The 110,181-nt window shown below is 38.6% G+C and overlaps 6 protein-coding genes and 1 long non-coding RNA gene across 8 annotated transcripts; 4 read left to right on the forward strand and 3 right to left on the reverse strand.

Annotated features, from left to right (window-relative positions):
- The first annotated feature begins 7,414 nt into the window (after nucleotides 1–7,414).
- On the forward strand, nucleotides 7,415–21,577 carry znf710b (zinc finger protein 710b). Of its 2 annotated transcripts, none has more exons than XM_056267305.1 (5): nucleotides 7,415–7,568; nucleotides 17,319–18,848; nucleotides 20,026–20,217; nucleotides 20,302–20,473; nucleotides 20,564–21,577. In XM_056267305.1, the coding sequence occupies exons 2-5, from the start codon at nucleotides 17,361–17,363 to the stop codon at nucleotides 20,740–20,742; spliced, it is 2,031 nt and encodes a 676-aa protein (XP_056123280.1). In that variant the 5' UTR covers nucleotides 7,415–7,568; nucleotides 17,319–17,360; the 3' UTR covers nucleotides 20,743–21,577. The 2 variants fall into 2 exon arrangements, with proteins under 2 accessions (XP_056123280.1, XP_056123279.1); XM_056267304.1 differs by lacking the exon at nucleotides 7,415–7,568 and adding an exon at nucleotides 15,856–16,070.
- A 376-nt stretch (nucleotides 21,578–21,953) lies between these two features.
- wdr76 (WD repeat domain 76) lies at nucleotides 21,954–28,722 on the reverse strand. Its single transcript, XM_056267306.1, has 15 exons — nucleotides 28,568–28,722; nucleotides 27,815–27,976; nucleotides 27,665–27,733; nucleotides 27,480–27,572; nucleotides 27,328–27,380; nucleotides 27,015–27,126; nucleotides 26,810–26,911; nucleotides 26,654–26,694; nucleotides 26,343–26,496; nucleotides 25,971–26,126; nucleotides 24,333–24,448; nucleotides 24,141–24,236; nucleotides 23,842–23,994; nucleotides 23,464–23,517; nucleotides 21,954–22,751 (listed from the first exon to the last, which is right to left on the reverse strand). The coding sequence occupies exons 1-15, from the start codon at nucleotides 28,616–28,618 to the stop codon at nucleotides 22,484–22,486; spliced, it is 1,680 nt and encodes a 559-aa protein (XP_056123281.1). The 5' UTR covers nucleotides 28,619–28,722; the 3' UTR covers nucleotides 21,954–22,483.
- A 7,090-nt stretch (nucleotides 28,723–35,812) lies between these two features.
- Nucleotides 35,813–43,148, reverse strand: si:ch211-107o10.3 (uncharacterized protein LOC407663 homolog). Its single transcript, XM_056267324.1, has 7 exons — nucleotides 42,985–43,148; nucleotides 41,867–42,007; nucleotides 37,749–37,940; nucleotides 37,414–37,575; nucleotides 36,962–37,078; nucleotides 36,654–36,858; nucleotides 35,813–36,290 (listed from the first exon to the last, which is right to left on the reverse strand). The coding sequence occupies exons 1-7, from the start codon at nucleotides 43,058–43,060 to the stop codon at nucleotides 36,194–36,196; spliced, it is 990 nt and encodes a 329-aa protein (XP_056123299.1). The 5' UTR covers nucleotides 43,061–43,148; the 3' UTR covers nucleotides 35,813–36,193.
- A 1,003-nt stretch (nucleotides 43,149–44,151) lies between these two features.
- On the forward strand, nucleotides 44,152–46,060 carry tmed3 (transmembrane p24 trafficking protein 3). Its single transcript, XM_056267303.1, has 3 exons — nucleotides 44,152–44,418; nucleotides 44,633–44,878; nucleotides 44,965–46,060. The coding sequence occupies exons 1-3, from the start codon at nucleotides 44,275–44,277 to the stop codon at nucleotides 45,196–45,198; spliced, it is 624 nt and encodes a 207-aa protein (XP_056123278.1). The 5' UTR covers nucleotides 44,152–44,274; the 3' UTR covers nucleotides 45,199–46,060.
- Nucleotides 46,061–47,431: 1,371 nt separating this feature from the next.
- Nucleotides 47,432–82,060, forward strand: frmd5b (FERM domain containing 5b). Its single transcript, XM_056267302.1, has 14 exons — nucleotides 47,432–47,851; nucleotides 71,315–71,419; nucleotides 72,032–72,074; nucleotides 72,212–72,290; nucleotides 72,934–73,031; nucleotides 73,183–73,306; nucleotides 73,449–73,536; nucleotides 73,674–73,762; nucleotides 73,869–73,932; nucleotides 74,095–74,186; nucleotides 74,843–74,917; nucleotides 75,054–75,122; nucleotides 75,215–75,321; nucleotides 80,665–82,060. The coding sequence occupies exons 1-14, from the start codon at nucleotides 47,750–47,752 to the stop codon at nucleotides 81,246–81,248; spliced, it is 1,719 nt and encodes a 572-aa protein (XP_056123277.1). The 5' UTR covers nucleotides 47,432–47,749; the 3' UTR covers nucleotides 81,249–82,060.
- A 153-nt stretch (nucleotides 82,061–82,213) lies between these two features.
- Nucleotides 82,214–84,045, reverse strand: LOC130101532 (uncharacterized). The gene is made up of 2 exons (XR_008809003.1): nucleotides 83,185–84,045; nucleotides 82,214–82,649 (listed from the first exon to the last, which is right to left on the reverse strand). It is a non-coding gene; the product is annotated as an uncharacterized LOC130101532 (long non-coding RNA).
- A 1,916-nt stretch (nucleotides 84,046–85,961) lies between these two features.
- Nucleotides 85,962–100,642, forward strand: alpk3b (alpha-kinase 3b). Its single transcript, XM_056267342.1, has 13 exons — nucleotides 85,962–86,375; nucleotides 91,824–91,945; nucleotides 92,053–92,170; nucleotides 92,250–93,723; nucleotides 95,665–97,570; nucleotides 97,938–98,082; nucleotides 98,272–98,399; nucleotides 98,539–98,577; nucleotides 98,684–98,958; nucleotides 99,105–99,193; nucleotides 99,341–99,528; nucleotides 99,625–99,673; nucleotides 100,285–100,642. Exons 1-13 carry the CDS (start codon nucleotides 86,242–86,244, stop codon nucleotides 100,547–100,549), a joined length of 4,932 nt encoding a protein of 1,643 aa, XP_056123317.1. The 5' UTR covers nucleotides 85,962–86,241; the 3' UTR covers nucleotides 100,550–100,642.
- The last annotated feature ends 9,539 nt before the right edge of the window (nucleotides 100,643–110,181 follow it).

The raw sequence follows: 110,181 nt of genomic DNA on the forward strand, positions 1-110,181 counted from the left end.
TGTATCTTTGACACTGAAACAAAGGAAATTCACATGTTATAGGATGGGTTCAGCAAACGTGGGACAAGTAAATTTCAATATCAACTGCCCTTTAAATATTCAAGTAAACAAATGTAATAGTCTTTTTTCGTCTTTCATTTGCCTGACATATTCATAGTGAATAGTAAGCTTCAGTCTCAAACTGATTCTTTATGAGGGTCTGCTTTATGTACTTTTCCAGTTTAACCAAATTTTTACAGTTATTTTAATTGTTTAGAACTGGCTTATGGTTATGAATCATTGGACTATTGAGAACATACATTAGACTATTGCCACCTTTGTGATAGCAGTTGGTTTTACATGGTTTCAGGCTGGACGGGTCATTTTGTGGTCAACATGTCTGGCCCAAACTGTAACGGATTGCTGGACTACCAACTGATGGGCAGCGATTTACTTAGATCTTGATGAAGGTCTAGTGAGGTTGGTTTTCCCAACAGTGACACAGACCTAATTTGAATATCTATAGTTTGTTATCAGAACATTGCTTTATTACTTTAAACGCAGTGGTCATATTTGCTTTTGCATCTTCTTCACGTGATATGATTATGAAATAACAGTTATGAAAAGCAACGCCTACACCACTGATATAAAATAGTCGCAATAATATTGTAATAAATAAAGGTTTTTTTTATACATTTACATTATAGAGGGTGGAAGCACATCAAAAATAGAGCTTTATCAGAGCCCCCTTCACAAAAATGACTACTTTTCCATAGTTCACCTTCACCTACATTTTAACGTTTATTCTCCCACACAAGTAGGCTACTTGTAAGCTCTCGAGCTTTACTTTGCGGTGACTGTATGATAACACATGCGCACAATCCAGCACCACCTTGTTTATTTGAGCCCATTTCCCACCCATGCACCTACCTAACGTACCCACCCCCAACTAACTCACCCTAATACCACTACAAACACACGATATAGCCTACAGTCTGAATCCTAATACACCATATCGCTTATGTTACACGAAAATAAATTACTGACTGATGCTAAAAAGTGATGTTTTGCAACAGGTGATTTTACGCACCCAGCATTCAACAGATAAACGTGCTCAGTCCTACATATTCATACGAACAATACTGAATCCTAGATCGCACCTCTTGGTCTACCCACTGCCCCCCTTTAACTTATTGTTTATATACGTAACTTACCACTAAAGCCTCCGAAGAGACTGCCAGTTGGTGTGATTTGGAAATGAGCCTTTAGATTTGTATTCCAGCATGTTTCCTTCCTCTCAGTCCCGGTTAACTGTATAAAATTCAGCCGCTGATTTCTTTGCTCATGGATCTACCGCTGCGCTGACTGAGACACTCGACACTCCTCCTCCTCAAACCATTGACTGGAGCCACACCTCTAACACACACACACACACACACACACATGAAACTAGACGTGCTCTCTTTATCCGACGAACTCAGGTCTCAATTGTAACCAGTGGGAAACTAACAGTCAAAATTTCTCAGCTGGTAAACAAGAACCAGAAAGTGTTTTTGTGTTTTACTCAGCCAATTGTGGAGTACAAAGAAATGAGGCTAATCCAAGCATAAATTCACATTTAATTTACTGTAATGTAACTTTATTTAATGTATAGGCTAATATTACTTTGAAATGTACAATTTTAGAATTTGAATTATAAGCTTAATGTTTTGTTTTGTTTTTGTTACAAAATGGTTTTCCACTGGTCATAAATGTGACCAGCATGTTTACATATGATACAGACTAATCTATTATAATAAAAAATAATAGGTCCTTATACCGTATGTTCAAATATGTAGTTCAATCTTTAGCTATTATGTTTAAAGAAATAGTTCTCTTAAAAATGAAAATTCTGTCATTATTTACTCACCCTGAAGTTGTTTCAAACCTGTATGAATTTCTTGAACACAAAGGAAGATATTTTGAAGAATGTTGTTAACCAGACAGTTGATGGACCTTATTGATTTCCATAGTAGGAAAAAAAATAGATCAACTGTTTGGTTACCGTCATTCTTCAAAATATCTTCTTTTGTGTTTAGCAGAAGAAAGAAATTCATACAGGTTTGAAACAACTTCAGGGTGAGTAAATGATGACAGAATTTTAATTTTTAAGTAAACTATTCCTTTAACACATCACTTTCCTTTTATGGAGCTTTGAGGCATACATCAACTTTCAAGTTTCAGAGGGGAAAAGGTCATGTGACTATTTAAAAGAGCCATTTAAAAATGTTCAAATCAAGACAATAATCTGTACTTTCATTTATAGTTGGTCACTAAAAAATACTTTTTATTTTATTTATAAATATATATGAAAATACATCAGCATCATTTTATAACCTTAAAATTCAAAAGTCAATTTTGGTCACCATTGTTATCTTGAAAACAAGTAGGCCTACTTTTTAAATGTAATCATATGCAGACCCTTGTTTGTTTGTTGTAGTTTTTTTTAAGTTAAAAATGTTCAAAAGTTGAATAGTGCAGACAACCAGGGGCAAACCTAACCAAAACTAACCAACATTAGGTTTCTGGTTTTCTGGGACTCCCTCAGTTATATAGTCCTTCAAATTGAGGAGAATAATTCATGCTCAAAGGAAATTACAGGGGATTAGAGGTAGATCAGCAGCAAGGGCCAGAGCTGAGCTCAGGCATCCATGAAATCTCTAAAGTTACGGCAGACTGGCATCAAATGCAGTTTAATGAGCAGTTGTGCTCTTAGACAGGAGTTAGTTATCAAAAGAATATTTTTCAGTCACGGGTACAGTCTTTTCCATCCTCTTTTTACTTATAGTGACATTCTTTTGAACCGTTCACTCTATTGTGCACCCTGATAGAGATTCAAAGTTATAATGTAGCTTTGATCACTTGGTATTCATTCACCAACTGCACCCTGTTTGGGCAGAAATAACAGAATTCATGCCATGGAGAACGTGTGTAAATATAAAACAGTGTTTCATCTATACCAGAGAGAAAGATTCTTATACTTCTGCATCATGCTGTACTGTCTTCTTACTCGTACTGAAATAAGCTCAGCGTCTGTCCTTACCAGCATTTAGCTTGTCTCCTAGGTAACCTGTTCAGTCTAGTCCACAATTGAACAAATGAGAAATGAGAGCCCAGAGTCATGTGCACAATCTTACACAGTAGCTTCGTCTACAATTTTAGGTTTGCTATTTAAAGGTAAACTGCTGGTCTTATTCAACATTTTTTCTTATGCTTTTGTTTCCTGAACTTCCTGTTTTATCACCTTGAGTCTTCTATCACAATTGTGTGCACCTAAATTCATAAATGCCATGCGGTTTTGGAGTTAGGCTACACTGCTGCAGTATGGAGTACTGTGTAATTTCAGATAAATCTCCCAACACATTCGTTTCTTTGGAAGAGATACAAATGCACAGCTAGATGGATGACTTATGACAATCTATCAAATGTGGTTTGGTGTGTGAAACAATGATAGAGCTGAGAGACCAAACGCATTCAGCAGATAGAGCAGACAACCAAAATAGTCTAGACGTGACAGTGCAACTCAAGCACTCTATTGGAGTACCAAAGATATCAGAGAGAGACCGAGTGGCTTTTTCGAAATATATCTGGTAGTGGTACCCCTAATGGACTGGCTGCTGAGCTAAACCCAAATCCTCCCTGCCTCATTCTTTTTTTCCTCTTCCTCTCTTGCATATACACCGAGTGACATGCGTTTGACTCAGCAAGCTGTCGTATCCTCCTCTTCAAATTCAAATGAAACCACAACATCCGAAAGTCACTAAACTGTTAATACTTCTAGGACTCAAGCCAGTTCTGAGTCTTGCTGCTGGGCAGTTCTGCCCCTCAGTGCATGGCGTGAACAGTCTGATGAGTTGTGGCAAGGGAGAGGGATATCTTGCGTAAACAGAGGGATTGCATTCCCAGGCTCGGAGACGTGGTGATTAAGAACTGATGTTAGTCAGAGTGACCAGTCCATATGACTAAATAAATGATGCCTCCAACCAGTTTACAGGACCAGCCAATCCGTCTTAGACTTTACCATAAGTCTTAAAGGGATATAGTTCATCCAAAAATAAAACTTTTTCTTGCAATTCTTTCTTCTGTGGAACAAAAAAGAAGATGCTTTGCGCAAATAAATGTGTCAATATGTTCAATAGTCAGTGGGGTTTAGTGTTGTTTTGGACCCCACTGACTATTGTAAGGACAAAAACAGCATAGCAACATTCTTTAAAATATATTATTTTGTGTTCCACTGAATAAAGTCAAGTCGCCTTAATTTATATAGCGCTTTATTGTTTAAAAGCAGCTTCACAGCAATAAACAGGAAAATTAAAATCAATGATGCAAATATGAAATAAATTGAAATTCTGCAGCAAATCAGCTCTAAAAACTACAATAGTGTCATGTTTCTGCTCAAGTCAGTTCAGTGTTGATTCAGTTCACTTCAATCACTGTGTAAAATTAATCAATTATGAAACGTGTTCAATAGTAGTAGAAGGCAACAGTGTCGTTATTCAGCTCAATCAATTCAATACCTGTACTGTTATGAAAAAAAATTCGATTCAACTATAAAGCCGTGGAGTTAAATTGATAATGACTATTTAATGTATTTTAAACCCAGCTAAGCAAGTTAAGGGGTGACAATAGCAAGGAACCCAAACTCCATAAACAAAGTCATACAGGTTTGGACGACATGAGGGTGAGAAAATAATGACAGAATTCTAATTTGAATGATAAAATTAGGATGAAATGAGGATGTGACTTTTATGCGTATGCAATAAGGGAAAGGTAGTGGAATCTAACACAGTTTCATAGCAGTTTGGTTCTAAGTGAAGTTTTTATCAAAATGAAACTTGACACTAATGTCAGATACAGGCCTTCATGGAGTCTATATGTGGGTCAGCTGTATTCTTGAAACGTTAAAACAAGAAAAACAGTCTAATGATGACCTGACCATCCAGCAAACTCTCTGAAATAATGAGTTGTCATAACTCAGTTTGTTTGTTTGTGAACTGTACACATAAAAATAAATGGTTATTTCAGAGTAAAAATGCTGATAATGTTGTCATCACTATGCAACACTAAACTAAAGTATCGGCTTATTTTCTGCTCAGAGGACACTCTTTGGATCATTCAGGGTTGTTTGCAAGACATATTTGAATGAAAATTGAATGAGAATGGATAGTGCTCTAGGGACTGTTACCTCATCTCTCAGAGCAACAAAACAGGAATCAAGTGAGAGAAATGGTGAAAGAAAAAAGGGATGGGGGGTGGGAGGCTGAGAGAAAGACAGAAACTGAGAGCAGGATGTTTAAAGTCAATGCCCTGACCTTTTTCTTTAGCTGCTCAACAAACTGATTCCAGTTTCTCTGTCAACAGGTTGGTTTCAAACAAGTACAAAGTATAACTGAATATCTTGACAGAAAAAAAAAAATCTCTGGATCTCTGAAATGAAAGTAGCGCTGACCCTAATAAAAGACCAGCCAGGACATAAAGTGCTGTTTTAGACCTCACTTCTCATCATTAGTTCCACTCAGTATGCCCAGGCTTGATACTAATGAGAGTCTTGTCCTAAAACACAAGGCCAGCTCTGCATGATGGGAACTGGGCTAAAACAGACCTGTCAACCCCGTGCTGAATGCCGCTCCATTCACATTGTACACAGAGGGTGGTGGTGTGTCACTGAATGTGGGAGAGTAGATGGTCATTCATGTGTTGTGTGTGTGTGTGTGGATGTTCATTTTATGATTCACTCAGCACTGAATTACGGCCAGAAACTCTCAAGCTAATCTCTCCCACTGGATCTATACACACCCTGCTGTGGGTGTGGATACACACCCAGAGAAGGAGAAAGGATTCTTTCACACATTCAGATATCAAGAGCTGAAATAATGTTCTGGCTTATAGCACAGTAACCACCTGTTAGTGTATGTGCTTGTGCACATGTACACAAGATACATACTTGTATATGTGTATAAGCAAGCTGTATGTTATAATTCCTGCATTCAGGACACATTTTGAGTCACAATGATTACTCCTTCTATGTGCATCCCGATGGGATGGAAACACTTGAAGCCTAATACAATTTCGGTAGGGTCAAACACACACTCACACGCTCAGTTTTCCAGCTTGGAGGTCCCAATGGTCACAGATGTTGAGGGGACATGATGCAATGCAAAGAAACAGATCTCTATCTCAGTTCAGATCAGCACTGACCCTGAGCAATAACTTCATGGGAATCCAGGAGAAAAAAATCCATCAAATTATAACATCTTAATTTTATAGCAAATTATAATATAAACTTTTATGAAACACTGTATAAATAAACTTGAATCAAATATCAATATTCAATGCATCAAAATATATTTTATGTGTGCTTTACCATTGTTTGACACTACAAATGGTTTACAGAAAAAAACACATCTGAAGCCAAATGTTCAGAATAAAGGTGAGAAACCTTTACCTCACTTATTCTCATTATGAACTTCTCCAACAAGCAACTGATCCACAATCATTTATGCACTTTTTATACTTCCACTAAACCCTTGCTTTGTAGCTACTGTTTTACTGTCACACCTAATAAAATCCCTGTACAAGCATGTAATTTAGCCAATATTGGCCAACTTTGGAACCGTGAATTACAGCACTTTACACTCATATTGCATTTTTCACACACTCAAACACGTCACAGAATGGGTCCTTTACCACCAGTGCAAATGGGAATAAGTAGGAGGCCATGATTGATAAAAGACAATATGCAAATTGGCCAGGATACCTAGGTTACACAATTGGACCCCCACAGACCACACACCCTTTTTTCAACAGCAATCATCATGTTCCCCAGGAGGTCTCCCATCCAGGAACTGGCCAGGCTCAACCCTGCGTAGCTTGAATGGGAAACCAGGGGAGAGTTGTAGAGTGATAGCTGCTAGCTTTTATTAGCTTTAATTTAATTTAAAAATGTTCCCCATTAAATACACCAATGTATTGTAATTTAAAATAAACTACTCCCATTTTATGAAGTAATTCACTATATATAATGACAGGGCGACCTCTTCTGTTTGTGCGAGAAACTACACATGCTGCTCTAGCGATGTATAAATAAGGGTAGTGAAGCGTCCTCTAACGTCCATTATATGTACAAGTCTTCCAATTATATATAAATTACCCAAAACAAAAATGCAAATTGAACACAGATACAGAATACACATACTGCTTTATGATTTAAAACTATAAATTCAGTGCTTTGAAAAGCATGTAATTTGGTCATATTTCTCAATTTCTGTAAATTTCTTTTACAAATACCATTGCCTGTGTTGCCAATGTTTGCATTAAATTCAAAAGGTATGGGCACATATTTGTGTGCCCATGAGCTCCATCATTTACTTGTGACAGCGAGGAGGAGCCCGGGCTGTTTATTCGTTCACGTCACTCTTTCTCTCATTCCCTTCTTCCTTCCTTCCTTCCTGCCGAACACAGAGAACCAGACCAGCAACAATTCAAACTAGAAAGCGACATTCAAATCTTCCAAAGTGTTTTCAACGTATACACCCGATTTTTGGAGCGTGGTAAGTTCGACAACGGTCCGTTCATTATTGCCATAGAAACAGAAAACGAAACTGATCGAATAGCCCCCGAAAAAAGGCCGACTGTCCCACTGTCTATCTATCCCAGCGAAACTCACCGATTTATGTATAACTGGCCTCAAAATATATTGTGCACTCTGAACTGGATGCTGATATTTACATTTCCGCTTTTCATCTGGCATCTACATTACGATTTGAGCTCGTATTTCCGAGGGAGCGATTCCGTATTTGGGTCATTTTATAGAGCCAAAATGTCGAGGTTTCTTTTTACTTCCACATTCTCTCATGGCACAAACAGATGGCGTCGGGAGGGGAATGGAGGGAGTGAAAAAGAGCCGCATAAACGAATAGAGCAGGCCACACTCGCCTTCGGTTAGCCTAGCTCACTGTTTGACCGGAACAAAACTTAAGACAGGCCCATCCCCGTGCAGACTGGATTCAAGTTTCCCTCTCTGAAGTTTCTTTTCACAACTCTTTACATTTGGACTAAATGTAGCTGGAGATGCTGAATAATGTGGGGAAGTTTTAAGATGTAGCTAGCTGGCTAGTGAATTTGCTTGGGATTTGTCGTGGTGTGGTTCATGGGTATTCGTTGCCATATTTATTTTAAAGATAGTGAGTGAATATATTAAACACCGATGATCACTGCGATTGTTTGCCTACATCTCTGAGCGCAGGTCAGGTGCATAATTGTCACGCATCTTCAGATCAGATGCTCTGCGTGCTGAAAGAAAAGTAGCTGTTTAGCTACTTTTACCATTTGGGTGACAGTTTGCATCTCATGTATTCAGACTGACCTTGCATGAAGCATGGTGTTTAAATGTGACTTTTGAAGACGATGCTGTCCAAAAATGAATGTATAGGACTATTAGGTGTATGATTTTGTTAAGTGATAGACCAATATGAAGATTTTGAATTAAATTACTATATTACCTACTTAAGATCTGTTCACACCAAGAATGATATTTATCACATGCAGGTGATATGTCGCTTTAAATGCTCAAGCTTTTTTTTTTTTCTCTTTCCAACAATATCATTAATTTGTGTCATTAAAGGCTGTTCACACAAAGAACAATAACTATAAAGTTTTATTAATCATTCTAAAGGCCTATTCACGCCAAGTATGATAACTAATGTTAATGATACAGTTTTAAAAATCGTTCTAAATGTAAAAGAATAGCATAGCCCACACTATAACTATAATGGCACAGATAAACGATATTGTTGGAATCAATTTCAAAATGATTTTTTTTTCTTGATGACGACCGATAAAAATATTTACAGCCAATCAGAATTCACCCGACTTTAGAGAGTTCGTGAATTTACAGTGGAAGACACGATGAATGCTGCGTGTGCTTATAATAAACAGTCCCTTATCGCTAATAGCTAGTTCCCTTTCAATATCTGTCTCTCAACGTTGCGTCATCTGTGATGCTTTGGGAAACAAGCTCCCGGCCCCTTCCATCTCATTTGGAGCGCCCGTTGAGGAAAGGCCGCTGTAGATATGGCGTCGTCTGATACAGTGGACTGGTCTGCCAGCCCCATAGATGACTCCGCTACCCACCGCAGCAACACTGATATGCGGACGAGGAGCCGTTCCGCGTGCTGTCTAAAGCAGTGGAGGAACTCAACGTGGAGTGATCCCTCATGTGGAACCAGAGCGCAGCAGGTTGGACGAGTAGTTCCTCCAGCCTGGCTACTGACCTCACCCTGCGGGCTACTAAGGTGAAAGCCCAATCCATCGGCCACATGAAGGGGAGTTTGGTTGTGTTGGACTGCCACCTGGCTGACTGTCAATAATGTTAAGGATGCAGAGAAAGCTGTCCTTCTTAACGCCCCTGTTAACCCCTCTGGATTATTTGGTTACTCGATGGAGTCCTTTGCGGAGCGCTTCACCAAGGCTCAAAAACAATCGAGAGTGATTAAACATTTAACACCAAAGCGTGCCGAAGACCCTCTTCCTTTTTCTCTCTCGCTCGTTATCTGCACAGCGCTCCTCATCCCGACAGCTACCGGTGCGTCCTAAGGACTCGTGGGGCCAAGCGTCATCCCTTCACGAAGCGTCAAGGTCCACACCTTTCGGGGAAAGCTGTCCCAGTTACTCAGTCTCGAAGAAGAGACTACTGCTTGAGATTCACTGTTTCCTTCTCACTGTCGCTGTAGCTGGATGCGTCACTTAGATAGAGTTATTTTAAGCGCTAAAATTCACCGCGTCTATCTCTTGTATTATTCGCATGCTTGGCCGTGTAAGTGCTTGTGAGATATTGTAATTAGGGCTTGAGCACCCTCCGCATACCACTGCGTGATTGGAGCACGTTCCCCATAGCGCCACAGATGACCAACGTTGAGATTACTGATGGTAATCTCTGGTTACTGATGTAACCTCGGTTCCCTGAAATGAGGGAACGAGACTTTGCGTTCATGCAGTGTTGCTACTATGTTTTTTCGCAAAACATTTGCGAACTCTGTCTCGTCTTCTGTCCAAATAGCATAGACCAATTTTCAGTTGGTAAACATGGTGACGTTTTTATGTGGGCGGAGCTTAAGTGGTGGCAGAACGATCCCTCTGGCCGCTTCACTAACGTAAAGTCTGCAAGTTTTGTTAGCTTGTTTTTAACAATGACTGGAGAAAATCCGATTTTATCTTAATGTGCAAGGTCACTCACTGTCCAGGACCACGATTGTTATTTGTAAAAGTTAATTTTAATCGGACGGAACCAGATTGGCTGACCCGTACACTCATTGAGGATCTGACAGGATTAACGTTAACGTTACCTCCGGTTGAGTGGCCTGACTTCTACACCAACCTGATAGAGAAACGGAGGGCATGTAAATCTTTAGATGCCTATAACTATGTGCTGAATGGTCATGTACAAGACTTGTGTGGTACGATCTGCAGTTCTGCCTAGCCAGCGCCGAGAAGACGACAATGTAAAGAGGGACATTACGGTGCAATTTTAATGAGGTGAATATTTCTAGAAATAAAAAATAGCAGATAAAGCATATTAATTTTTCATTGATTCTTGCACCCAACAACACAACAAGATGACATTTAATAATAATAAGAAGAATTTAAGATCCTTATTTTGTAGCCGAATCTGTGCTGGTTTGTATTTGCCGCCTCCAGTTTTCCCTTTGTTCTGCCACCAGCTAGCGTCGTGACGTAACTGTGACGTCGGCTGAAAATTGGTCTATAGCATGCTTCCCAATAGCATCACAGATGACGCAACAGGAGACAACCTAATATTTTTTTAATTATAGTTATCTTTGTAGTTCTTGTTCTTTGTGTGACAGGCCTTAATTCAACGATAATAGGGGAGTCCAAATCACAGCTATGGCGATAACAACACAGAGGAACGATATCATTGGAATCACTTATTTTTAAAAATCTGATGAACGAAAAAAACATTGACTGCCAATAAGAACCCACCCGACTTTAAAGAGCTTGAGCTTTTAAAGCAGCAGATGACATAACTGTCTGTATAATAAACAGAATGTTATTATCCGTTAGTGTCGATATAGTTATCGTTATTGTTATCTTTATAGTTATCATTGTTGGGGTGAACAGGGTATTGTTATAGATGAGTTTAGAACGATTATTAAAACTTTATAGTTGTCGTAGTTATCCTTCTTGGTGTGAATGGGTGGTTCACGTGCTTAAATCAGTTTCAAAGTCTTCCAACTCTATGAATTTTGAATAAATATCGAGAATATGTGTTTATTTAATTTATGCTGTTTAATTTACACTCATCTGTCACTATTTAAGTTGTTTATGTAAATAGCAATACTTATGTACAGTAGATGTATATCAGCAATTGGTCACTCTGCTATTCTGGTATCGGTCATTAAAAAACACATGTCAGTCTACCTCTGTTTTTTTTTTTTTTAAATGCGTATATGGTAATGAATAGGTTTGATGAGGCAAAGGATGGCAGAAGACGTAGGCCTACAGATGTTAGTTTTTGTTACACGAGGTGTGAATCGCTCTTATAAAGACAGTTGATGAGAGATGTGGGGTGTCAATTAGGCTATGCTCTATGAGGCATTTACCATTTCTATTATTTTTTTAATGCTGTAACACCCCGGTTTCCCTCTATCACGCACTCCTTAGTGACAATCAGCTGTGTTTCACCCAGGTATCTGTAGATGAGAATGATATTAGTGGTCTTTATTAGCATTATAACCTTCACAAATCTAAAAGTCAATCTTTTATTAAAGTAGCTCTACTTGAGATGTTTGGTTGGGACAGATGGTAGTTTCTAATTCTTGTATATACGTTTCTGCTTGCTTGATGTAATGCTCTATTATTATTGGTGTTGTTAAAATTTGGACTAAAAATACACCTTTTTTTCTTATAAAAAGAATGGCACAATTTGTAGATAATGAAGTGGTGCAGATGAACTTCATGTGCTATCATGCAACGAAGAGGCATGAAAGATAATAAACGACAATGGATGTACTATATTTGTTAAAAATATAGATGCAGTTGAGATTGTTTAAAGACTTTGCTACATGGGATATCTTCTATGTTGTAAGTCTTGCTTTGTTATAATGTAAACCTTATTATGTGATATTTATATAGCACAGCATAGGCTTGAATGACCTAGATGCTATTGGAAACATAGTCCAGTGATTCATGCCACAGTGCTCTTTATCTGGGTATTACAGCTACCTGCTGTACCTTTGCTGCTCTGAACACTCTCTAAATGCAGTCAGGAAAAGCAATCATTCCCTTTGTGTGGTCAAACAAAAATAGTTTCTGTTTGCATGTGGCCAGCATCTATATTAGTTTTAGATTTGAGACAACAAAGACAGTTGCAGAGGAGTAAAAATAGCAAATGAATGATTTTTCTTTCCATCATTTTCTAAAAACAAACAAACAAAAAAAACATGCTTATAGTAATACTTAAGTGTTGATAGAAGATTTTTAATGGAGATGCTATTGCAGGGATTGTTCTGCCTTTGTTATTCAAGATTGTAAAATCACAACTTAAAAGTAGTTGAGATGGTGGCTAGGCTAGTGTTTTATTTGTTGCATGCCTGCCTCTATAGAGTCTGTTTGTATTTTAGTTTAATTGGTTAGTTGTCCTTTGCTAGTGCTTTCATGATTTACAAAAGGATTCAAAACACCAGTTCTGCTACACATTTAGTCAAAACAGTTATCAGGCCTCTTATTGTGATCTGTCCTGTGACAGATGGGTTTAGCTCTACTGTAATCAGATTCAGAGAAATATGAATGGATTTGAAAATGTATATACATTTTTGTCAGTTCTAGTGTTGATGCAGTGTTAATGTTACATTTCTGTTTTGACTAGGCTAGAAATGCTAAACACTATTCGTATTAATTGCATATTAACTGTCAAAACATTGCTTATATCTGAATATATGATTTGTATCTTGTGATTGCCCTTGCTGAGTATTATTCAACTTCTTTGCACACTTGATTTCATAATATTGCTATTAATTTTAATTCATTACATTGTACCACATTCCTTGGTATATTACTAAGATGTGCAGACCTTTCTCAGTGGAGACCCTTTCAGTCTTTCTCTCTCTCTCTTCCTTCCCCTCCCCCAATGTTTTGAATTCTCTCTCTCCTTTTTTTCTTTTCCATTTGTTCTCATTAAATACCCCTACAACACACAGTTTACTTTTTATCTTTTCTTACTTTTTTCCTCCATCGTTCCCTTTTCATTCGATTCTCCCTTTTTCCCCATTTCTCTCTTTCTGTATCATTCCCCTCCCTCCTCTCTCTCTCTCTCTCTCTCTCTCTCTCTCTCTCTCTCTCTCTCTCTCTCTCTCTCTCTCTCTCTCTCTCTCTCTCTCTCTCTCTCTCTCTCTCTCTCTCTCTCTCTCTCTCTCTCTCTCTCTCTCTCTCTCTCTCTCCCCTCCCTATCCTGTTCTCTTTATCTCCTCCCCTCTCTCCCTCGATTGCTCTCGCCATTTGCTCTCTCACAATACCCCCCTCCCTCCTCACAGGCAAAGGCTTCTCTTCTCCTCCCTCATCCCTCCATTTTCTCTTCTTTCACAATCCTTCTCTCTCTCAGCCATTTTATATGGTGGTATGTACTTATCTTGAATCCATTAAAAACCAATACTCGCTTAATAATTGCGAATTAATGTAGAAATAAGGTGTAATTATATACCACAGTTATAAATTAACTTTAATCACTAATGAACAATGGGCCTCATTCATGAAACACAAGCAGAATGAATTTCTGTATGGAATGGTTTTACATAAATGACGTTTCAAGAATGGCTTTGCGAGCATTTCACACAGATTTGTTCTCCTTTCATGAATCTGAGTGCAAAGCCATATTCATAATTATGTGTATATATAGTTTTGTAATTAAACTCAAACTAAATAATGCACACTGATTAGTTGTGACTTTGGCTGCGTCCAAAATCTTAAAAATGGTGCCTTCGGAAGATGCATTCCATGGTAGGAACTAGGAAGGCATCAAGGCACGTCCAAATCCAAAGCTAGCTTCACTTCCTGTCTCCTGAGATACCTTCATCTGATCGATTTTTGAAGGCAGCATAGATGTATCCTTCGCTGTCTTTTGATATCCCACAATCCTGTGCGTTCCATTCTGTGACAGTTGAGCTAGAAAAATAAAGATTCCGCCTAAAAGTTGCGTTTGGTGGTCAGTTTGTGTGTAAATGTACGTTTTTGACCAACATTTTCCACTTTCAATGTAATTTCTATAGCGAGAAATCACTATTGTAGTAATTAAATATTCGCTTAGTTATCACAAAAGCTCTCTCCATTTTGTAGATCATTAAACTGTTATGCTGCCTCAGTAGTCTGTCCGAAATCAGTTTTGTGAGGTGTCAGTTTTCGTGAGTGCACAAACACTGCTTGGAAAGTCATTGTCTGATAGGGCAGCGAGGCTGCGAAGTCAGATGCCTAAGCTTTCGGACACAGCCTATATAGCACAGCTTCTCATACCTTATTGCTTAATGGTTTACTTATTGTGGTTTGAATTTGAGTGGATGTCATAAATTGCAGATCAAAATCGACATCCTGTAATTAATGATTTTGTCCATACCAAGTTTGTTTGTTGAAGCTGCGATGTAACAAATGTAGCAACAGATCTTTTCTTCTGTATTGTGATGGACATCCAAGTAAATTAGATTATCAAAAAGAAGTATGGTGGGGATTTGGTTCAATTCTTTGGTTGTTGATTGGATGGAGGCATATCTGAATGTGACCCTGAGCGTTGATTTTAAGAAAGGGGTGGGGTTTATGCAGACCAAATGATTGGAAAAGTCCAGCATGTGTCACCAGAGAAAAGTCTGTCATTTCATTGGAAGATCCAAGTCATGACATTCTGATTAAAAATTACAAGATAAAAAAAACATGCATGGATGAATCCTTCACAATGAATGAGATCAATAACATGCATTTAGAAAATAGATAGGGTGACTTTCCATTTCATACCATTCCATTCATGTTACATGCTTTATTTCACAGCTTCATTTTGTGTGCGTGTACCTGTATCTTTTGAATGTGTGACAATCACGTAACGTAGACTGACTCACATGGAGAGAATGCCATATAAATGTTTTTGAAGGGATATGAAGAATAGCAAAGCTTAAATGCATAATAACAGCTTGACAATAAAAAATGGATTCTCATATGTGAGATCATAAATACACATCACATAGTGTCTGCTGAGCATTAAAACAGACAAGCTGAACGCTCCTGTTTCTCAGCGCACAGGCCAAAAGGTCCTCGCCTGGCACAGACTCTCTCAGATGCATGTATGCTCTCTCAGCCTGCTAGACATTTACTGGAACCTGTCTGATGATTTTTTTTCCCTTCTGCTTATACGCTTATACATATCCATTTTGTACTCTTTAATTTGATCTCGTATCCGGATTGTTTTATAGAATATGTCTTCTGTATTTCTCTTAAAATACTTTCTTGCGGCTTGCTTCTGTTTTTACGCTCTGTCAAACACATCTTCTCTTTGTGTGCTCGCTGTGATGTACATGTATGCCCATACCTTTATGGCTGAGCTCACAATCTTTTCACAGCATAAATGTTTGTGTTCTCAAACGTGTTTCACAAGTGTATGAGTGAGACAGTTGGAAAGGCTAAGAGGAAGAGAAAGACAGAAAGAAAGAAAGAAAGAGAGAGAAAGAAAGAAAGAAAAAATGAAAAAGAGGGGGAGGGAGTGAGGGAAAAGAGCACTGTGTATGTGTGTGCTTGCGCCAAAGAGAGAGAGACAGAAAAAGAGAGAGAGGGGAGTGGGGGAGGGGAAAGCAGAGAGAGAAAAAGAGTGAGAGAGGAAAAAGAGAACACGCATACACAGAGAACAGAGAGAGAGTACGAGAAACACAGAGGAGAGAGTGTCTGTTTTGGTCCAGAGAACATATAATGTATGAAGGGGAGGGCAGCGGGTGAATTCAAACCTGTGACTTTGCCTCAGGATGAGATCTCTCAAACACCTGAAACCACAGACCAAGAAAAATGTGGTGAGTTCCACTCGCAACTGCTCCGATGCCTTCTGAGGGCTTAGTTTGTTTAGCAGATTGTTTGTGTATGTATGTGTGTGTTCACTAAACCGGATGGCCCAATTAAATGGCCTGATCAGATGGCACAACATATATTTGTATATATCTGAACCTGATTGATTCTTGTTTTTAATGACCACAATGTTTTATTTGCAGTGATTTTTTTTTAAATTATAATTTGATCAGTTTCTAAATTCGAATTTCAGCTGCTTTCAGTCTCCATTGTCTCTCTTACACCCTAATCCTTCATCTTGCCTGTCTTTAATTTTTTTCAATCTCTTTCTATTTCTTTCTCACTCTCTTTAATGCTTGCTTTCACTCACTCACTCACTCACTCACTCACTCACTCACTCACTCACTCACCCAGCCACTCTCTGCCCCTCCCTCTCTTTTTCTACTTCTCTTTCTGTTAACTCACTCGTTCTCCTTGCTGTCTGTCTTTCTTCCTTCTCTTTCTCTTAGTCTGTATAGACTTTCACTGTCCTTTTTAAAAATATTCAGTTGTTCTTGAAAGTACCCACTAGCAGTCATCATTACATAATTACTTTTGTTACATGATTTGCATGATGTTAGAGCAGAGTTTGGATTTTCTTAAGGTGTGGAATCCTCCTTAAAAAGGGACACCTGTCTGAGGGAATGAGGTTTTGTGAGTGAGATGGAGAGGTAGCAAGTATGAATACTAGACAGCGCTGACTGGGTTAACTAGTTTTAAAGCGAGAGTTCACCAAATAAATCTCATTTTTGTCCTCATTTACTGACCGTCACGTCATTCCAAATCTGACTTTCTTTCTTCTGTGAAACACACAAGATATTTTGAGAAATGTCTGTTTTTTTGTTCATACAATGAAAGTCAATGGTAACCAAAACTGTTTGGTTACCAACATTCTTCAAAGTCATACAGGTTTGGAATGACATGAGGGTGAGTAAATGACCATTTTTATTTTTGGAGAAACTACATTTAAGCCAATCAATGAATCAAAGGTGAATCTTTTTTTTTTTTACTAGTGGCACCAAACAGTTTGTTTGTTTTAACAAGCAGACATGGCAATATCGGTTCAGCCAATGGTGTGATAGTCATAATACCTTAACCACACAATATCTTTAGATAAAAGTTTGCAAATGATTTTAGGTAGTTTCAAAACTAATAGAGAAACTGGGCATGCAGGCCTACTAAACTTATCTGCATGTGCTTATGTGTGTGCTCTACAGGAGGAGAAGACACAGCGGCTGGTCAGATGTTATTCTGAGGCCATGCACCAGCAGATGGACGCAGGCACGCAGACAGACCCTGTAGTGGTCCTGTCGCTGGCCCAAGCTGCTGTGTTGGGACTTATCTCACAGAACGAGGTCTTTGGCGCCACCATCGCCCCCAACGGCTTCTATACCGGAGACCCCAAAGAGTCCCCCGCTCCGCCAGGTGAGAGAATGGACTACGAGTACGCCGACCAGCTTATAGGTGCCAACGGCGACTATCTTGGAGAGAATTTGGGTGAGGATGGGCACATGCACTCCAGCTGTGTTGAGAGAAGGTGGCAGGGGCAGCCTGAGAACAGCAAACCCCCTGTAGAGCACCAAGACATGGCGTTACACGTTAAAGGAGAGGTTGTGACTCCAGGTTTGCCCTCTTGCACTCACATGATGAATAGCATGGTGCCCAGAGATAGCATGCAGATGGTGGACCCCTCCAGCTACAGGGTCCTGCCCAAACCCCAACCCAATAACTGCTGCACCACCTGCGTCCGAGACCCCAAGAGTACGCATCCTCCGCCTGACCAACATTTACACCCTCATTCCCACAGCCACACACCTCATGAGGTGCCTTCACGCAACCGGAGCCACACACATGAAAAAGGAGTAGATGAGGTGAGCGAGGACAGGGACAACGGGAGAAATAGCATGGGGAAAGCAGGAAGCGGCGGCGAGGAAATTAGCAGCTATTTTCAGGCTAGTGAGGTTGGCTACGAGGGAGGCGAGATGGAAGGGGTCGGGGACTTCGATGAGAACAGTGAGGGGATGTTCTGGGCAGAGCCTGTGGAAGGGGAGGCACCCCGTGGCCGTCGTATCGACCGGCTGGACATCAACATCCAGATCAATGAGTCGTACTGCGTGGACGTTGGCGAGGGCTTGAAGCGCTGGAAGTGCCGCATGTGTGAGAAGTCGTACACCTCGAAGTACAATCTGGTCACGCACATCCTGGGCCACAATGGCATCAAGCCACACGCGTGTCCACACTGCGGCAAACTCTTCAAGCAGCCCAGCCACCTACAGACTCACCTGCTGACGCACCAGGGCACGCGGCCACACAAGTGCACCGTGTGCAAGAAGGGCTTCACCCAGACCAGCCACCTGAAGCGGCACATGCTGCAGCACACCGATGTGAAGCCCTACAGTTGCCGTTTTTGTCGTCGTGGTTTTGCCTACCCCAGTGAACTCCGTGCTCACGAAGTAAAGCATGAAAGAGGCCGGTGCCACGTCTGCCCGCAGTGCGGCATGGAGTTTCCTACCTATGCCCACCTGAAGCGTCATCAGGTGAGCCACCAAGGACCTTCCACCTTCCAGTGTAGCCAGTGCAACAAGTCGTTTGCTTACCGCAGCCAGCTGCAGAATCACATGCTGAAGCACCAAACGCAGCGCTCCTTCTCCTGCAGTCAGTGTGGCCTCCAGTTTCTTCAACTGCATCAGCTACGCCAGCACTCTCTAACACACAAGACAAACAAGCCTCAGACCCGCGCTACCAAGGTACAGAGACTATTAGTGTGTTTTTGAACAGCTGTATCAGGGATGGAAATTAACTTTTTTGTCCACCTGCCACTGTGGCTGGCATTCCAAAATCTACCAGCCACTCAATGTTTTTACCAGCCACTTTCTTGTTTTTAACCGACAATGTGTAACTGCATGTGAAAATTAATACTACAAGATCTACAATACTTAAGCCGTTTATTCGTGCCTCCTCTAAAAGTGTCCGGGTGAAACAGTATGCTACTTTTATTTACCTGCCACGTTGGCTGGTAGGTGATGCGAGTTTACCAGCCACAACACAAAGCTAATTTCCATCCCTGCTGTATATCCTTGCTGCTGTTGTATTGGTGTCTTTATGCTCTGTTATGGTGTGGTCCCATACTACGTGAACAATAATTTTATGATTTTCAGTACTGTAAATCAGCCATAGTTTCAATTATTGGCTATAATGGGTCATTCCAACTGCTTTTCAATTTAGATCATAATCTAGTAGTAACGTAAAGGGATAGTGATAGATTACGGTATAAACTTAACTAACTTATCTAACTTTTTTCTTTTGAATGTTTTAAAAGGAATAATTATATATTATCTTTCATAATGTACATTATATACTGTACATCATATTACATTACATTAGAATTATGTCTGTAAAATTATGTCTCAGTACAAAAAATACCCATCGAATGTTTTAGTGACTTACCAACTATTTATCTGACAGTTTGCACTTGTATTTTTCTGCCTTTATTCTTTCTTTCTTCCTTGCCTTTCTTTTTTCCTCTTACCTTTATTACAACCTCTTACTTTACCCTAATGTGATTTTAACAATCTACTATTTTCTTTAACTCCTCCCATCTCTCTCTCTCTCCTCCCTCTGGTAAAGGCCTCTTTTCTCCTTTCTCATCCCTCCGTTTTCAATTCCCTCTCAATTTCACTCTGTCATTTTCCTTTGAACAATGTCCATTGTAGCACAATATCTATCTAGCCAGCTTTAGGTGTAAACACTGCAGTAGAGTAGTTCAGTTGATACCATAACAAATAGTTCATATGTATGCTGATTGTTTAGACTAATTATTCACTGCTGTCATAAAATTCTAAATGATTTAAAATGTACAATTTGCATCAAACCTTTAGCAATTTAGCACATTTTAGTTGTTGGTTGTGCTTTTTTCCCCATTAGGGAACAAAGGGGTTTAAGTGTGACGTATGTGCCCGAGAGTTTACATTGTCTGCAAACCTAAAGAGGCACATGTTAATCCACGCCAGCGTCCGGCCATTCCAGTGTCACGTGTGCTTCAAATCTTTCGTCCAAAAACAGACGCTCAAAACTCACATGATCGTACACCTGCCTGTGAAACCCTTTAAGTGCAAGGTAAGACTTAAAACGCTCTTCACACCATCTCTTTGACACTTTCACCATCTGGTTTGTAAAGCTTTTTTGATTCATTTTCCACAGGTGTGCGGAAAGTCATTTAACCGAATGTACAACCTCCTGGGCCACATGCACCTCCATGCAGGCAGTAAACCCTTCAAGTGTGCATGCTGTTCGAGTAAATTTAACCTGAAGGGAAATCTTAGCAGACACATGAAGGTCAAACATGGAATGGACGTCTCTCCAGATGGACAAGGTGAGAAGAATACAACAGTATTTGATCAACATCCTCTAACATGGCAGTTAAATGTTTCTAATATAAATTTCGTTTTGTTTTTTGATACAGATGGCCCACCAGACATGGAGCCCCATGAGGACTATGAGGATGAGAACTTCAATTTTACAGCACCAGAGAATATGGAAAACAATGATGCACCGAACCTAACTAAGCTATCTGAAGTGGCCATCCAGGAACTTGACTATTATAATTTTGGGAAGGATGTGGGAAACTACAGTACAGCATAAAAATGTTTTGAATTAAAGTCAAGCTGAATAAATGTTAAGGAACCAAAAGGCCTGTGCTGGCCCTTATCAACCATGAGTTGATTGAGATGTTCCTCCATGAGAACCAATGCTCATCTTTTTGGAGTTGCAAATGAGCAGGTAGTTGGAGGCAATCTTGACCTCCTGGTTGATAGCCACTCCGGTTCTGTCTCAAATGAAATGGACCGATAGTTTGCAAAGAGTCCTTTAACTCTTTTCAGCTCGAACAAACATCAACGCTGTATTTTTAGAATGAAGTGGATCACATGGTTACATTAATACCCGATACATTAGCTTTGTGACATGCAGGTGCATACATGTGCAGTCTTGTTTAAAGTAATACACGCCGTCCTCCAATTATAATTTTGGTTGGGAATATGGAAATAGGAGGTGCATGCAGCCTTGTGGCCTTCATCGGTGTGGTACCTCAGAGCAGTCTGTTGTATTAACTTGTTATTTTCATTTATATTGCCTTCACTTACAGTAACTCAAAGAAACGCACCAAGAGATTTCTAGTGTAAAGGAAAAAAAAAACATGCAAGGCCCCTGTAAATGGTTGGATATCTGCATGAGTAGATAGGCTTGTGTGGGTAGTAAAGCAAAAAAAAAAAAAGTGAGCGTGTGCCTGGGCCCTATGTACCAAAGCTACAGCTCTTCATCGGGTACAGGACCATATGCCGCCCATTCCTGAGCACCACTACTGTTGCCAGAATTAAACTAATCTGAAGTGTGGTTTAACAACCTCTTGAGTGGAAAATTACTGTTCTTTTGTATTGATTTGCTATTTATTTTGCACTTTGAAAAAAATCGAATCATTGACTGTTTGAGTTCTGGTCTAACTTAAGGAGATAAAGCCTGTCACATCCGTAGTAAATTGTTTCTCAAGGCAACTCTGCAGATTCTTAAATAAACCTGCTTTTTTTTTTAAGTTTATATGTTTTGGAGTGAGTGTGTTAATGGATAATGTGCTAAATTGACTTTTAGATTGGAATATAAACTCTTTGCATTTGAATTCAGGATGAACGTTCATAAAAAAATACAGGTACAAATTACAATCAGCTACTGAATCACATGGGATTATTTTTAAAGAAAAAATAAATGACTAAGATTAGATTATTCAAGTCTTTATATCCTCTTCTTTAATATTACATGTTAAATGTTATAAGAACGAAAACAATGTCTTTTATATAAAACAACAATACAAGCAAGTGCTATGGTGTGTGTAAAAAAAAAAAAGGGAACCATAAACTTTCTTTGCATTTGAATTCAGGATGAGCATGTTCATAAGAAAATACAGGTAAAGAAAAAAGATGACAGAGTATTCAAGTCTTTATATCCTCTTCTTTAATATTACATGTTAAATGTTATAAGAACGAAAACAAACAACATCTTATATAAAACAACAGTAAAAGCAAGTGCTATGTTGTGTGAAAAAAAAAAAGGAAGCAGAAAACCAAAACTATAAACTTTCTTTGCATTTGATTTCAAGATTAGCATGTTCATAAGAAAATACAGGTAAAGAAAAAATATGACAGATTATTAGTCTTTATATCCTCTTCTTTAATATTACATGTTTAATGTTACAAGAACGAAAACCAACAACGTATTTTATATAAAACAACAGTACAAGTAAGTGCTATGTTGTGCGTATTAAAAAAGAAGAAGAGGGAAGCAGAAAACCAACACAATCAATTCAATAAACAGGTAAATAAATGTATTTCTCCTAGTTGATGAAACAGTCGGTAAAGATGTGCAGTTTCCCACTTGAATTGCCTCCAAGTAGAGTGTTCCTGCTTGGGTGGAATGCTGTGATGGAGCACACTGTGGTCAGGTGGTCCATGTTGCGAAAAGTGTGAAGGACACGACCACTCTCGTGATATACCTGAATTTGGCGAGGCCTGTCCACGCTGCCAATCACGAAACATTCTTGCTGCTTGGGGTCCCATACTGCACTCAGTTTGGACAACCACCGACCTGTATGCATGTTGTGCCTACATAGAAATAATTTAACAGGCTGTTACAATGGGCACCTCTGATTGATAAAAAAAAAAAAAAAAAAAAAAAAAAAAAAGGTTAACTAAAATGGTTCCAACATAAAAAATTGCATAATCTAGACATCTAGTCAGAATAAAATATGAACACATCTATAAAAGATAAAATGCACACAAAATAATGTATTGTTGCTACTGTTAATAACTGCATTTTAGTTTTTGGCATGTAAATTTATGATTTTGGCACCCACTTTGTGTAGGGTCTCAAAGTGTTACATATGATGCTTAGCTTATTTTTGCAGCCCTTTTTACGCTATGCAATTTTGATTTATTTTAAAACCGGTCTGTATCATGATTTTTGTAAAAAGACTACTGTTCAAAAGTTTTGGATCAGTAAGATTTTAATGCTTTAACACGTCTCTTATCACAACAGTAATATTGTGAAATAGTATTACTTTAAAGATTTTCTAATTTTCCATTTTATTCTTATCCATGTTGACAAACCGCTTAATATTTTTGTGGAAAACATAAAATGAATGCATATTTTTCAGGATTCTTTGTTAAAATGTTTAAAAAGAACAGCATTTATGTAAAAATGTAAAAAATATGCAAGTAAAAGTAATGTAAAACAATGTAAAAGTTACTGACCCCAATATTTTGAACAGTGCTATTTAACAGATGATTTTACACATATGATAACACCCATACTTACATAATTGATTTTATTACAGGAGTATTGCAATCCATTTGGGAAGTGTTGAATACCCTAAAACAAAATTGTAAAAAGGTTAATAAAACATTTGTATTACATTTTGTAATGCATTTCCAATTCTTCAGGCTCCAGCAGACCCTACAAGAGGATAGGTGGCATTTACAATTCTTGGAAGACTATTTTATAGTAAATTGCTTTGTATAGTTTAGAAATATAGGTAGTAAGGGGGAAAGAAAAACACACACGCAAAAATTAATACAAAGCCTATTCAACCTATTCTGGCACATAGCCATGATGCTCTGGCACCCTCTATTGGTACATTTGCAAGAAGATTTAATACAAGCACTTCTAGCAGTGCCGCTTGAGATCTCTGAGCACCTGATCTCGTTGTCCATGCAGGTGGTCAGAACTCTGTTGCCTGTGTGTGGGGAGAAAAAGGCACTGGAGACGCTGCGACTGTGACCGTTGAGTTCACAGACTGCTAGACTGTTCCTTCGTTTTAGATGACGCAAGTCATATATGTTCACAAAACTAGAAGGAGAAAAAGACAAACATAACAAAAACATACTTTTGTCTGCCGTGTATGTAATTTACTTGGCAACTTGTGAAACATCACGTTGATCATTATTTGGTGAAAATTAACTGAAACAGTCTAGTTGAGAAGTGTTATGTGATACCTGCTCTCTGCCACTACAAAGTAATGCTGTTGCACAGGATGGACATGAACACAGCGTATAGGTTTTTCAGCCATGGTATGCAAAGATTCATATACCCTGCAATCACACATTTCCTTTATATAATTTACGATGTAAATACTTATTTGTATGGGGTATTTAGGTATAACATTTATGTTGACATTTCGATCTCACCCAGGAGTTCTACGGTCAACAACAGCAACATCTCCATTCCATTCACCGAATAGTAAAGTGGAGCAGTCCTTTGACAAAAAGTCAAAACTTTTCAGGCCAGAGGTTGAGCGATACACCTGGGTACAAAACAGTAGTTATCTTTAAAGTGTTGTAGGCTGTACATCTGTAAGATGGCACCAAGAAACAGGATCAAAAAACAGATATTGTATGGTAAGATGATTTACTAGGGATACACTAATGTGTGTAAAAAAAATCCAATATCTTCAAAAATACAAATTTCAATATTTTGTCACTTTTCTCTTTCTCATGCTTGTAGCCAATATGCAATATTTTTGTCATTTATACACTACCTTTTGGGGTCAGTAAGATTTTTAAAATATGTTTTAAAAGAAGTCTCTTATCCTCACCAAGGCTGCATTTATCCGATCATATTTACAGTAAAACAGTAATACTGTTAAATAATTTGAAATAGAAACCCTTTGTAACATTATAAATGTAATTCTATCAATTTAATGTGTCCTTGCTGAATAAAAATATAAATTTCTGTAAAAAAAACAAAATCTTACTGATGCAAACTTTTGAACAGTATGTGATGTGCAACAACATGCATTGAATCCTTCAAATAATCAATTACACACTGTGGTATATATACATGGACAAAGACTGTAGCTTGACTACACAAAAACCTACTATAGCAACTTGCTCAATGGTGCATCAAATATCACACAATAAATGCGTACGACTATAGGGTTGGGAATCGAAAATCGATTCCACTTCTGGAATCAGATACTTGTTATAAAATGAACACTTTTAATTCCTCTTATTGATTCATTTGTGTGCATTTTAATGTTATTTTAAACCATTCAAGCGCAAGAAAAATCTCACGCTGTTTTCTGTGCTGTGCACACATCCAAGGAGCGCACAGAAAGCCGCCTCTCATATAGTGCGCAAAAACTGAGTTCTTTCGCGTCTTCTTGCACTTGAACGGACAAATACACACAAAATGATGTCGTCGTAAACAGTCAGTTTTGTCTTAAGTGAAAGTAAACAGTTGAGAAAGAAAACACGTGTAACAGTAAATTGGATCCGTGCACTGAGTCTTAAAGTGACAGCAGCCCAACATTCCTGCTGCCGTCCGTGTAATTAACATTAATTAACACTCACCGATCTTGACTGAATAACTTTTCTATCTATATTTGTAATGTATATTCTATTTATAAAGCGCAGTTATTTTACATTTGATTACAGTTTCTGTACCTGAATACAACACCTACCTGAAAATCTGAAAACACTGTTTATTTTATTTGTATCGTTGTTCAGTTTTATTTATTTGTGCTTTTGCTAGTTTATTATTTATTTATATTAGTTAGGCTAGTTGGTTTTGCTGTGGTATTTTTGTTAAAACCATAGGCAAAGTGTTCTTAAGCCTATTGATTTTTGTTCATGGTATACAACTGCAATTCAATATTTTGCTAAAAGTTTTTTTTAATTTATTTTTTATTTACCTTATTGGAATCAAAGCTATGAATCGATAAGAATCGAAATCGATGAGCAGAATTGGAATGGCTTAAATTCAAACGATACGCAACCCTACATATGACCAGTGTAAACATTTCAAAGACTGGCTGTAATTTTCACCTCATCAAACACAGCCTTTTCCAGGTCCATGCTGCGTGCAGAGCCATCATAGCTGACTGTGATGAGGTTGCAAGGGTGAGATGAAAAGGCCATGCTGGTAATTGCACGAGAGTGGGGTTCAAAGCAGAGTACACCATCATCGCCCCATTTAGCATCCTAAGGGAAACACAGTTAACATTGAACCTTATGATAGGCATAGCAGAGAAAATCTTGGAATAGCCATTAGTCCCTTAATCACATTCCCACTATCCAACTTTCACAAACATCTCTCCTTTCCCACTATCCAACTTTCACAAACATCTCTCCTTTCCCACTATCCAACTTTCACAAACATCTCTCCTTTTTATCACCCCCAGTAAACTGTTATCTCACTGGCTTCCAGAGTCCCAGGTGGCCGAACTTGTCTCCTGCTGCCATGAGCAAGTTAGAAGCGGAGGGGTGAAAAGCTGCTGAACAGACCCGACCTTTCACAACTTTCACCACACAACCTTCATCAATGGATAATTTCTGCAGCACTTCTTGGTACCTGAAAAAAATATGATATTACATTAAAAAAAAGGTGATACATTCTCATCGCGTATATTTCTACTAATTACTAAAAGATTGACCTCATCTGAAACTGACAGAAGAGACACCAAAATGACATGCATAAATAAACACTCTCTTTTTGACATGTTACTCACGATTTCAAATCCAATGTTTCTGTATCTCGTTTTAATGGGACCTATAAAATATATAAATCATACAGATTTTGGGTTAATACGTGATGCACAAGTAATTGGAATATGACCAAATTCCGAATAATATAGGGGTGTTCTTGTGCATGTGTAAACACTGACCTCATTCCAGAGATTTATTAGATCTTCAGGTATCCTGACATATTCCTCCAGGTTGATTGGATCCAGTGGTATTGGTCCATGGGCTTTTTTAACTATTTTTTCCTGAAATAAGGTCACATTTGTTTAATTTCAGATCCAATCATTTCATACTTTTTTGTCAAAATTGTGTTAAAATTGAATATTAACACTTTAAGTTGTTACTTACAGGCTCTTTGGCTGTAGAAGGGGTCATTTCTAGAGTAACAGCTGTTTGAGGACCCTTATTCTGTAATCGCAGTGACTTGCGAACAGGGAACATCTCTGTTTCTGTCTTTTCCCTAAATTAAATCATTTCTTTAGTTAGTGAGACTGTGGAGTTTTTGACCTTTAAACATTAGGAGTACTTCAACTGAAAATTAATACAATTTTATATATATATATATATATATATATATAAAATACAATTATATTCAAATAAATATTATTTATTATATACTTTTTTTTTTTTGCCATTTTGAAAAGTTACTATTAATAGTTACTTTTTCAGGCCTTTCAGAGTAGGTTTTGGCTTGGGTCTCAGAGCTTCAGAAATCTGCAAACAAGTACCAATGTACTAATTAAGTAAGTCAAGGGCATAAAGTAAAGCAAGTTTTATGTTGAAAAACTTTCCTGCCTCACTACAAAGTTTTACCTGCGTCAACTTCAGGGAATTGAGGAAGGCCTGGTTCTGTCGGATATTCTCCAGTCGCTCCAGCTCATATTCAGACAAACCCTCACGATAACCCTGTTTGAGATGAGAGAAAAGGTGGATTTTGCCATTCAGATGGAAAGTGGACATTTTGGCTGTAGATGTGATCGTGTAGTGTTTGCACTTACTGGAAGAAATTCTGTGTCATTGTCTGCTTGTGTCTCTTGAACATTTTCTTCCTCCTCAATGTCATTTTTCTAAGATAATATGTAATAGTCAATATACATGTTCACAAACACAATTAGTGCTTTAATGTTCCATAAGGGACGTCTCTTTACCTTTCTCTTGACTCCCTTTCTGGTGTTTTTCACCTTAGACCTAAATGTTAGACATTTTGGGGATAAAATTTGTTTCTTTTCTTGTTTTTTTCTCTCTCTGATTCGGCGGGAAGTCCGGCGTACTGGTTCGTCCATTCCAGGGTTCTGAGACGGTGTCCTCTCCTAAAAATTATAAGTTTTACGTTAAAAAAAAAATAATCCTGTCTTAACGACCAGCATGTGTCTGCGCCCTGTGTCATACAGGGGACGCTATAATCACTGCATTGGACTACAGGAGTTTCTCAACGAAAACAATATAAACACTGTCTACAACACTGACTGACCGCATCGGTTTTATTCTTCCTTTACAGTACTTAACTTTATTTTCTTCCAAATATAATAGGCTTCGCTGTTGTTCAGTGCCTCGTAACGTAAGCAATAAATAATCGAAATAACGGTTAAACCGGTTTCAATATTCTCATCTCGTCGTCAGGAGAAACAAGATGCATTGCAGTTCTATCTTGCGATAATTTACCGTGTCGTAACTATTTCTCTATCATAGCGGGCCTAAAGTTAAAAAGTGTAACTCGGGTTTGCTTCGGCCATACGTGTGAATCAAACGTCAATTACGCATTCGAGCTACACGAACAGTGCACTAAATAAACGGTCTCTACTCTCTATAATGTATGCAGATAATGGCAAGATACTTATGACATACAGACTAGTTAAGCACGTGCTTTAAGTCTGGAAGTGAGAAACGGGACCGCACCTCACCTGTAAACGTTGCATCGTCTTTAAACTTATTTCACTTTTATCTGCATCCATGTCTATGCAGGTGAAGTTATTCAACACACTTCCTTTGAATCACGCTGCTGTTATGAAAACTCCCGCGTTACTTACTGACCGGTTTTGTAACTGCCCCCGCCCCTTTTGTTATGGCACTAAAATAGTGAAAGTTGATTTGATCATCTCTGAAGATCATCTTGATATTCATAATCTGGGTGGTGTTTTAATGTGCCCTCGTGACGTTTCATGTTTGGGTACTTATTTAACTCTGCTCACTTCTATAATATAACCCCTATGAATATAACCGATGCACGTGATGTGCAGTAAACGAGCACGGCATAATAGAAAAATGAAAGAGTTACGCTTAAGCTTTTATTGATTTAATTAAATCTATATTTAATATATTTAATAATTTAATAATTCAATTAAATTTTTAATTTAAACCTATTTTTAGACTATGTTAAGAATTATTTTTTATTATTTTATTCTTGCTTTACATTCTATGAGTTAAATCACTTCTAACGTGTTTATTAACCTTTGTGTTTTTTTTTGTGTGTGTTTTTTTGTAGCCTATAGGCTACTGCGGTGTAGCCTACCGACATTTGAGAGGCTTGTGAAGAGAACAAAGCGGGCCCAAATTGAAATAAATTTCTGGCCCTGCAAATAAGCCTACTTAGATACTGAATACTTGAATGACTTTTATTTTTAAAAAAAATAAAGAATAAAAAAATGCTAATTCAAATTATCTAAAACCTAAAAATGTAATTGTAATTTTTTATCAAACCCAGACAAACTGCTGTTTCACTGGCTGTTCCGGAATTTGGAACAGCATAATAACACAGGTAGCCTACTATTCTTAATATTTCAGCCATGTAAAGGTATTGGCTGCATCCAATAGTTGTTACTTATACTTGTTTTGATCAAGTAGGCCACTTAAAAAAGTACGCTCTATAGTATGAATGTATGTAGTATGAATGATATCCAGACATAGCCTACTAAATTTCGCCGTGTTGTCGTTATTATGTGGCCTGCAGCATCAGTTGCATCCTCTATTATGGCCTCATGGGATAGTAAAGTGTCCAATCCATCGTGTGCAATGGTACTTGTATTGTAACTGGGTACTTTTTGCATACTTTTTTATGATTACTGTGAATTCAGACATACCTCTTTTATTAAATGCTGTTATTCGCCTACTAGGGAAGTATGCAATTTCGGACACAGCTCTAAAATTTTGGAGCCGTATAGCCTACTACTCTTACTACTTTAACAATATCTTTCTATGACATAAATGGTAGAAGTAGTAAGCTAGTATGCAGTTCCGAATTCACCAAGTCAAGTAGAAATAGTAGTAGGCTATGCTAGTATACTTTATACTAGTACTACCTTATGCTGCTTCAGTTAGGATAAGCTAGTACCAGGGAGGTGTCTCTCTCTAGTGGCTGAGAAGTGCAATTGTACAAACGCATAAAGCAGCATGGTCATACTATAGGTCTACTACTAGATAACTAGAGCTAGTGCATACTAAGCTCTTCTCTGCCCATTATTTGAAGGGATAGGAAAGGCAGAAAATAATCATATCAACATTTTTTTTTGTGTAAACCTCAAAAATATTTACAGTAGTCCTTGTGTGGCTTTTAATTTAAATGGGATATTTAGTGTAAATGTATGTTTCAATTTATTCAGTATGATTGTAAAATAGTAATTAATAAAGCCCATTTAAGTATAGCTTCAGTGTGCCAAGCTGATTTGTATCTTTTTATATAAGTAGCTTCACTGTAGCCTATAGCTGCTTTAAATTATGAATATTTTATGATTATTTTTTCCAAACATTGATGACAAAACTATGACCAAATTTGTGTTGCTTTAAATTATGTTTGTCTGGATGTGAAAGTGTGAAGTTGATAATCGTATTTCTCAGATGTAACCATATTTCAATACTATTAATACTTGAATTAAGTCCAAGGCAAACCCCCCCCCCCCTGTATTTTGCTCATACAGGGTTAATTCATGCTCAGGGTTATTTTTTTCACAACTTCTCATGTTTCAGCTCAAAGGAAAAATTTAACAAAGGAGTCGGTCTGACTTTGCTCTTTCATATGAGACTGTTGTATGAGCCAGAATATAGTCACCTGAAAATAAGGCAAGGAATTATGTTCTTTACATTTTAACACTTTAACATTTGTGAGTGTGATGATGGATATATATGCTATAGCTGTTCTTAATGTAAGTTGTTGAAAAACATATAATAACCACTTCCATTTTTAAGAATGAAAATAAAATGACATTTAAAATGACATTATTTACAATTATATACAATTATTTCTATATGTATTTTAAATAAAACTTAATATTGCAGTAATGCATACATTAATCATAATATGTATGTTCAATAACATTACAACAAGCAGTCAGTAAAATTTCAAACATCTGTTAAATTAAGACATTGGCAGATTTAAAAAAAAAAAAAAACTTCTTGAATAGTATTAAAAGCCATATAATACTTAGTTATGTTGTCCTTCATTTAGATTTTAGACAATTAAAAGGAAATTGTGCAATATTCCTTATTTAACATCCCAAATGTAGCCTATATTCAAAAAAATGAACTATAATGTAAACAATAGCTTAAGAATTAAACTTGTTTTAATGATTTTTTAATGAGTGATGAACAGGAGATGACTAATAGTAATGCTGGGAATGTGTGTTCTGTAATCCTGCTGCGTTGCTGAAGATGTTTTAGCATATATCCTATTATCCACATGAATGATCCTGGTGTGTGATTTGGACGGAACTCCAGGATCAGATAAAGGACGACTGAAGCTTGTTTGCTTTGCATGCGACTTTCACACCATCCAGAGGAACTCAACTAGATAATTGTCCACAAAGCCCACAGAGTCACTGGCTCTCTTTCCCTGACACAGGCATGCTAAGACATCACTAACCATCACTCGCAAAACAACCAGTCAGGCGGAACGACTGCTCATCTCTCGGCAGTAAAGTTGTCTTAAATTTGCCAATAAAATCAATGTACTTGGGAATTGCATTTGATTTATTAGACTTTTTAAAATGTAAAATATTTATTATAGCTCTTCAAAAATTCTGTGTTTAGTTATGTAACAGTATATAGTTATATACAGTATAATTATTGGGAGTATAACTGGGAATTATATAAACTACATCATCTACACCCTTTATGGGGCATCGTCATTTATAAATGAGGCAAAAAAAAAGCATTTAAAATACAATAATAATAATTTCCACTAATTCAACCAAAATAATTGACATTTTAGTATTATCATATGAGATCCCATTCAGCCAATAAAATTTAAATCTAAAGATGCTTGACATTTTTGGCAACAAGGAAGTGAAGGGGACATTAGCACATGTTAGGTCATGAAAATATATGTAATTTCCTTTATAAATATTTATTTATTTAACTGATAAGTACCCTGCTTAATACTTGTTTATCTGTATTTATCAATGCCATTGTAGATGTGTATTTTGTTTTTGTTCTTGGTGTTGAACATTTTGAAAAAGAAAAGTTAGGTCACATGATGTCAAGGCTCCATTGTGAGTTTATTTTAGGCTAAAATACATATAAATTAAAACATTTTAAAACATCATTATACATCCAAATGTGTTTTATAAAGTTTTTAGTCATTTTTAATGAACATTTGTCAAATCAATAACTCAAAGATCAAATGCATAAATGACAAAGTCCTTTTAGGGGATACTTTCTGTGTAGCTGCACTATTGTACAGTACTGCACAAATATAATGGTATAATGGTATTTTGCCTGTGTTTTAGGTTGATGTTAATACGTTTTATAGAAGACAGAGAGGAAAAGCTGTACCTTTCCCAGAAAGTATTGATGATAGTGACAGCAGTGCATCAGAAAATAAGGTCGTATTATAAGAAAGGAAGAAGTTGAAGATCAAGGAGAATAGAAGCAGCGAGGGTGATGGCAGCGATGAAGAATAAGCCATAGATTGTTGTGGAAGTCAGGCATTTTGTAACATTATCCTATGACAGTTTGGAAGATGTGATCAAGACTACAACCAGAGGTCAGGAAAGAGGCCACTGCCTATTGGTCTCACACTGACAAACAAATGATGACTAAACAGAATCGAGTTACGTGTGGGAAGCATGGGCTACACTGAAAAAGAAGTGTCATGTTGATTTTCACTTGTGCTGTAATCATTGATTTGGAATTCCAAGTATAAAACAATGTTAAAGAATTGTTTTATGTTTTTTGAAACATTAAGTCTAAGACATGGTTTCACTACTTTCCCTGGCAGCGAAGTTGCATCTGAATTTGTGTCAAGTTTTTGACATTTTCAAATGTAAGTTCCAAATGAAAGCTGCACACAGTAAAATGGAATGATAATAAAGCTTTTTAATGTTTTTTTTTTAAACTCTAAGACTTTTTCACTACTTTTCAGAAGTAAAAATGCATTTAAATGTGTGTTTCAGGCAAGAATAATTTACCCTAATAGGACAAAGTCAGTGATAAATGACAGCACCCTAAAAAAGGTCAAAGGACAGATGTTAAAAAAAGTAATTATGGAAAATGATTGTATCCTTAAATATATGTAAAATATAAAGTCATTTTTTTTTCTAGCTGTGATTTCAGATTTAGTCCCACAATGGGTTAATTTGGACATTTATGAACATTTATTAACTGTGAAGTTTAAGTCCATTTTAGTGTTAAGAATAAACCAATGCACCATGTTCTTTCAGTGAAGCATTTGTTGAGTCATTGAGAGATGAGCTTGATTTAATTTGTTGGACAGCTGTCTGATGTGCGTTTGAATGCATGTGTATGTGTGCATTTGTGCGTGTCTGTGTCCCCTTCAGCCTATTTTGTACCAGACATAAGCGTTATTCCATTTGTCTGACATCCATTACACATGATTGCAAGTGATAAGTTCTTAGTCGCATTGAAGGATGGTTAAGCTTTTTACTTGTTTTAACTCGTCTTAGGCCGAAGCCGTGTGAGTTTGTATTCCCTGGAATGTTACAAACCTGCATTCTCACACCACCTTGAGGTACATGCGTACAATGACAACACACACACACACACACCCTTATAAATCATGCGGTGTGTCTGTGCGTGGGGAAATTTAATGTGATGTTGACTGCTCGGAGCAAATAGTGCATGTTACTGCATGCACCTGTTACAGGGACAGTCCACACCAAAAAGAAGAAGAAAAAAAGGAAAATGCTGTCATAATTTTACATTTTCTAAAATGTATCAAAAATATGTGTTTTTTGGGACTATACAATGAATGTCAATGTTGTTTAAAAAAAAAAAAACAGTTAAAAATGTATTTTGTATTCAGCAGGTTTATGACTGAAATTACATTTTTGGGTGAACTATGCATTTAAGGGGCTTACCCAGATTAAAAAACAACTGTTCTATGAATGTTTTACTAACGTTCCCATTAAGTTAGGAAAACGTTTTTCTTGGTTATGTGAGCGTTAGAACGTTATTTTATCATTTTGCAAGTATAGTGGGAACGTTACTTCTGAATGTTCTCTAAAGCATCTGAACAAAAAACATTAGACTAACATCCAACTAAAATGTTTCAGAAAAATGTTTCATGAATGATCTATAAATACAATTTTTGTGATAATGTTTTAATAACGTTATTAAAGACCAAAAAACTTTGAATGTACGTTCTATTAATGTCACTGGATGACTGGAAGAACATTTGTTCATAACTTTGAACAAGAACCTTGCCAGAATGTTACCCAAAGTTACTGAGAATGTCTCCTATTAGCTGGTTATATGAGTGAGTGTGCATGTGAGATTCAGTGCAGTCCTTGATTCAACTCCAAAACTCAGCAAAAGCTTTTCCTTCTTTAATTTGTTCTCCTCCTTGGTTTTCCAAACCAACTCAACATTCTACAGTCTTCTTATTTCTCTATCTCTTATCGAGCATTAAGTGACAAGTGATGCTGAGTGATTTTGGCAGGCAAAAGCCCATAAAAACAACAGCAGGAAGTGTTCTGTCTCTTGTCTGAAGAGGGTGTGCCGCAGCCAGAGAAGCAGAAGAAGAGGAGATGGGCAGAGGTATGTGAAGACTGGAATGTTCATTTCAGTCACACCTGGGATAAAACACACCTATTGGACCTGGTCTTTCCCTTTTCATTGGCTGATTTGATCATGACTGACAGCGCAACCAACAAATAAACACTCTTTTGGCTGCTGAAGGGGTTTGACCTATGATCCCCAATTGTGAACCAATAGCATGTGGTTGACTTGCAGATAGGTGGGGTGGAGAGGAAATAAAACTCATCTGTGGGGTGTGTCCACAGTGGCATACGTACAAACTGTGAGGCTGTACAACACCGTGCAGATCTCCTGCCTCAAAACTACGGTTTGTGGAAGACAGACTTAGACTTATCCTGGTGGAAAGCTGCCGAGAGCCCTGGAAAAATCACAGATGTCCTCCCTAAACTGGTAATCTCAGCTGCAGCTACCTATATGGGGAGACATTTCATGAAGACTCATTTGCTTTTCTTTTGGCTGAAAGAAAAATGCTGGACAGAGCAGGTGGGAACTTGTGCCGGAGATTTGTATGGAAACAGTTGGAGTTCTCAGTGGGACTGTTGAGTATATGTTCAAATGGTCGCTCACATCTCCTTATCACTTTTCCAGCCCAGCTAAAGATGGTGAATCTGTTGGACGGAGAACTGATAAGGGCATGTGGCTGACACATACAGCTTTGTGTCTGCTGGGCGCTCAGGTCAGCGTGCGTTGGTGATATGTGCACATTTGTGAATGTCAATGACTGAATAACCAATATTTATAAATTTATTTAACTTTTTTTTTTTTAACCATACTAAAACTCAAATGTAGGTTTATGTACAGTATGTATGTATGTCTCAGTTTAAACTCGGGCTGCACATAAGTTGGTGATGTTGTTTTTTTAGTCTCTTTTTTATTCAGCTTTACCAAACCGGACACTTCTAAATCACATTCATTTCTATAATAAGTAGTTAGCAGTAGATTAGATTCATTGACTTTGCAAATTGGTAGAGTATGTGTTACTTTTATTAATACAGACATTTTGATGACAATAATGCTCACGGCCTAATGAAAACAATACCAAAGATAAACTTTGTTTATGTAAGGGGAAAATAATTTAAACATTCCAATTTAATTCCAAATGCAACTCATGTACTTCTACAAACTTTACTGTATAAAATACTCTTAACCTTTCATTTACAATTTATTTAATGTCTTTATTTCATCATTCAAGAATAGGCTTTGTGAAAATGTTAACCTACATTCATGTTATGCATACAATTTTATTGTGATACATGGTATCAAATGACACAAGCATGGCAATGAAATTTGAATATGAAAGGTAGATCTCACACATTTTTTCATGCTTAAATTTACATTTAATATTGCAGTTTATCTTATTGCATAGGCATCACCAACATGACAACTTTCCTACATTCTTAGTCAAACAGGCTCTCCGTTCTTTATATAAAGTAAGCAGATTAAATAGACTGAAAATTTGGAATGTAAAATTTAGGTAGGAAAAGGCGACACACTGTTTTTTTTAAATGAAGAGAGTGATTTTCATTGGGCAAGGTGTTGTCTCAAGCCAGGCCGACCATGGAAGCACTGAGATCCCACAGTCTGCGGGCTGCAGCATCATCCCTACCCTGAGGAGACGCCTCTTTGGGTGCACAATCACTGCAAAATGACCAAAAGAGAGCAATGAACAAAAGCATGAAATGATCATTATTTAACGACAATGCTCAGACAACAATGTGCATAAAAGCTTTAAAACTGTATGGAAAAAAAGTTAGTTGTTTTCCATTTTGACCTTATTAAAATGATGAAGACATCCATTGTAAAACTTGTTCGTGTATCAAGTTTGTCAACTTCTTCCTAAAATTGCCTGTCTATGATATCTTGGGAGAGGTGACACACATGCAACCATGTTTTGCGTTGTAAAGCTAACTTTAGAAAGGTTGTTTACACCTCCATGCATGCCTTGATGAGCATAATCATACTAAATTGCAGTTAACACATGTGACAGAAAAAGCTACTGACCTGTAGTAAAGGCCACTGGTATTCTGCAGACTCTCATCCACCGCACAATAGATGGTGGTCTGTGAACCCTGCCAAGGTGTTTTGACAAAGAAAACAAAGGGCAAAAACATAAGCCTCTTCCACAGAGGCAGAGCGGGTAAAAAGTGTCGGCCGAGTTCAGTACGGATCACCCCAGGATGTAGAGAGTAAGTTGTCACTCCTGTGCCTGAATGACATACAGGGAAAGTGTTTGAAAGCAGCATGATTGAGAGTGTGATACTGTGATGTTTTAATTCAATAAGAATGAGAAAGTTTTCTTTATAGCTTACCTTTCAACCTGACAGCTAGTTCACGGGTAAACAGAACATTGGCCAGCTTGCTCTGTTGATAGCTTATGGATGGATTATAGTCTTTCTCCAGGTTTATATCATCAAAATAAATCTTGCCTATCCAACAGAAAATAATTTGAAATTGAATGAGTTACATGCCTGGGAATCAAACAATTTAATGTGTCAAAGAAACACTTTAAATGTATTTACATTGTAATACATTCAAATGAAATATGTTGGAAAATAATACCATCAATGCACACTGCCCTACAATGGTAAAATTACATTTTGTCAAAACTGTCACAACAAATCTTGTCAGGGATTTCAAGGAGTTCAATTATGGCTTACAATAATTTAAAGAATTATGATAAAATGATAATGATAAAAATGTGCAAGCTTTTTTTTAGGCATAATTCAGCTAAGCACATAAATACATAGATGGGATTCCACACCTTTCTCATGGGCCAAGCTAGAAACATTGACAACACGGCTGGGTGTTGATTTCTTCAACAAGTCCAGAAGTAAGTTGGTAAGCAGGAAATGGCCCAGGTGGTTCACCCCAAACTGCATCTCAAAGCCATCTTCTGTCTGCCACTGTGGGCACATCATTATCCCTGTTGGCAGAAAAAAAGAAATCAAATTAAATTTAAATGAATGAATAAGTAAATACATACAACACAGGTTTAACCTTGCAAAGCAAACCTTGTAATCTGTTGCCAAAAATAAAACACTTTGTTACTATATCAACCATGTGCTTATGCATTATAATCTGTCTGACATTCCTTACCAGCGTTATTAATGAGAATATCCAATCTCTCCTCATTCTGCTGTACATCTTTGGCCAGAGCTCGGACAGACTGCAAGGAGGCCAGATCCAGCATCTTCACAACCACGTTGCCATTTCCGCTCCTCTTCCTGATCTCATCTGCTGCTTTGCTGGCTCTGCCCATGTCTCTGCAAGCCAGAATCACCCTTGCACCTGAACAATGGAGGTTCATAAACAGTAATTGTTGTGACAATGCAATATTTTCTGCAACCATCCAGCCTTCAACAAATACACCAGTACTACAAAGCTATTATGCACTATCTTGCTGACCGCACAGACCACAAAGTTTCTAACTTTGAAGGGGTTTCGTTTGCCTCAGAATAACAAACTGGGCCATGTTAGTGTGGTTTCATAAGTGATGGGTTGCTTAATTAAACCAGTTTTATCTCCCCCTGTGAATTTATCATCCTTTTCAAACCCATCGGATATACCATTGAGGGTACTGAATATCAATCAGTATACATATCAATCAAATGAATAAGATAGAGCCTCCAACAATCATCTAACCAGCCTGTTTGTGAAATTCAGGGACAGTGTTCCATCTGTTATGAGGGTCATTGATGTGATGCTCATTTTGTGTCTGGATTCAAAATGTTATTCAAAAATACATTAAACATTCAATTCAGACCAACAAATTGAATTGAATACACCTCTACTATGATAAACATGCAATCAATTAAATTTTTCTGGAGCCTAAAAGTAAAAAATGTCAAGGTGGTGTAACTGTCCAGAGATTGTAAAAGTAAAAATAACCTGTTTTTTGTTTTAAACTATAATATTTGTTTAGAAGTTTGTCCTCTAAATCAAGGTCAGTTTTTTGCCAAGTCACTAAAAACACAAAACAGAGTGGACCTCTTTAGACTCTCATTACCAGTGCTTGACATTAACTTTTTTGCACACCAGCCACTGTGGTTAGTGGTTTTTCAGATTTACTAGCCACTCACTGCATTTTTACTGGCCACAATTTTGACATCGATACCATAGGGGAAAAACTGCCATATATATATTTGTAATATTATCTCATAATTTTGCAGCCGGTATATTAGGCTGCTGTCACTTTAAGACCTGACGCACGGACCCATTATACTGTTTTATATAGCCAATATACTTGTCTTTACGTGCACGCACTTTGGTAGTGAGCACAAAATCTGCGGGAATGAGTAAAATTATATTCAATACGTGCAATCCCTCTCCGAAATTCAAGCCCTGTAACACAACAATATTCATCCAGAGCAAATGAAAATGAAAAGGGTTTGTGTTTCAACTCGCTGTCGGAGAGATTATAGAGCTAGAACGCGCAGCTGGTATTGTGTATCTTGCAGAAGAGTTTCAGATATTTTAGTGATATGTATCGAAAAATCAATACTTTTGACAACACTTCATTGCACTTAGTTTATTTCAGATGCCTTTTTAAAGCTACAATATGTAACTTTTTCGCCTCAAGGGGTCGCTAACCTCTTAAAATAACAAAGGCGTAGATTGATGACGCAGTAAATGAGCGTGGAATCATGGAACTTGTCGTCATGCTGATGGATCTAACATTAATAATGTTTAAGGGGAAATAATGTTTATGAGTGAATACATTCATGCTTTTTAACATGACTGTGGTATGAAGTAGGGGTGGGAGAAAAAAAATCGATCCATCGATGCATCGCGATTCTCTCTCCAACGATTCTGGATCGATTCTGAGAATTCCAGAATCGATTCTGAGCTTAGTTTTTAACCAGATGTGCGATGGCGTTGAGTTTGCTTTAGAAACACCCGTATTCTGCTTGCTTCCAATTCCTCACACACATACACCACTCGAACCTTCCGTAAAATAATCTTTCATAAAGTTCGGAAAGGTTGAAGCGAGTTACAAGTACATTCACAGGCTTCATTGCACAGGATACGCTGTGAGAGACGCGCGCTCTCTTTGATGTTACACTTGAAGTGTGCTGTCTCGCCCGTCGGTATTTTCCTTACAAATGCTCTACGAAGTCATAATTTATGTGGTTTGGAATGCAGTGGACTTATATATTTAAAATATGAACCTCACTAACAGAAGGCTGCTTTCAATTTCTAATGCTGACGCGCGCTTTGTTTGTGAGACTGCTCGCGCATGCGGCTGTGCGACTCCGTGTAGTGGTTTAATGTAGCCTACTTGTGCAAAATGAACGTAAACACAGCCAGTTATGTCTTAAGGGATTAAACGGACAGGACACACCGCATTACTTCTTTTATTTCAAAAGAGATGCGTGCGTGAATGCAGCTTAATAGATCTCCCGCAGTGACAGTCTATGATGTCATAGTAAAAAACAACAGTAAAGATGAAGAAAAATCACTCACAGTTCTTGAATGGAAAACGTTCAGATAATCTATAGGCTACTGGAAGCACTTTTTGTTTGTTGTTTGTTATATTTTTCTATGCTCCTCTTTATTATTTGTTATATTAGTTATATTAGTTTAAAATTCTTAACATACAACTGTTTTAACAAAAACAAATTAATTTGTAATTATTTTTTAAAAAGTACTTAATTACTTATGTAAACTAATGAATTCCCAGAATCGGAATCGGATCGGATCGTGAGGTGAGCAAAGATTCCCATCCCTAGTATGAAGCAGGTCGCGACTGCTAATGAGAGACATCAGATATCAGCGTCACACATGAGTCCCGCGGATATAAAGGAATGAGGACATTTCATTCTACCGAACTACCCACAAGTGCTGAATTACTACTCAAACTGGTCAGTTTATTTGACGAATTAAACGTGAGGTAACGCAGAGCTGCTTCACTTGGTCTAACGTTACACTATCATACTAAACTGCATTTGAGTGAGTTGAAAGTTATAATGTTATTCTATGTGTTAGTTTGTTGGCTGTATGAGAATAGCAGTAAGCTAGATCAACATTAGAATAACATACTGATCATATTATAACATTTCATCATGTTGAGCTATATAACATTGATTCGTTTTATGTACATTTGCTCACCTGTCTAATAAAGTGCATGCAAGAGCGGCGTCTCTGTCAAGTCGTACAGCTCTGTCAAGTCGAAGTTTGTCGCGGACGCGGAGCTCTTGGCATCTCGAAAACGCCACACTGATATTGATCCTCATTTTATTTCTCCTTTTGTCCCAAAGTCTGCTTGCCATGGTCCATAATGTTTGAACAAAACAACAACAGCGTGCAGCTATACATTATGCAGTTGTCCACGTCTGTCGCCATGGTTACTATGGCAGTACAAGCGGAAACGAGGGATAACGCAGATATTGCGTCATTGACATGCGACAGGTGACAAGGGACGGGCACCATTTAAAATAGTGAATTTCTCTGAATTTACTAATTCTTGGAAACATTTAGGATAATTTAAGTACACAATTGAAAGAAATATATAACACTGTGCAAGTGGTTTTTGGATATTTTGATACAAAATTCTTACATATTGTACCTTAAAAAGACTACAACTGAAAAATGTATATTATAAAATTCAACCCGCCAAAGTGACTGCATTACACGCCACCACTGAAATCCATCCGCATTTGGCGGGTGTTAATGTCAAGCCCTGCTCATTACTGTGTTTTATGGTTGTCAGTAAAGGTGCAGTAAGCGATTTCTGAAAAATGCTGTTGATATTTGAAATCACCAAAACAAACACGCCCTTACCCAAAAGGATCGCACACCTACCTTTATGGCTCCGCCTCCAAAATTGACAAACAGGCTATGCAACACAGGCACCTTCCCCTAATGAGAACGCCCTTACTGCTGATTGGCTACAAGTGTGTTGTGGTGCTCCGTCTGATCCACTTTCAACAGTGTTTCTCAGAAATCGCTTACTGCACCTTTAAGTTTTCAGTTTTTTACATATTTTGGGCTTTTTCTTTCTTTCTTTAAAAAAATAATAAAAAATTCAGATGGGGTAACCCTACAAAGCGTTTTAAACTTGATTTAATTGATTTAAATTGATTTTACTTGATTTTCTGTTATAATTTTGATCATCCTTACTGACATAATAACAAAAAGACTTGCTACATAGACTTATCATGATGGCAGTTCAACTAATACTTTGAAATACTTTAACTCCATTAAAATTATCTGACCTCTCTTGGCCATGTCCACCGCAGTCTCTTTCCCGATCCCAGTGTTGGCTCCCGTAATCAGAACAGTTTTGCCGTCCAAGGGCGCTCTGCTGAGGCAGACTCCACCACCCAGCCATCTCCGCAGGGCAAAGAGACCGACACCTACCGGTACAGCAACATCATTACCTCACCTCTAACCTTTTCACTCTCTTTTTTGTTTAGCACAAGTGGTGTTTTTTTTTTACAGGTGGTACATATATCACAAATGAACACTTAAGAAAACAGAATAAGAAACTCAAGGTAGACCAAGGCAATAAATCACAGTTTCAAGCAAGATACAGTAAACAGAGATAGTCTACTAAAAAACAATTCACAAAAAATATAAAGCAACTGAAATTAAACACAATAAATGAATAAATATAAATAAATAACATGTAACTTAAAAAAAAATCATCTTTAGGAAATCAGGAGGTAACCCTTATGATGAAGAAACCATAATTGTTTTAATTAACAGAGCAGTTTTAGCAGCTTTCTTGTTAAATGACGAACAAGGGAGTCATATAATAACTTTAAATCAACACAGAATAGACTAAATTGGGGTTAGAATCAGTGACTACATTTATGGAGACCTCACCTCTAACCTACTCTCAAAACGTCGGTACCTTTGATAAGCCCAGGCAAAGGTTATCCGATACACATGCAAGAGGCTCATAGAGATATCAATAAGATATATAAAATAAGATATATCTTATGTATCATTATTTCTCATTATATTAAATATAACAGTGTTCCCACATCTTTCAATCAATAAAATCCCATTCTTTTACCTGGTCCTTTTTACAAAAAACCACCGTTCGTGATTGCTGGAATAAAAAAAATAAAAAAACAACAACAAAACATTTGACATTGCACGCACTAAAAGCACTTTCTGCGCCGAGTAACTGCAAAATGATATAACTGTTACACACTTTCATGAAATCCATTTATGAAATCCATTTTCCACGAGAGTAAATGTCAGTTTTAAAAGTGCCTCATATTGACGTGTTTTTGGTTGCCGTGGGAACCCTGATTTTTCTTGGAAGCCATTATTTTATCGAACAAGTAAGAAACATGCAAACTATGGTTTAACTTTTGCCTACCCGTAACCAGGACAGCTGTGACACCTGTAGGGTGTCCTTCCACAAACTCCTTCGCTGCCTTTGTGTATTCCTGCATTATTACACCTGGTAGAGATTCACCTTCAACTACTCGAGCTCCTTCAGCATCGAAAGTGTCTGCAGACAGACAGAGAGGTCAGTAACCGCCCACACACTACACACAGGAAAAGAGAACTTTGGAGTAAACACAGTGGACCCACGTGCTCCAGCCTCAAATTTCAAAATAAGAGTCCGTTGGTTGTAAAATGCAGCTTTGGCATACACAGGAACAACAATCATCAATAGTGTCATAATACATTTGAAATAATTATTAGTGCTGGCTTACAGTCTGATTTAAGCGAAAAAAAAAATACACTTAAATTGACAGGGGTGCCCCTACCTTATCAGATAGACTGGTGCAAAAGAGTCAACCTAATCAAAGTAAATATTCCCCCCTTTTCCTCACACAGGAAACATGAAAATACCTTATTACAAATAAATAATATTTGCAGGTCCTTGGCATAAAATGTTTGAAAACCCCTGCTTTAGTAAATGCTGAGAAATTTGTCGAGAAAACATTGTGCCATTGTCATTGTAATTGTTAGAATAGTGTTTGGGTGTGTATTTGATACTTTCTATTCAGGCGAGGACATGAAACATGGAGGAGCACATATTTGTGTACATAACCTTGTGCTACCGCTCCAGCCTATTTTATTTCTTCCTAGCCAATGAAAAAATAACAATGATTAGAAAGGTCAACATTTTGAAGGCTGTGTTGAAAATCAAATATTTGGAAATTGCTTCTTTTATATTATAGCCTATAATTATGTATTTCCTACCCCACTTCCTGAGTCTACACTCCATAGAGCTATCAGAGCATGAAAACTTTTAACTATATAGTGTACACCAGCTAGTTTATGTACTGGAAACAGCTTTGCTTTGTCCAAGTAATAGGATATTATAAAACCATGAGGTAATAAGAATGATATTATTGCCTTCTTTACTGCCACCTACTGGTAACTGTATATAGAACAGGTCAGTCAGGAACTTAGAATTGAAAATAAGAAAATAAAAATCATCTGAAATGATCTAAATTAATTAAATAATCGCACCTTTATTTATTTTGAAAAATAAAACGCCAAATAACCCGGAAGTATCCCGTCCTCCTGCCACGTCAGTGGTGTGTCGCTTCAAGCTGTCAAGTAGCAGAGTGAGTTCAGCAAACCAGCTATAACTCAATGGAGGAGGCTTTCTGTGCATTGTAAAGAATAATAATTTAAGTTTTCTTCCACCATGAGACACCCTTGTCTTTTAATTTTGGCTGTGTACATAGCCTTTATAAATGCCACCGAATTAACGTTTGAATTGCCCGATAACGAGAAACAATGCTTTTACGAAGACCTAGAGCAAGGAGTCAAGTTTGATATAGACTTTCAGGTAATTGACTCTTTTTGTGTTTTGCAATGTTGATTGATTATTTATCTTTTGCTAGTCCACGTTTGTTGATTATTTACCTTTTCTTTGGAGCACAATAACCGTGATTTTGCTGCTGCAGATGTTATTATTCAACACTGTTAAACATTGTTAAACAACTGAAGATAGCCTACGATGTATTCCATATTCCAGTATTAATTCTCTCCTTTTCATACAGGTAATTGCTGGAGGAAACTATGATGTTGACTGTTTTGTGACAGATCCAGTGAATAACATGCTGTATCAGGAACGAAAAAAGCAATATGACAGCTTTTCCCATACAACAACCATGAAGGGAGTGTACAAGGTCTGCTTCAGCAACGAGTTCTCGACCTTCTCTCACAAAACTGTATACCTGGACTTCCGAACTGGAGAGGATGCCAGATTATTGCCTGACATGAACGGAGCGACAGCTCTCACACAGGTGAGAAACACAAATGCCATGCACTCACATACAGCATGCACTCTGCATATATCCATTTGATATGAACCTCTGAATAAATCATGCAGATGGAGTCGGCCTGCTTGTCTATCCATGAGATCCTGAAAGTGGTTTCAGACTCTCAGACCTGGTATCGTCTTCGAGAGGCTCAGGACCGACTCAGGGCTGAAGATCTGAATGAGCGTGTGCACATTTGGTCCATTGGGGAGGCCATCATCCTGTTTGTGGTCTGTATTGGCCAGGTGCTTATGCTTAAGAGTTTCTTCAATGACAAGAAAGCCAGTGTTGCCACCAGCACATAGGCCTAGATCTAGATCTCTAGTTTGCTGTCTTCTCTCCTTGAAGATAATCTGCTGATTTATTAGTCTGATCCCCTTAAAACAAGAAGTCTTGACTGTTGCCTACATCTAATAAAAAATAACCTTGATGTCAAACAAAATGCCTTAATTACAGAGTCATGTACTAAAAGCTGCACAGAGTCTATTATCTTGTGTTGTATATTTAAATTGGCCTCTATGTGCATTGATCACTGTTGCAGTAATGGTAATTAACCTGCTGCACCTTTATAATGCCACATCTTACTGTTTTTGGTTTGTACCAGTGTTGTTTGTTTTGTTAAAATTGTACTTTATCCACTTGAAGTGTGCCTTTGTCAACTTTAAATGCATATGTCTTAACATACCTTTATAGAAAACAAAGAATAGTTTTGGTAGTTTTTGTATGGTAACTATAACGAAATGATAATGAATGATTATGTTGTTGAGGTAAACCTCTATTTTTCTATTTAGCAAAGCCCTTCTTTGTTTATCCCACATGCAAAAGGGAAAATCCATGCAGGTGATTTATATGTATAGATATAGATATATCTGGCAAACTATAAAAAATATAAATTTTCCTTTCATCTCTTAAAGGGGTCATGAATTGAGAAATCAAATTTTATTTGATCTTTTGACATGTTAGAGGTCATTGTACTATAAAAAAATACTGCAGGTTTCAGAACTCAAATCTTCCTCGTTAGTCCAAAAACAGCTTTTATTGAAACCCTGCTCCGAAAACGCCTACTTCTACATCATCGTATCTTTGGCCCTGCCCACCGGCGCATTACTGAGACGAGAATAGAGATACAGAATCACTGGACTAAAAACAACATTACCTTGCTAAGGATCTAGGAAAGTTGTTATTTATTTTCAACTAGGCTATGTTAATGTCTTTTATTTGTTTGGTACATTTCACTGTGGATTCTTTGGTAAATCAGTTGCAATTTCGGCACAGGCTTTGCAAACAGCTTTTCACCCGACAGTAATGCCACAACATGTAAGTAGCCGTGTTAATTCAAATGCCTGATCTGGGATCAGTGATTTCTAATATGATTACAGTACAGTTTGACATTCTTTGTCTCAAAATCGTTTATTGCTGTTAATGTGTCAGAGTTCTGGACTCTCACCAAAACTCCCATTTATCAATGACGCTATCTACACGGCGTAATGAATCTCTTATTAACATTGTGTTTGGACTGTTATGATAAAAGCATTCGTGAGAGTGCAGAAATCGAGTTACAATGACGAGATCACTGCATTCGTGTCTGTCATCGGTTACAATGCTCATCGCTGCAACAATTCATGCGGCAGGTGTAGATCTAAATCTAATACAATAATCAATATTTTTCATGGTTATTTAACCTCGACAGCAGTAATAGTAAAAACCTATTATAAGTTTTTAAAAGAGTTGCACATGCAATACTTGTTTCATGTGCAAAGATGCTAGCCAGTCACAGCAGTGGACGTTTACACCGGAGTCTCATAGACACGACACATCCTCAGTTCAAAGCAGAGGGCTATAATCAGGGTAGAAAATGTCCTTTCATTTATAAATTGACCATTTTTGATGTAAAAATCATACTTGCACTATAAGTGCACATCAGGAAACATAAAATAATTATAAATTCAGTTCATGTCCCCTTTAATTATAAATTCTGTCAAGTGCAAACTGCATGCACACAATTGTTGGTTTAAGGGCTTATATCATGTCTGTCACATATTTATGACTCTAACTGAAACATCAACTTATTGTGCAATTCAAAAGCTATTTTATTATTTCATATTCCTCAAATATTTGTTACAAACGTAGCCTATCTCTTTTTTTATTTACCTCAGCCCTGGAAGACGAATTGATTTGTGATTGCATTGATTTATTATGTCATTATTACCTTAAATCGAGTTGTTTATATTCCTGCCTTATGTAAATTGAAAAATTAAAAGCAAAGTTTGGGATTGATTTTATGATTCGTCTTAATGGTATATAATCACGGACATAGCAAGAAGATTTTGAAACATCTCAGAGGAAATAAAAAATATATTTCTTGATGTGAATACATATTTGGCAAGACCATCTTAACTGTTGATATAATAGATGTAAACAATAATGTAAAATACATTTTGTTGGGCAGAAACTTATAGTTATTATAGTGTTCTTTCTCAGATTTTTAATAGTCAAGTGTAAATGATCCTCCAGAGTCCATATGACAAATCTATTTTCATCTACACAGTTATGAACATTGACTCTCACTGGCTTTCAGTTTATGAATACATTTCGCCTCAGCCCTCCCTTGAAATAATGCATGAATATGGATGGGCTGTTGTGCCTGAGTCTATTCAGTGCATTGGAATACCTCCAACGTTGGCATAGAACCACCAACGGCAGAGGAGACCACACCGACCAGTCCGAAGGATAATGATGGGGAGCAATGACTCAAAAGGGCTTCTGATCACCGAGAAGGGTCTGTCTGGCATGTCTGCAGTGAGTGACATGTTGCGCTTGTCCTAAACGCTCGTGCGTCTGTACTGACTGGCCAATATGTTGAGCCGACTGATGAGTGGCAGCGATCGGACTCTTGACAGGGAATTCAACTGTACAGTGCGACTGCTGGACGACTCGGAATACACTTGCACGGTTCAGGTCAGTATTAACATGTTTTCATCATCACAAGCGGGTTATCCCCATCACCGACACACGTGCTTTAATGTTCGCGCTGATGATGCTGCGCATTCAAGCGGGAAAATCCGCGAGCATCTGTACGAATCTGTACACTGCACAAGGGCTGCAATGCGTAATGGCTAATTAACGTGTTAGGAAATTTCCTTGATGAATGAATCAGCGCTGGTTTCAGTGTCCCGTCAGTATCCTTTAGAGAGCAGCGGGTCACCTGTCACGTAGTGCCCTGCCGCCAGCCCGAGAGACCTGAGTCACATTCAGTGGGAAGAGGCACTAGTGGAAAGGTTTCATACATTTAATTGCCTCTCGGGGCGAACTATCCACGATAACAGCTGCTGAAAGATTGTTGTAGCATACGTGCAACACTGTAATGGTGATTCACTAGCTGTTCCTGTTCTTCTTGTTTGGCCAAACATACTACAAGCCACATTACCAATCAGCTATGTTTCTTGACAAATTCCCAGACTGTTTCAATAGGCTATACTGTCTTCTTGATGCATTTGTTTCCACTACTTGTGTAAGGCAGCCCAAAAGCATGAATGGAGATTAATTGATTTAAGTTAATTGATTAGAATGTGCCATTAATGTCATTTATTGGGTTGTATTGCATCATTGTATAATTAAAAGCAAAGTTTGGGATTGTTATAATGAGTCATCTTAATATCATAGCAAAATCATTGGCTGAGATGCTAAGTTGCCAAGAAGAGCAGTGGTTTTGTGTGTGTCTGTATATATACACTCACCTAAAGGATTATTAGGAACACCATACTAATACTGTGTTTGACCCCCTTTCGCCTTCAGAACTGCCTTAATTCTACGTGGCATTGATTCAACAGGGTGCTGAAAGCATTCTTTAGAAATGTTGGCCCATATTGATAGGATAGCATCTTGCAGTTGATGGAGATTTGTGGGATGCACATCCAGGGCACGAAGCTCCCGTTCCACCACATCCCAAAGATGCTCTATTGGGTTGAGATCTGGTGACTGTGGGGGCCATTTTAGTACAGTGAACTCATTGTCATGTTCAAGAAACCAATTAGAAATGATTCGAGCTTTGTGACATGGTGCATTATCCTGCTGGAAGTAGCCATCAGAAGATGGGTACATGGTGGCCATAAAGGGATGGACATGGTCAGAAACAATGCTCAGGTAGGCCGTGGCATTTAAACGATGCCCAATTGGCACTAAGGGGCCTAAAGTGTGCCAAGAAAACATCCCCCACACCATTACACCACCACCACCAGCCTGCACAGTGGTAACAAGGCATGATGGATCCATGTTCTCATTCTGTTTACGCCAAATTCTGACTCTACCATCTGAATGTCTCAACAGAAATCGAGACTCATCAGACCAGGCAACATTTTTCCAGTCTTCAACTGTCCAATTTTGGTGAGCTCTTGCAAACTGTAGCCTCTTTTTCCTATTTGTAGTGGAGATGAGTGGTACCCGGTGGGGTCTTCTGCTGTTGTAGCCCATCCGCCTCAAGGTTGTGCGTGTTGTGGCTTCACAAATGCTTTGCTGCATACCTCGGTTGTAACGAGTGGTTATTTCAGTCAAAGTTGCTCTTCTATCAGCTTGAATCAGTCGGCCCATTCTCCTCTGACCTCTAGCATCAACAAGGCATTTTCGCCCACAGGACTGCCGCATACTGGATGTTTTTCCCTTTTCACACCATTCTTTGTAAACGCTAGAAATGGTTGTGCGTGAAAATCCCAGTAACTGAGCAGATTGTGAAATATTCAGACCGGCCTGCCTGGCACCAACAACCATGCCACGCTCAAAATTGCTTAAATCACCTTTCTTTCCCATTCTGACATTCAGTTTGGAGTTCAGGAGATTGTCTTGACCAGGACCACACCCCTAAATGCATTGAAGCAACTGCCATGTGATTGGTTGATTAGATCATTGCATTAATGAGAAATTGAACAGGTGTTCCTAATAATCCTTTAGGTGAGTGTATATATATATATAGGCTATATATATATATATATATATAGGCTATATATATATATTGTCCTTGAAAAGTTAGAGAATGAAAATACCAGGTGGAATGAAAGTAATATGTTTTTATTAATGAGTTTTCTCCTGGGCTGAACTATTCACAGATGTTCAGAATCAACAACAGTTGCTGAAAGATTGCATTAGCTATAATATGCCTAATACTTTGCAGCTGCTCTCACTCTAAAAAAACACTGGGTTAAAAACAGCCCACTTTGGGTTGTTTTCAACCCAAGGGCTGGGTAAATATAGGACATGACACATGTTGGGTTAATTTTACCCAGCACATTGACTTATTTAACCCAGCATAATGGGTTGATTAATTTTTACTATAATACTAGCTTCTTATTTACGATCATATTTTACAGTATAGCATATTTTATATCGTTTTTAATACATATTGCCTACATTTAAGCTCATTTAACAAATATTAGAAGTAAAAATAAAAACATTTAGAAGTAATTCAAGTGTAATTGACCAGTGTCTCTTCTCGTGCCGGGTCTCTTTCAACTATCAATTATTGATTAGCCTATACTAATACGAACAATATTAATTTTACAATATATATAGGGTTATAAACCCTATAAAAAACAACAAATTGAACATTTCTTTCACTTGATAAACTGTTAATTAGTTTAATTAATAATAAAACCTAGTGAATGATTGAACATCATTACATTCTTTTTATAACTGAAATATATTTGGACATTTAACACTTCATTTAACATGTAATTACCTTAAAGATGATTGTAAATATAGGACAAGTGAAAATGCGTGTATAAAGCTATCAGGCTAATTCGGGTATCTGTATGCTATGCTAAGCTAACTAATACAGACATTAATGGTCATTATAGTTCAAACAGCATTTATCATAACATGATTTTGTAGGAATTGTAATCAGGCGCTAAAGAAAGTACCTATCACCACCTGTGTGGTGATGAGATGAGTCCCAGCACCGTAGAGATGAGTCCCACCTTAGGACCTCAGTATGCCTGATCTAAAGCTGTTCTTATCTTGCGATAACTTCTTAGCTAACGTGAGCTGTTTTAGCTTTATGTAGCATGCCAAATCCCGCTGCTATGTAGGCCTACAGCTAAATCCCGCTGCTATGTACAAGATGCGATAAAAGGAGTTTGTAAAAACATTTTAAGCAGGTAGTCTAGCAGTTTTCTGCCATCAAGTGATATATTTATAGCACTTTTCACAGTACAGCTTTACAGAAAGACAGACAGCTATTGTATAGTAATTGAATTGTATAATGTAAGCTAACTAAAAAAACACTAAGAAGAACGAGAAATGTTTATTTTTACAATCTATAGCTTCGGTTATATATAGTATATGAAACATATAAATTAAAAGACGTGAATGTTCGTTATTACGTAGTTCAAACGTCTTATAATAAAGTGATTTTGTCTGATTTGTAACCAGGCACTAAAGCGATTACCCATAAAACGAGCTTTGAACCAATCAGATTGCTTGGGTCCTAAGGTAAGAAGGTAGGTAGGTAGGTAGGTTGGTAGGTAGGTAGGTAGGTAGGTAGGGAGGGAGGTGGGGGCGGGGGGCAACTTCTAACTTCAGACCGCTGCCCTGCATTTCACTCGTAGTCGTAGCCGAAATATGCAGTGAATGGCCCCATAACCTTGTCCATAAACAAACAGTGAACAGAGAACATATTTTAACAAAGTATTATTCTGTATCTTTTTGAATAAAATCATATACTTTTATACAAGGAAATCACATCAAAAGACCGACGCGAGTCACATGACACTCGTGTAGGTGACTCACATCGTGCCCCTGTATGTTGCTTTGCATAAAAAATTAAACAATATACAGCACACTAACAAATTTATAGATAAAATAAAATGTACACAAACCTTCACCAATTTGACGGAGCTGCACTGCTCTCTCCTGAAGAGGTCGCAACACAAATAAAAAAACAAATAACTCGACCCCTGGGTTGTTATGTCTGACCCAGGATCTGGGTAACACAAAAACTCCCCAAACACTGGGTTGTTACATTTGACCCAATATCCGGGTAACACAAAAACTACCCAAACACAGAAAAAATAACCCAGGGTTTGGGGAGAAAAAATATCCCAAGATTTTTTTAGAGCTGGCTATAAAAGTAAAGATCTATCAAATGTGACAATCAATTTGGATATCTTGAAGTTCTTTTTGACAAAGAGGTCAACACAATTGACATGCATTTTGGGCTAATGCTTAAAACATTAAGTTACCTATATATATATATATATATATATATATATATATATATATATATATATATATATATATATATATATATGTATATATATGCTCATGTGTCTGAAAACTCATTTTGGTGGGACAGTTTACCATGACTCAACTCCACGTGCACAAGTTACTGAAGGATTATGTTCAGAGCTCAGTTGAGGCAGAATTCTTAAACACTGGAACAAATTCTTTTTCCAAGAAAATAAGTTTATGGATTTTAAATAGTAAGTGTTCTGTGTATAAGTTATATATTTGACAACATGAAACATGGAATAGTGAATTTGGTGGTGGTCATCATTCATGGTATTAGTTGTGTGAGGTCATGTTTGTGGTATGTCTGGGAATATCAGCGTCAGATTGTGACATTCCATTGTCCTTGGAATTCTGTGTGATGCTGTGGTCTCCATGGCAACAGGCCGATTCCATCATCGGTTCCCAGCTGCTCCTGCTCTCATCAGACAGGATATAAGCACACGTGTGCAAATGCACAAACCCGTCTGTTACACAGGATTCATTCAAACATGGCGGCTAGACATTGCAAACAGAGACAATCCTCTCCTGTCCTTTCCGCCCCTGTCCCACTTGGGATCGTCCTCTGTAATTGATTGATCAGGACAGTGGAGTTTGGTTAGAAATGCTTATTAGTGAAATATGGCCTCCCTCTTTTGAGAGACTGCTGACTGCGTTTGGCTCCTGGCAGTCACACATCAAGAGACCAGATATCTGAGACACTCACACATATACCCTTATTACAGAGCTCACCTTTGTGTAGGTCAGCGGTGCCTCTCAGCTATATTTCACTGCTTATTGTTTGACCACACATACTACACGTCTGTCAAACGCCAACTATTCAGATAATTCACTTGTAAAATGTTATACAATTTGTCCACTGTACCGCTCTTGACTTATCCTATTTTGGCTGCATTGTTCTAATTAGCATTTCAGAATCATAATTAACTTGAAATGAAAGTACCAGTTGTTGAGGGCATGTCCTCAGGAAGGCACATCTTGCTCAGTTGGCAGTATCTAATTGCTTCTTTTTTCCTTAATATCTCACAGTAGCATGCATGAACATGAGGCATGATTTGCAGTTGTTTTCAGGGGGGTGGCATCTCTTTTTCTATAACACAAATTATCAATAACTTTAATCAAATCCTTTGAGGAATGAAAACAATGGTATTGTATTTTTCTGTTCTCTTTGTTCCAGATGGTGTTGTATTTTCATGGAACTGTGGATGCATTGAGGCTTGTGCCACACAACGATTGTGGTGTATAAAATCTGTGTGAATGCGTGATTAGAGGAAGGGTTATTTATTACAGGGCTTGTATCACTCTTTATCAGATATCAGCAGACCCTCATTCTCATTCAACACAAAACCAGGCAGTTATCAATGAAGTGCACAACAATGATATTTATTTTCCACAATACATATCACATTTGTATGGAGTGTGCTTATAAAATATATCAGATTATCAGATGTTAAGCACTTATGTATAGCATTTGCCTGATTCAGCACATGCAAGTACAGTATGACACATGGGTGGAAAAACAGCAACATCTGCAAGATGGTAAATAAGGCAAGTATTTTGTTTGTTTTTTATAAGTGTGCTCATGATTGGAAGAGAGGCAGAGTTCATGTTAGAAACTACAAGCAATGTCTGACAGCGTGTCAGTATATGTTCTCAGATCTCCATTCACTTGAGATTAAATATTCAAATCAGCTCTATATCAGCAACATAAACAATATTAATAAATTATGCCTTTCAGGTCATGAGAACGGAAACCATGAGAGTGGAAGGTGAGATTTGTGTTACTGTATGTGTGTTTGCACATGAGAGAGAAAAAGAAAGAAAGTGACATGGAATGAGAGATATAAATGGTTCATGGGTCTCTTGGTAAAAAGGAGGCATAAACTGCTAAGACTATAGTCTTACAAGTTAGTCATCACATTTTTTCTTTAAGACCGGTTTTCCCTAAAGACCGAACCTTTAAGGTTCATACAGTACATAACTTTTTCAAGTCAGTTACAATTTTTTTTAGATTGATCTAATTTGATACCAAAAAGTAAGACTGACTGCCCCTTGACTAAGTGATACTAGTACAGTCACAGTCTTTACATAATGGCTATGTTTTTGCAACTGCCTGAGGTTATTGCTTGCTTGCTACTAAACAGTAGACTTTTAGGAAAAAAATGTGTTCATGTGTATTGTGGAAAAGAAATATCCTTGTTCTATTGTATGTATTACGGCTTGGAAATGTTATTGGAAATTTAATTTCTTTTTTTACTTAGTTGTCCAGCAGTTGTTGTGCTGAAGAGTAATAATAAGAAGAGTGGAGGGCATTTATAAACTCAACTAACTGTGTAATTTGTAAAATGACCTTAGGGTATGGCTTGTTCCCTGCCTCATCAGATCAAACTCCACAGTCAGTCATTCTAAATCTTCTAAATCGACACATGACCATGAACAATAAGAATGAGAGAGAAAAAGAGTAAAAGAGATTTCATTCTGTTCATGATAAAAGACATACAAATAATTGCATTTATTTCATAGTGGTATGTGCAGAATATTTTTATTTTGGTTTCTCTAAAAGTGTCCAATGCAAATTCTTGTAGCTCAAACAGTAGAGAATAATAGTAACACCAAGTTCAATTGGCAGGGAATCCATGATCTGTTAAAATTTTAACTTATCTAAGTAATACCTTAAATCTGCCAAATACATGAAAATAAATTCAATTCATTAAATTGAATAAAATCATTTACTAAATTAATAAATGTAAATTCACCTACTCATTGAAATCACGTATTGTCTTATATGACTTGGATGGTTAAATATAAAGCATGCAAATTTATATCTCTTTGACGTCAGACAATTTAAAAGTATTTTTTGCGTGCCTACTTTCCTTTTCCAAGTCCTCTTCTCACACTCCCTGCAGAAGTTGACAGTACATGTCTTTCTGACTTTGTTATTGACTTGAGCCAATGTTACAAGACAAACAACAAACCAAGAATTAGATCATCTGGATCTCTTGTTTCCCACAATGTAGTGTGCTTGCCAGTATGTTGAAATGTGAAAGCATAACTTTATAGCTTCACTTACTGCTATTTTTGTTGCTGTTATGTATTCTATGCGTAATAGTGGTTTTCTCCTTTATTTTTCTCCTGCTCAAATACTGCTTGTAAGATGATCCTTAAGCAATGCAACTAAAAGATAAGATGATTAAATAAACCAGGTCAGGGGGAATTTACACTTTGATGAAAAATTCAATTAATACACCATGATGCAAGTCATTCTGTGAAGACATGCTTTATATAGAAGTTTCAGGGGATTTTACTTGGTTACTTCAAAAAGCAATGAAATGTTTGTATGAATTAATACACGGTACACACACACACACACACACACACACACACACACACACGCACACACACACACACACACACACACACACACACACACACACACACACACACACACACACACACACACACACACACACACACACACACACACACACACACACACACAGTGTATGTTCTTGATCATTTTAGACCAATATGGCAGTCCGTGGTTTCAATGCTTGCTTCTTGTAAAATAAAACATATTTTATTTAAGCTACTGATATAACTGGATTCATCTCACATGGCTGTACATATTTTGAAATATATTTTTAAAAATTACTCTTCATTTCAGTCATCATTTACTTCCACATTAAGTGATGACTGATCTACTTACCCTCATATCATTCGAAACCCATTTGCCTTTCCTTCTTCTGTGAAAAAAAAAGAAAAAGGAGAGGTTTAGCATAATGTTCATGTTGCTCTTTTCCATAAAAATAAAAGCAAATAGTGAATACATGTTATTAAACTGCATAAAATTAGGATAAAAAAAAAAAATCGCATTTGCCCAGTGCATAAAAACACAGCAAGGAATATGACTTGTAGCAGCATTGACATTTTACAAATGAATAGACTTCACTGTGAGGTATAGGAGAATTGAAACTGATTTCTCGTTTGATACTAACCTACTGTATGCCTTGAAAATAGGGGAATATGTTGCTGTAGAGTAAATCTTGGCCATATGCTGTTAGGTGTAGATCATTTTGTCACTCAGATCAACCTAATTGCAAGATTTCAATACATGCCCCAGAGCAGCTGTCTAAATCATGATGATGAAGGTTTGGGGTTTTGGATATAAAATATTTAAAGAGGAAAAGATAAACTGTTCTAAAAAAGAGAGAGGAAAAGTTTTCATTAAGAACATAGTTCTTCTGCTTACAATCCTATTTTTAGGTGTCAAGTAGTAGCAAGCAAGCAATAACCAGAGACTGCTTTTAACCAAGAGAACCATATGAACCATCTATATCCCTCACTCTTTTTCTTTCTCACACACATACACACACACACACACACACACACACACACACACATACAAATCACACCTTTAATTCTCACTATAGGTTTCCCATCTCACGACCTGAAAGGAATAATTTATTAATATTGTTTGTGATGCTGATATGGAGCTGATTTAAATATTTAATCTCGAGTGAATGGAGATCTGTGTACACACTGAGATTACTAGTGTAAGACATTACTTGTAGTTTCTAACATGAACTCTGCCTCTCTTCCAATCATGAGCACACTTATAAAAAAACAAACAAAATATACTTGCCTTATTTACCATCTTGCAGATGTTGCTGTGTATAACATCTCCAGGATTTTTTCCACCTATGTCATATACATACATGTGCTGAACCAGGGAACTACTCTACATTAGTGCTTATAATGTCTGATAAGCCAGTCTGCTAGTTCACATCTGTCTGTTTATTCCTGAAAGCTGCTGTGGTGACCCTGATCCCACGCCTTCCTGAACTGCTTTTTGCAGGCAATGATTATTTTAAAATCTGACTTTCCTCTATCACACAGCTCTAAAGCTTTCTAAGATGCATTCAAAGTGCTGTGTGATTGTTAATATTTGATTGAGCTCTGATGTCTCCAGAGAGATTCTGAAATATTAAGCAGAAGGCAGGCCAAATGCTCACACCCTCTCTCCTTAATTGTCCTCTGACTGCCACTGAAATTATTGCCACAACCAGAGCTTGGCAAAAAAATCTTTTCACCACTATAACAAAAAACCTCATTCAGCAATGGTTTAGAGAGACACATTCCCCTAGTAGGCATTTCCTTAATCAACACAAGAATCCCCATACAGTGGAGGTCGTTTTGTCTGTATCAGTGTCTATTTAGCGCCACAACATGGATAGACTACAACAGGTAAATGTTAGCTGTGTGGAAAATATCAATTTCTCGATTTAAATCGATACTGATATGGATTCTTAAATCTCAAGATAATTCTTTTAATCTATACTTCCAATGATGCGTCAACTCACTAAACATTATTTGTAGCACACATGCCACCAATGTTAATATTTCAATAAAAAATGGGAGTAGAAACATAATTATATTATTAATAGTCATATGTGCAATTTAAATGTTTGTACAACTTATAAAGTTTTATTTGAGTGTTGAATATTAAATAAATCTGTATAATTACTCCATTTAGGGACTAATATACACTATTTGGTACCAAATACCTTTGGCTTTGAGGTACTATTATGCACTCCAGGTACAAAAGTGTACCTAAAAAGGGTAAAGCAAAGTCACTAAAAAAGCGCAATGGCTAAAGCCAACGCTCCAGCTTTGGCTGTAGGCCTATGCAGGGAAGGAGACAAGAGGCCATTTTTTTAAAATGCATATCAATACATGGCCTTACTACTCTGAATAAACAGTTTTGTGAGGAATAGCTAATCATTTAATGAATCGACAGCCTGTTCACTAATCTTCAACATGTTTTAAACTAAAGAATACTTTCATTGAAAACTATATGTAGATTTTACTGTGATAAAATGTTTATTTTTTAAGAGAAGGCTGAGTGGGGAATGTCATGACAGGTAAGACTCATTCATAGCATTACCACCAGCAAATGTGTAGTAGTATTTAATAATAGGTGTTGTGTAATATTGAGTGATATTGTATATTGTCAATTTTTTTTTTAACAATTTCGATGTTCCCTTTCAAGGGAACTCAAGCTGCGTCGAAACGCTGTGGGGGAACGTCTCTGCATGATTGAGTCATGAAGCACTCGCACAACGTCAAGGGGGCTGAATATGAGCATTTTTGTGAGACAGTGGAGAATGCCGTGCTCCCACCGATCGCTCTTTGAGGAGGGCGACTCGGCTCGCGTTCCTGGCGGCTCGCGTCCCGCTTCTGCCGAGGCACAGAGTTCGCAAATGGATCTGGTAGAGGGGTTAGAGACGGGCTTCGCCCTTTCTCCGCCTTCACCTGCCAGGTCCAGTGTCTCATCTCGGGGAGCACGCATTGCGGTTACATCCACCCCGATTGAGGCACCGGTACTGCAATTATCCAGTTCTGAGGAGCTGAATGTTGTAGTTATCGAAACAGACTCGCCACTTCATGTAAAGCAAACAGCCTTTTGAATCGTGTCCCTCCCTGCCCACACTACATTACGAGTGGGCATACACTCGGTTAAAGTATTTGTTTGGGGGCGGTGCATGCACGTCAGTGTGGGCTGACAGTTTCATTCATAAAAATAGGCTTGATTGAGATGAGCAAAATCTCTGCAGAACCGATCACCGGTGATCACCGCGAGATGCATGCCGGTTAGAAATGTGTCCGAGTGCGGTCCGCCTTGCTCTGATGTCATGCTGACTTAAGTCAAAAAACTCTTGCGACCGCAAGGCGCACGTGTCGGATTCTGCAGTCGTGCTCAGTTGCTCTCCACCGACTGCGCTGATCAAAAGCACAATGGGAAACGACTTGCTGACGACACAGCTTAATGATCATTGGTTGTGCCGGAGCGCCGCTTCAGGGCACTGTGCCTGCTGTTCGAAATACATCCCTCCGTGGGGAAGACGGTTTCCACCTTACAGTATTATACGGTGCCCGTCTCCTTGGTGCCCTCAGGGGGCCGGTCTGCCAACCCCGCCTTAATGCGGGGCCGCAGAGGGTCCCAGTGAGTTTTTACCCAGAGGGTTGCTCGCTCCCTCCGAGGAGGGCTCTAGAGCGGTCAGGCTAGTTGTTCCCTGCCGGTGCGCCGCTTCAGGGCACTGTGCCTGCTGTTTGAAACACACCAGAGGCCAGTCTCGAGAGGCTGGTATCCTTAGTAGATCTTTTGGCAGATTGGAAACTTCTACCAAATATATCTCGCTGGGTCCTGCAGGCGGGGTCCTACCCACAGTGGTTGGCCCCGAGCAGGCTCTGGTTATGGAACTAGAAGTAAAAGCTCTTCTGCAAAAGGAGGCTATAGAATGGGTTCCTCTGCCCAGCAGGGAGTTCGGGTTTTAGAAACTACTCCAATTTTAGATCTGCGCTGCAGGGAAGCTCAATAAAAAAATCAAGATGCTTACTCTTAAGTCGTGTCACAAATCAGGTCCGTGGACTGATTTGTTACGTTAGATCTAAAGGACGCATACTTCCTCATATCCATCCTTCCACAACACAGGAAGTTCCTGAAAGGAAGAGCACAATATTGGTACGCTTCGCCCCCGAAAGCGTACCAATATTGTGCTCTTCCTTTCGTAGGCCAGCCACTGTAAAGCAGTTTCAAAAACTGTTAGGTCTGATGGCAGCAGCGACCAACCTTATACCTTGCGGCCTGTTGTACATGAGACCGTTGCAGTGGTGGCTCAGGACCAAGGGGTTCTCCCCGAGGGGAAACCCGCTCCACATGATCAAGGTCACGCGGCGATGCCTTTGTGCCTTAGTTATGTGGAAAGAACCTTGGTTCCTGTCCCAAGGGCCTGTGCTGGGAGCTCCTTGTCGCGTTACGCTAACGACTGATACTTCCCTCACGGGTTGGGGGGCGATCATGAGTGGTCGCCCAGCCCAAGGTCTGTGGCAGGACCATCATCTCTTGTGGTATATCAAGCATAGATATATGAATACATAGACACCCTATTGGCCGCTGGAGCGTACGCCAACGGCGCCGACATATTAGAAAGGAATCACTTGCGCCTCAGCCTAGCCAGTGCTCTCAGAACAGGACACAACAATCTGAGAAAAGGACCCAAGGTCTATAGGACCAAGGAGCAGGACCGGAGCACAGAACGTTTTAATACATTTATTAGTGCAAAATGACCGCCGCCATATTGCGGAGGGCAACTTTCTCATTCTTCTCATAACGAGAATTGAAAAAAAAAGCCTGTTTCGTGTGCTGCTTGGGGCTGCACAAATCGCCACACAATTGAAAACAGGTCTCGAGGAATTATCTTTCACAAGCAAGACTGAACATTTGTTTCTGGTTGTATTTGGTAATGATATAATTAGTAATAGTAACGTACAGAGGAGAAAAGCCGCGAAATTTAGAAATACTACTATTATTGTGTCACGAAATGTAGTTGTAATAGTTTTTCAGTCGACAATGTAGTTTAAAGCTTAAATCTGTAGTTCATTTATAAAGATAGCGCCTATTTAAAAATTTGATCTGATGTTTTTGGAGCTGTATGATCCATGCGATCACCGGGTGCACAGCGCTCATGTACCCCTCTGGAACAGCCTTACCTCGGCTAGTGCTTCTGACGTTTGCCGCTGGTTCTGATGTCTCTAGTCTAGTGGTTAAACATGAGATATAATTCGTCTTGTGTATATCTAACGGGCGATCTTTGTGTCATGTGGTTGGAGGAATGAACCCAAGCGCAGACAGCAAATAACTCAAAACGGGGTTTATTGATGACAAAACAGAAAACAAAACCCACGATGGGGCAAAACAAGACAGGTTAAACTAATAAAACACCTTTACGAAACAAGACGGTCAACAGGTACTCACAGCTTGATACGGTAGACAAGATTCACAGAAAGTTTGACAAAGATCTTGACAATGAACCGACAAAGGACATCAAACACAAGGGGATAATATAGGGAGACACTAATGACACGAACAGGTGAAACTGACTAGACAATAATGACAAGACGAGGATAACAAGGGGGCGGGGTTACGTAACGAGACAACACAAGCACATGGCCCAAACAACAGGGCATGCGCTTGTACACAAAACATGGTTCTGCCATGATCCTGCCACAAGCCTAGGAAAATCAAGAGCATGATGGCAGAATCATGATACTTTGGTCTCACAAAAAGAGACAGGGTTGTGACATTTTATTTTAGCCTATTTAGGAATATTTCAAAATATATAAATTATTTTATATATACATTCTCTTCACTGTATGTAGGCCTATATAAAATAAAATGACACAAATCGTTTTGTTAAATGTCAGTTTAATGATCAATATTATAATGTTTCATATTTTTTTCATATTGTCTATATTATTCTGCAATTGATATTACATTGTATTTTCTGTTCTTCTTATTATTGTAATATTATACCACTTGCAATTATCAATCTATTACAGCTATATGCTGTTAAATTACTATTCATAGTCACCATTTAACTTATTATTTTTTATTGTCTATATACTGTAATTGATATTTCTTATTCCATTACTATTATTATAGTATTATACATAAACTATATGCTATGATCAATATTTGTATTATTATATTATGTACTTATGATATTATATAATTATACTATTCATTACTATTTTATTTGCCGTATACTGTTTGTTTATTGTATTGACTAAACTATTATTACTTCTCACTTTATCTTATATTTACTATTTGCATTGCACTGTAGTTGTACCATATCATATGTATTACCATAAAGGATCCATCAGTTATCTTTGTTATTGCTAAAATCGGGTCAATCACAGAAAAGGCTTTTTCCACAATAAGAAAACTTTATTTCATTTAATGTAAAAATTAAATTATATCTTCACAATTCTTATCCAAGAATAAAAAGCCAGATAGCCTACATGACAAGCCTGAGCTTTGACAATTCCTTATAAAAAAAAAAAAAGTTTTATAAGTCTAACTATCGAGATTTTAAATAACTAGAGATGGAACTTTTTGTACACCACGTACAAACCACTGAAATCAGTTGATAAATGTAAAAAAAAATTTTATCCAGAAAAACCGCAGCTCACCGTTTACTTGCATTTGATTACAGTGCAGTCTTGCCCTCCGCAAAATGGCGGACGTGTTGACGTATCGCAGCAACGTTCCAAAGTGGCCAATAGGGCGTCTATGTATTTATTATGTCTATGATATCAAGTATATGATATGAAATGTATATCAAGACATATCAACTGTCTAGAAATGTTGGCAGTGTTCCAGGCTCTGGAACACTTCCTCCCAGACCTGAGGGGCCATCATGTGCTTGTTCGGTCAGACAACACATCGATGGTCTCCTATATAAACCATCAGGGGGGGCTGAGATTGCGCCCCTTATACAAGCTGGCTCACTTGATCCTCCTGTGGGCCCAGGGGAAGCTACTTTCATTGAGAGCTATATATCCCATGGTACTTAAATCAGGGGGCAGACACCCTGTCGAGGCAGGGGTCGAGGCCCGGGGAGTGGAGACTCCACCCCAAGGTGGTCGAGCTCCTTTGGGAGAACTTCGGTCGAGCCGAGGCCGACCTGTTCGCATCCCAAGAGACCACACATTGTCCATTGTGGTTCTCACTCAGCCATCCAGCCCCTCTGGGGAGATCACGTCTGTACGCATTTCCCCCGATTGTTCTGCTCCCAGGAGTTCTGGAAAGGGTTCGCCAGGATGGGGTCAGTCTACTACTAGTAGCCCTGTTCTGGCCAGCCCGAGTATGGTTTTTGGACCTAGTGTCTCTCTTCGACGGCTCTCCTCTGGAGATTCCGATCAGGAGGGACCTACTCTCTCAGGCGAGTGAGTCGATCATTCACCCTCTCCCAGAACTGTGGAAACTGTGGGCTTGGCCTCTGAGGGGGTGACTCATAAGTTTTGGTCTCTCAACTGAGGTTGTTGAGACCATTCTCCACTCCAGAGCTCCATCCACAAGGAAACTGTATGCCTTGAAGTGGAGACTTTTCACTTCCTGGTGTGGAGAGCACCAGTTGGACCCAGTTAACTGCCCAGTCGGTGACTTTTCTTCACCCTATAAGACCAGGTTACATTCCTAAGGTTCCTACTAATACTGTAAGACCTGGAGTACCGCAGGCCTTCTGCCTTCCTCCGGACGTCAGACCTTGAGAAACTTTATCTGCTCTGCCTAGTTAGGGCCTTAGATGCTTATGTTCACAGAAATGTGGAGAAAGTCTAAAAACTGTTCGTTTGCTTTGGGGTACCCATAAAGGGCCCGGCATCTAAGTAGAGGATGAGCAAGTGGGTGGTCGAGGCCATCTCACTTGCTTATGAGTCGCCAGTAAGCCTTCACCTTTGGCTGTACGGGCCCACTCCTCTAGGAGTATGGCTGCACCAATCCAGGCGCGCAGGTGCTTTCGCCTAGATGTGCGCATTGATTTCACACAGACGGACACTTGCTCTTATGGCGGCTTGGGTATTAGCGTTCCCACAGCATTTCGACGCAGCTCGAGTTACCTTGAAAGGGAACGTCTCGGTTACATATGTAACCCTAGTTCCCTGAAGAGTGAACGAGACGCTGCTTCACCCTGCCATACTCCTGGCATGCCAGTGATCGACTTGCTTCAGCCTATCAGAAGCTGACGCTGTTTGGTTCAGGTGTGCTTTATAGTTTCCTGGTCGATGACGTCACATGAGGTTTCGTCATGCCATTGGACTGGTTTCATACGTGCTTCATGACGCAATCACTCTTCAGGGAACTAGGGTTACATACGTAACCGAGACGTTTTCTTTCTTTAGCTTTCAGGTTTTACTAATTATAATAAGACTTGAATGACTATGACTTCCATGCACCATGATGGCGTATATAAAGCATTTTAATGCATAAAGAGAAAATGAATAATGTAATTATAAATATTGTATTATATTGTTGTTTAAAAAAAAAAAAAAAAAAAGATGGCTCTCTGGCTTCCAGCTTTCAACAAATGAATTAGACTTGAATTTTAATGATTTTTGCCTAATAATGATAACAATGAATGAAAATATAAATATTTTAATAAATAAATGTATTCTTTCTATGGCTTCCAGATTTCAACAATTAAATTTACAATTAAATTTTTAGTGACTAGTATCACTACTGTGTGCCCAATAAAGCTGTTTTAATGAACAGATTCAAATCTAATCTTAAATGTGGTTTTATGCGCACTGTAGCGACCAGTAATCTTAAGCTAACAGAGCAATTTGTGCTCTTTTTTTTGCTCAGTAAAGCCTGGTAAAGCACATTCCACAAACATTGCAGTCCTAACTGTATGTTTACAAGCGATATAACATCAAATATAGAACATTTTTCACAAAATGAACACACAAATCCACAAGAAACATTGTGCAACAACTGCAAATGACTGTCATAAAACTGAACGCTGGCCACTGACGTCACTGCCATAATATGATAGGCTGTGGTGTCTCATGTGATCCAAATTAGCAGTTACACATTTTTCCAATGGTAAAGGTCCCATGACATGAAATTTTCACTTTCTGAGGTTTTTTAACATTAATATGAGTTCCCCTAGCCTGTATGGTCCCCCAGTGGCTAGAAATTTAAATTTCAATCGGTGTAAACCGAGCTTTGGCTATCTTTCTCTGCCTTTGAGAAAATGAAAGCTCTCAGACGGGCTGATCTTGAATCTCCTCCGTATGACGTCATACGGAGGAAAGGTAACCTCCCCTTTCTCTGCTTTGCCCGCCCAGAGAATTTGGCTCGCCCATGAGAAAATGAGCTAGGAAGTACGAACGCGCAAGCGTGATTTGAGTTTTTCCTCGAGAGATATCATGGCTTGCAAACGAGCGAAGCATGGCAGTTGATCAGTGTTCGGATGTACAAATGAACATAAAAAGTATTTTTTAGTATTTTTAAGAAACAATGGGTTAATTTTATTTTCTCTGGAAATGCGCCGACACAACTTCCCAAAGTTTTGTATGGTCCAAACATTTCACCGACGACTGTTTCCTCAACTTGGGCCAATACAGAGCTGGCCTCGATGAATGTCTGAAAATAAATCGATTGAGCTACCAAGCAACAATTTCTGATGTGTAGCCTAATTGTTCAAGTTCAGACCATAGACTGTTAAAAAATATGGACGTAGTGTCCGTGACGTCACCCGTAGGTTTCTGAAGAGCGTTTTTGAAGCCTAAAGTGGGCGGAGCCGGCCGTCGCCATCTTGGCAGCGCGTCACCTCTCGTCACTACCGGATAAAATAAAATGGGCAAAGAGGCGGGACGTGGGTGGAGCTGAGGTGCTAATGCTATATGCTACTGGCCTCGCGCTAAAGTGACAGCTGTTTGAAGAAGTGAAGCCAATAGTTAAAGTTCATGTTTTTGCCCTTCGAAATATTATAATAGTTAAAAGACGTAACTAAAAGTGAGACTGTGTATCATGATGTATTATTATTCTGCTATAAAAATGTATTATCATGCAGTAACTTACAATATTGCTCTGAGCTTGTGTGTGTGACAGTGATTCATGCGCATACATGTCAGTCAGCATGGCATGCACGTCAAGTTCGTGAAGAGCTTTATTCAGTCCATTTTAAAATCTGATTTTGGCCGGCTCTCAATTTCTCAAATGGGTTAAACCAAAGATATTAACTCAGAAGTTCAAGTAAATGCACTAGAAATCCGCGCTCATTCAAGTGTGTGCATCTACTGCATGGACGGAGAGAAAGCACTGACACCTGCAGGATTTCATCTGACGGTACTTTTATTTAACACTAAACAACGGAATCCAACAGCGTGGGCGAAGGTATAATGCGTGTATTAAATTGTATGAAATAATCCCGAAAAAAGCACAAACACGGCAGAGATGGCAAGTACAGCAGCTGCTGCAGCAGCTGGAATTATAGCTGAGAGTGACGCTAACAGACAGCAGACAGACGGCTAGCAGTGACAGCAGCGGCAATCCACTTGTGACTCAAGTGGCCACGCCCTTAATTATGCAGGCTTAATATAATTTAAACGGATGAGTTGTAAAAAAATTCACCCCCCTCACAGTTGTCATGAAGGGCAAAATAAGCTATAAAGACCAAAACCACTTTTTGCTCCAGGCTGTAAACATGTTTTTTTTCTGCTGTAAAGTTGGGCATTTTAACATGGGGGAGATGCAGATTTGACTCACTTCTGCAGCCTGCCTCAAGCGGTCAGTAGATGAATAGCAGTTTAATTCACTTCCGTGTTGGTTTCAAGAGAGAGACAGGGAGGTTGCTGCATGGTTCAGACAGGTAATCTTTCTCTCAAAATCGTTCAATACTGTTTATTCATCAGTAAAGCCTGGTTCACACGGAACGATTTTAAAATTGTCGGCCGATTTTCCAAACCTGAGAGACCCCACACACGGCGATAAAAAATCACGGGTCTAACAGTTTTGGTCGTACAGTGTGTGGTGCGCTAACCTGGCCCTAGTCAGATGAATTTCGCTCCGCCTAGCTTCACTCATCCATCTGGAACCGATCCATTGAAATGGCGTTTCAGAAGGCTGGGCCTTATCAAAAATCCTTGCATATGATTGGATAAGCCACTTGTCTGTCATCTTTATCGACGTGCTATTTCAACCACTCACACCGAAGCCAACCCGTGACGCTGAAGAATCCGGTCGGGAGAAGGCACTGATCTATATAACATCGTTTCCACCAACAAAAGCCTTAAGAGCCGTTCTCTGATGTTCTTTTAATGAAACAATATTAGGTAGATTGGACAACACGGATGAAATAGCAGCATCAATGTTAACGCTTGTTTCCTCGATGCGAGCCGCCATTGTTGTCTGAATCAAAACAGTCTCACGGTCGCTTCTCCACTACGTCACATCTATGAAACTCCCGCCCTGCCATTCTGGCCATCAACAGACTGTCATCTGCTTGCTCAATGCTCTACATTTTATGTGATGGGAATAGATCTAAATACTTTAAAAACTTCTCAGGATTCGTTAATCTCGATAGCTGTAATAGTAAAAACGTATATAGTAAAAGTATTCGAGAGAGTTTCACATGTAATACATAGCTATTTCATATGCAAGCATGTCAGCCAATCACAGCAGTGGCCGGTTACACTGAATCCCACAGCAGACACGCCCCTTCAAACAGAGCGTTCAAATCAGAGGCTAAAATCAGGCTAGGAAAAATGCCTTTTATTTCTAAATTATGACTATTTTTGATCTAAAAAACATACTAACATTATAAAATAATAAAATAACCCCATGCCATGGGACCCTCTTATCTCCCAATAATAAGAAAATCTGTGTAAAGGGTGTACACTTTTGAAAGGATACAGTTCCAGTGACAGCTTTTGTATCTTTTTTTCTGAGAGTGAAAAAACTTTATCTTTGGTTTTGGGCTAAATGAAAAGTTAAATTTTGTTTTTGGTAAAAAAATCATTTGTGTGTAAATTCTACCTATTTACAAATACTATTTTTATTTTACTGAAGGTTCATTAAATTCACTCTAAATCTAATGCCTAATATGCTCTTATAATGTTTTTCGTCTCATCACATTCTTGTCTCGATTCATAAATTGAGTAAATTATATAGTGAAATTTGACAAAAAAGTTGAGTAGTTTGCATCACTGGGTATTACTGTTGGTCATTTAACATTTCTATTGTGAAACAGTATTGTGTCAAATATTAAATGTTTGGGTGCTTTATATCTAACCTCGTACTCTTTCCTCTGCCTCTTTGATTTGGAAAACAATGGTGTCGTGTTGAAGTCTATTCCCCTATGTTTCCCCTTGGGTTACTGTTGGTTAGGGTAAGACAGTTCATATAGGAAAGGAAACATAAGGGAAACTATTTGACACAACACTGGATTCGGTGACTCTGCTGTATATTTAAAGCTGTTCTCACCCGACCAAAATGTTTTTCTGGTACGAAACATAGCCCACCAGGCACCGGGCGTTAATATGACGTCAGATTGACGTTGGACCCCAACGTCGAACAGACGTTGCATTTTGGTAGGAAATTAAAATCGGGTTGACATCAGAACCCAACGTCAGATTGACGCCAATATCCAACGTCGAACAGATGTTGATTTTTGATAGGAAATGGAAATCGGGTTGACGTAAGAACCCAACGTCAGATTGACGTCAACATCCAACGTCTGAAACTGATACATCTACAAGATTGTCACTGATTCACATGACTATTGATTCCAAAACTGTTTCATTATTCAGATGTAAATTTATGTAAGCAAATTCTTCACAAACAGCTCTTCAGAGCTATGGAAGCCCATTTCCGCCACAAAAAAAAAAGTCATGCATAAAAAAGTCAATATTATGACATCACTAAGTCGAAATTATGACATAACTAAGTCGAAATTATGACATAACTAAATCTAAATTAGGACTTGCAAGCTCATTGATCTGACGCGACCCGACACAGGATGAATTGGGAACACATTAAGGAGTATTTTAAACATGGTTTTACTAATGATGAAATTCTTGCCTTATTAAGAATCGAATGGAAAGGCATGGAATAGCTCGGAGCAAAGGCACTTTTGAAAGGATTCAAGTGAGAACCAGCTTTGGTGCAGAAAGAAACAGATGTGGCTGCATGAGGTGGCTGCTTTCATTGAACATATGAATGATGTTATAATTTGACGTTGTGTGGACGTCACCATTATGACGTCAAGGAGACGTTGGAATTTAGTAACTTTATAACACAACTAAAAACAACAAAATATCAACGTCTTATGACGTTGTGTGCCTGCTGTGAGGAGATTAGACATCACCAGTGTGAATTTAGGTAACGTTAAAGCCATTATGTGTGGATTTCGGTGACCTGTTATGCTGCCTTGTCGGATTTGGTGACCCTGCTGTATTCCTGCAGCTGTTCACATCAGGATAAACTGCTATAGATGAGGTAACAGATTTAGGTAACCTTTAATGCTGTGTTGTTGGATTTGGTGATACTGAGTATCTGCAGTTGTTCACATCAGGCAAAAAATATTTCTAGGATATAAATTACAATAGGTTAGTCATCACCAGTGTGAATTTGGGTAACATTTAAGCCATTAGGCCTATGTATTAATGTAACCTATATTTTTGTTTTGTCAGATTTGAATTTTGGTAACCTACATTTTTGTTTTGTCAGATTTGATAAAGAAGAAGAAGAAGTTTTATTTATATAGCACCTTTCCATAGCTCAAGGTTTGTTGACCCTGAGTATATTTGCAGCTGTTCACATCAGAGATCTGACCAAACTACTTTCTAGGATATAATGTACACAAGGTTAGACATCTCCAGAGAGAATTCGTGCAACATTTAAAGCCATTATGTGTTAAATAGAGGGGTAGATTTCAGTAACCTGTTACACTGCATTGTTGTTGCATTATATATATATATATTTTCTACTACAGCACATGTTGGGCCAAATTTATTCAAACATATTATGGCTGTGTTATACAGATGTTCATCAATATGAAAGATACACCCCCACCCCAACCCACCCACCCAACCAACCAACCATCCCAATTCGTTCCTTTGAATCCAGATCTTCACAAGAATGATTGTCCATTAAAGTGCTTGTCCAACTAAGGATTGCAGAAGGAGCATATACAATATAGCATAATGTTGCAAAATAAGTGATTACAACAGTAAATAAATGAGTGGAAGACATAAAATAATAATAATAATCTAAATAAACTATCTAAATAAGTAGGTCCAGACAAATATGTACCGGTAATAATAATAATAATAATAAAAATAATAATAAAAAAAATAAAAAATAAAAAATAAAATGGGGGGAGGGGGGGAAGAGGCTGCCGCTTCACCCTGATGATAACATCTTAAGTATATATATATATATATATATATATATATACTGTAGGCTATTTATGTCACGGTTTGGATTTTTTTCTTGTTCTTGTCATTGTTATGTTTTTGTGTCTTTTCATGTGATTCCCTGTTTGTCATGTGATCCTGCCATGTGTCTTGTCATTGGTTAATCATCTGATCATTGTTCACAGGTGTTCCTTGTCTTGTAATTAGTCTGTGTATTTAAGCCCTCATGTTTGTCCTGTGTCTTTGTCAAGTATTGAATGTTTCCTGTAATGTTGTGTAAGTTTATGTTCTTGTTTTGAGTTCCATGCCTCTGTTTTATGTTAGATCATGCATTTGGGTTCTCACTACTACTTGCCTCCAGTGGACTTCAATCGTTACTATTTATATATATATATATATATATAATATACACAAATATATTATGTAAACAAACTTTTATGTTAGATGTGATTAATCAAATTGACAGCACTAATATTTATATATATATATATATATATATATATTAATTATTATAATTATTTTTTTTATATAATGTAAGAACTGGTTAAAAACATAGTTTGGAAAAATTTGGGAAAATTACTCTATAAAACAACTGTTCAAGTGCAACAATTTCTGTTTTCCTGTTTCTTAACATTTTTTAAGAACACTAAACACAATTAGGAAAGAGTACATTGTTAAGACATATTTACCTTACACTAAATGGGTTGTCAGCAACAGTGTTTGGGAAAGTTACTTGTGAAACTAATTTACTCCCTAAAAAAGTTACTAATTGTGATACTTAGTGACTTTTTAAAGTTATGGTACACGTTATTTTGCATTACGTTTTCTCACTTGGGCTGGGCTTGGTAGGTTGTTATTGCAAAAAAAAAAAAAAAAGTAAAAATTTTTACAAATATCAAGGCTCTTTCACACCAAAAAAGTGAAAGGACACAGGAGAAGAAAGTTCAACATACTTACTTAAGCAACAAAAACAAAAAATTAAACATAAATGTGATGTTTAACTAAAGTCATTTTTGCTTAGTATGGTTGAATTGGATCATCGAAGGATAACCATCATATTTACACAGCACACTCTCTGCACTCTCCCGATTTCTCTCAACATGGAGACAGGAGAGCTGTCAGTCAATAAATGGGAAAACAAAGTAACTTACGAAAAAGTGCAGTAACTCAGATATTTTGTTTTAAATTTAAAAGTAATGTGTTACTTTCCTCGTTACTTGAAAAGATTAATCTGGCTACATAACTCATGCTACTTGTAATGTGTTACGTTACCCACTACACATAAAAGAAGTTGAGTTATGTCCAATATACTATAGAACTGATATGATCCAAAGGACTGTGTACAAACATTGTCACATTGATTCCTGTGTCTCTCTTTTCCAGAGGGATGCAAAAGGTCAATGGCTCTTTGAGCAGGTTTGCCATTATCTAAACTTGTTGGAGAAAGACTACTTTGGCATCAGATTTGTGGACCCAGACAAGCAACGAGTGAGTTCCTATAGTATAAATATAGAATGAGCTGTTAATAGTGTACTAAGCTTGTGGAAAATGGTTAATTTTATATTCTGACTGAGATTGGACATGATAGTTAAGGTGGACACCATATTTAATTTGACACAAATAAAAACAAGGCTGTGAGGTACAGAAGTACAGTTGGTTCAATGGGTTGTAATGTTGGGTGCCTTGATTTTGATTATTAAGCCAATGTAAAAAAAATCCAGTCAACAAAACACAAGCCATGGATTGTGAAAAAGTAGACTTTCAGACAGCACAACAAATTGACTGTATATTCATCGTAGCCTTGATCTATGTCCCATCAATTTAAATATGGTATCTACCCTGCATGCTAATACATATTCTAGTTCTGACTTGTTAATAACCATGCCTGATAAAAGCAATGTTAATGTTTGTGCATGAGCTTGAAGCAGGACATCCAAAGATCACATGCTGATTCAGATGAAGAGCTGCAATAGGGGTGATGCAATCGATATGTAATGTTGTGAACAATCATCAGTTGACTATGCTAGTCATAACAATGTGTTAAACTGGAATTTCGATCTGCATTCTAGACATCATTTATTTTTTATTTTGTTGTTTCAGCACTGGCTGGAGTTCAGCAAGCCAATAACCAAACAAATGAGATGTAAGTCATATTGTATGTGGAAAATCCTTCTTACACTGTGTGCATGTTGTGAAAAGAATAATCTTTGCATTCAAATATCATTCTAAAAGGCAGAAAATTGATATTAATTACATCCACATGGATATTTTGTGTCCTAGCTCAGCCACCCTACACCATGTGTTTGCGTGTTAAATTCTATCCTCCGGACCCTGCAGCTCTTAAAGAAGATATCACTAGGTACTGCTCATTACCATTAGGCCATGAGACGGGACCCCAAATTTGGGCTACCGGTACCATTTTGAGGGATTAAATTTCTTTTTGATTTTCATGAAGGTACACATCTCTAGTGTTGGAAAATGTGTGATAGCATCCGATCCATGGTAGCTTTCATTAGAAATCAACACTTATATCATCCTACCTCAAGGTAAGGTGTTCAGTGACTACAAGAGAGAAAAATTTATCCTTTTATAATTTTAAAAATGTATAAAAAAAAAAAAAAAATTTATTATAAAATTTGATGAATTTTTTATAAAATTTTTATAAAATTTATTTAAAGATAAATTCATTTATCCTTTTTCTTGACATATGTTTGAAAATCGTCCTCCGTAACCAAAAACTACCTTGAATCTAATACTATCACACATTTTTCAAATACAGGGTCATATACCTACACAAAAATCACCATGCGGTTTAATCCCTCAAAATGGTACCAATCAACCCTCTGTCTCACGGCCTGCATGGAGTCCATTATTATTCAAAATTGACATAGTTAAAGAATCTATAGGAATTCATATTAGACAAGTTACAGAGTCTTACAATTACCTGATGCATGTATGATTAACACACTGACAGTTCAATATATGCTCTGCATTGTTTTCAGATACCATGTCTTCCTTCAGATTAAAAGAGATTTGTATCATGGCCGACTCCTGTGCAAAAGTTCAGATGCTGCTGCATTGGCCGCATTTATTCTGCAGGGTAACATCAAACCACAGTCACAGGAGCCATTCTTTACAATATTTGTTGAATTGTGAAATCTCAAGAGCTTTGTTATATGGATGACATTACAGTAAGACAAGACTCTCAAATGACACTGTTTTTGTTTTATTCTTTCTCAATATTTTTTTAGCTGAGATTGGCGATTATGACCCAGGGAAGCATCCGGAAGGTTACAGCTCTAAGTTTCAGTTTTTCCCAAAGCATTCTGAGCGCCTGGAGCGCCGCATTGCTGAGATCCACAAATCCGAGCTGACGTAAGCTTACATTCAATTAGCCTGTCACATGCAGTATGTCACTCTTTTTAAAGCAGCGCTGGTGTTTAATGGAGAGATTAAATATATTTTATGAAATTTATCTCAGAACAAACATATTAACTAGTCTGTTTATTTCCTACAGAGGCCAGAGTCCTGAGACATCTGAAATGAATTTCTTAAGGAAAGCTCAGTCTCTAGAAACATATGGAGTAGATCCACACCCCTGCAAAGTCAGTATCCAAATTTATAAGCTGCTCATATACAGGAAATTATTTCAACACAAGTGTCTGAACTGAAAGTCTTTTAATCAGAATTTTTACATTCACAAAGAAGTGTATCACAGTTTTTTGTATTTTTTGTATGACAGGATGTGTCTGGGAATGCAGCATTTCTTGCATTTACCCCCTTTGGCTTTGTGGTACTCCAGGGGAACAGGAGGATTCATTTCCTCAAATGGTGAGAGGTGAAATTAATCTTGCATATCATTTTCATTTGCTTAGCAGTCAAGATCAAATGACTGTGTATATGAATAACTTTGACAGTATTTTGTCATATTGTACAGGAACGAGGTCACCAAACTAAAGTTCGAAGGAAAGACATTTCATATATATGCAACTTATCAAGAGGTAGGTGACAGCAAGGCAGCCCCAGGTTATGCAGAAGAACAAATGGTCAAAAGTAAGATGAATGCAGATTGATGCAGGACCTAGGAATTGATCAGGAAACCAACCTGTTCTATTTAACCACTAAATAAGTTCACTTACTGACCTCCTGTGACCTTTACTAAGGATCAGAAGATCATCTTGACTTACTTTGCTCCAACACCTGAGGCCTGCAAGCATTTATGGAAGTGTGGGGTGGAAAACCAAGCTTTCTACCAGTGAGTGTGCATAACCCTTTTGACCTATCAGGCTGAAATTGGGTTCAAGCATGGAAATAGCATAAAAAGAGCAAGCAATCAGGCATAAAACATCTTGCCTATGATTTAATTTAGTTTAAACCAGTGGTTCTTCACCTAGGCATTTTGGGGCCTCAGCAATCTTCTAGTCTACAGGAGGACTTAAAATTAATTATATGAAAACCCAAAACTTAAAGGAGGTACTTCATCGCTGGCATAATGTTTTTCAATAAAACTTGGCTGCCTATGCAGTAGAAAGGCTGGGGGGGAATTCCTTTTCAAAGTATAATCTGTAGTTTTCATGAAAGCAATAGAGCTTTGACGTGTTTTGCATGAATAAACATGGATTTAACATGGAGAAAGAGAAAACATTGTTCATTTACATATACTACTACTGACATTGTAACAATGCTAAATTAACTCTACCAGTTTCTGTCAATAAAATAAAAATAAAAACTGTCATAATTAGAGCATAAATACGAGAGGAAATATCTTAGCCAATATGGGGGACCTTTAGATGTTATGTTGGACAATGGGGCGCCTACGAGTCAAAAAGGTTGAAAACCACTGGTTTAGACAAACAGTTATTTTTCTTATTTATTTTTAAATCTATCTCTCATTCTCTCCATTTCTTACAGGTTTGAGAAATCAAGTCAAGTTCGCACTGTGTCCAGTAGTAATCTTTTCTTCAAAGGGAGCCGCTTTAGATATAGGTGAGTAGTATCTGCTATTATTGAACCTCATGAGTTCGTGAGCCCTGCTTAATTAGGCTTGTGTTGTGAATATATGTTAATTAATGGATTAGCTGCAAGCAACGCTAAGATTTTGATTGCATAATTTCCCTTATAGCGGTAAAGTGGCCAAGGAAGTGATGGAACAGAGTGCCAAAATCAGACGAGAGCCTCCAGAGATCCACAGGCAAGTCTTCTCAACACTGACTTGTTTTCTTAACAGTTTTACTGTGTTTGACAGTATGTCAATTGTTATGTCACATCTTTTTGTGGGTTCAGGGCTGGGATGGTCCCCAGTAGGAGTTGTCCCTCCATCACTCATGGCCCACGACAGAGTAGCGTTCCCCGAACACGGAGGAGAGCAGTCCATATTTCCATCATGGAGGGTATGCCCATGTGCCTACAAGCATACACAAACACACACACACACACACACACACACACACACACACACACACACACACACACACACACACACACACACACACACACACACACACACACACACACACACACACACACACACACACACACACACACACACACACACATCATTTACTATTAGTAAACTTCATTTACTATTATTTGCTCCTCGCAATGTAGGTTAAACAACAACACGAATGTACACACACACACACACTAAAGCATATAACTGCTCCTTTCTAATAATAACAAGTTAATTTAATTTGTAACTAGAAATGTTATGCATTCTCTCTTCTGAATCCAACTCAAGGCAAGATCTGTTGATCCATACTCACTGAAAAACTGCCATCTGGTGGTATAACGTTGTATCTCCCCTATAATAAAAAGCATCATGGAGATTTTTGGTTTGGTTTATTCTTCCACTAGGGTTCATTATTGTGGACTATACTGGACTATAACTTGCAGTACTTTTTTAATGCCTTACCCTTTTTGCCAATTTTTAGTGTCAGCCACTACAATACTATAATTAATATATAATAATTATTCATATATAAATATATAATATAATTATATATTCAAATATAATTAATATATCTTATAATTCATAATTCAGTTCTGTTCACAACACAATTCTGGTTGCAATGTTTTTCAAAATATATAATTCAACTATAAACATACACAGAGCACACTATACCATTCAAATGTTTGGGGTAAGATTTCCTAATGTTTTTAAAATAAGTCTCTTATGCTTACCAAAGCTGCATTTATTTGATCAAAAATGCAATATTATTACAATAAAAAAAACAGTTTTCTGTTTTAATAAATAAATGAAAATTAATAAAATAAAATAAACTGTTAAATTGAAATTCCTTCCTGTGGTGGCAACATCATTACTCATTACTCCAGTCTTCAGTGTCACATGATCCTTCCGAAATATTTCAAATGTGCTGGTTTGCTGCTCAAGTAACATTTCTTATTATTATCAATGTTGAAAACAGTTGTGCTGCTTAATATGTTTGTGTAAACTATGTATTTTTTTTCAGGTTCCTTTGATGAATAGATTGTTACAATTCTCTTTAAACTACATAAACGTCTATCACTTTTGATCAATTTAATGTGTCCTTGCATAATAAAGTATTAATTTCTTGCTGACCCCAAACTTTTGAACTACAGTGTACATAGTCATGATTACAAACCTTGAAGCTGAGAAGATAACAAAAGTGTGCTCTGGATAGGAATACACCACACTCCATCTCCCTCTATTGCTCTATGAGTAACATGAGAGCTGCTCTCATTGTGCACAATGTGACCAGACGTTCACCTGTTCCAGTCACTTTACTGCATTGCCAAATGCCATCATGGTTGCATTTGTCTGTGTGTAAGGGGAACTCTATAAGTGTGCTATATATTTTGAGTTTAAGGTTAGTTTTGTTTTAGTACCTGCCCTGTACAGAAAGAATAAAAGTCTAGTACTTTAGTGAAACAGACACAGTGTGCTTGCAAAAACACACAGGCTACTGGTAAATTAAAAATAATTCACTATAAAGCAGGGGGTAAAAGCTAACAGGAAGTACAAATTAAGGCTTCACAAGCCCTGCAAGTGGGTTTCATTACAATTTGCGTCATGCACAAGAAAATACAGAGACAATGATGAGTGACAGATTTTACCTTGTCCAACTAGGTATCATCACTGTTATTATTACACTGTCTATAAATAGAGAGCCTGTCCATGTATGTCATGTGGTTTGTGTCAGAATGAGTGTGTGTTGTGTATGTGCTCTTTTGTTACAGCCCATAATGGGTTTGAGGGGGTTGGAGCTTGCAGGGCAGCTGGGCTTCTGGGCATAGAGGGACTTATGGAGCTTTAGGGCTTTAGGGTGTTCTCGCTTTCTCACACTCACTTTTTCAAACACACACACACTGTAGTGTTATGTCATTTTTGTTCAGGAGGATAGAGGGAGGAAAGGGGGCTATTGGTGATACACTGACGCAGGGGCGAGAACATCAGACACTTTAGCGGCTACATTCTGAAACCATGGTGAAGTGTCTCATACGGATTAAAACAAAGGTGAATGTTCAGCTGCGGATGATCAACCACTGTTACCGGGATGTGAAGGTACGGGTGTTGACGATGGGACCTAGACTATTAGGGAAAGCTCTAGGAGCTCTGCCTCTGTTCCCTTCTTTGCCCAGCTCCTCCACTTCCTCTGGAGCTTCATCCAGACTTGGTGTTCAACCCACCAGCACTGCAGGTAAAGCTCTTGGTCATTTGGAACAGCTGGGCGTCCAACTTATTTCAGTGTGACTGCATTTGAATTTGTTAATATACAGCGGATTGGAGTGCCACCATTGTTAGCATGGATTGTGTTTAGCTTTTATGGATTGTGGGTGGAGGCAGATTTTCCTGTGTTGTTGTGTGGTTCACAATATACACTAATTATATTTACAGTGTAATCAAAATTATTCAACCCCCATTGCAAATCAGGTTTACTGGCAAAATGTACAGACTTTCAGCTGTTTGCAATGAACAAATCCAACAAAAGTAATTGGTCAACACAAATGTTTCAAGTGGTTTCACCATTTCAACTGAAAATTACTTTTAATGACTACTGCAGTCTCAAAATTATTCAACCCCTTCATGGCTAGCATCTTGTATAATCAAGAGATGTATAATCAGACACCAGCTTCTGGGAGCGTTTCTGAGGAATCTTAGCACGTTCCTCATGAGCAATGGCAAATATTCTTGGGTTTGCATGTTGCAACCGCCTTCTTCAAATCCCAGAAGAGATTTTCTATGGGGTTCAAGTCAGGTGACTGTGATGGTCACTGTAGAATCTTCCCGGACTTCTTCTGCAACCAAGCCTTGGTGGAATTTGAGGTATGCCTGGGATCATTGTCCTGTTGAAAGGTTCAAGCTTCAGCTTCCTCACTGATGGCATGATGTTTTCTCCTAGGATTTCCTGATACTTCAATGAATCTATCTTGCCTTCCACACGCTGCAGGTTTCCAGTGCCAGAGCATAAGCAGCCCCAGAGCATCACAGAGCCACTATGCTTAACTGTAGGTTAGAGTGTTCTTTTCAGCATACGCTTCATTCTTCTTCCTCCAGGCATACCGCTGATCCATAAGGCTGATCCATTGTTTCATAGCTCCACAGAACAGAATCCCTAAACTTCTGTGGCTCATTTAGTTGATTTTAAGCCCTTTTCTTGTGCTTTGGGGTCAGTAGTGGTGGATGTCTTGGAGTTCTGGCATGGAAACCGCATACATTTAGTATGCGCCTTACTGTGCAAGCTGAAACCTCAGTGCCTGTTGCCACCAAGTCTTGTTGCAGGTCCTTTGCAGTCACTCGAGAGGGTTTTTCTGAACCTACCTTCTCAGAAATCTGGTTGCAGCCTTTGATAGCTTCCTTTTTCTGCACCGCCCAGGTAGTGTAACCGCTGTTCCTTTAACTTTGAACTTGCGAACTATGCTTTCAACGGTTTCTCTAGGAACATTTTAGTGCCATTTGCAATATTTTTGTATCTTTTTTCTTGTTTGTGAAGGGCGATGATATCTTCTCTTAACTTTTTGGACCATTCTTTTGACATATTTCTAACATGCAGTCAAGCGTGACAATCAACAAACCTAGCCAGTACAGATATTTTGTGTTGTAACACGATTAGTTCTCCAGGGGAAGAAGGAGGCGGGCACCAGCGAACGTTCAACAACTTTAATCATAAAAAAACAAATACAAAATGAAAGTAACATAAACATAAAAGCACATAAACAAAACATAACTTAAAATAGTCCAGGCCTGGTCCTCTCTTTTCCTTCACTGTCGTCGCTCCTTTTATGCTTCCGTAGCTCCTCCGTGAGATACGAGGCCGGTGTGGTGTGCAGGTGACGCTCATTATCAATCACGCCACCGGGTCGCGCTGTTCTCTCTCGGCTCTCTGCCTTGCCCTACTTGCCACACATGTGTTCTAGCTCAAGCACACCTGGTGCAACTAATGAAGCGAGGGATTCTATTCACGGGGTTGAATAATTTCGAGACTGCAGAAGTCACTAAAAGTTGCATTTTCAGTTGAATTTGGGGAACCACTTCAAACATTTGTTGTTGAACTACTTTAATTACTTTTGTTTGATTTGTTCATTGCAAACAGCTGAAAGTCTGTAAATTGATTACAACAGTACATCATAGTATGTGCATATTATCAATACATTGGTACCAGTTGAATGAATGAAAATGGTCTTTGTGAATAATAATGGAATGTCACTTAAATGTTAACTAGCAAAAAAAGAATTTAAAACTGATTTTTTTTTTTAATTAAAGGAAGTGGAATTTACTGAATTGGTTAGAGAAATGTAACCAGGTTTCTGGGAAATTAAGTTTTCTTCCACCCTGGCCAATAAACATTTGTAAAAAAATAATAAATAACAAGTATATAATATATACACTGTGTACACTAAGTTTGGGGTTGGTATGATTTTTATGATTTTTTTAAATGTGTTTTGTAAGTAACTTATGCTCACCAATGCTGAATTTGTTTAAATAAAAAAAAATCAGTGATGGTGTGATAATTTAAAATAACTGTTTTCTATTTTAGCATATTTTGAAATGTAATATGATCCTGTGATGTCAAAACTAAATATTTAGCTGCCATCACTACAGTCTTCAGTGTCACATCAGAACTCATTCTAATATGTTGATTTGCTCCTCAAGAAACATTTATCATATTTATCAATGTTGAAAACAGTTGTGCTGCTTATTATTTTTGTGTAAATCGTCCTACAGGATCCTTTGATGAATCGAAAGTTCAAAAGAACAGCATTTATTTGAATTAGATTTATTTTTGTAACATTATAAATGTATTTACTGTCACCTTTGATCAATTGAATGCATCCTTCCTGAATAAAAGTATTAATTTATCAAAAACAAATCTTACTAACCCCAAACATTTGAAAAATAGAGTATACATGAAGTACAAATTTTTGTAGGTGACATTTCAAACATATCTGTCTGTTCCTAAGACTTAAAACTTTTGTTCGCAAAACTTTCAACTTTTTAAACTACTCTAAACTTTCAGGCAATGCTTTGCCAAACCATCATTCTTGATTCCTTGCTATAAAATGACACTTATTTCAGTTCATTTATACTTCCTTAAATTCATAATTTATCTATTTATACTAGCAATCCTGTTTGCTACCTCAATTCAAATTTGAATTTAAAAGGCATTCTAAATTCAATTCTGACTGGTACAAAACCCTAAAAGCAAATAGACATCAATGCATCACAATCACTGAACATCGTTACTCTGTTTCAGGTTTGGAGTCCCTGCGTGACAGTGGCCATTCCACACCAGTGCGGTCGGTCTCCAATGGCAACTCATTCCTACGCTCCCATGGAAATGGAGCCGAGGGAGGAAGTGGAACAGCTGAATTTTCTGAAGATTCTTACAATCCCTCTGACAGCGTGCTTCCCACACCTGTGTCCAACGACCCCTCAGACCAGGCTCAGGTGCGCCACACAAACGGCCCACGCAGAATCCAAGATGAAGGAGGAACAGAACCGTGCACTCAAAACCAGGCAAGGTCACAGGCCGTTAAGCCCAAAGGGAAACGTTCCCACCTGGAGAAGACTCGGCCAACCCAACATGGCCCAGAGGAGGAAGGGGTGAATGATTTCATCTGTAGTTTGGCTCGTCTTTTCTTAGTGACCCTGGCTCTGCTCTTTGCCCTCCTTATCCTTCTTATTGTGCTAACAGAATCTGAGCTGGACTTGGCCTTTCTTAGGGACATCCGGAGGACACCCGAATTCCAGCAGTTCCACTATGAATACTTTTGCCCCCTTAGGCGCTGGCTGGCCTGCAAGTTGCGCTGGATGGGTGGGAATCTCATTAACAAATAACTGAGACTTGAGTGCATAAGCACCCCTCTCTCCTGAGAGTGTAGTGTGTAGTAGTCTGAGAGTGGGACGTTCTAAGCATTAATATCATACCATGTACCATGAGATTAAAACGAAATTACTATTATCTACATAGCCAAAGCCCTTGGACTTCCTACCATGCCAAGACGGGAACCTGTGTGTTTCAACTCTAGTTATTGTGAAATTGTTCTCTGCAGCATTTGGGTAAAAAATTGTATGTATAGGTCTTTAAATGCTGTTGTCACCCACCCGTCCTTTATCTAAAATTTAAATATAATATCTACACTCAAGAAATATTCAACCAGACTGTGATAAGTTAGACCTCATACTGCAATCAAAGACAAAGTTGCCTTTATTGGCCAGAGAATAGACAGGGCCCGAGACAACCATAGTTCACCCAAAAATGAAAATTCTCACCCTTATGTTGTTCTAAACCCATAAGATGTTGGTTAATCTAATCTAATGAAACACAAGATATTTGTAATAAAACCTGAGAGGTTTCTGTTCCTTTATTGAAGTCCATGCAGTTTGTCGTAATTTATTACAATTGGTTTATTACAAGTCTTGAGAAGAGATATGATCGCTTTACATGATGAACAGATTCAATGTTGTCTTTTGTTGGCATGATACATAATGAGTAGTAATGAAAGCACATCACATATGGTAAACAGAAGCTCCAATGTGAGAATCAATTATGAGAGATTTTGATGAATAATAAAAAAAAAACTTCAATTTTTACCATTTGTGATATGTTTAATTCTGTTCATCATATAAAGTGACCGTATCTCTTTAAAAGACTTGGATTTAACTGCCCAATTTGTATGGATTCATTTCATGACACCTTTATATGACCTTTTTGGAGTTTTAGTTACCTGGAATTTCAATGGAGGGACAGAAACTTCTCGGGTTCTCAATATATCTTCATTTGTTTTTCGAAGATTAATCAAAGTCGTATGACATGATGAGGATGAGTAAAGGATGAGAGAATTTTCATTTTTGGGTGAACTATCCCTTTAATGTTGGACAGTTTGAGAGTGAGTTTGGAGGTTTTTTGGATGAGGTATTTTGTAAGTGTAATATGTTGGTACAGGGTGTAAATTTGATCCATACCATACTATAAACATGATTGTGGGATGATGGTATGGATCAAAGCCATTGACAGTGTCATCTCTTTTAATAGTGCTTCAGTGGTGTTTTGATGAGAATTTAGTAACATTTTACTATAAGGTTAAATTTGTTAACATTATAGGTATCATGAACTCATAAACTATTTATTCATCTTTATTATGAACGAGCAGGAATTAACAATGAAGAATAGTACACTTAAATTAACTTAAATAAAAAAATGCTTTAATATGGTTGCTCATTGTTAGTTCATGATACCTAATGGATTAATGAGGAGAAAGGCGGCATTATGCATATGTTCTTTTTATTTTAATTTTAATTTGCACAGACGCGTTTCGGCGCGTGCCTTCTTCAGTGTGCAACAAGATCACAATGTAGCCAATCTTATATGCCCACACCCATTGATACACCCATATGAACACCAACCAATAATGTTAAAGTGATATTGTATGTCCATTTTTTTTTTTATATGTATAACAGTCGTTTTCTTTCATTAATGGACTGTTAGAAACATTAGTGACATTATTGGACTGGATATCACTTTAACATTATTGGTTGGTGTTAATATGGGTGTATCAATGGGTGTGGGCATATAAGATTGGCTACATTGTGATTTTGTTGCACACCGAAGAAGGCACGTGCCGAAATGCGTCTGTGCAAATAAAAATAAAAATAAAAAGAACATGCATAGTGCGGCCTTTCTCCTCATTTTCGTATTCTAATCATCCAGGCCAGCACTCTTAAAGTTTATTAGTGTATACATTGAGTGAAGCCTGCTCCTATCCTCACTTACCTAATGGATTAATACATTCAACCTTATGGTAAAGAGTTACTGAGAATACATTTGTGTAAAGACCAAGGTATGGGTCATCTGAAAATTCCCACTGACCTTTAACCAATCAATCCAGAGCGAGAAACGATATTCTATCCCATACAAATGAGCACTGATATTTAGTGGAAGATGGCGGCCTTGAGATTCAAATGTTCTAATGAGGGTGAAGAAAGTGCACTGGATGGACAAAGTAATGTGAAATATTTGAAAGTCTAAACTATTTCTGAAAAAAAAACATTGAATTATCTATGATTTGTTCAACTATTTTTTTAAGCATGCATCAATATTTTGGAGACCTCATTCTTCCACTTACACAGCCTTAATTTTCCGAATTAAAATGTGACGATGTCTTCTGTAGGTGATGATGAATTTGTTGATTATCAGTTGTGTGATTATGAAATGATCTTATCCAAAGGCACATAGTCTCAGAATGGCTGAATTGGTAAATGCATTTTCAGTCTAAACCAAAAAACAGAATGTTCAATTTCTGTTTCTTTTCTGTTGCCTTCATGAGACACATATAGTAAAGGGTTGTATAGCTGTAAGATAGTGGCAGAGTAATTTATTTTAAATGACAAACCGATGGTAAATTTAAGACACAAAGGTCATCTGTGGAAGTAATCACACATAACTATATGCACATTTTGATAAATATCTTTGGTAGAAAAGCTTATGTCAAGAAAATAAAAATAAAACCTAACTTAAACTCATTGGTACTCTCAGTTGTCAGGCCTGCAGCAATTGCAAATGTCCTGAAAAGATCTAAATCATATTTGGGGGTTGAAAACCCTACATTTCAAGAAAGCAACATATGTGATGTAATTATTTTATGTGCTGGTGTTGCGTGTGTGTAGCTTCATAAAATAACCTAATACAACTAGAAACAACAGAATGAACAATACCACTGATGGCACAGATGAAAACACCTGCATCGCAATCATGTTTGTCTCTGTACTGGTGATTATGCGATAATAATACAAAAAAAAATTAAGCAATACAAAATGACACTGATAAGCCAGCAGAAAAGTGTTTTGTTAACCTAAAACAACAAAGATGGTTGAGAAGTCCATTACAAATTCAGTAACCTAAGAATGTGTTGATTGTTTGTCTGACACTGTGCCGGTTGCAATCGGTAGGTGGCACTATAAATCAGCTCTAATATACTGTGACTGACTAATTCTTCAGATCTCTTACTGGTGGGAATGGACACGGACATTTCAAATGGTATGTTTTACTCAAAGCAATAGCAGATTGAAATATTGTATTTCAGAAGTCAATCTGAAATGGATAATGAATTACACTGTTATACAATGACTCGACTGTGCCTGAGCCATGTGATCTTCCTGCTCACTGAACAGCATCAGATTATTATTTTCTGTGAATTACATATTTTATTTTCATTGATTCATACCATAATTTGGTTACCCTGTGTTGTACCAAGAAGGCATTAAAGCATTTTATTTTTATGTTTTTCTAAAAAAATAAACCTTCTCCAAACCAAATTTAATGTACTTACTGTACGTAATCAGTTTTGTAAGTTTCATAAAATCATTAAAAAAATAGGCTAAATAAGAATGATGTTGATGTTGGTCTGCAGTAATCGATGTAGAATTGTCATCTTGATTCTACTTTTAGTATATAAAATTGCCTTGATACAGTTGTAAATGTCTTCTTCTCAGCATTCTTACTGAACTAGTTTAAAATAATTTCCAGAAACCTTGCTGCGATCCTCTGAGACATTGTAGGAACAGGAACGAGGCCTTTTCTAAATGTTCTACTTACATATAAGTGTAGCCTACTGATGTGAAAGTGCATGATAAATGACGTTTAACTAATATCTTAATGTATTTGAGTAATCAATCTGAGGCTAGTGTGATCACTTCAGAAATCATTGCAATGTTAAGCAATTACCACTAGTCGGCAGAAACACTCCTCTCATCCAAATCTCTCTCAACAAATTTTCATATATTGCTAATGCTAATCTTCGGCCAAACCTAAAAGGTTAGATGAGAGGGGAGAGCTAGCAATAGAAATAAGAAATAATCATATTTCACAATGTTACTGTTTTAACTGTATTTTTTTCATAAAAATATATTTTTTAACAGTTGTGTAGGCCATATCCAGCCCATTTCATACAAAAGAGGTACATTTTGGAAGGTTACTGGTTTCAGTGGTTCCTGGTGTGACCTGATGTTCACCTGCATGTGGCACCACAAATCAAAATCCTCGACAAGCTTTCCATACTTCCATTGATCAACACAGGATGAAAACTATCATCATGAGATGTCCATGTAACTACAGCCTCCTGGTGTCTGGAAAGGATCCCCATGTCCCAGATGCCTGACTTTATAGTCAGATTTAATGGAGCTCAGAGAAATGCCATCAGGCAGACGAGCAGGTTTACTTGAATAGACTGTCCATTTAAGGGTTATGCTGGGTTACGACAGGACTAACAAACACCACGTATCCTCTCAACACCCACTTGGGAGCATATTAACATGGTTCTGCTTACCTGTTTATGCTAGTGGTGCTGGTAGTGAGCTTAAAAAACGTAAGAGGGACTTCGATCATGGATTTCAGCAAGAGAATGATGTTTTAGTAAAAAAAAAAAAAAAAAACAAAAAAAACAAGTAAGTCAGTTTTGGAAAATGTGATGTGCTTGTGTGCCTATTTGTGGCCCTGCTATAATTAGCCTTCAAGGCCATGCAAGCTGCAGACTGATTGGAAACAGCAGAGTCTTATGCCCCCGTGCACCACCCCAGGAGTCCAACGGCACTGAAAGAAAACACTGAGCTTGTAGAGTGCACCCCTGTCCTGAGTGTCAAAGTAAAGACATAAACCAGTGAGAAATCTACTGCTGGGATGCTGGCTGTGATGACAGAAGATTTTTGCTCGACTCCTTAACTTTCTAAGTTTGGGGAAACAAACACTTTTGCGTTTAATGTTGACAGGCTTTAAGAATGTTGGATACAAGCAGCTGACTCTGTGAATGCATGTGGAGACTTACAGATTAAGAAGATGAGTTCCAGAAGGCTGATGAACCGTTCGCTCTCGAGTGATGGAAGGTCTTACTACAGTGCCAGCGATATCACCTCTCAGAATAGAAGGTCTGGCAGTAGGAGCTACCTGAGCAGTGTCCGATCTGAAAGCAGGTACAGGTTTATGATTCCTGATGTAAAATCAGTGCCCTTGTGTAAAGCATTTAACTCTGGTTATTACAGAGGGACTGTCCCTGTAATATGTTGATAAAGGCATCTGTTAAATAATGACTGCTTTCAAAATATACATGCTTTTAGTGATTGTTAAATTGGAGATTTGTGATAAATAATGCAGTAGGGCTTAAACAACAATTTAGATTCATAAGCCTAAATAAACAGCACATAAATAGTGCATATTAAAAGCCATATGCTATTACAAATTAATTCAAGCTTACGTTGTTTATAATTCGGAATAAACTAATAATAATAAAAAACTGTGTAAGCATAGAATACAGGGTGATTGAAGAGAAGATATTTGATTTCCTTACTTTACTGCCAATAGTTCAGAGCTCCACCACTGGTCTGTCGGACTCTTGAAAGGCTTGTGTGAAGGTCATAAGGTTATAAATAAGTATGGCCACCCTCAATAAATGTCTTTTAGTATTCACCAGTGCCCAACTTACCGCAGTAGCAACGGTTTTATCAAATCTGTTTTGTCAAAAACACAACCTTTAAATATTATGAAAGCTTTACAATGTACAAAAAATAAATGTGACATGCATTAAATTACTATGGAGATTTTATTGGTTTCAGTTTTGGCCAACATAATTCCCAAAATACAGAAATTCATGTCCTTAATTTCAAATAGACCTGAATGCTATAGTTGATTTTGTTCACCACTAAAACAAACTTGTGTGCATGGCTGATTCTTGTGCTCGTTTCATCTCTGCTTAGCTATGTTGGCCATAGATTCTCTCAGTTCAAGCCATCCAGTTAAAAAGGCAACTGTTATCCAGAACTAACTTAACAAATTTCTCAGCAGGTTTGATTTATGGGTGTTTCTTCAATTTCAGGCACTTTTGTCCTTGTGGACTTTTAGAAAATAGTCTCTTAAAACACACTTTTCACACTCTCAATAGTTGATTTAATTTTTTTTCACTAACAATGTCCAACATACACAGGAGAAATCTGATGTTTTTCCATTTTTCATGAAAATTCCCAATGTGTAATTTCCATCACATTTTGCAATGAAAATGATGGTGTTAAAAAATTGTATGTCCTGTATCCTAAATGTACATAAATAGTTGTATGCACAATACAAATATCCTGCTCACAATTGATATTTCAAGCATGCTCCTTACTTATCTAGAATAAAGGGTTCACCCAAAAATGTAAATTCTGTCATTAATTACTTGCCTTCATGTCCTTACTTTTGTTCATTTTCAGAACACAAATGGAGATCTTTTTGATGAAATCTGAGAGCTTTCTGTTCCTCCATTGACAGCCTAAGCAACTACTTTCAAGCCCCAGAAAGGTAGTAAAGACATCATAAGTAATTCATGTGACTCCATTTAACCTCAATTTTTTGAAGCGACGCGAGTGCTTTGTTCACGCAAAAAAAAATAATTTACCACTTTATTTACAAATTATTAATCTCAAACGTGCGTTCACGGGTGCACCATGATGCATGCGTGTTGATGCGAGAGCAGACGTTGTTGCGTGAACGCACATCTGAGATTAATATTCTGTAACTAAAGTGGTAAAATTAAATAAAAATTTGCGTAACAAAGCACTTGCGTCACCATAAAATTCAGGTCAAACCACTGGAGTCACATGGATTACTTTAATTGTGTCACTTTTCTGGGTCTTGAAAGTGGTAGTTGCGTAGGCTGTCAATGGAGGGACAGAAAGCTCTGATTTCATTAAAAAAGATCTTCATTTGTGTTCCAAAGATGAACGAAAGTCTTATGGGTTTGGAACAACATGAGGGGGAGTAATTAATGACTCTATATGTAGAATTCAGAAACCTGTTTAATTAGTGAAACCGGTGGCCGTTAGGTGAACTGCAGCCAGCAACTCGTTGCTCATGCCTGCGCTCGTACTCATGCACATTACAAGAGAGAAGAGACTGAATGTGATTCAATGCCCCAAAATACACAAGGCCACGTTTTTTTTCGTTATATGCTTAGAAGCAAAAAGAAGTTTCAAATACCTTTGCAGCGATATACTGTTAACGAACATCCCAACGTTGTCCACGCTGCTGAGAGCGACACTTAGAATGAATGTGTAAATATGCTGCGCACTTTCATTTCAATAACAAAATAAATGCAAAACAAAAATGACAGCGGTGAGAAAGCAGCAGTTAAGAAAGCATCTTATCATAGCAATATGGATATGTTTGCACCACCTCTGCAATTCACCAGCATCATGTTGACAGGTAATTAAAATTACACTGTAATGATAGTTTGATTATAAAGTAGGCTATATTTGAGACTATATCAATCTGGCTATGTGAGACTGTTTGAATTATTCCCTTTCTTTGCATGACAATTGACATTACAGTACAGAATGGCTCTTTCGGCATTGTCCTGACTCCTAAAAATTGAATAATATAGGCCTATTTAGTGTGTCATTGAATGGAAGAGAGCCTCTTGGGAGCGCGCGCAACACATTCCTTTGATTTTCCCGACAAAACCATCCCGAGTCATTGACATAAAAATCAGTTTACAGCTATCATAGACAACCTATGAAGTCGGGGAAGGTCTCGTTTTTTTAAAGTTTCATTACAAGCTGTTCACATCACACATTGTGTTACGTTTTGCGTGGAAGCAAAGGCAGTAGGCGGATCTAAATGCAGCAGTAGACTTTAATAATACAAACTAGGGAAAACTCAGAACAGGCAAGACACTCGAAAATACATACATTCAATAACTGACCAAGAACAAAAGAGCAGACAGGATTAAATACACAGACGGGATGAGGGAACAAGACACAGCTGGGGCAAATCAGAACACAGGTGAATAAACTGAACACTAACAAGGAGCGGGAAAACTGGGAACAGGACTGAACCAAATGCACAATGACGGGGAAAACTCAGGGAAACAGATACAGAACAGACATAACTATAACATTATCCCCCCCTTCCATAAGGCGTGTCCCCGCGCCGAATAAACATCAAATAGGGGCGGGAGGGTGGGCGCCCTGGAGGCTGACGAGGGCGTGGCTTGCCCGGAACAGGAAGCCTCCAGGGCGGAGCAGGACGTGACGGCGGCCAGGGCGGAGCAGGATGAGGCGAAGGCCAGGGCGGAGCATGACGTGGTGAAGGCCAGGGCGGAGCATGACGTGGTGAAGGCCAGGGCAAAGCATGACGTGGTGAAGGCCAGGGTGGAGCATGGCGTGGCAAAGGCCAGGGTGGAGCATGGCGTGGCAAAGGCCAGGGCGGAGCACGATGAGATGGTGGCCAGGTCGGAGCAGACTCAGACGAGGATGAGGACCATGTCGACGTCGTCTCCATGGCCCTCACGGAGTACCTTCTGCCCCCCCCCAAAAAATACTTGGGGAAATCCTCGGGAGGAACCTCCAGGTGGTAAAAGGGTTCCGGGCAGGCCTCCCGGAGCTTGAAGGGCGCAGGCAGGACGAGGCGCAGAGGCGGGGCCGGCAGGGCAAGGCGCAGAGGCGGGGCTGGCAGGGCGAGGCGCAGAGGAGGGGCCGGCAGGGCGAGGCGCAGAGGCGGGGCCGGCAGGGCGAGGAGTCTGGGAACGCCCTTCGGAGCCTGGCGAGGCAAACGAGACCTCCTTCTCCTCCTGCGATGACGCGTCACTGGGCTTGACTCACTTGACTCGGTAGGCTCACTTGACTCGGTAGACTCACTTGACTCGGTAGACTCACTTGACTCGGTAGACTCACTTGACTCGGTAGACTCACTTGACTCGGTAGACTCACTTGACTCGGTAGACTCACTTGACTCGGTAGACTCACTTGACTCGGTAGACTCACTTGACTCGGTAGACTCACTTGACTCGGGAAGCGGGGTCTCACTTGACTCGGCGGCACTTGACTCGCTTGACTCGGCGGCAATTGACTCGCTTGACTCGGGAAGCGCGGTCTCACTTGACTCGGCGGCACTTGACTCGCTTGACTCGGCGGCAATTGACTCGCTTGACTCGGGAAGCGCGGTCTCACTTGACTCGGCAGCACTTGACTCACTTGACTCGGGTTCGTCGAGGCTGAAGCGACGTGCAGGTTCGGAAGACAGAAGCTCAGCCTCAGGCATGTCGATCTCGGCAGGAAGAAGCTCAGGCATGTCGGTCTCGGCAGGAAGAAGCTCAGGCATGTCGTGGAAAGCGGGCTCGACTCGGTTCACGTGAAGCGCAGGCTTGTGGAGCGTGGTCTCGGCTGAGCAGCTGAAGTGAAGCGCGGGCGCGACCGGGCTGACGTTAAGCGCAGGCTCTCGCAGCTTCTCCTCCACGCCCACAGTAAACGGGGAACCGCTCCACAACAGGGCCAGGTCAACGTACCATTCTAAAGATCCGTGAGGACCAGGTTCGGGCATCAGAGACCGGAGTGGTTCCGATAATCCTCCGCGGAAGAAGATCTTCAGGCCGTGGGTGTTCATTTGCGCGAGATATGCCAGCTCGAGGAATTCTGCGACATAATCCTCGATGGCGCGATTCTCCTGGCGAAGACAGAGGATCTGGACATCAGGACTCCAGGTAGGCATGGCTGCTAGATCCTAGTGGGTCAGTTATTCTGTTACGTTTTGCGTGGAAGCAAAGGCAGTAGGCGGATCTAAATGCAGCAGTAGACTTTAATAATACAAACTAGGGAAAACTCAGAACAGGCAAGACACTCGAAAATACATACATTCAATAACTGACCAAGAACAAAAGAGCAGACAGGATTAAATACACAGACGGGATGAGGGAACAAGACACAGCTGGGGCAAATCAGAACACAGGTGAATAAACTGAACACTAACAAGGAGCGGGAAAACTGGGAACAGGACTGAACCAAATACACAATGACGGGGAAAACTCAGGGAAACAGATACAGAACAGACATAACTATAACACATTGGTAATAAAAAAAAGTTTAATACATGAAAATTCTTACATATAGCCCCTTTAAAATCACAAAAACAATTTATAGAACCATATTATCTATACATAAAATGAATGAATAAATTATGAAGTTATGGTAAAAAAAAACTTTTTAAAAGACTAATTTTCTTTTTATTGTCATCTTCATACAACAAAAATAAAACATAGAAGGGACATAGAAAAAACACCCAATTTGTGAAGTCATTGTAAGATATTAGGAAAGCTTGATAAACACATCAATGATGCTGTAACATCAGAATTACCTGCCATTATCTAGAGTAAAACAACATATTCTCAGCTAATTTATACATCTAACAAACTATTGGTTATTCAGTTCTAATATTTAGAATTTTCCGTTTATTTTAATATTGTGTCTCACCTAGTTAATATAACCACTGTGAATCTTTCTTTGCATGAATGTTAACAATAATGGTGACAGTGATGACAGTGCTGTGCTGATGATTATGCAAATGATTTATGCAAATTTAGCATTAGATCAATTATATATTTACCTCCATTTTAGGAGCACTCTCTGCAGTGTCATGGCTCAATTAACTGAGGATACACAGCCAACATTTGAGGCCACCTTAAAATCCAAAGCTGTGTCTGAAGATGCTAACGTCAAGTTCAACTGTGTGGTCTCAGGTATCCCATCAAAGCAAGCGAATGCATTATACTCTATAATGGAACATTACTAAAGTGGTCCAAACTTTCTGCTCACCAGGTTTTGTTTTTGACCATCCCATTTGCAGGCTACCCAGTCCCTGAGGTGACATGGTACAAAGATGACATACAGCTGGACAGATACTGCGGCCTTCCCAAATATGAAATATCACGTGATGACAAGACACACACACTCCAAATATACAAGTATGCTCTTTTCTGAGAACCTTTTTTCTTCTTTTGATTATTGTTTAGTGAACATTTACAGTGCTTATTTCTATCTTAGCTGTACTCTGGAGGATGCTGCAATTTACCAAGCATCAGCACAGAACAGTCGAGGCATTGTGTCATGTTCAGGTGTGTTGGAGGTCGGAACAATGAGCGAGTACAAGATTCATCAAAATTACTTTGCAAAGCTTAAACTGCGAAACGAGAACCGTCGCCAAGAGCAGGAGGAGCACCGCAATATAGGCAAAGAGAATGTCCCAGCAGCCTTTGAGCACGACAGGATGAGTAGTCCTGAAAGAGCCCAGAGGAAACGCAGGTCCATGGAGACCAGGGGCGCTGGCAGCCCTTCAGAGGAGAAAGCCGTAGAGGTGGAAACACCTCCAGTAGAGGACAGACTGGCTGCTCCAGTACAAGTGTCAGCAGCAGGACTTTTCCATGGCATCTCAAACTCTGAAATGATTGCAAACAGAGACAAAGACAGTGAGGGGCTAATGTATATCCATGAGACTGTGCATAGTGCCTCCAGCAAACAGACCAATGAGCATTATATCAAGAAGAAGCTCAAAATCTCAACAGCTGCAACAGAGAAAAACAAGGAAAACAGACCAACTGGAAGAGGGGAAGAGATGATGAATGAGAGAGGGACTTCCAATGAGAAGATGGAGGTACAGAACACAGTCGATCAGATCGCCTCAGTGACTGAATCTAGAAAGAAAATGGACATAACAGACAGACAAAAAAGTACAAAACAGCCAGAGATAGTCAACAAAAGTGCCTCAGAATATTCAAAGACAGCTAAAGGTGCTCATATTACCACAGTGACTGAATCTAGAAACGAAATGGACATAACAGACACAAAAATGAAAGAAAAACAGTCAGTGAATGTGAACAAAAGTGCCGCTGAAGAATCAAGGAGAGCTCAAGGTGCTCAGATCACCACAGTGACTGAATCTAGAAAGAAAATGGACATAACAGACACAAAAATGAATGTAAAACAGTCAGTGAATGTGAACAAAAGTGCCTCAGAAGAATCAAAGAGAGCTAAAGGTGCTCAAATCACCACAGTGACTGAATCTACAACTAAAATGGACATAACAGACACAAAAATGAATGAAAAACAGTCAGTGAATGTGAACAAAAGTCCCTCAAACGAATCAAAGAGAGCTCAGGACTCTCAGATCGCCTCAGTGACTGAATCTAGAAAGAAAATGGACATAACATACAGAAAGAGTGAAAAACTGTCAGAGAATGCACAGGAAAGTCCCTCAGAATCAAAGAGAGCTCAAAAGCCCATTGGAACCCAGAAACGACCAGCGTTGAAGGTTTCCATGACAACCCAGACAAACAAGGTCGAAATCACGAAGCAAACAGAATCATCTGAGAAAGGGACATCAAACCTCAAACTTTTTGATGACCACGAGAATAGAAACCCAGTAAGTACATGTTTGAGGATCTTGCCTCATTCTTGTGGTGGGAATGACGTCGATGTGGACACAGGGGAGAGGAATGTAGCATGCTCCCTTAGGGGCTTGGTGAGTGTTTCCTCATGCTCTGGCCGTGACTTCATGCGAGTGTAATGTTCCCAGTGGTAGTGAGACCAGTTACCCCCGTCAGCCACAATCATAAACTATAAATAGTACCACAAGCATGACTTTGATGATGTGACAAGACCCATCTTAAATGACACACAAGTAGGGTCACAGACAATGATAATATTCCCATTACGCACATTGAGGCTCCAGGGTACACAGTAGTATAGAGATCCTGAGGTCCATCAGATGTGTTTGCTGTCCCAAATCACCTGTTGCTACATGCCGTTTTAAAAGTAGATACAAAATACAACTTTACTGTGTAAGCCGTAAGTGCTGTGGACAGACCAGCTGCTCTCCTTAATCCCACATTCCCCTCCGATCTCATAAAGCCTTAAAATACTCTCTAAATATGGCCAGTGCAACAGCTTCCCCAAGGCAATAGATACTAAATACGAAGCAAAGATAGACCTATAGTCAACTGAAAACAGGTGGCTTCTCATTCTAACGTGTAATCATATAATTAGGGCATTCACATTATCTAATATTGGGGTATTTCAAATAAAGTAATGTTGAATCCGCTTATTTTCTCTGGTTCTTCCTCTTGTTTTTCTCTTATCCCAGCTAAATGAGAGATAATCAAGTGCTAATATTACAGAGGTTCAGCTAATATAATGCTCTGTTGATTTTAGATTAAGGACTCAAGTGCTAAGCGGCAGAATCTCCCGGCAGATTTACAGTAGTCAGGGATCTGACATTACAGTGCAACAGAACCAGTATATCTGGGCCAGTTGCATAAACTGAGCCACTAAGATCTCAAGGTCTTAAGAACTAGTCTGACAAACTAGCAGCATCAGTCTTAATTTTCTGATTAAAATTAGACAGATCAACCTTTTTATGCAACAGACTTCAAAAAGTTAGAACCAATCTTTAAGAAAATAATTAGATGACTAACTTTTAAGACATAGTCTAAGTAGCCTAGTTTATGCAACTGGCCACTGGTTTATTTCTGTGGTATTCTGTGGTATTTCCATTAAAGATTTTTTTTTTTTAAATTACATGTAAATATGTCCATGAGAATATATATTAGTATATGGTAAATATTAAAGGGATAATAATTTACCCCAAAAAGTAAATTGTCATCTTTAGCTGACTCGTGTCATTCCAATCCTGTAGGATTTTTTTTTTTTTTTTGTCTGTGGAACTCAAAAGAAGATCTTAGTGGGTTTTTTTCATACATTCATTCATACTTACAGTCAGTAAGATTTTAATTTGAAAGAAATTAATAATAATTTTATTCCACAGGGTTGCATTAAATTGACCAAAAGTGACAGTAAAGATCTTTACACTGTAACAATAGATTTCTATGTCAAATACATTTCTATTAATCAAGTAAAAAAATAATGTTTTGCACTATTTCCAAAAAATAATAACAGCACAATTGAAATGTTTCTTGAGCACCAAATCAGAATATTAGATTGATTTCTAAAGGATCATGTGACACTGAAGATTTGAGTAATGATGCTGAAAATTCAGCTTTGCCATCACAGGGGTAAATTACATTTTGAAATATATTAAAATAGAAAACAGTTCTTTTAAACTGTAAAATATTTCACAATATTACTGTATTTTTTATCAAATAAATGCTGCCTTTGTGAGCATAAAAGACTAAAAAACATTTAAAAATCTTACCGACTCAAAACTTTTAGTGTAGTGTCCAATAAAAGTCAGTGGGGTCCAATGTTGCTTTGGACCCCATTGACTTTATTGCATAGAAAAAAATAGTTGAAACATTCTTCAAAATATATTATTTTGTGTTCCAAAGAAGAAAGAAAAGTTACACGGGTTAGAAACAACATAAAGATATTGGCTAAATTATGATTTTTGGTCGAACTATCCCTCTAAGGCTTCTGAAAATAAATAAATATAATTCTATGATTTCAGGCTGCAGGCGATACTCACACTGAGCCCACAGAGTCACCGATTCTTGAAGATATTCCTCCTTTTCATAAGGAAGTAGCCAAGAAGTTAAAGGAGCAACCCCCATTGATGCGTGAGGTCACTGCGAGTGTTACGGACACACTCAGTTCCTGCCACCTTGCATCACAGGGACAGAAGTTGAGAGCAGGTGACCAGTCTGTGGCATCAACAAAGTGCAGTCCACTTGTCACTGGGCCTCAAAACACTCAGCCAAGTGAGAAAAGCTCCGCAGGTCATGTTTCACACATGCTTCATGATGGCCAAGTTACAACAGCTATGAGTTCCTCATTAGGAGATGACACATTAACCAGCGTGTGTGAGAAGGATAGCAAAGCTGAAAACCAACTCATCAAAGAGTCTGACAAACCTAAGGGTGAAACAAAACCTGCATCCATGTCTTTCGATAGTATGGAAAAAAATGAGATGAAAAACATAAATACAAGTACAAATGTGCAAAAACAGAACAGCATTTCAAAAGAAAAATCAACGGCAAACTCAAACCATTCCACAAATCAAGTCATTGTCACAGAGTTTGTTCAAATTTGCAAGTTAAACTCGAATATGGTGCAACCACACACCATGAATAGCTCCTCTATTACTAAAGTTGAAATGAAAGATACTAAAGCCAGAGAGTGTCAGAGCTCTTCTCTTGTAGCTACAAACAATGTTTCTAAAATGGACACACAGGAACAATCTAAAGTTACCACATTTGAAGTACCAGTATCAACTCATCACAAGATGCAAAGTTACTCTGAAAAAAAAGGCATTGATAGTTCTGGCCCCTCTACATTCCTCTCCCAACATTCAAAAGAGTTACCCACCGAATTGACCATTCCTGCAATATATATTACAGATGTGGACGGCACATCTCAAAATAGCACAGACAAAACAGAACACACTGTATGCAAGAGTGACATTAGTAAATCAGACACTGTTAAAATCACAACTGAAGCAAATGCAGTAACCTCTACTGTGACAAATAGCAACACTGACAGTCAAACAAGTATACTTATTCATTCTGATTGCACAGACACCACAAACAAAACCACAGCCATTTTGGAATTTAAAGGTCTGCGTGACGAGAAGTTTGATCTTTCCCTACGTTCACAAACTTCTGAAGTCAACAAGCCTGATCAACAGCCACTAAGTCAAGAAAGCCTGAATCAAGGACCTGAATCATCAAGTCATTGTTCCACTGAGAAGGTTTCAACAGATTTTATTAGACTATCAGAGGTTCCTAAGCAACACCCCAATGCTGACAACAGCATAAAGACAAATGTGTCTGAATTAACTGAAACCAATCGTCATCCAAAAACAGATCTTAATCTGAAAACTGATTCTGACTCCTTCATAAAACACCTGAAATCAGCTGCATTGGACCTTGAGATGTCAGATCAAAGTTCCACCAGCACCATGAACAATGCTGCAACACATATAAACTCTAGAGACAATGATAAATTTGAGGAGGAAGTAAATTCTGCAGTGATACAGCATGGTGTCTGTAAGGTAACAATCCCACTGAAGAATACAGACCATCAGGACAACTCTACTGCTGCCCACAGTGAACTTGCCACCAGGACGAATCAAAAGACTACATTACCTAGCACTACAACAGAGAAGAGTGAAATAGGAATGGCCATATGTCTTGAAGAAGCAAATAGAGATGCATATCAGATGGACAGTTTATCTTTGAAAACACAACCTGAATCTCCGTTACAATCAGTCAGTAACTCACAGTTGAAGACATCATTAGAAACGCACTCCCCTCGTCTCACCCGGAAGAGTGTCCCGGCTGACCTCCCCAAGCCTGCAGAAAATGAGAACATTAAGCCCAAATCAACAGAGAAAGTCAAAGAAAACCAGTTCAAAGGTAAAGATATCAATGAATGGACACTGAACACACAATTACCGCAGTTATTTTCAATTAATAGTGTAGACAAGTGGTTCACAGCGGACGGAAAACCTGAATTCTAGCAACTATTTATAATGCTTGTAATGTAATGGTGTGTTTGACCATAAAACAATGACATGTGTCATCAAGTACTGTAGCTTTTGCTACATTTATATTCAGACATTTGGGCAAACGTTAATGCAAAGCTATTGCATTTTATGCATTCCCTGGGAATCAAACTCATGGCCTTTGTATTGCTAATGGCCGTTGCTCACTTTGCCTTTGGATGCTGTTTATCTCACCATTTATCCCCTATATTTCCTGTCCTCCCTCTCCTTCCTTGCAGTTCCACAGATTATCCGTAAAATCCGACCAGAGGTGTTTGATGCCTCTGGACATCTGAAACTCTGGTGTCAGTTTTTCAATATAGTAAGTGACTCGACAATAAGGTGGTACAAGGATGAGGTGGAGATTGCAGAGATAAAGAGAAGGTAAGCACTCCTAGAGTTTTACTGACCCCTAGTGTTATCCAGTGCTTCAAACCCTAATGAATTCATCAATGCTGTCATATGACAACCTGCAAAATACAACATGATGTATATCAGTATTATTATATGCTTAGCTGAGTGTACCAACGTACTCTGCTGCCAGCTGGTATATAGTTTTGTTTTCTGTTTTAGTGCAGGAGATGAGACTCAGGTGTGCTTGGCTATTATACGGATGTCCAAAAGAGACTGTGGTGTTTACAGATGCACAATTACCAATGACTATGGCAAAGATTCCACAGAGTATCTTCTCAGTGCAGAGTGTAAGTCGTATCTATGTTCTTAACTTTCTAATGTGTTCTTTTGTGTAAATTGTCCATGTTCAAATTCTCACACATTTTTTTTCTAGAGAATTTATTCTAATTGTGAATGTTTCCTGTTGTCTGTTACATCTGTTGACAGTTCTTTCCAATATGTTTCTGCGTGAGGAGCTCAAGGAAGGTAGAAAAATAGCAGCTTTATAGTCTTTCAGTCTTTTGTTGACCCCTCAGTATACATATAAATCTCTCTGTCCCTTTTACCATCTCTCTCTCTCTCTCTTTCATAGTTGGGGAGGAGATTGAGATGACTCCTCTGATCTTTAGTAAAGGTCTTGCTGATGCAGGCTGCTGGGGCTCAAAGTTCTACGGCCGTGTCACAACAGAAGAAGTTCAGGTCGGAATGGGATGTGAGCACAAAACCAGACGGCTGAAAGTGATCTATGGGTTAGATCCTGTGTTTGAGTCGGGCAGCTCATGTTTTATAAAAGTGCGGAGCCCTATTGCATATGAGAGCAGAGAGGAGACTGTTTTGGCTGAAAGGAATCTCCAAATCACAAAACAGGTGACAGATCTTTAAAGTTTTTGACAAATTCAGGTAAAATTGTAACATTTCTCAACGATAAGTTGTAACACTTTTATCCCCTATAATATTTAGAATTTATTCCCATAAGTTCCTAATTTATAGGACTATACATTTCTAATTTATAGGAATGTAGAATTCAGAACATGGCCAGAGAGTACTTTAAGATCTTTGCTGCAGAGACGAGAGTGATAGAGAGCTTTGGTGCAGCGCTGGAGTAAGTGAGGTTTTTTTCTCTACCAAGATCTGCTCAAATCATCTGATTTCATTCCGTAGATTTATTATAGTATATCAAAGTCAAAGAGCATATGAGGATCCTAGCTGATCTACATGTGTTGTCACTGTGACTATGTATATTTTTCAGGGTAATCAGTGTTCCTTATGCAACAGTGGAGGCAGAGCTTAAGGGTGTCTATAAGCGGTATTGTGGATTGGATCGTACCGGGTCACTGGTATTAAATGAGAAGTTAGAGGTGGGGCAAAAATGTTCTTCTCTCCAGCACTGGATCCACCAGTGGACCAATGGAAATGTGCTGTTCTCAAGACTTGAGGGTAAGTTAGAGAAAATATATCCAAAACAAATGATTCTGCATGTCTTCGCCCTAGTTTTAGTTCAAATGCTGACTTTGATACTATTGTTTTTTGCAGGAGTTGATACAATACTGACAAATATCGGAATAGCAATCAGGTCAAAGGGGTGGGTACTTGAAAGAAAAGTTCATTCAGGTTTTCTGATGATAACATTTTTTTGAAAGAAGTTAATATTCTATTCAGCAAGGATGCATTAAGCTGATCAAAAGTAAGAGCAAAGACTTTTACATTGTCATAAAAAACTATATTTCACATGAATGCTGTTCTTTTGAAAGTTTTATTCGTCAAAGAATCATGAAAAATATAGTGGTTTCAACTTAAATATTAAGCAGCACATTAAGCAAAACTGTGATAGTAACAAGACATGTTTCTTGAGCACCAAATCAGCATGTTATAATGATTTCTGAAGGATCACGTGACACTGAAGACTGAGTAATGATGCTGAAAATTCAACTTTCACATCACAGGAATAAATTACACTTTAAAATATTTTATTTTATTTTAAATTGTAATTTTTACCAATATTATAGTTTTTACTGTATTTTGATCAAATAAATGCAGCCTTGGACTAAGAGACTTCTTTCAAAAACATAAAAAAAATCCTACCGACCTCAAACTTTTGAATGTGATTTAATTGGTTTAAACATTATAGATTAATTTACAGTGTTATAATATTCTGTAATTTCTTGATGCATTCTTGTTTTTTATCTGATGCAGGTATCAGGGGTTTCCCTGTGAAGCTAATCCGAAGGTTTTTGAGCTGTTTCACATTCAGCATCAGTGTAATTACTTCTGTGGTCTCTTAAACCTCAAACCTCTCAAAGCCCCAGAAACACTCCAGGCTCCATCCAGATCCAAAGGCAAAAGCAGCCCACTACTACAACGAAGAACAGCTCCCAGCTCCTCCAGTCCCCAAACCTCACGCAAGGCCACAAAGAGCCCCAAAGTATCCCACAAGCTGAACCCTCAGACCTCAGCCTAATAAAGGTGTTTAAAATAGGCCAAAGGTAAAATGAAAGGGAAAAAAGGAGAAGTATGTCTGTTATTGATAGGAAAGGTCACCTACTGATCTGCAGATATGATGCAGCTGCACTTACAACCAGAATGAAAAACATGAAGTGAAAAACATTCTTGTGATAAATGCAACATTTTAAATGAAATATGTAAATCCAGAAACACACCCTAATCTTCTGTTGCAGTGGTCCTTTCAGAATCAGTTGTATAATCCTCAGAGGTTTTTTGAAAGGGCATTGTATATGTGTGTGAAAATGTCAAGAGGAGCTGTGGCACTACAACATTTTATTACCGCTTTGTTTATTTCTAAAGGAAGTACAGTGCTGCTGGCTCACTAGATGTTTGTAAATAATAATTCAAAAATATAATAATTTAGTAATAAATGACCTTTTATTTTATGAGATGAGAGAGCATATTATTTCCATTTGGTTGTGGATTAATGTGATGCGTAACCTGAAAATGATAAATATTTTTCAAATTATAATCTTTAACTTTTAGAAAGCTATTGAATGTTGTCCATTAAAATGCTACTGCACTTTATAATACAAACTCTCAAATCTTTTGTGCTCCCACATAAGAAATTAACTTTTTGCACAACAAGAAGGGGAGCAGCATTTATAAGACTATGGCTGAATTGAGCTTGATGTGAGAGGCATATAATAGAAAACAGAAACTGATGCTAACATTATTTATTTATTAATGACATTGAGTGCCATTTTTTCAAGCAAAAAATAAGTTTTGAGGTGGGGCTTTTCTTAATAGTCTTTTCACTAATTTCCTAAACTTCTGCAGTTATCTTTCTCCAGTTTCACTGCATTCACTAATTTACCAAAGTCATCTTGAACGTTGAATTGTCAATACAACTGAAAAATTTGAGAGAGCATCACATACTGACTTCATAAATTGATGTTGATTTCCCTAAAATGTTTTTGTTTGAACTCACCATTATAGGGATTAATGTTCGCTTTGGTTTTGGCACTTTGGAACTTGATGCAACAAGAAATCGCAGTTATTTGGTTTCAAAGGAAGGGAAGGAATAAAATGGTTACTTTTAAAAGGTGACCTAACTTCTAACTAAATAATAGTCTATTGTTCATGTTGAATAATGATCTTTTACAATTTTATTGCTGCCACTTCTGTCATAAATACCTTGTGAAACTTTTAATTGGGTTGATGTAATCCCTCAATGTTTGTGACAATATCTTACAATTGACCATGCTTGAGTCACACACTTCAACATTCAGCATGCAAAACACAGTTCTGCAAACACTCTACAGTTATTTTTCAATTACTAGAACTCTTGTGAACTAAGCATTTGTCAGTACAAATTACTATTCCTATTTCACTTTGCTTCGTTTGCATGCTTTTTTTTAAGGAAGTCTAACTTATTAGATTTTACTGTGTAGAAGTTGCAGGTGATCAATCTGTAAATTTGCATAAGTGAAAGGGAAAGGAATCATTCCAAAGAGTACAAGTATGTTACATCTCATATGTACGAACATTTGTGGATTTTGACTTTTGTCTCAGAATGGAATAGACTAATCACATTTCACCTTGTTTATGAGACAAGCTTGCATGGACTCTGTTTCATATGTATGCATTCTGTATGCATTTTAACAATAACTTTACTATAGCTCATTACTGCCTTTTGCATCTGGCCCCAGAACCTGATTTGAATGACTTTGATGGATAATTGTCATGTTTTGCCTTTGTTTTGGTAATATTGGGTCGGTTAACATAAGAGTCTATGAGTAAGAGGTATTAATGCAGGTAATCATGAAGTTAGATTAACTGATTATAATGTTGACTATAATAAAGGATTGTGTAAACAACTGTGATAACATTTAGACTTTAAAAAAAAAAAAATCCAGTCAACAAACTGGTTTCATATATCCAGGACAACCTGGACAACATTCATCTGACAAGCAATTATTATTTAGTTAAAATGTTTTTATAAAAAAAATAACAAAATGGAACAAAGTGAGTGGCATAAATACATATATATATATATATATATTGTGGATATCCAAATTGAAGGAAATTTAACCAAACCAACCTAATTCTAAGTTTCTATTGGTCAAACTACAGTAAACGGCTAACACTGACACGTATGGAGAAAACGTTATGAATACAAAATGAAACATTCCAAACCCTAGACAGGATCTGAGAAGAATGTGCAGAGTAATGAATGCATTAACATAGTCTCTCATATCCAGCAGAGGATTGGTGATAAGGCATTGCCATATACTTTGATTGTGATAAATTAGTCGAATGAATGAATATATATTCTAGCCTGAGGTTTTGCAAATGCTTCCCATGAGGGAGCCTAATTATAGTCCCTAGCATGTACTTATGCGTAATTGTCTGCTCACGTCATGATGAAGTAATAAGCTACAAAGTGGAGGGTTAGACTGGAATCCAGACTGAGTATGAACAGGCAAACTCGTTAATTAAAAACAAATGCAGAGTGAGAAGGATGAGAGGAAAGGATTCCTGTTCTGTTTGAATGTTTAAACATTGTGCTTTTAAAAGATCATTCGCAAAATACACCCTATACCATATAATATTATTAAAAGGTCAGGTTGAAATATTCAAGGAAAACCCATATGGTAGTCTACTGTCATCTTTTCATGGTGATAATCATGACACGTGGGATGTAATTTTTGCACTAAATAGGGAATTGTATTAGAAGCACCCGAAGCTTCTGAAATGTCACAATAGCGCTGGCATTTTAACAAGTTTTTATCTCTTATCCACTAAAAGTTGGAGGCAGCAAGTGTGTCTATGCCGTCACTGTGGTAACTGTCACTGGTGGTATAATCTGGCACTGCAGACCGTGTGTGAACTGTGTGTTGCTCTGACATTCAGATAACAATCTCACAGCCTTCGCGCTGTGCATCTTAACAAGAGAAAAGGCTAAACATTTTTGAATGAAATCATGACTGGCTAATTATATGATAATGCTTTTTGAAAGATTACAGGTTAGATCAATAGTCCTTTGGTCACTGTTTAATAATTTCCGCGATTGACCATTATGCAGGACTCGTGTAGTTCATCAAACTGGATATTCATTTATGTCAATTGGCAATACAAAACACAAATACAAATACTTTGATGCTTCATGCAGACAACTAGACACAACTCGATTTTCGAGAAACTGACATCAGAGCAGTTAATTAGGCCTATCAATTTTAGGCTACTGTAATATTGTGGCAGTGTTCGACTTGTTGCTAGGCCATCAGTTTTATATATTGTTATGGCCTATTTTTCGTAGATAATGTAAAGGTAAAATTATAATTTCAACTTACATTGTGATAGCAAGAAGTTCAATATTTCATGTAGCCGCATGTAATAAGCAGGATAATGTTCAGTCAGGAGGTCATTATCGTAAAATAAACCCATTCAGGGTGAGTATTCAATGTTTATTTTACGATAAAGACCTGCTGGCTGTACATTATCACTTACATAATCAATATACAATCAATACAACCAACACAGACTTCTCAAATCAGCCTTCTTTGTTGTATTTCTACCATCTGCTGTAAACACATACTGGATCAGTACATCACACATCAGTACATCCATATAAAGGAAAACTTTGCAAGAAATGCATATTTGAACTCATGGATGTTGAAAATAATACATAATAAGTTAATAAATAAATAAGGGTTATTCATCTTTTGATTCTGTTTCTGTTGTGTGGTTTAATTTTGCATATAAAAATGATTTGACAAGACTTGTGCAACTTCTTAAAACTGGTTGTAAATATTTTCTGTTTATTATGCAGAGCTATAAAACATGGGGGTTGAGTAGCTATAATATGCTTCACTGCCATTAATAACTAATCGCAATATCCCATCAACTGGCATTCAAGAAATGAGATGATCAGGGAATGACTCAGTCCTTCTGTCAGGCTGAATGTGAGTCATAATGCCCAGCGCAGGTGTGCGTTGTCAAAGGGTTTAATGGTGTGGCAAGTGTTTTCCAACTTGCCACACAAAGGTGCAACGGAGGTGTGCATTCTCCAGAGTGAGGTGGAAACTATAAGACTCATCTGGGTGTAGGTAATAGATCCAGCTGCATATCCTACAGTCAGATGTACATAAACAATACAAATGCTGACATGCTTCACCAAATCTTCACATTGGAAAAAAGAAACAAAGTTCTGCTTGCATGAGGCTGACCTCAGGCATTAAAAAAGTTAACTGATTGGGAACTGATTCAGTCCTTAAGATCAGACAGCATGTCGTCATCTTTCTTTGAAGACTGGCTGATTCAGACGGGAGTATAACAATTATTTTGTGGACTCAAAAATGATATTTTTTTATTGTTTTTCTTAAAAGCTGATCCTCTTTTTTTGACAATGTGTCATTAAGACTACTAGGTAACCAATATATTGTGTGAATCTCTTAGCGTAACATATGGAGTGTCACATTGTTTTGATAAGATTAGCCGGCCTCTCAGATGTACTCATACCGCCCTGGAAACCAGCCAAGCAAAGTGGCAATGTTTGTCCAATGTCCATTGATGTGTTTCTGAGTAAACTTACAATATGCAGTGCTCTTTTTAGTTAAGTTGATGTTGTTGTGAAACTGAAACTGCTGACAGTATCTCTGCAAAGACAATAAAGTAACCAATAACTTTTTTGTAATCTCAAGTAAACAATGACAGATGCTAAGAAATTGTCCAGGACCTGTTGTTCCAGAGATTACTCTCACACTACACACTAAGACTAATTACCTACTCATAAATTAGTGTGTCATTCTCACCTAATTGGTTGAACTTGTTCACCATAATAATGTGCTTCATAGTATAACATCCCTCCAGGAAATTAGAACAGCATTTCATAATAATAAAGAGAAACATTTTGAGTATGGAAATATTTACTCAGCACTGTCAGTGTGAGCCCAGACTGATAAAGATGGAAATACTGTGATTAATTAGTGTGTTTGAACTGTCCTCATTCAAAATACAAGCACGAGAAAAGCATTAAAATAAGAAACGTACTCGGTTACTAGAGAGAACCCAGGTTACGTTAGTAACCGAGTACGTTCTCTTACGAGTGTCATTAAACGCAATGACGCGTAAGCAATAATGCAAGTGAACTCTTTATTGGGTGATACAAAAGGTAACAGTCTCTGGAGCGTTGGTGACCCAGGGACTAGATGGTCAAGATCCAAGAGACGAGTGCAGGGATGATGGTGACGAAATGGTGAATAATCCAGACATGAAACAGAAGCCGGGAACAAGAACAGGAACAAGACTGCAACACTGCCACGCTGACTGGAAACAGGACCACACACAACGAGAACACCAAACAACGATCTGACAAAGAGAGGAGAATGCGATGAGTATTTATGCAGGAACAGATTGGGTGCAGCTGGAGAGAAGATTGATCAGCTGATCGCTGATCAAGTGTAACGAGCCGTCACGCCCCCAATCACACACGCCCACACACATAACAACAACTACACGAGACAAGAAGGAAACAATGAATTTATGAACCGTGACAGTACCCCCCCTCCTAGGAACGACTCCCGGCGTTCCCAGACTCCCTTACCTGTCGATTGTAATCATCAATAAGGGAGTGATCCAAGATGTCTCTAGCAGGTACCCAACTTCTCTCCTCCGGACCGTAACCTTCCCAGTCCACCAAGTACTGGAATCCGCGTCCCTTCCATCTCGAGTCCAGAATACGATTAACCGAATATGTGGGTTCCCCTTCTACGAGTCGCGGCGGGGGGGGTGGGGGGGGGGGGGGGGGTGGGGTGGACCGGGACTGGCGGATTAATATGAGAACGAAACATGGGTTTTATTTTAGATACATGAAAGACGGGATGAACCCTCCTGTACACCGGAGGGAGGTTGAGGCGGACTGCCACCGGACTAATGATCTTGGTGACAGTGAACAGGCCGATCAATTTGGGAGCAAGTTTATTAGAGACGGATCGGAGAGGAATGTTCTTGGTAGAAAGCCACACTTTTTGACCAACGACGTATACGGGAGGCCTAGACCGGTGGCGATCGGCTTTGGCCTTGGTGCATGCTCCCACTTGGAGTAAAGTCTCACGGGCTCTAGTCCAAGTGCGATGACACCTCTGGACGAAGGCGTGGGCGGAAGGGACCGCGACTTTGGATTCCAGGCTAGGAAAAATAGGTGGCTGGTAACCTACACTACACTCAAACGGAGAAAGGCTCGTAGATGACACTGGTAACGTATTGTGGGCGTACTCCACCATAGACAGTTGTTGGCTCCACGAGGAAGGATTCTTAGAGACCAAACATCGTAACGTTCTCTCTAAATATTGGTTGGCTCTCTCAGTTTGACCATTGCTCTGGGGATGAAACCCTGATGACAGACTGACAGTCGCCCCCAATAACTTACAAAATTCTTGCCAAAATTTTGACACAAATTGGGGTCCCCTGTCGGAAACCACGTCTGTCGGGAGGCCATGTAAGCGAAAGACGTGATCAACGACGGTCAACCATATCTCGCAGCACGTCGTTGACGAGTGCCTGGAAGACTGCTGGGGAGTTGCACAACCCGAAAGGCATGACCAAGTATTCAAAATGCCCCCTGGGGGTGTTAAAAGCAGTCTTCCATTCATCCCCATCCCTGATGCGGACCAAATGATAAGCATTACGTAAGTTCAATTTAGTAAAGACAGACGCTCCCTGCAACCTCTCGAAGGCTGAAGACATCAACGGCAAAGGAAAGGTATTCTTTACTGTGATGTTGTTCAGTCCTCGGTAATCAATACAAGGTCGCAGGGATCCGTCTTTCTTCCCCACAAAAAAGAACCCCGCCCCCGCTGGAGAAGAGGAATGGCGGATGAACCCCGTTGCTAGAGAATCAGAAATATATTTCTCCATAGCCTCCCTCTCTGGAACAGAGAGCGAATAAAGCTTGCCTTTAGGCGGAGACTTACCTGACAGTAAATCTATGGCACAGTCATAGGGACGATGTGGAGGAAGAGAAGCAGCACGAGACTTACTGAACACTTCCTTCAGGTCTAGATACTCCACGGGCCTGTTAGATAAATCCACTGCCTCCTCCTGAAAGACAGAGACAGAAACAGACGAACAAGCAGACACAAGACAGGACTCATGACATTTACTGTTCCACTCCAATTGCTCTCTGCTGCCAGTCTATTTTCGGGTTGTGTTTGATGAGCCAGGGATGTCCAAGAACAATAGGTGCAAGAGGGGAGTCCAATAAATAAAATGAAATGGTTTCAGAATGATTGCCAGATGTAATAAGCGTGATGGTCCGGTGATGAGAGAAATGGTGGGTAAGTCTTGGCCGTTGAGTGCATGAACTGCTATCTTGTGTGAGAGTGGAAAAACAGGAACTTGAAATTTGCATGCGAATGAATGGTCCATAAAATTACCTTCGGCTCCAGAGTCCACCAGTGCTTGACAGTTGTGATTATGGATTGACCGTCTTAGTCTTACCGGGAGGAGCGTAGATGTTGATGAGGTCTTCGCAGCGGAGATCCCACCCGACAGTAGCCTCATACTTACTGCCGGGCTGGGCCTTTTACTGGGCAGTTATAGGCGAAATGACCCGGTGCTCCACAATACAGGCAAAGGCCTTGGGATCTCCGCCTTTCCTTCTCCTCCCAGGAAAGCCGAGCTCGCCCGACCTGCATGGGTTCGTGATCGTAGACGGGGCTGACCGCGTCCCCGCCGCTGGACCGCTGACTCTCAGCACCCTCCAGAGACCGGTTAGGAAGTCTCCAACGTTACACCCTGGTCAGGCATGCATCAACTCGGAGGGCCAGGTCCACCAGAGCGTTGAGCGAAGTAGGAAGGTCCAGGGCGTAGATCTCCTTCTGGATGCGGTCAGCCAACCCATGCAGGAGCATGTCCCAATGCGCCTCCTCGTTCCACTGGCACTCTGCCGCCAGGGTCCTAAATTCGATCGAGTATTCCGATACTGATCTCTCTCCTTGCTTGAGTTCGTGAGCATTCGAGCTGCCTCTCTCCCGGAGATGGCTCGATCAAACACCCTCTTCATCTCGGTGGCGAGTGCCTGGAACGAGGCGCAGCATGGGTCTTGGTTCTCCCACACCGCCATACCCATAGCGCTGCTTTCCCCGTCAAAAGGGTGAGTACAAAAGCCACCTTGGCCTGTTCATTGCCAAAGGTTCTGGGCTGCAGTGAGAAATGCATAGAGCAACGGGTTAAAAATGCTCTGCAATAGTTTGGCTCACCGGCATAAGATTGTGGAACTGGTAGGCGGGGCTCCAACTGAGGAACGCTCTCCGGTGGTGTGGAGGGAACGGCCGGTGTGGGTGGTGCAGTGGGAGCTCGCAGATGTTGTAGTTGCTGGGTGAGCTCGGACACCTGCGTCACCAATGCTTGAACCGCCCGAGTCGTGTCGTTTAGACCTCTTTCCTGGTTGTCCATGTATCTAATACTGGAATTCACGAAATCCTCCAATGACGACGAACCACTCGTTGCTTCCATCTGTTGGTCAGATCGTTCTGTCATGATCGATGAAGGGGAAGCAATAATGCAAGTGAGCTCTTTATTGGGTGATACAAAAGGTAACAGTCTCTGGAGCGTTGGTGACGCAGGGACTAGATGGTCAAGATCCAAGAGACGAGTGCAGGGATGACGGTGACGAAACGGTGAATAATCCAGACATGAAACAGAAGCCGGGAACAAAAACAGGAACAAGACTGCAACATTGCCACGCTGACTGGAAACAGGACCACACACAACGAGAACACCAAACAACGATCTGACAAAGAGAGGAGAATGCGATGAGTATTTATGCAGGAACAGATTGGGTGCAGCTGGAGAGAAGATTGATCAGCTGATCACTGATCAAGTGTACATTCCCACACACATAACAACAACTACACGAGACAAGAAGGAAACAATAAATTTATGAACCGTGACAACGAGAGGTTCTCTCGTACTGCGTAATATCTTACGCTAGGGGAACACAGTGTAAAACGCCGTGCGTGCTGGGATCCAACACCAAAGTCCCAAGGGCAGGTGCCCGGGGCTCACATAGTGCATAATCACCAGAGACTCACAAAGAGTCTGAAAAGAGAGGCTAGAAGCGTCATTCCCAATAAGTTAGCGTCCTAAGGGAGCTAATCACATCAACAGTGTTCCACACAGTCAGGCAGTAGCAGTTTTAACATTAAGTGACATGGGCATCTGACGCGCAGATGCCAATGGCACATGTCACTATGCGTATTGGCACATCCGGTGGCACATCCGGTCTCCATTGGCATGTGCCAGTGGATAGTGACATGTGTCACTGACATTATTGGCATGTGCCAGTGGATAGTGACATGTGTCACTGACATTATTGGCATGTGCCAGTGGATAGTGTCATGTGTCAATGACATTATTGGCATGTGCCAGTGGATAGTGACATGTGTCACTGACATTATTGGCATGTGCCAGTGGATAGTGACATGTGTCACTGACATTATTGGCATGTGCCAGTGGATAGTGACATGTCACTGACATTATTGGCATGTGCCAGTGGATAGTGACATGACAGACATTATCGCGACACTCTGACACTGTCGCGGAACTGTTTGCCGTCTTGTGACAGTAGTGACTGACAAATGA

Source organism: Rhinichthys klamathensis, unplaced genomic scaffold (genome assembly GCF_029890125.1).
Source record: "Rhinichthys klamathensis goyatoka isolate OS25496 unplaced genomic scaffold, OSU_Roscu_1.1 h1tg000258l_1, whole genome shotgun sequence".
Taxonomy (NCBI): Eukaryota; Metazoa; Chordata; class Actinopteri; order Cypriniformes; family Leuciscidae; genus Rhinichthys; species Rhinichthys klamathensis.

Excerpts from the sequence above, each read along its gene's own strand:
- tmed3 (XM_056267303.1), top strand. The coding sequence starts at position 44,275 with ATGAGACACCCTTGTCTTTTAATTTTGGCTGTGTACATAGCCTTTATA. Across the intron at positions 44,419-44,632 it reads AGTTTGATATAGACTTTCAG|GTAATTGCTGGAGGAAACTA; the intron begins GTAATTGACTCT and ends CTTTTCATACAG. Across the intron at positions 44,879-44,964 it reads GAGCGACAGCTCTCACACAG|ATGGAGTCGGCCTGCTTGTC; the intron begins GTGAGAAACACA and ends TAAATCATGCAG.
- znf710b (XM_056267304.1), top strand. The coding sequence starts at position 16,026 with ATGAGATCTCTCAAACACCTGAAACCACAGACCAAGAAAAATGTG. Across the intron at positions 18,849-20,025 it reads CTCAGACCCGCGCTACCAAG|GGAACAAAGGGGTTTAAGTG; the intron begins GTACAGAGACTA and ends TTTCCCCATTAG. Across the intron at positions 20,474-20,563 it reads CGTCTCTCCAGATGGACAAG|ATGGCCCACCAGACATGGAG; the intron begins GTGAGAAGAATA and ends TTTTTGATACAG.
- alpk3b (XM_056267342.1), top strand. The coding sequence starts at position 86,242 with ATGAGTTCCAGAAGGCTGATGAACCGTTCGCTCTCGAGTGATGGAAGG. Across the intron at positions 99,529-99,624 it reads GCTGTTCTCAAGACTTGAGG|GAGTTGATACAATACTGACA; the intron begins GTAAGTTAGAGA and ends TGTTTTTTGCAG. Across the intron at positions 99,674-100,284 it reads ATAGCAATCAGGTCAAAGGG|GTATCAGGGGTTTCCCTGTG; the intron begins GTGGGTACTTGA and ends TATCTGATGCAG.
- si:ch211-107o10.3 (XM_056267324.1), bottom strand. The coding sequence starts at position 43,060 with ATGCAGGAATACACAAAGGCAGCGAAGGAGTTTGTGGAAGGACACCCT. Across the intron at positions 37,941-41,866 it reads GGTGGACATGGCCAAGAGAG|GTGCAAGGGTGATTCTGGCT; the intron begins GTCAGATAATTT and ends TCCATTGTTCAG. Across the intron at positions 36,291-36,653 it reads ACCAGTGGCCTTTACTACAG|TGATTGTGCACCCAAAGAGG; the intron begins GTCAGTAGCTTT and ends GTCATTTTGCAG.
- wdr76 (XM_056267306.1), bottom strand. The coding sequence starts at position 28,618 with ATGGATGCAGATAAAAGTGAAATAAGTTTAAAGACGATGCAACGTTTA. Across the intron at positions 27,573-27,664 it reads ATGACACAGAATTTCTTCCA|GGTTATCGTGAGGGTTTGTC; the intron begins GTAAGTGCAAAC and ends CATCTCAAACAG. Across the intron at positions 23,518-23,841 it reads TGCATGGACAACGAGATCAG|GGTATTCAACACTTCCCAAA; the intron begins GTGCTCAGAGAT and ends ATTTTGTTTTAG.
- frmd5b (XM_056267302.1), top strand. The coding sequence starts at position 47,750 with ATGTTGAGCCGACTGATGAGTGGCAGCGATCGGACTCTTGACAGGGAA. Across the intron at positions 72,075-72,211 it reads AATAACCAAACAAATGAGAT|CTCAGCCACCCTACACCATG; the intron begins GTAAGTCATATT and ends TTTGTGTCCTAG. Across the intron at positions 74,187-74,842 it reads GAAAACCAAGCTTTCTACCA|GTTTGAGAAATCAAGTCAAG; the intron begins GTGAGTGTGCAT and ends CATTTCTTACAG.